Here is a 141,651-nt window from a genome sequence, read left to right as displayed (position 1 = left end):
TAGAAAGACAGATTTACAGCTTCACAGCCAGAGGCTAAATCTCGTGTGGGGCTTCACAAACGACACCCAAGTGATCGATCAATAGAGGGACGCAGACAGAAATACAGACTGTCTGCCCAGGTAACTTATTTCTGCACTACAGAGCTCAATCCTCTCTGAAGGGTCTCCTTTGTAAAATCAGCTGAACCCTCACTTCAACCCTCGCCCACTTCAGTTCAACACCAATTACCCATAAGCCCCTCTGTCCACGTGTTTCCCATGGCAACCTGAGCTGCACATTTCAACAACAGGACAAAGTGCTTTAGATGAGGCATAAAAAGACATGAAGACATACAAAAAACAAAAGATGATATGAAAAGGCAATTCTTAGTGCAGTAAAATTTTAAATGCATTAATCTGGATTTGAACCAATTGCGGTCTTATTTACTGAGCAGTTTGCACTTAGAGGACGGGTTCTGAAGCAGGATTTCCTTGCTATAATCTTTTCTCTTGTCCATACTGACCATTAGGAAATCTATTCCTAACATGCTTCCAGTGCACAGCCAACCTAAAAGAAGCTAAATATCCTTAAATATAATTAAATTGTCTTGTTTCAACCGAACAAATCTGCCAGCAGGGTAAGACAATTTTGATCATTCATTCTTAAAACTAGCTTATAAATCTGGCCTCTTAAAGACCATAATGGGCCTTAAAACTAGAACAAAAGTGCCAAATATTTCATTTATTTGAAAAATATTTACTTAAATTGAGAAATTTGGTCTCTACAATGAGCTTACTCTCAGAATTTCTATTTTAAGATTTACAGACACATTTTCTTGAAACAAACCATTTTGGTTTCTTTAAGAATCCATAACTTAAACTGAGATGAATAATTAGCATTAAAAAAAGCTTACAACAAAACACGATGTCTTCAAAAAGCTGCTTTAATGAAAAGTGTTGACTACATTGCTATAGCTGCTGGACATATAGTTTTATGGAACTTGAATCACTTGTAAGCTCCGCCTTAAAACATACCCTGCTTTATGGTCTATTTTACTCTACATGGGACCATCATTTACAAAATGAACCTCGTGCTGTTTTGAGAAAGACTTCAAACTAGCGATTGAAAACATAAACTCATTAGAAAACTGTTTACTGGGGTCTTAAGTCAAGTGAGGGTTAGGGTCATTTTGCCATAAGAGCACATACAATCAGCCTTCTGTTTGCAACCAGTGGAGTCGTCACCTGCTGGCCATTTGAAAGAATGCACATTTTAAGGCACATCCACATTGGCAACACTTTCATGCCACAGACTGTACATGTATCTGTATTTTCCCATCATGCTGCACTCTGATGCTTCAGTATCAAAGGGAAAATTCTGCACTTTTCACGTGACTGTACACTCAGTCTTAATGGTAAATGTAGAAGTTGAAGCAATGAATTCCTCAATGCGCGCTGTATTGACCAAGAAGGCTGAGTCCATATATCATGCACACTTGCTCAGAGGCTAAACAGCCATTTAACCTTTTTATAGAGCTTTAATTCTCATTTGGCCCCCCAATGAGTTTCCATGCTTCACCAGTTCATCCAGTAAAATGAGATTTATGCTTCAGGAAGCTTTCCAAACTCTTCAGCACACACTTCTCTTGACAAAATAGAAGAGTTCGATGCCTTTAGGTGGTTACACCGAAAGTGACCGGCCTCGTAAAGCGGATGTCTTGTTTCCTCGGCGGCTTCATCAATCATGGCTGATAATTGTGATCGATGGGGGAGGAGCTCGGGCAAATGAAGGCCGAAAAACATTTAGGCGAGCTCAGCGAGCAGGTGTGAGATTAATGGCGATAAAAGTGAGTGAGGGAGGGTGAAGGTGCAGCTTTTTAACACCAGTAAATCATCAGCACATTAAGATGAGAGTGTAATACTGTAAACACTGTTCACAGACTGTGGAGGGAATCCTGCTGAAGAGAGCTGTCTGCCTGAAGCAAGCTCAAGATTTTAGATTGTCTCTATTCCAGCTGTGCCTATGACAAAATTCTGTTTAATTATATAACAGTTGCAGTGTGACCAAGTAAAGCAAATGTCTCTATTTTTGCAGAAGACTGGGCTTATTTTGTAAGATTTTAATTATTTGAACTGAGTAAAAAGTAATTTTACAATTTCAAATAAAATAAATAAAAATAAAATATGAATATTGTGCATCATTTAGTATAACGTCTGTTATAGTATGTAGACACTATGAATAAAAGTTTATTTTATTTATTTGTAGATCGAAAACGGGGGAGAAAAAGGGATGCCTTAAGCCTTAAAATGACTAAATTTGTCACTGGCAGTCAGGATGATGTGTGTCGCAGGTAGGAAGACGCCACTCAACGCAGGAGTGGGAGTTCAGCTGCAGTTAGTTGCTACGGTTACGCTGATGCTCTCACTCTGAAAATGTAGATCTAAAGATCAGGATGTTATGGCTGGTAAATATGTATAAAAGGCTCATATTCATCTCTAAATTGTACTTAAGGAATGGTGAATATAAAGCCGTCTCTCCGTGCGGTCAAACAGTGTTTTGGAGCACATTTCTTCATGGAGTTGTTTTCTGCGGGACGCTGTGATTCTCATTTTACTTGCAGGGTTTCAAAGAGGCTCACGGCGGAGCGGCGTGACTGACAGACGGGTTAATCAAGTTGTTTTTAATCTCGTTGAAAAGCTCCCCGGCCGATTCCTATTATCATAATGAGCCCTCTCCTTTCTGTTTCAAGTCCTCGCCGCCGCAGCTGTTTGAGCGCTCACATCAGACGAGGACGTGGGGCACTTCCTGTTGCTGAGAGGTCACCGGTTCGATCTGGGCGTGACAGACGACGACGTCCAGCATGTCCTTGAGCCAGATGCTGACACACTTCCTGTCTTCTGGAGAGTTTGAGCCAAATTGTGGAGCTTCTGGCTGCTAATTTAATTTTTATTTCAGCCTCAGTTTAATGAATCTGCCTCAGTGGTCTGTAATTATTCATGTCGTAATCAGCTCTGACACAGATGCTTTTTTTTTACATCCAGTAAAAGTTTTTACACATGAGTCAGAGTGGTTAATGGCTCTGCACAAATGTAATTACAGCAAATTACTGCACGGTCAAATCAAGAGCTGTTAAAAGACAGATCTGGCTATATTTATCTGTAACTGTTGAAGATAAAGTTCAGATGATTTGAAGTGTGGTTGTATGAGGTCCTTATCTATAGTTAGTGTATTAGTTACAGTAGATTGGTTTGGTTTGGAGAAACAGCAGGAGCACCAGTGTAGGAAGTCACCTGAAAAGTCAAACCTAAATAAAATCAATATCAGTTTAAGTGTACACTATACACTGATCAGGCATAACATTATGATGACTGACAGGTGAAGTGAATAACACTGATTATCTCTTCATCATGGCACCTGTTAGTGGCTGGGATATATTAGGCACCAAGTGAACATTTTGTCCTCAAAGTTGATGTGGTAGAAGCAGGAAAAATGGGTAAGTGTAAGGATTTGAGCGAGTTTGACGAGAGCCAAATTGTGATGGCTAGACGACTGGATCAGAGCATCTCCAAAACTGCAGCTCTTGTGGGGTCAGTATCTATCAAAAGTGGTCCAAGGAAGGAACAGTGGTGACAGGGTCATGGGCAGCCAAGGCTCACTGATGCACGTCGAGAGTGAAGGCTGGCTTGTGTGGTCCGATCCAGCAGACGAGCTACTGTTGCTCAAATTGCTGAAGAAGTTAGTCAGAAGTCAGAAGTGGGAATGGGATGGGTATGAGAAGAAGGTAAGCTGGCGGAGGCAGTGTGATGCTTTGGCCAATGTTCTGCTGGGAAACCTTGGGTCCTCCCATCCATGTGGATGTTACTTTGACACGTACCACCTACCTAAGCATTGTTGCAGACCATGTACACCCTTTCATGGAAACAGTATTCCCTGATGGCTGTGGCCTCTTCCAGCAGGATAATGCGCCGTGTCACAAAGCAAAAATGGCTCAGGAATGGTTTGAGGAGCATTTCTTTTTGGATGGATGGGTTATTTTGGCAAAGAGGGGTGTTAACAAAATGGCCATCCACACCGCGGACTATAACTACTTGGATAACTACACAAAATATAGTTCTGAAATCATTGTAACTTAAGTGGATGGTGGAGTCCAGACTGCAGTTTGTCAGATGTGTTTACTCCTCCAGCCACTTGAGTTAAGAACTATTTTAAAACTATATTTTTTATAGTTATAGTTATAGTATAGTGGTGTAGACGGCCCTTAACATGGATTTGAACACATTTGTGAAGAACATTTGAGAGAAATAACTTGTTTCTGTGGAGAGAAGAAGTCTGAGAGCAAGAAAAATTGGAGCAAAAACAAAAAGTGTTGCATTTATGTTTTTGTTGAGTTTTTATCATTGCACCTGAATGCACCATGGCAACGGCTTTAAATAGGCTTTTTTTTGCAGGTGTACAGATGGGTCAACCTGGTCAGGGTGTAGAAACGGGTGCATAAAAAAAAAATGAAACTGCTGGTTAAAAGCATTTATTAAACAAAAAATAAGCAGATACAGTCGTCTAAAAATGTGATGTTTTGAAAAGATTTGTCAGTCTTTGATCAGAGCTACAGCTTTTATAACTCTGCAGCTTTGACCCTTAGATGTTTTTTGCCCTCCAAGAGCAACTAAATACTTGAGTCATAAATTTAAGTTATAGAAATTTTTGCCAACATTTATCATCATCAATCTGACCTGGACAACAAAAGTGTGAACTATTTAAGTTTGAAAAAAGTCTGAAACATAAACAGAAAGTTTACTAAAGTGATTTGCATGTCAGGATGCTCAGGATCCTTTGACAAACAGGATTACTTCTTTGCATTGTGTCACCGGTTTAATTCCAGTCACAGCTTGATGAAGTGTGGTTCATCGTGTCTTCGACACCAGTAATCCCCTCTGGCGGGTGCAGTAACGCCGGGGCAGCGACGTGCCCGCCGCTCTGAGATTTTGAAGCGTTGCTGTTATGACCTGACGGGAGCTTAGTGTTCACCATATGGTGTTGTGGTTGTCAGGAGCCGTTTCTGAGGAAAGATTAGCTCCGTGTGGTCGCCGTCACGCTGGGCGCTCTCTGCAAGACTGTCAAAACACTGAAGGAGACGTCTTCACTGCTGCATGAAATGACTTTCTTTTAGTTTAATGCAGGGTGGACGTCACTGTAAAAGGTCACAGATAGATGGCGATAGATGTCAGATGAAATATTTTTTAAGTTAATATTCATTACAGTTAAAATGACAAGAAAGTGGAAAGTCAATTATGTTTTCTTTTTTCACAAAGAATCTTGAGTCGTGATGACTAGTTCAGTGTCACTGATTAACTTGTGTGTCTGATATCTATAATTATTGTGGCTTTATTATCTCATTGAAAGGGATTGTTTGGATTATTTGAAGCATGGCTGTATGAGGTCTGTATGCAAAGTCAGTGTATTATGTACAGTTGACAGCGGTCGACTTACCCCCTGTTTAGAGACGCAGCAGAATATCTTTATGAATTTAGCTTGCAATCGGAGAGCATTTTCATGTGGTTATCAAAGGCAAATAGCCCTCTTTCTTGCTCAACCAAATTCCACAGACAAATTCAGTAATTTTACTTCATAAAACACAAGAGTTGATGGTCTACTGCTGCCTTGATCTGTTAGTTTGTTTGTGTTATTGTGTGACTTTGGTGTTGCAAAAGGTTAGTTCGGAATCACCAAAGTCACACAACAACACAAACAAACTAACCGATGAAGGCAGCGGTAAACCAATAACTCCTGTTTGGTTGAGTGAGACAGACTGATGTTTGTCTTATAAAACAGCTGTTCCCTGTTGGAAAAGCCTGTCTGGTAGCAAGGTAAAATGGTGAAAATACTCTAAATATATAGCTTAAACTGATACACTGTATATGGATAAATACCTCATACAACCCAACTTAAAATATCCCTAAGCCCTATCCCTAGTGTCCCTTTAACTACTATTCACTTAAATAAACATAAAACAATTATTTTTGTTATGTTTTGGTGAAGTATTTTGCTAATAATGGAGGAAATAAAAATCTCCATCACCAACATTCTTGCAAATTTTCCACCAACAGGTCATCTTTTATTTTTCATTTGAATTCCACCTATGAAAGTTTGATCAAATGATAACTCTCTCCTCTATCCATTGCAATATGTCTGTGGTCGGGTTGCATTATGGGTAATGTAGGCATGAGGGTTTCTTTTTTTCTCATAACTTTGAAATATCTGAACAGGAATAGTTAAAATGAAGGTTTGAAGTCAAATTTTGGGAAAGAAATGGAGACAGTATCAATGAGGGTAGTATTGATTATTCTGGTCATGATTGTGTCATTAACTTCACCAGTCCAACATGTCCTCCTGGCTCGGCTCAGACACGTTCATCTTGGACCTTGAAACCCAGTCTGGAAGGAGGACGGATAAATCGGGCCGTCCGCTCACAAAGGAGGAGCTTTTCTCTAAACACAGCGCTTCCTTCCTGGACGGCAGGACGCCCACCAGCTGTGAGTCCTGTCTGTGATCTGACTCACCTAATTAAGTCACTAACGAGCTAAAAGTGGCTCTGATGACCCGGCCAGTGTTTGGCAGACAGTGACATGCAGGAGGTGGAGTAGTTTGACGTCAAGGTAAAAACTCTATATTCGAGAGATGAATTTTGTCATTTCAAGGCTGGATTACCAGTCGGGCGAGTCGAGGGGCCCTGAAACCTTTGGGCTGCCTGAGCTGTCAACAGGTTTATGCTAATTAAATTGAAATGATGATAACGGCCTTAAGGTGCATCCCTCATTTATTAGATAATCCTGAGGCCCTTCTTGTTGTTTCATTCCGACGTAGAAAAAGCTGCACATACTGCACACCGAGTGAGGAGGACCTGGGGGTTATAAGGGAACCCTGGAGCTGATTTTTGCTGTGGGGGACCCATGCATCATTTCATTTCTCAAAAACCACAAATAATCCTCCAAAAACAAAGCAAATGTATGAGCAGTAATGGCCTCAAAACCTAAATATGTCATACTGCACTGTCACATTAAACAAGTTTGGATGACACGTGATTAGTCCAGATTAAAACAACTTTACCTCACGTGTGGTCAATCCTAAACTACGTTACTGTAAGTCAATTGAACTTTTTAAAGTCAGCAAACAGCCTTACATTTATCCACAACTTTTCTGTCTTTGCGTCTCACTGTGAAGACCCACTGAAGGTGCTGTGCAAAGTGACATGAACGGGCAAATTCTGGTGATGATGATGCTGTCATAGCGACAACAACCAGATATTAGCTAGATGTCAGCTAATACTCATATCTTTATAAGAATACATTTTAATCCTTACTCCATGACTCCAACTGCTGTGATTACTGTTAATAAATTATTGCAGCTATTATTACCATTAATACCTTGTTGTTGCTGAAACTAGTTAAAATCTAAGGTTGCATGATCGGCAGTTGTTAGGCAGAAAGTAGTTGGAAATTAGGCTGCAACAACTCACTTCAATTTAGACAGAAACTAGTTAGAAAGTAAGAAGGCATGATCAGCTGAGTTTAGGCAGTAACTACTTGGAAATTGAGCTGGCAGGGTTTGCATAAGTTAGAAGGAAACTAGTCGGAAATTAAACTGCAACAACTTCCATTACACTGTATGTGTATTCTCCAATATGAAGAATATTAAGGCAAAACATTCATCTCACATCAAGAATTTTCCCTTTTCAAGAAACCCTTGAAGCACTCTGATTCGTCTCCTTCACCACTGGGTAGATTTTGTCAGTAAAATAAGATTTAAAGCATTACTGTGACACTAAACAGCTTAGGATAGATGTATGTTGTTGCTCGTAGTGATTCATCGCGGACATTTATTCAGTCCACAGTCTGTTCTGTTCACCCTGTAGACCTGTTTATTGTCCCCTCGTTTGTTTTCCCGTCAGTCCAATTAGCCCAAACTGGAAGGAGGAAGTAGATATGTAGGACATCGGGTAGGTGTGTGTCAGTGTGTGTGTGTGGAGGATAGAGCGCTCTGATCCAGGAGCCTCTAATCCCATCGGGGGGGTGAGAGTGGAGGCAGGAGAGGATTATGGGATTAGGGAGGGAAAGATGCGACATGAGATGGCCACTCTGTAGCTGCACAGCCTTGCATGTTGGCACGTTTGAGGTTGCCATGGCAACAGAGAAGGGACATGTTCCAGTCCACTGTAGTGGCTCAATACGGCGCCAAAAAAGATGTTCATTCAGTTGATATGTGTGTATTACAGCAGAAATCTCACTTTCTGTTGTTAAAGTATAATTGAATATCATCTGCATACTGGAGTAAAGTGTGTAACGTGCTCTATTCTTAAGTGAAACTTAGGAAGAGACATATTTTGTACCATTTTTGTAGTTTTATATAGTGACAGCAAAAAGCCAGCAGAGGTTAATCTTAAGAAGATATTAAAGCATAATACTGGATAATTTAAATTATGACTTATTTAACACTTTTGTCCATTATTATTTTCAGTAATAATTATCAGCAGGTTGATCAGCATCAGTATCTGACAAGACGAAATGCAAGAGCAAGTCCAGCTGTAAACAAACATTCAGGTAAGCCAAACTTTTTTAGTCAAATAGTAAAATTGTTACCCAAACCGTTTTGTTAGCGCCACATTCATGCCTGTTCTCGGCATGAATAATACATCTGTAACATCTGGTTAGACTTTCACATTTCAGGTGATGGCCACAATTTGTTTTTTGTTAGGATTAGTTTTGTTAAACTTAAGAAAAACATCATGGTTTGGTTAAATTAAAGAAATTGACTTTGACTATTTGGCTCATGCAGGAAATAAATTCCAGTTTCTTGTCTGAAGGTCCTGTGTTTTACCCACTCACTAGTGCCTCCATGATTGAAAAAAAAATGCTGCAAAAGTGTCTTCTTGAAAGCGCAAAAGTAAAAAACATGATAAATTGACACCTAGAGTGACCGAATGTTGATGCTAAGTTACTTTCTACAAGGATACCATGACTGCAAGGTGAACAGACACTATCTAAACTTTGAAAAGTCTATAAACTCTGTTGCTTGTGAACGTTCCTGCTTCCAGTTTTATGAAATAAGTCACATGTTTGAGTGATAAATCGGAGTTTAAAATGGTCATCATTGCCAACCTTGAGATCTCCAAAACTAAGAATAGAATATAGAATAATTCTCTGGTATAAACTAATGTTCATCTGTTTTCTTTCACTTTATTTTTTCTTTGCCCTGCCCCTAAAAGAAAGTTGATTTTACAGATTACAAATTTTACAAAATGCACGCCCGTGTCCTTTAAAACTTTCTTTAAGACAATGGTTCCCCCACTGAAATGCCCCCCTTCAGAAGCTAAAAAAAGTTCCCACCCCCGAACCCCATGGTTATTATCGATCATTAATGTAATAATTGAGGAAGCAAAGGATTCAAATTGAATTATACTGAAATAAAGGTGAGCATGGCAGCATCAGCAAACTTCTTTCCCTTATTGTTGCCCATGTAGACATCTGGAGTCGTAGGGTCAGAAACAGGTTGTGATTATGAAAAGGGGAAAAAGGTGTGAAGATTTGTCATCAGTCGAGAGGAATACAGGAGAATTCCAGGAAGAGCCAGGTAATGTAAGATGATGATAGTCCTGTCTTTGAAATACCTGAAATAAAAGTAAATTATCTGATATAAAAAAGGGTAATTATCCCGCCTCAGCTGGCAGAACTGAAGGAAGACAAATCAGAGATATTATAACTTATAAAGATGAATGTTTTTTAGTAGTGAGAGTGTTCTGAGGGAACAGGAAGAGACAGGAAGACAGAAAATTATCTCCTCTGAGCCCCAGGCAACAACCGCCGACCTTCACAAATCACCAGAGTGGCTTGATTGCAGCCATAACTCAAGGTAATACCCTCCACAATAACACTGAAAGCGGCCCTGACCCTTTAGAAAACACTTTCCTCTTCTGTATTATCCAGGTTCTCTGCGGTTTGTCAGCCGCTGCGCTGCGAACAACCAAATGAGCCATATGGGATTACGGTTTGACTGACAGATTGAGGATCTGTCCAGATTACGCTGTGATCGGCAGCCAGGCAGACGGACACGATGCCAGGAAGTAATCCAGCGGAGGGAATCGCTGGACGCCATGACGCCACCGGGCATTATGTCAGCGGAGGCCGCAGCCAGGAGCAGGAAGAGATCTGTGAAGCACTTTGTCTGTTTTAGCAGGTGACATTAACAGCAACACACCAGCAGTGGTTACACTTGTGCACTGTCCAACAATCATCATCAGTTTAGAAGATTTTAAATTTAAATTTTAGGTTATTATCAAATACAAGGTCTAGTTTTCTTAGTTGCTGCAAAAATAACCTCTTCTCTCTGTATTATTTGCCTGTAGAAGTTGTCACCGATGTCCTATTTCCTATAAACAAGTTAGAAATCAGCATTTACTTACTTATTTTAAGTATTTTCTAAAATGTAGTTATATTTTATATTTAGACTTAGACTGATACGAACACTCATTTCTCAAAAAAAAATCAAGTTAATTTCCAGTGGAAACAAGTTAAAATTGTGACAAAGTTAAGGGTAAAATTGCTATACTGAAAGAGCAAGTAAGAAATAGGCTGTGACACCTTTCTTCAGGCATTCTGGGAAATGTAGGAAGTCACTACAGTAAGCAGGAGCAGATGTTGTTCTCCTCATTTCACACAAACAGCTGGGGACTGACAGGTGACTTTGCCGGGATTGTCGACTAAATGGCGCTCGATGCAGCTGATTGATGAGAGCCTTAACAAGGATTGAACCCACGACCCATTTGACAATCTGACGTTTAAGGCTCCTGACTGCCCCCGAGAGGTGGAAACATGGAACAACAACAACACCCTTCTGACAACAAAGTAGCAGAGCAGTTTTTATGAGCTCATCACATCAAATGCAGAGAAAACTGAATACTTGTTCATATTTTTAAGACAATATTCCTTTACCACAGTTTATGTGACACCTTACTGCCGAAAAAATCTGAAAAACTTAACATAATAATGCTGACAGAATAACACTAAATAGATTAGAAATTAATTAATCTTACTTAATAGTTATTTTACTATGAACATTCAATAAATAATGTTTGCTAAGTATTTGTAATGCTGTTATTCATGTTTTCTTATTACTGTGTAATAAAAAGTTGAGACAATAACATTATCCACTAAGCTTCAGTTAACTGAAGCTTAATTATTGCCAATTTAATTACCAATTTATCATTTATTAGTGATTATGTTGTTTGTTGTTGTTGTTTTTGTTATATGCAATAGTAAACTAGTTTTCTAATGTAATCTGAATGTAATTATTATTGTCTACTGCCAGCTATGATACAAGATCTAATTTTATTCTTTATCACACAATCTAATGATATAATCAAGGTAATAACATAAATTAAAATATTACTTATACTTTTATTAAAATTCCATTGTCTAGTAACAGTGAAATAGCTATTAACTAAGTTTGATGAACTATTAATTGACCATTTATTGACAGTGGTTATTATAGTCAGAGTGTCACCCACTAACTGTGAAATCTGTTAAAACTGATTTATCAGAGAAATTATTATCATTTTAAAGGGTGAAATATGATTATAGATCTGAGATGACGTTGTTGGGAACTTTGATTTGTGCCTGACAAACCACCGCCCTCTAATGCTGAATTATGACAATTACAAGTAGAAGCAGAAACAGATTGGATTTTTTTTGCCTAGTTCTTCTTCCCAGAAAGTCTTGGGTAAAGGTCAACAGAAACTTGTGTCCTGCCAAAAATATCAGATGGAATGATGAAGAAATCAATGGTCAGAGGTTACAGGAGGCTGACAATAAAACAGACACTTCTCTGACTTTAAAAACAGAAAAACAAAGACACTGACACAATAAAAATGATCAAAAACGTAATTGATTATCCCGAAGAACCCACAGCATCAGTAACCTCAGCACGTGTGTGTGCGTGTGGCTGCCAGGTGATGACTAAGCGGCCTGGCAGAACCTTTTCCAGCCCGGCAGGAGGTGCTGCTGACCGGTTGCCACGGCGACGGCTCAGCTCTGGGACCCCGGGGCTTGCTGAGAGGACGCCTCGTCCATTCGAGGACGCCGTCTCCCTGGAGACAAAATGCTAAAACAGACACAACAGAGGAGAAGAAAAGAGTGGCTGATGGTGAAAAATGCTTAAGTGTAAAATTTGTCTGACTTCTGCTGAAAAACACCCAGGATCAAACATTTATGAAGTTTGAAAGTGTTACCTGTAAAGCTTTTTTCTTTTAAACTGTTTTTTAATGTGTCTTTTTTTCAGGAAAGTGACCTCATGACAACTAACTTGACAAATGACAAAAAAAAGAACTAAAAAGGAAATTTAAAATGTAAGCTGCGAAAAAATTTTAAAACAAAAAAGTAAAAAGTTGCTGGTATCAAAAAGTCTATTTCTCATGTGACTTTTTATGTACAAAATATTGTCAAATATTGAACTAGGGATTGGTCCTGTATATGATATTGCATTAAAATTAGGACTTTATCAAAAGAATGTAAGATAATAATCAAAACTTTTTAAACTGACTTTAAAAACACTGAGAAGTAATTTTGATTATGATATTTGGGCCACAAAGTCAAAGTAAAAAAAAAATAAAATAAAATTATAAAACCAAAAATGTGCACAAAAACAAAGATTTTCAATCATTTCTTTTAACATTTTTCATATTCTCATCTTTAAAAAAAACGTAATTCTGCAAGGAACATAAAGAAAATTGTCAAAGAAAAATGTTATATTTGATTTATATCAAATAACCTGTTTTTGGCATGGTTGTGACTAATTCTAAAATACTAAAGTATCTTTTTTTTCCCCTTTTATTGGTGAGAAAGAGGTGACAAACAAAAGAGTGAGTGTAGACACCATTTAACGCATAATAAATACAAACAATGATACATACAAGAATGGTGAGTTTGAGGACAGCTTAGATGTAAATTGTGTGTGTGTGTGTGTGTGTGTGTGTGTGTGTGTGTGTGTGTGTGTGTGTGTGTGTGTGTGTGTGTGTGTCACATGTTTGCAACTTTACTAAAGTTTCTAAATTATGACTTCAAGTCAAGTCAAAACTATGAGATAAAAGCATCACAAAAGAAAATGTAAAACTATGTTTCTCAAAAAATAGACTCCAAAACATCAAATTTTACAAAAGACAAATATTTTTTTTCAAACATTTGTCTTTTTCTCTTCTTCACTGAGGCTTGTGTCTGACAGAAAAAAGAATAAAAAACTGAATTATTTAGCTGAAATAAGAATAGATAAATTAAAAATAAAAAGGTACTTACTGTACTGTCTCACTGTTATGTGATATCATACCATGTCAAATTATGACTCAGCAAGTCAGCGTTCTGATATAATAAGTACAAAAAAATCTACTTTATAAATCATAATTTTGTCTTATTCAGTCAAAATTATGAGATAAAACATAACTTGAAAAATGTTATTCACCACAAACACATTCAGTTACACATGAAGAAAAAAATTATTTCTAGTGTTTATTTCTAACCTTTGTATTTTACACAAAATATGTCAAATTTATGAGTTAAAATATCGATCTACACACTGATACTGTGTCAAAATGATGCCTTTACTAAAATTATTATTATAACAATTTTGAGTAAATTCAAAAATTCTTCTTCATAAGTCTTGAGACAGTAAGTTAAAATTGTGAAATGATAAGTTAAAACTATGAGATGATGACTTGGTAGATAATTCTGGTGACTTATTCTGTCATGTTCTTACTTTATGATTGTATAAACAAGAAGAAGAAGAAAAAAAAAAAGGCTCTGCCTGCTGACACACTTTAAGCAGACGGACAAACCAAACATCAGACTGATGGATCACTGAAGACAGAGAGAAATGATGGATGTTTCCAGTATCTCTGGTCGTCTCTTGGCTCGTTTCTCCACACAGAGTTTCAGTGTTCGGAGCGAACAATGAGGCCGTCTGTGGTCGTCCTCGTGAGAAGTTTACAGTATTTATCATCAAACAAAGACACAGTTTATCATGTTGTAAACGGCTCTGTTCTCCAGCTTGAAACACACAGAGTGGAGGGAGGTCAGAGGTCACAGAGGGTGCTGAGCGAAGTCATCCGGGGAATTCAGCAGCACACTGTGGACATCACTCCCAAGATATACCTGCTGCTCTGTCATGAAGTCTGAAACTACAAATTAAGATGAGTCATGCATCTGTTTTTACTCATTATTGTTTTACTGTACGGTTAAACATCTAACCTCTCCACTGGTTGTCACAGCTCACGTTACAATTCTTGTTTTTCATAAATTAATAAGACACTGAAAATGTTCAAGACTAGTATTAAAAACGTGCAGTTTATTTTGAAGGAGGGGACTTCATCCAATATGCTTCAGAGCCATAATGGCTATCTAATTAGCCTAATGCATTTAAAGGAACAGTTTACCCCCAAATTAAAAATACATTATTCCCCTGGTCTGTTGTGCTTTTTATCCATCTAGATTTTTTGTTGCAGAGTTTTGGAGATATCAGCAGTAAAAATGTCTGCCTTCTCGCCAATATAACAGGACTAGACTGCACTCTGTGTGTGCCAAGCACCAAAAAATACATTTTGAAAATTCAAAACCAGTGTCTCTTTCCAAAAATCATGACCAGATAACTCAAGGTAATCCATGGACCTTGTTGTGGGCCGTTTCTTGTCAGTAGTACTTTCTTTCTAGTCAAAAGAAAGTAGTTCAGGAGATTCTAAAGTAGTTCCAATAAATTCCAGAGTAGTTTGGTAGATTCTAAAGTAGTTTGGTAGATTCTAAAGTAGTTCAGGTGGATTCTAAAGTATTTTGGTACATTCTAAAGTAGTTCAGGTGGATTCTAAAGTATTTTGGTACATTCTAAAGTAGTTTGGTAGATTCTAAAGTAGTTTGGTAGATTCTAAAGTAGTTTGGTAGATTCTAAAGTAGTTTGGTAGATTCTAAAGTTGTTCAGGTGGATTCTAAAGTATTTTGGTACATTCTAAAGTAGTTCAGGTGGATTCTAAAGTAGTTTGGTACATTCTAAAGTAGTTCAGGTGGATTCTAAAGTATTTTGGTACATTCTAAAGTAGTTTGGTAGACTCTAAAGTATTTTGGTACATTCTAAAGTAGTTTGGTAGATTCTAAAGTAGTTTGGTAGATTCTAAAGTAGTTTGGTAGATTCTAAAGTTGTTCAGGTGGATTCTAAAGTATTTTGGTACATTCTAAAGTAGTTCAGGTGGATTCTAAAGTAGTTTGGTACATTCTAAAGTAGTTCAGGTGGATTCTAAAGTATTTTGGTACATTCTAAAGTAGTTCAGGTGGATTCTAAAGTATTTTGGTACATTCTAAAGTAGTTTGGTAGATTCTAAAGTAGTTCAGGTGGATTCTAAAGTAGTTTGGTAGATTCTAAAGTTGTTTGGTAGATTCTAAAGTAGTTTGGTAGATTCTAAAGTAGTTTGGTAGATTCTAAAGTAGTTCAGGTGGATTCTAAAGTAGTTTGGTAGATTCTAAAGTAGTTTGGTAGATTCTAAAGTAGTTCAGGTGGATTCTAAAGTATTTTGGTACATTCTAAAGTAGTTTGGTAGATTCTAAAGTAGTTCAGGTGGATTCTAAAGTAGTTTGGTAGATTCTAAAGTTGTTTGGTAGATTCTAAAGTAGTTTGGTAGATTCTAAAGTAGTTTGGTAGATTCTAAAGTAGTTCAGGTGGATTCTAAAGTAGTTTGGTAGATTCTAAAGTAGTTTGGTAGATTCTGAAGTAGTTTTGATAGATTCTAAAGTAGCTCCAGTAGATTCTGAAGTAGTTTGGTAGATTCTGAAGTAGTTGTGATAGATTCTAAAGTAGCTCCAGTAGATTCTAAAGTAGTTTGGTAAATTCTGAAGTAGTCCCGATAGATTGTAAAGTAATTCTGACAAATTCTAAAGGCGTTTCGGTAGATTCTACAGTAGTACCGATAGATTCTAAAGTAGTAGATTCTACTGCAGAAAGAAAGTAGTTCTTTCATGAAACTGCTCACACTGAGGTCAATGGATTATCTTGAGCAACTAGGTCATGATTTTTGGAAAGAAACACTGATTTTGAATTTTTCAGCTGTTCTTTTTTCATGCATGTGTTATTTGGTCCCATTATACTGGAGAGAGGGCAGACATCTCTACAGCTGATATCTCTATCCCTTTAAGTCAGTAACTCTATAAGTTTGACCCACTTTCACTTTAGCAAAAACATACCAAGCATGAGTCAAGTTTACATCCAAATTTATGCATCGGTTTAAAATGGGTGCAAACTAGTGTTTATGATGCTGAATGGAGGTGATGAAATTATTCCCTGTATTTTAACAATAGTGTTTTTTAATGATACAGTAGAAAGGAATTAGAGGATCTTGCATATTCTGGGAACATTAACTGCTAATCCTTACTGAACTTTTGAAAGATTGTTTACAGCATTTTGGAGTATAAACCTGGCACCGGGACATCTCAACTCCTGCCTATTTGGCTGCAGCAGATGTAGTGTTTGTGAGCTCTCTTTAGGCTGCGGAGGGCACACGTCTGGCCAACTTCAGCAGTGAAAAGAACGTCTTCATTAACATGCACGGCCAGCCGCTTCCTCTGAAACGGGCCTTTGTGGCCCAGCAGATGCCCGAACACAGCGAGGAGAGGCAGATCCGGATCAAAGGGGGAACACAGATAGATGGTATACGATCCACGATGGACGGACGCAGATACAGACACAGGCGTTTGGCGCTTTGTTTTATTCGTCTAGCTTTATCTTAATTAGTTTGCAAGTGCTTGGCGAGATTTTCTAAAAGACTCTGAGCTGGAAGAGAGCCTGTAGTTTATCCAACATGACAAGTTACATTAAGAAACAGTTCTCTGTGTGTCGTTTTTCTTGTTCTCTGATGCATTATGTCAGTGGTATCCTTTGTATTTGTGTTCTTGTGCAAAAAAGACCACTTATGTTGTATAAACCACCTTAAGTTTTACACTTAAATTCGTCCCCTTTGCAAACTATCTTCTTAAGCTAAGGGTTTCACTTAGGAGTGTTGCATAAAGCCTCTTAGGTTGTGTGTTGAGTCTTAAGGCTTTCACATCAGTTACTGTCATAATGCAGTGCATGGACATCCCAGTTACCATGGTAACGCTTCACTCACCGTTCTTTATTTCTACCAGACAGCATCATTGTCAGTTGTTACCACTTTTAGTTTGCCTGTTTAAGCTAGCATCTCCAAAACGGACAACAAAGACAAACAAAAAGAAGATGAAGATGTTGCTTTCCTTTTGCAATATTTTGACTTTTTGACATTTATGTTCAGTTTTTATATGTGCACAAAACAGGTGGATGAAAAATATTATTTATAAGGCTGAATGGAGCTTTTAAATCAAAGCTTTTATGTACTTATGAGTCTAAATGCTTTAATTTTAAAGCAGCTATTAAAGGTGCTGAGAGCTGGGGAGTTTTTGGGGGAGAGAGACCTGATGCTCAGAGTTAATGTTTCAGACTTTTGGGATTAAAAAGCAAATCATCTTCACTCCTGCTTCTCAACATGTCTGCAGCAGCGACCCATGAAGGCGTCACAGACCTGTTTACCAGCAAGAGTAGAGCTCAGAGTTTGTTTTTTAAACTTTTTAAAGTAACCCTCTGAACACAGGTGGGGAGGGTTGCTTTAAAATCCAAAATGTATTCTGATACAATTACCCATTCCCTTAAAGTACTTGATTTCTTTCCAACGTCAGCAGTTGATCAGTGTAGCTAAAGTTTGCTGTTGGTCTGTGTAGCTAACATTAGTGGTCGGTCTGTGTCTGAGTATTTTTTGTTTGAGGTTGTAAGTAATTAAATCTTCATCAGTGGTGGACTCAAGCTGTCTGAGGGCTAAGGGCCAAAAGAATAAATAGGGCACCAGCTGTAGTGCAGCAAAAGTTGTGACGCCTCGACGCTGAAACAGTTCCATTTCCCCCACATTTTATCAACTGGAAGGCTCTCTAGTGGGTACTGTATCATGTTTTCTGCACTGTAAGGGAACTTTAAGGGCACATTATCACATTTTTTTCACTGAAAAGGCATCCAAGAGGACACTTTATCATGTTTTGTCCACTGGAGGTGCACTCTGAAGGAAACTTTACCACACTTTCTCCACTGGATGAGCACTCAAATGGGCACTTAATCACATTTTCTCCACTGGAAGGGCACTCTAGAGGGCACTTTATCATGTTTTATCTACCATAGGGGCATCCAAAAGAGCACTTTGTGTTGTTTTTACTACATGGGTGCAAAATCAATGAGTGATCAAACTAGTGTCACTGTTGTTCCAATGTAAAATGTGGTAAAAGTTAAAATATTCTATCCCTCTATTTGCTAGAGACCTCCTGCAACCCACTGATGAACCTCTGTTGGGCCCCGCACCCCAGTTTGAAAACCTCTTTACTAGATGCATGTGGGTCAGTAAATAAGATGCATCTCAACAATCATGCACATTTTGTCACCGTCACACATTCATAGTCAAAGTGTTTGTTTGAGATGTTATTGAAATTCTAAAAATGTAACCGAAAATGTCACCAAAGTTACGACAACTGACATGAAACGTCAGACATGCCCTTCAGTGCTGGTCAGCACAGGGTTGCAGTGGAGTGAGGGGAGGTGGACGGACGGGATTGGTCAGCAGTTTGAATGACAGGCTGGATGACCTCAGCTCTGCACCCTCCACACCACCACCCACCACCCTGCTGCAGTATAAAGTCTGTTGTCCATCCTCAGCCTCCACTCTCTGGACTCTCAACACACAACTCCTGCCTGACGTCTCGCTGCTGAGGTAAGGTCATGAGTCATTTCTTCATCAATACCTTAACTGTGCCATAAGACCAAAATATGAAAAGAATAGTAATCTAAATAATCAATAGAGTCAACTGCAGTTTGTGCACCGAGCCTTTTTAAAACTGCATATCAAGTAGGCCTATTTTTATCATATATTGTATCTTATTTCTAAGTATTGATTGTGTTTTAGGTTAATAAAGCACTTTTTTTGCACAGTCATGCTTGCAAAATTAACATTTAATGAGTTGGCCATTTTGTCAAAGCCTTTGGTGCTGTGTAATGTCTATAGATTACTTTAGATGACTTTGTAAATCTAAATTTCAATGCAAATGTTAAAAACCACTAATGTTTTGAGATGGTTGCCATCATTACGGAAGCCTTTTTCCGCCATTTTGATGAAAAAGAAAGATCCATTTTAAAGAGAATCTTCTTTCAATTAATGACTGAATCTCAACATAATCAGAAACCGTATCCAAATAATTATAATTAAATAATAATAATTATAAGAGAACTTGGTATCTCATAATAATTTCTTATATCTTAAAAAAATGAGAAACTTTCTCAAAATAATGACCTAGTATATCTCAAAATAATTAGACACTATAAACTTTGATACTGAGTCATTATTTTGAAAAAAAAAAAAAAAAAATCAAATTTTACTGATTTATGGGATCTTTTTTCTTTCGTCACAATGGCCTAAATGGGCTTCCATAGATTTCTGAATCAATTTTTTGTCTATCCATCTTAAAATTAAGTACATTTCATCATATGTTTTCTAAAAATATTTATCACAAAAAAATGTTTTCTATGATTATGATGCAATTAGACAAAGGAGAGCTGAAAAACAAGAGCAGAGACAGGGAATCTTGACTTATTTAGCTCTTAAAACAATTCTTCAAATTAGTTCTTTTGACTACAAGGTATTTTATCATTGTCTTATTTTTATTTATTTATTTTAACAGATAAGGTGATAATTCACAGATGACAATGACTGACCTGGAGACCTCGATGGCGACCATCATCGCAGTGTTTCAGAAGTATTCAGAAAGAGAAGGAGACAAACACAAACTGAAGAAGAGCGAGCTGAAGGATCTGCTTCACGATGAGCTGCCGGATCTGATGGGGGTAAGACAGAAAACACAATGGAATTAATTAAAACTCCACGGAAAGTAATTCTTCATTACAAGTGAGAGTACACTTAGAGTGGAGTGTTCTCTGTTCTGGGGCTCTTCATGTTACAAGATTAGTTGATAAAGAAAAGAAAGAACTGCACTTGATTACAGTTTTGATGTACTTGTAGCCTACTTTACTGGAATATTTCCGTTTTCTCTTATTTCATATTTTATCTACACAAAAGTTAATAAGAAAATATTGTACTTTTTCTATTATACTTTTTAAAAATCTATATTTTTCATTCAAACACATAAACACCTTCTAAAATATGATGCATTATTATAAATCAAACTACACAACAGTGGTAATAATCCAGTAGCATAATATAACACTTCACCTTCTCTTTTAAGGCTTCCTACTTGGAAAGAAGTATTTCTCCTCTGGTAAAACTGCAGAAAAAGTGTCAAAGACGAGATGCTTAAAGGGATACATTTATAAAAGAAAAAAAAAACTATATCAGGGTTGTGTGTGCTGTATTGATAATGTTTTTACCACTTTACCTTGGTGTTAAACAGCATTTTCTGTCAGGAAACTGCCATTAAATTACCCAAATATCACTCTCTCCAAATCAACCAAGCTCCACTGGTAAAAACAGCAATTTTACCTCACAGAACACAGGAGTTCCTGGTTTACCCCTGCCTCGATTTGTGTGTTTCTTTGTGTCATTGTGTGACGTCAGTGAATCCAAATTAACCTTTAAGAACACTCAAGTCACACAATAACACGAACTATCGAACAGATCAAGGCAGTTGTGGGCCAGCAGCTCCTGTGTTCTGCAAGGTAAAATTTGTCAATGGAGTCTGGTTCAGCAAGAGAGATCGATATTTGACTTATACCATGGCAGTTTCCTGTTGGAAAAGGCTGTCTGACAGCAAAGTATAGCGGTGAAAATATTCTAAATATAGCGTACAGTTAAACTGATATTGTTTTTTGTAAATGTGCCTTAAGAAACATTTTACTGCTGACTTCAGCTGTTTGATTTAAATCCAGGTCTATTTTTATCAAAACATATTAAATGTATTGTCTTGAGTTTTGTGTGACCTGATGTGAACCATCTGTCCTCCCCTGCAGCATGTGAAAGACCAGGCCACACTTGACAGTCTGATGGAGAGCCTGGACACCGACGGCGACGCCGAGTGCGACTTCCAGGAGTTCATGACATTCATCTCCGTGGTTACTGTCTGTTGCCACGAGTTCTTTGAGCACGAGGACGAGTAAGGAGGAGGCCAGCTCGGAGACGAAGGGGGAGCTACAGTAAATTTAAAAGAAGAAGAAGCCTAGCAACGCACAACCTGTTGGTGCCTTCAGAGCAAAGCAAGCTGGGAAAACACAACCTCAGCCAGCAGCCAAGGCAAACAGTCCAGTGTAGCAATTATTTTATCAAAAAATCAGCCAAAATGTCTTTAAGATCATCTTCTTTTTGACTTTATTCTAAATATCTAGATGACTTGTAAAGTTTTCAAAGTGGCTTTGTGACTTGTGTGGCTACACAGATGGTTACAATATTAATTTTGTCTACACATTATAATCATTTAGGGGCATTTTTGAAAGTGTAGATTGTGGCTCTTTTAGTTCAGATGTTAGTCAAACAACTTCTTAGATGCACCTGAGTTTCATAGCTCTCGTTTAGATCTAATATTGAAAGTGCCTTGTAAGTTGGTCATTGTTTAAAAAACATTTAATTGGCTTGTAAAATTCAATGGCTTGTGAGTTTTAGCTAATCTAGAAGCCACTTTGGAAGCCACAAAAGTCATCAAAATGTCTTTGGTATTTTGGTTTGGCTACGAAATTTGCTTGAAGCTAGCCACTGATTTCTTAACATCTGCAGAATGGCCATATTTCTCTACTTTATATAAAGCCACCTACCTAATTTCAAGTTGCATTCTAAAAGTCTAGCTCTTTCGAAAATTTGGGAAAAGTGTTTGCTAGATGTTTGGTATGACTACCAACTTTGGCTACCAAGTTTAGGAAATTTTAAGTTTTTGCTAGATGTTGCATACGGCTACAATATTGCCTACTAGGTTTAAAAAATATTAAAAGTGTTTGCTAGGTATTTGGTATGGCTTTCAACTTTGGCTACCAAATTTAGGAAATTTTTAAAGTGTTCACTAGATGTTTGGTATGGTTTTCAACTTTGGCTACCAAGTTCAGAGAGTAGGCAATCTTGAAAGTCTAAAGGGCCAGTAAAGTTGGAAAAACGACTGGTAAGTTTGTCTACATTGCACATTATGGCTGGTTGGTATATTTCAGATGTAGCTAATAAGTTAGTCAACCAACTACTTAGAGGTTTCTGTGTTTGATACATCAAATATTGGAAGTTACTTGTACGTTGGTCATTATTTGAAAAACATTTGATTGACTAGCAAAAGTTTCAAAATGGCTTTCAGATTTTGGTATAGCTACAAAGTATTTTTTGTTTGTTTGGTTTTTTTTACAAAACTAGTTGATGATTTCTAAAAGATGACCAGTACACAAAAGTAGTTGAAATGTTTCACAACATTTCACTGCAGAAACTGACAAATTTTCTGTACTTTTTAGCCACCTCAGCATGATTTCAAATGGCATTCTATAAGTCAAGCTGCTTGGAAAATTTTAAGTGTTCCCTAGATATTCAATATGGCTACCAACTTTGGCTACAGAGTTTAGACAACAGGCAAACAATAATTTAAGGTTCTTTTTCTTGAAAGTCAGAAGGGCCAGTAATGATGTAAAAATGACTGGTAAGTTCTCTACACTTCACATAATAATCATTTTGAGATAGATTGTGACTGGTATATTTCAGCTGTGGCTAGTAAGTTAGTCAAGCAGCCACCAATCATTCTGTTAAGATTATGCACATAACACTTTATGGGGCCATTAAATCAAGCAAGCGGCTAACATTTTTATCAGCTCCAGTAGCCACTTTGAGATTCAGCCAACTACTTAGAGGCACCTATGCTTGAGCAAGTTTTTTGTTGACTATCAGATTTTGAAAGTGATTTGTAAGTTAATCATCATTTAAACACACTTGATTGGTTAGTAAAATTTTCAAAAAAGCTTGTGAGTTTTAGCTTATCTAGAAGACACTTTGAAAATGACAATTTAGGAGTTGACCAACTTTTCTCCCAAAATTCAAAGAAATCTAGTTGACTATCATACATTGAAAGTAGCTTGTAAGTTGTTTAAAAGCATATAATTGGTTAGTAAAAGTTTAAAAAAGTGTTGTGAGTTTTAGTGAATCTAGAAGCCAGTACAACACTTTAGGAGTCGACAAACTTTTCAGAAATTGACTATCAAATATTGTAAGCGATTTATAAGCTGGTCATCATTTAAAATGCATATTACTGGCTAGTAAAAGTTTCAAGATGGCTTGTGAGTTTTACATAATCAGAAGCCACTGTTTAGGAGGAATCTAGCATAAATATTTAAACTTAACTGGTGACTTAAAGTAGTCTTCAAGTTCAACATGTTTATGTGGCTAGTAAAAGTTTCAAAATGGCTTGTGAGTATTACATAATCTAGAATCCACACTGGAAGTGACAGTTAGAGAGTTGACAAACTTTGCAGACAAAATTTTTAAAAATCGAGTTGACTATCAAATATTCAAAGTGACTTACAAGGTGGTCATCATATAAAATGCGTCTGATTGGCTTGTAAAAATTCCAAAATGGCCTGTGAGGTTTACATAATCTGGAGGCCACTTTAAAACCACTCAATTAGGAGAAATCTAGACTGTTAAAATTGAGGGTGACTGGTAACAGACTGGTCTTCAATATGAAACATGTTTAATTGGATAGTAAATTTTGAAAATGGCTTTTGAGGGTTTTTTTTATGCTAGCTTCCAGTTTGGTAGAAAACCAACCATCATTTTGAATGTATTGTAAAATTAAAATCTGGCTGGTAGATTTTGGAATTTGCTAGTCAGTTTGCATTCATTTATATTTTTTCTTTTTACTTCATATATAGGTAGCTGGTAAATAGGTAATGTACATTTATTTGAGTTATAATACATGCCAAACATAAAAATCATATAATGTTAGGAATTAGTAGCCACTATTGCCTGTAGCAGAGTTTAGTTCCAGTTCATCCTGTTAGAATAAAAAAATGTAGTTTGACACTGTGTAACTCTTCTCTTCATGCAAGGAAAACATATGATCGGTTTAAATCAGTTGGAACAGAAGAGTTTGTCTGATGATGTGCATTTTGAAAGGTTGAGCACTGGTTTGTTTGGATGTTGGTGAAAAATGAAATGAAATGAATTAAATTATCAGTCTCAGACTACGTTTGTTTCTGTGGTACAAAGCTAATGATCACATGATCAAATGGTTAATTTGAAAGGAAAAGCTCACACACAACAGAACAGAAATTGGCCATGAATGTGTTCTCTTTAATAGCCGCCTTAGCGTAAATTCAAATCTCATTCTATAAGTCAAGCTACTTGGAAAATTTTAAAAGTGTTCATTGGGTACTGGGCATGGCTATCAACTTTGGCTACCAACTTTGGAAAATTTTGAAAGTGTTTGCAAGATATTGGATATGGCTATATGAAAACATGACTGCTGATTAATGTCATTGTACTCTTTAAGTCCAGACATGGCAAGCAGAATCATTTTTGACATACTGCTCAATTTTTAGATTTTGGTCAGTTTTGTTTCTATAACTTTACTTCTTTTAGAGTAGTGGAAAGGAAATGGTCAACATACACATCCAGGTGTCTCTTTCAGATCAAAATTCTAATCTGGAAATGTATGCAAATGAGTGTATATTTAATTTGATATATAGTTTCACAAAAACTTACAAAACAAGACATACTTGTCTTAATGCAAGTTAGCAAATGGATAAGTTTCATGGTGATATTGATTAGTTAAAATTGTTAACTTCTTCACCAGGAGTGTCTTATTTTTGTCTTGACATGTATGGAATTTTATAACATATCTTTAAAGACCAATTTTAAGAATTAATGAGTTAGCTGTCACTCATATATTAAAGGTCAGCATAAGCCATCATTTTCTAATCCTTTACAACCTTCAGCTGTGAGATGAGGGAAGGTAATTCCTCTCCAAACTGACCTCATTCACCAGAAACTAATTAACTATATGATTAGCATCACTTGTTTGAATCATGGAATCATGTTCAGACATTTTCAGGAGTTTGATCCACTTTGATCCAGGTGGATAATTTTAGGGATGACATAACATTCACTCATCATGAAGTGATTAAAGTGATAAAATAATTGATCTTCGCCAATGTTCTTGTTGCAGTCTCCAGTGAATGTGGCAATACTTGATTATTGAGCGCTTCCTTACTGTAGTCATCTTTGTAGGAAGTGTACATAATCATGTTTTGTCCACTGGATGTGTACTCTAGAGGGCACTTTAACACATTTTGTGCACTGGAAGCACACTTTAGAAGACACTTTATCACATTTTGTATGTTGTAAGGACATTCTAATGCAATGTTTCTCAACCCTGGTCCTCAGGATCCACTGTCCTGCATGTTTTAGATGTTTCTCTGCTCCAACACACCTGATTCAAATGATCAGCTGATCATCAAGCCTCTGCAGAAGCCTGATAATAACGTGATCATTTGAATCAGGTGTGTTGGAGCAGAGAAACATCTAAAACATGCAGGACAGGAGTCCCTGAGGACCAGGGTTGAGAAACACTGCTCTAATGGACACTTTATCATGTTTTGTCTGCTGGAACCACACTCTAGAGGGCACTATATCACGTTTTGTATACTTGAAGGGAACTGTAGAGGACATTACCTCACTTTCTGTCCACTGGGAGAGCACTCTAAAGGGCACTTCAGGGGGCATTTTACCACATTTTGTCTTCTGGAAGGGCACTCTAGAGGACACTTAATCACATTTTGCACACTCTAAAATGCAATTAAGCATGTTTTCTCCACTGGAAGGGCACTCCAGTTTGCTTTCAGATTATATTTCAAAGAGTTTGATTATAGAACATTGATCATTTAAAACAGCAATATTAAAAGTCAGATTGGTCTTAGTCCCTCATAATCAAGCACTTTTTTCGCAAGCATTTCATCAGCCTTGAGTTCTCTGTGTTTGGATGAGGCCTCCTCAGAGTTGGGACGAAGCCAGGGAGAAAAACAGTCACATAAAAAAAATTTCTATTATATGACACTCTTTGGTTGCTTTGCCGGTAAATGTAGGGAATCATTAACACAAGCAACAACTCCTGCGCCGAGCCGAATGTGCCAAAGTGAAGATCTGTTCCACATTAATTAACAGACTAGAGGTGAAATTATTAAACACAATGTGTGTACAGTGTGTGGGTGTGTGTGTGTGTGTGTTAACAGATGATGTAAGAGGCGTTGTCAGCTGCACAGTCTCAGACATCTGCAGGCTGTTTAGCATCAGAGAGGTGGAGTCTGCCTCGCTATTGGCCAAGGGGGGAACAGATCCCGACCCTGGGGACTGACACCACACCCATCTCTGAGTGTGTGTGTGTGTGTTTGAGCCATGTTTGTGTGTGTTGTCAAGCAAATGCTCTGTTGTGTTTCTTCTTCGTGCTCTTAGTGAATGAAGAGGTGTTTGCAGATTCTCAGAGCTGGTGAGTAATTTAGGCCTTTTGTTTCGTTTAATTATTTTAATGTTTTGTGATATTTTACAACCTGACAAGCAGTTTTAGATGTTGCGCCATTTGTCATATTTAGTAATCAGTCAAAAATCTTTAAAAAGTTGCTGGTAAGGTCATGCATCATTACTTCTCTTGCTTATTTGACAAGTTACACGCACAGTTAACTTCTGCTAAATAATTAAAAGCTTGATGAGATGCGTGTCAGAGGAGTATAGACTTGATCATCTGTAGCAGAGCTAGGAGACGTGGTGTGGAAGTTTGGGTAGAGGAGAATAAAATCAGATTAAAATGACTGTGATGCTCTGCAGTTCACAGATAGTTCTGTGAAGCGTGACTCCTGTTAAACAGACAAACACTGACACTTTAGGAACCATTTTGGAGTCACTGCACTGTAAAAAAAAAATCATACAGGCAGCGAGAGGAAACTTCTAAGTTGGATTCAAGTTAATTAAACTCATAGTATTTATTATTAGAATACTTCAGAACTTATAAATATGAGTTCTACTAACTTGAAATCCTTTGACTTGAAATGATGAGTTGAATGAATGTACTTATACATAATATATACTTTATTATAATTGAATTATAATAAATGTTATAAATGTTCGTCAGTCTGAATGAAGAGTTGTTGGTCCAACTTAATATCTTAAGCTTACTGAACATGTTTTCTTCAGTAAGTTAATATCAAGTTTATTTGACCAGAAAAGTTTATTTGTTTTGACGCATTACATAATTACCTCAACTCAGTCAACTTAAAATTTTAAGGCAGCCTGGACATTTTTTTTAAATTAAAACAAATTGTTTATTTTTACAGTGTTTTCTGTAAAAGTCACTTTGATGCTTCACAGAGAACTTTCATGAACACAGTCATTGAGCTGCTTGTTCAGTTAAACATTGAGAAAATGACACTAATGGTTATCTGATAAACATCACTGGCCACCAGTTTTTTTGATTGATTGTATACTATATTCATTTAATTTATTTGCTTTTAAATGTATTTATTTCTGTATTATTTTGCCTTTATTTCCCCAAACTTATCTATTTCTGTTTTTTTCATACATATCTTGCCATTTTAGACTTTATTTATTTATTCTTTTTTTTATTATTACTGTTATTATTACTTACGCAGTTTCATTCCTTTGTATAGATGAAAATGTTCCTGGAAAAATCATCTTTTTGAAGGGGAAAATGAATTATTTTTGATGAAAAAGACAGAAAAAATTACTGCATTTTCCTCATTTTTAAAAAAAAAATTTTTTCTGCACAGGTTGACATCATCATGGATGTTCAGACGACTCCTGGTCCCATTGGCTCGTCTCCTGTCACTGAGTTTGTGACTGAAACAGTGACGAAGGGTACGTACAACACTGAACTACTCTCCTGACTAAAACTGAAGAACTTATCGGGAAAACTACACACCGGAAATATGACAACTATGTCTGAGGATAGAAACTCTGTAGGCACAAGTGCCACTGCTTCCATCCATTACAGAGGGTGAATATCGAGAACTGGTTCTGCTTGAGAACCGGTTTCAAATTAAACAGCAATTAAGCAGTGGAGCTTTTGCACACCCGAGTCACACGCATGCTTTTTCCTACTCTGTTTCTACACTGTGTTCAGACCAGTTTTGTATTTTTCATTTGTTTTTATCTTTTATTTCATTTTTGATTTTTGTTTTTTGGTTCAGTTTGACGTCAGTTAGTTTCCAGAGTGGGTTTGTTTGTTTCAGTTTAGATATTGTTGTTATTACTTTCAGTATTAGTTTTAATATTTCTATTATAATCTTATTTGTCAGGGGCAAGGTTTAAGAAGTTCAGAACCGGTTTTACAAAACAAACACAACACTTTCTGATGGCAACTGACTCACATCCCAGTCAATATATAAACAAATATTGTGCTGACCAAATTGACAAAGACTAAAACTAAAGGTATTTCATGGATATTTTTAATTTTATTGTAGTTAATTTATTGAAGTTTTTATTTTTATTTCAATGAAAAGTTTTTTTCCACACCTAGTTTTAGTTTTTAGTTTAGTTTTAACTATTAAAACCTGGAGGTAATAAAACAGTCCTATTGCTGAAAAACCTGCACTTTATCAACACAAAAACCTGATCAGGAAACAATGAGGGAATCAAGACCGAAAAGTATATTCAATAAAGGCATTGGTATTAATAAAATCTCATTAATTCCAAAGTTAAATGCCAGTACTTATATTTTGCAATGATGCATGTGAAATATTACATTTTAGGCTGATAGCTGGGTCTTCATTGACCAAATATTAACTTTCCTCCCTTATCTGGTTGAAAAATGCAGGTGAAGCTGAACATAGATAATAAAAAAACTCTGTACTCTGACTCAAGTACTACTTAAAAGTTTTGCTGACCTATAATCTTTAGTTGATATAATTTACTTTCTTTCTTTAAATAAACTTGAATCTTTGAGTTTTAGAAACTGTGACCCTTCTGCCAGGTTCTGCTAATAAATCCACCTAAATCTTACAGATTGGACCTTTAAGTGAAGGGTCTGACTAGCTTGTCCACCGCCGGTGTTTAGCAGGGAGTGTCTTATCAGCCCGATGTCAGAGAGGAGCATGGGAAGGAGCGAGTATGACGCCTCCAGGGTCTGTCGCCGTGGAGATAAGAGGTGGCACACTGATACCCGCATGCCCTCGTTTCCATGGCGGGGCCAAACAGGGCCAGACTGGGGCCAACTAGCTGGGGACCCGTGTGTATAAAAAGCTTGATCCAGCACTGAATTAAATTTTTGTTTACCATTTGGAAAGGAAACTCTAAGGCTGTGTTCAAGTTAGGTGAAACAACTTAGGACCTGAGCATGAACAACTTGAGGAACTTCTGAAAATGACATAAATGCAGATTATGTTGATTATTTGCCAAAATTTTCTTGTCATATCTCCAGAAAATTTACAGTTGAAGCCAAGACAAGCTGTTTGCTTTGTGTGCTGTTATTATTTCAAGATGCTGACTTAATTATTCTATCTCAAGATAACACAATTGTGCTCTATTGTGTTTTTTAAAGCCCTTTACCCAAAGATAACACTTTTTACAGTCAACTGAAAGTGTTGTTATCTCTGTTTCTGCACCAGTTTTACCTGACTGAACAGGTCTGGAGGCAGTTTTCTTGCCAAAAACAGAGATTCCCTTGAAGGCTGTTGTTTAGAGCACAGAGTTTATGTAAAAAGTTTGGCCCTGCTTAGCCCTGTCGTGTAAAACCAGCCTCTGTCACCTCGTATCTACACACACTGAGGCTTTAAAATAGACCGAGGGTGTTTGAATACCGTGCATGGCTGTATTCTGAGCCAAGAAAAAAAAAATAAAAATCAGCTGCCATTTGTCCTCCTACTAGCTTTGTACTGAGAGCTGCATGGGTGTAGTGGCTCGATACTGAAAATCCTAAAAACACTTTATATTCAGGAGCACCACTGTAGTATTTTCCCTACGACATTTATCTGATAAGTTTAGTAACTTTGCAAGTTCAGATTATTTATACAAAATGTAACCAACAAATAAATTCTTGTGGATTACTGTAGGTAAATATAAGACTTCCACTGAACCGCTTCTTCACCATCAGAGAGATTTTTCTGACAGGAAAAAGCCATTATATCAGCCAAATATTGCTCGCTACACACCCACCAAACTCCATAGAAAAATTAGTCATTTTATCTTGCATATTATGGGAATTGCTCATTTACCTCTGCTTCATTCTATTAGTCATTGTGTGACTTCAGTGTTTTAGAAGGTTAGTTCAGATTCACCGAAGTCACACAATAACACAAGAAAACTAAAAGACTGAAGCAGCTGTGGACCAACAACTCCCATGTTCTGTGAGGTAAAATTGATGATTTTGCCTATGGAGTTTGGTTTGTTTGGAGAAAGCGATATATGGTGCTGTCAAGGAAAAGCAAGATGAACATAATTTGATAATGATGATTATTATTATTATTATTATTATGACATAAGAGCTGAGTACTTCTTCCTAGTGTTCATTACCTGCTTGTTCCATCACCTTTATGAAGGTACATGGTACTTAACAGATGTTGCCATAATGTGACATTTCCAAGGCATTTTAAAAAGCTGGATATTAAATATAAATAAATGATGCTGACTGAACGAATTAACAAATTAATCAATGGTATTTTTATTTAAAATAAATGTACATCTTTTCAGGCATCGCCGCAGATGATGGAGATTTTGCAGCTGTAATTGGAGGTGAGAAATGAGCTTTATTTCCTGATTGTATGTCACTTTATGTCATTTTAAGAAGAAAGTCAAGATCTTGGAGATTTTGCTATAGTACCTTACATGATCTGCAACAGAAATATCTTCCAAAAATCTTTTTACTTTTAATTAAATTCATTTATTTAAGACAGAGTACGGAAACTGAATTAAAAATTGGCAAGTCGTTAACATTTAAATCCAATTTAATCAGTCATTTAAATATAGAAATTAATTATTTGATTGTAACACTGAAAAAGAGGCAGAATCAAGATTCCAGAGATTTGTGGGAAACTATTTTATTGCTAACTGGAAAAATAAAAATTTGAACCTGTAGTTTGAACTTTTTATTGCTGAAAAATTAATGATTATATGTTTGCTAAATTGGGATTTTCTTTTCTTTTCGTGACCTCCTGTCTTGACATTTTCACTCCGCCCTCTAGGAATCGTCGCTGCGGTTCTGTTCCTGCTGATCTGCACAATAGCAGTGCTGCTGTGGTGTCTGTCCAGACAGAAGGGCTCGTACGTCACTAACGAGATGGACGAAGACGACGATGTCAACAACGTTGACGACAACGATGACAACGAGTCTGTCGGTTCTGATACAGCGCTCCAAGACAAGGAACCTCTGGAGACCAAAGAGGAGGAATAAGGACAAAAAAAAACAAACAAAGAAACTTGTAAAATATGGACTTGAGCTTTGTAGCTTTGTTCTGACGAGACACGTGAAGAAGGATTTGTTTTTTAATAATTTAGCCAATTTTCTAAAGCTCCAGGAAGCAACTTTGCACATTGCTGCCACCAAATAGCAGCAAGACAAAACTGTTTGACTTATCTAACGTACTTATTTTAATCCAAACTATCCTAAACCTAACCAAGTAGTTTGAAACCAGCTACACCAGTTGCCAATTTGTTATCTCTTGAAAAAATGTTTTCATTAGGTGGAAATTTGGCCGTTATCTTGCCTCAAAATCTGACTGAAAATAAATATTTACAGGTAAGACGAAATGCTAATGTTAGCTACACAGACTAACCACTAATATTAGCTACAAAGACCAACCGCTAACATTAGCTACACAGATGACTGCCTATTGTAGCTGCATGTAACAACTGCTAACATTAGCTTCAAGATCAACCACTAATGTTAGCTACACATAACAACCGCTAATGTTAGCTACACATAACAAACCCTAACATTAGCTACACAGGTGAACCGCTCACATTACTACACAAAATAACTGTCAGCTTTAGCACACACATCAACCGCTAATGATAGCTACACAAATCAATCGCTAACTTTAGCTACACTTAGCAACCACTGACATTAGCTAAATAGACCAACTGCTAACACAGTCCAACTGCCAACTTTAAGTTGGATGTTGTTGCGTCTCCATCTATGATTTTCATTTTTATATGTAACCACTGACTGTATATAAAGATGGACGACATGACAGCACCCTGAAAGTGAAGGCAGAACATCTGGATCGCCCCCTGGCTGCAGGATTGGCCATAAACCCCGCCCTCTCCATGTTAGCAGATGGGAATAAGACCAAACTAAAAAAAAAAAAAATCAAAGTACAAAAGATTATTTCTGTCATTTTAGGTAGTTCTTATCACACTGATGTTTGTTCAGGTGTTCATTTTTCTGATCTGTTTGATTTTAATGAGTTATTTGATGCTTTAAAAAGGCAGTTTTGCATCATGATGAAGTCAGTCGTCTGTATGGGAGGGAAGTCGATACAGAGCTGATCACTGCAAATGACATCATCAGCCAAGATGGCAGCGCTTGTATCAGGAATATTTTGTACAGTAAAATATTGCACCTTACACTGAAAACCTGGCCACAAAAATTCCACAAATATTCTGTTTTTCTTTTTAACTTTTTATGACATTTACAATGCTCTTTATTTTTGAACTCTCAAGGTTGCCAAGTATGCTTTTATTTGCTTTCTGATCAATTTTCCCAAGATGGCATTTCAAGGAAAATGTCTCCATTGTGGACTTGTCCAACAGACAAATCAGATAAATCAGATTACAGATTTACAGCACAACAAATGTCCAGCCAAAGACACTGCCAGGCCAAACTAACCAGCACACCAAACGCTGGTAAATATTTACCGGCATCTGAATTCTTTATTACGGGTGATTTTCCAGCCTTAATGTTTTAATCTCATAACAGTGACTGACTTTGATTTTCTGCATTTTTTTTTTTTACAATCAGAGCATCTTTTTTATAAGTTTGTCTGTAGGTAGAAAGAAAAGCTGATAAAATAGACGGTGCAAAGGCTTCCAGAGGTCCAAAATACCAAGCAAGAAAGTGAAACTTTGTTGCAATAATTATTGTTGTTTTCTACTGTTAAAAATAGTGAAGGAGAAGATTTTACCATCTTGTTAAACCTGCTTTAAATCTGTGTTTACTCATTAAAATATCTGCTTGGGTAGTTTTGTATGAACAATTTATAATAATAAAGTTTACAGTTTTTAACACAATGTGGTTATTTGTTTTTGTGTGGGGTTTCAGTGTGTCAGTTTGATGAAGGTGATTCAGAATTGAATCTGCTGCCATCTAGTGATCAACAAGCTGTCCTGCACTCATCACAAAATCATGTTTCACTGACATTTTCAGGGACACTCTTTGCAATTTTGATTCTCTTATTCCAATATCATTAACTGAATACACAAGACCTTTTTAAGAATATCATACCCAGAAAAAAAGCATTCTCACCAATTCATATTCTATGTCCAAAAAATATATATAATAAAATTAAATTTAATAGAACAAAATAAAGCAAAATAAAATAAATCAGCCTGAATTAGATAATCTGATACAGATCACTTGCAGGCCTGTGCATGACAAGATCAATATCACCAATTTAAAAAAAAAAAAAAAGCATTAGGAAAAAAAAAATGACAAGAACAAAAAGAAAAGTATATAATTCATAGAACTTTAATTAACTCACATAAACAAATAAAACATCATAATATTCTTTCCTAAAAAACTTAAATAAAGACAATATCAGATATCAGTATCTAAATTTCTTTAGAATATTATTTTCCTCAATATTTAATTCTTCTTTATTTATTCTCTTTCTTTTTCTTTTTCACTCTTTTATTTTCATATTCTGGCTGACTAAAACCTTATGTTTCCTCATGATAAACAGCTACAAAATACTGTGTACTTATTTATTTTATTTATTAATTTCTTTGCTCATTTATTGCATATAAACAATTCTATACTATTTGTATAAACATATTTATTTTGTTTTTAAAAATATATGTGTAAATAAATATAGATGGAAATAAATGAACATTTAGTCTTTTATTTATTCCTCTTCATATTTCCACATTTATTTTCCTTTTCTTTTACAGATTTATTCTTTCTTTATTGCACACCTACATGTATATTAGTTATTTGTTGTATATAGTGTAGTGCTGTTTTACCAAATATGTTGTAATAGTTCGATTTCTTCTTTTTCCAAGAAAATGATATTTTTATTAAAAGGAAATTTGGTTTGCAGGTATGCATTGGGGTAAGCTGAAGACAATGACCAAACAATGAGGTCAAAGATCTCAGTTTTCAAGCATGAGCACAAGCATAAATAAATAAATCTGGGTTATTGTTTTTTTTTTAATCATATTTTATTTTATTTTGTGATATTTTCTATTTTATTTTATTTTATTTTTATTTGTGGTATTTTCTATTTTATTTTATTTTATTTTATTTTGTGGGATTTTCTATTTTATTTTATTTTATTTTATTTTATTTTATTTTATTTTATTTTATTTTATTTTATTTTATTTTATTTTATTTTATTTTATTGTAAACGGTTCGACATCCGGAGCAGAAGGTGGCGGTAATGCACCATAAGCTCGATGTCAACCGCCGAAAATCAAGAGGAAGAAGAGGGGCAGTCTCTCGGTCTCCCTGCTGAGTGAGCCCTCTCGCTCGTAGACGATCTTTGGCAGTAGCGGCTCCTCTCTGTGTCAACATCAGGAGATGAACAACAACCAGCGGCAGTTCGCTGCTAAACAACTTAACGGATGTACAGTTCGCCTCCCAGTCTGCGTGAGCACCTCAAGGAGCGGTGTGTAGAACCAGCTGGTAAGAAAAAACAGGCTTCTTATCCACGAAAATAAGGAAGAGACACCTGTGGTTTTTGCTAGCGGTTTGGCTAGCAAGCTGTACTGATTAGCTAGCGTTAGCTAGCAAGATTACCGTTAACACGTTAGCTACCAGCCAGACAGATGGAAACACCTGTCTGAGGTGTCAGCAGGTTATCAGTGCTCATTTTTTATCAGCAGATTTTGGTTGTTAGCTCGCCAAGCAGAGCTAAAAGCAAAGATTGAAAGCACATGACACTGAAATCATAACTGCTTTCATTTTTCATTTCACCATGTGTTTTTTTTAGTTGCAGCGATTTTTTTCTGGGTTATCCCCTAAAATTCAGGCTGACAGTCAGGCTGACAGACTTTGGATAACCTCCATGACTTTGTTTTCATTGAGAGTAATATGTGTATGGAAGCCCACAGCGGCCAGTAAAAGAAAAACATCCCCTCCAAAAGTCATAAACGTGGAATGAGAAGTAGAGCCCGACCAATATATTGACCTATTACAGCTATATTGGTTTACATAAGTATCAGCAAATATGGTGTTCTACATTTAACATTACATAAGACAGATTGTTTTTATTTCTTAATTTTGTTGGCAGCATTTTATGTGCAAATGTTCCTTTTTCATACTATACATAGATGGTGCTCTTTAAGTGTATGTGTGTTTTTTTTTAATTATTTATAATTATTTAAAATACTGGTTTAAGTTTAGTGTTTCCTGATATCATTTTGGTTTATTGTTAAAATATCCTCCCTCCATGACACATCTTTGTCACACCTGTTAACCAGTTTTGAGGGATCATTGCAAAAACTGTGTGCTTACGTATATGTTGTATATTCTGTATACTATGTTCTGTACAAAGAATATTTGCTGACATATTGATATTGAAATTTTGTTACTTGGCCTCAAAAATCCAGTACCTGTCAGGTCATAATTATCAGATAAGATGTCAAAATTTGGGTTAAGAAAAATCAAATTTCTGAGATAAAAAGTTAAAATTATGAGGTAGTTTCATCTCACAGTTTGAGATGAAAGTCATATTCATGAGATAGAACGTAAAAGTTTGAGATAACATTGTTAAAACAACGAGATAAAAAGTCATAATTATGGTATAAAATGTTGAAATTATGAGATTAAAAGAGGTGTGTTTTGTTTGTGTTGTAGGTCTGCAGCAGCAGCAGCAGCAGTAGTGACAGCAACAGAGTCCGACATGCTGATGGAGAAATAAACCCCACTGATGGAAACCCAGAGGAAGAGGTAGGTCTGTCCAGAGTCCTCTTAAATAGGATTATTCTGCTCAACTGTTGCTTTCTGGCTGCCGGTCTGGATGTGATCACCATGTGACACCGCCTACGGACGGAGCTGCGCTCACTTCTGCTTTCACCCACAAAACATCTGTTGTTTGTTGGCATGTAATGCTGCACAGGAGGGGGGACCGAAACACCGGCCCCGCTGGAAGTTTGTCTGCTTCTGCTTTACTCTGTCTCTAACCTGTCTGCTCTCCAGATCTCTCATTTTACGGTTGTTGTTTTTCACTGGTGTTCTTCCTAATTTTCTGCCACGTTCCGTCTGTAGAACATTATGTTCCCACGACGCTCCTAACACCTGCAGTCATTGTAAGCAGACTTCGGGGAAACATGTCTGCCTTTTTAATCTGGAATCACTTTACAAAAGATGATATTGAGCAAGTAGTTTGCAGGGACATCATGTCACAATTGCAATATCAGTCAGGGATACGCTCATAGTTTTAAAGGGACAGTTTGCCAGAAAATCAAAAATAAATGTTTTTCCTGTTACCTCTAATGTTATTTACCCATCTAGATTGTTTTGATGCGACTTGTCAAGTTTCTTATGAATTTGTTAAATGAAAAATCATGATCTTAATTCATACATCTATGTCAAGAGTCTGCAACCTTTTCGATCAAAAGAGCCATTTTTGGCAAAATCAGAAAAGAAAATCTGTTTGGAGCTGCAGCTATTAAATTCCCTCTTTTCCTTGGGGACTTTTTTTTTTTTTTTTTAATTACAAACAAACCACATCACAAAATCTCAGCGGTCAGACCACACAAACCTCAAAAGCACTAACAATATATAGTACAGCGCCATTCTGTTATTTTATGTCCAGCAGCATTTAAGTGAATCACAATGATTGTGTTCTGAAGTACGAGAGGAAAAGAGACTTGATTTTTTTTTTTTTACAAGAGACTTTTAAGTTGAAGTTTTTGTTGTGTTCATGTTGTCTGTTTAAAGCCGTGTCTGGACAGACTGTGTGTGTGTATGTGTCAAGTTTTTAAGAATCATGTGACAGAAAAAGTGTAACACTCATGCAGCCCAACTGTAGAGATGTGAGAAGATATTGATGACTCTTCTCATCATGTTTCTGATTGATCACTGTCTCAGCCCTGGGGATGAAGGTGGTGGAGAGCGAGGCCTGCTCCACACCTGGAAGGGCTACTCTTACAGCGTCACCCCTGAGAGGCTGTTCCTTCCCCGGCCTGTCCTTCAGGTCGCCCTGGGCGCACAGCACGGCGTTCTCCTGGTGGAAGGTAACACTTATGTTTGTTATGTTGCATTTCATGGTTTGCATCTTCAAGGGTAATTGCAATCTGTTGTAATCTGCTGTTCTTCTGATTCAGGAGGGCAGGTCTACAGTTTTGGGGAGTTGCCATGGAAACAGAGTCAAGTGCCCGTGCTGGAGAAACCCACCTTGGAGAGCGCACTCAGCGGGCAGCGCGTGGTCGCCGTTGCAGCCGGGAGCTTCCACAACGGGGCGGTGACAGAGGACGGTGGAGTACACATGTGGGGGGACAACGGCTCGGGCCAATGCGGCCTGTCAGGCCTCAGCTCCGTCCCCAACCCGACTCCGGTCGCCCTGCTGGACTCCGACACCAGCCCCCCGCAGACCGTCCCGGTGCTGGAGCTGGCCTGTGGGGAGCAGCACACCCTGGCGCTGTCGGCCCAGCGGGAGGTGTGGGCGTGGGGCAGCGGTTGCCAGATGGGCCTCAACGTCACCGTTTTTCCTGTGTGGAAACCGCAAAAAGTTGAGCATTTGGCGGGGAGATATGTCTTACAAGTGGCCTGCGGGGCTTCACACAGCCTGGCTCTGGTGCGCTGCCTTGGCCCTCAGGACGTCCACCGGCCCCCTGTGGACAAATGCAGACAGTGTAACCAGCTGCTGTACACCATGACGGACAAAGAGGACCACGTCATCATCTCCGACGGTCACTACTGCCCCCTCGGGGTGGAGCTCACTGAGGATGAGGGCATGCTGGAGGCGCCTCCTCCCACACAAGGGCTCAAAACTTCCCCGTCCGAGCCCGTCCTCCCCTCCCAGACCTCCACCTCAGTGTCCCCGGCGCCTGCTGAAGGTGCCGACCCCTCCTCTGACCCCCCTCACCATCAGGACTCAGAGAAAGAGAAGTCGACCTTGGCGAACGGAGCGCTGCCAGCCTCAGACTCTGACCCCGCGGCTCAGTCCAGAGGTGGCCTCGCCGCGGGGGTCAAGAGTTCGCCCTATCCAGACGAGCAGGCGGTCAAAGACTACCTGAAGAAACTGTCAGACAACACGCAGGCGGAGCAGACGGCGAAGGTGACCGCTGGCGGGCTGCACACTCTGCTGGTGAGTTCAAAAACAGTCTTTCAATCATTCATGTCTGGTGTCACTGTCCAGATTCTAGATGCTGTTCAGGGACACTTGGTCATTCCAGTTGCCTGATTTCATGCTAAATTAGTTTGTTAACCATTAAGGATCACTCTAGCATGTGATTTCGAAGGCCAGCACTGAAATTTTCTATGCCTCTGCAATGGTATGTTTTCAGTTTTAATGTCATTAATTCATCTAGTGAAATAATGACCACGCTAAAGATGTCTCTTGATGATTTATTTTCTCTCATTCATCAGAAGACACCGTGAAAGCTACAAGAAAATAAAAAGGTTAATCTCATACTGTAGTGACTTTTGAAATGGAAAAGATATAGGAACCTTCATTCAGTGATTTGTTTTGTTTCTCCTCCAGCCCTCAGCAGGAGCCCTCGCCTCCTCCACCCCCGGCTCCGCGCTCAACAACCTGGTCGCCTCCTGCGCCTCTGCCGTGGGTGAACGCGTCGCCTCCACCTACGAGGCCTTGTCCCTCAAAAGGATGATGAACTTCTACCTGCCCTCAGGAGCGGCGAGGCCGGGCGGGGCCATGGGCCTCACGGGCGTCGTGGGTGACAACACGGCGGAGCGCGTCCGCCTGGAGGACTCCATGCAGGCCAAGAAGAGCTCCAGCACGGGGGACATCCGCGAGGAGGAGGCCGAGGGCCTGCGGCGCCGCCTCTCGCTCCCGGGACTCCTCTCACAGGGTAGATACGCTGTTCACCTCTTATCCTCCTCCTATGCTCTGCTGCGTAAGTACACCTTACGCATGTGCAGGTCGATGTCAGTCTGTGTGTTTGTCTTCCTCATCCAGCTCGTAAGCACGGCAAAGGCTTGAGTCTTTTTATATTCTGTGTACGTCGCGTTCAGCTCAGTGTCACCTTCATGTAGTTGCACACAGGAAGCTGCAACAATACATACCAGGAGGAAAACAGGACAAAATTCAGGGTTCATACAGGTGCTTGAAAGTCTTTAATGTCTTAGAGACAGCTGAAGCGAGGACAGGAAAGGGGGAGAGGGTGAGGTAATGGTATACAGCAGAGGGCTGCAGGCTGGAGTCGCAGACGACTCACCTCCACGGGACATGAGGTGCACGCTCTCCCAGCTGAGCCACCAGGGCACTTTGAATTTTAATGTAGTGTTTTCAAGGTTTGAAAAAGGCTTGATTCTGGATTACTTTCATAATAAACTGTTGCCTGCATAAACAGTTTGCTTTTTAGATTAAGAAATAAAAATCAGTCAGGTATTGGCTCGGGTTAGGATTCACTTAGAGGCAGAAGACACATTTACAAACATGAAATTATGTGTGTTTTCCTTTAATTTGTCACCCTTCTATCACAAGACAGAATTTTGGCTGTTTATAGCGCAGTAACATCTGATTTAATGTGATAATTTTTAGTATATACGTACTGTACAGTACTGGAAAAGTTTTAGGCTGGGCATTGTTTAAAAAATGACCATATCATTACCCTTAAAGCGATACCATTACCAATACATTCATTTTTTACTGTTTTTTGATACCCATCGTACTCATCATTATGGCAGCATTCCTGAAATAATGCCACCTTCTGGTGACATCGTGGCATGCTGAGCTGCCAGCTGCATCGAATACAAAAAACAAAAAACATACAAAAGTAATTTCTCTCTAGATCTGGCTACTAACAGGCTCAAATTCAGGTATCATTTGACTGGAGATGTTTCAGTTCTGCATGGTACTGTGTCATTACTGTGGACACCAAGCCCTGCTTTGTTTCTGTTCTTTTTTGTCTATTTTTCTTCTTGTCAAAGTCTCTAATTGGAGCATGAAGTATGCATTTCTCCTTTTCTTTTTCAAGACAGTCAGGACTAGTTGATAATAAACAAGCATTACTTTTTGATTGTTGCATTTAAGATTTTTAATGGATTATATACACATTGGATTTTTGCTAAATTCTTTTTATTGAGGATGTAGCAGTTCAAGTACAAAAACTATTTTTACAAAATTAAACATGAAGAAAAATAGCTCTTTAATCCTCTCAAGAATGTGACTCCCATTCCAGTAATTTGTCTCAAGACAGACTGGAAAAAATAAAATTTCAGCCTTTGAGAAGGGTTCTGTGATAAATCTCACTTTGGTGCGCAATGCTGCAATGAAACAGCAAATTAGCGTCCTTGTTTGTTCATGTGAGCGCCGCTCATTTGTAGGTTTTGAGCGAGGCCAGCCTTTCTAAATGGTCGCCTTTGTGTGATTAAAAGCACTGAGGAATGCTGGTTGATATTTAGCCTCCAACTTGACAGGATTATTCGGTGATCAAGAAAACGCTGGAAGGATTTGACAGGTTTAATGGAGCAAAATGAAGGTTTTAGACGTGATTTCAGGGATAATACTGATTTACATTTTTGAAATGGGGTTGTATGAGGTACCTAGTGTGTTACCTGTAGTAGATGGTTGTCAGCATGCCCCAAGTTTGGAGAAGCTGCAGAAAGACCGGTGTAGGAAGCTAAGTAATGTACTGCTGCAGTATGGTTTATGTAGCATATTTCCACCACTTTACTACTCTGTCAGGCAGCCTTTTCTGATGAAGAAACCACCATGATGCAAGCCAAATATTGCTCTCTCTAATCTAACCAAACTCCAGTGGCAAAATCAGTCATTTTACCACACAGAATACGGGAGTTTGCTGATCTACCGCTGCCTCGATCTGTTAGTTTGTTTGCCTGGCTTTGGTGATTAAAACAAATCCTTTCAAACAACAAAGATTCCTCTCCTCGGGCTCCTTATCAGTGTTTGTTCTGTCTGCTGCTTCTCGTTGTTTGTCTGCTGTATGGCGGCATGTGTCTGACGTGACCCACCTGCTGTGTTGATAACACACATTTATTTGTTCTGCTGAACTTTGCACCTGTGATTCATTCAGGTTGAAGGACTTTGGTTCTGGCTGGCCTTGAAAACTTTTCCACTGTTCATTAACTAAAATCGATGAAAATTATTAAGGGTTATACAAAAATTTCTAGTATGAGATAAGAGCAGATGAAGTTTATTCACTCACTGCTTCAGTAGTTTTCAAAACTAATTCAAAATGATGAAATATCTGTTAATTATGGTATTGAAGGTACCAAGGCCATTTAGGAGGAATACTGTTTTCTGTCTGTGCGTCCGCAGTGTCCCCACGGCTGCTGAGGAAAGCCGGCCGTCCGAAGATGCGAGCAGTCGCCCTCACCCCGCTGGGAGGGGCGGTCCCCGAGGCCCAGGAGGTGTTTCCCACCCTGCAGACGGAGGTGTGGAGCTGGGGCCAATGCGAGCACGGACAGCTGGGACATGGAGACAATCAGGCCAGGTAGGAGGACGTGTCTTCACACCGCATCGTACTGGCAGTGACCTTTTGGATCGGATGTCTTTACTTGGCAAAGAATTATACACTCGGGGAAAAAAAATTTGGCACAAGAGATGCAAAACAAATGACTCACTGCATGAAGACGTCGCCAAACTTTTTTAAAGTTTTAAATCAGCAGAAATTATCTTTGTACACAGATTAAAAATGACTTATTTAATTTACCTGATGTGTTGAAGCTTGTTGAACAGTTATTAAAATCATTTTTTGATCAGTTATGAACCATTAATATTATAACAGTAGCTTGTTTGTACCATGATAATTATAAGACAATAACATACACTTAAAAAGAATATCTGCTGTTATGAATTGTGTAATCCCTGATTACGACTTAATCAGTAATTTTTATATAATTTCCACAAAAAAAATCTCGGCCTGTATGGTGGCTAATACCATTATAAATGTCTGAAAAACCCCTGAATGAAATGAAATGTATTTTCAGGCTGTTCTTGATGTGAAGATGTTTGTCCTGTTTGCAGATTTCAGCCACTGTGCATCAAGAGTCTGAACAATAAAGAGGTGGTGCGCGTGGCAGCCGGCGCTCATCATTCCCTCGCTCTGACCGCTCAGTCTCAGGTCAGTCAGTCGCTACACTTAACACTTTAAAGGGATAGTTCAAATTTTCTGCATGAGCAATTTTCTGCTTGAGTAAAAGCTGGCGGAATAAGTGCAGGAAAATAGGTCCATTCACAAAAATGATTAAGAGAATGCCTGATTTTTTTCTGTGAACCATTGAGTCATTGTGTGTGTCTGCAGGTGTTTTCATGGGGAAGTAACAGCTGTGGTCAGCTCGGACACATGGAGTCACCCAGCACTGTCCCTCGCCTTGCAAAGGTGAGGAAACCACCTCCTGTACAAACATAAACACAAAGACAGGGAGCTTGTTTCAGTTCAATAACTCATATTCTGATCGCTCGTGTTTCTCTTTCGCTGCTTCAGCTGTCAGAGGGGATCCGCGTCTGGGACGTGAGCGCCGGAGAGAAACACACCCTCCTGTTGGCAGATGGAGACTGCATCCAGCCCATCATTTATTACAGTGGACAGCAGGTGAAAGAGGCGGCGGAAGAGAGTCATGCCAAGCAGCTGAGTCAGCAGGAAGAAGGGGAGGAGGAGGAGGAGCTGCGAGCAGGTGGAGGCTACACCCAGCAGCCTGTACTGCTGCCTTTCTGCATGAACGTAAGGACAAAGCACCTGGTTGTGTGTTTGCAGTTAGAAAAAAAAAATAAGAGGAAATGCAGGAGTATGTGTGTATGTTCATCCTGTTGTTTCCTGTGCGTTCCAGCTGCGTTACGTGAGCAATGTGTTTGCGGGCGGTCAGCGCTGCGTGGCGCTGTCGGACAGGAACGTGATGGGCTTCATCGCCAGCCTCCACGAGCTAGCGTCGGCCGAGAGGAAGTTCTACTGCAAGCTGTGCAACATCAAGACACAGATAATACGCCCTCTGCTGGAGCTGGGTGAGAGTGACACATAAGAGAAAAGAGAATGAGATCAAGACTGTTTAAAGGGATATTTGGGATTTTTTGAAGTGTGGTTGTTTGAGGTATTTTAGTCGGTGTATTACTTACAGTAGATGATGGTAACACATCCCCATTTTAGAGAAGCAGAAGGCGCACTGGCACGGATGCTAAGCAACGTACTGCAGTGGACAGCTAAAATCTGTTTTGTTGCTGACCCTGTCCGCAGCAGTACGTAGCTTAGCTTTGGTGCCAGTACTCCTCCTGCTTCTCCAAACTGGAGGTGTGACGGTCACCATTTACCACGACACCAAACCCGACATGATGCTATCACAATACTTGGCTCCCAATTTGATATGAATTACGATTTTTCTAAACACAGTATGCCTGAAAGTGAAGCACATATTGTTTTATCTTGACCAAAATGGATCTGTTTGTTAAGATAAAAATTACTGTAATCTATTAGCGAATCTGTAGGAATTCCCATTATGCGTTAGCATCAAGCTAACAGACTAAGTAATTATTTAAATATATAAAAAAATGTGTTTAGCAATAAAGTAATCAGTAATAAATAAGAATCACAATACTTAAGAGAACTGTCCATTTAATTCAGGTAAAATGTTTTTGTCATCACTTTCTGTTTGTGTGCCGTCCTCCTCCAGAGTCTCTGAGTTCTGCCCTCGGTCAGGTGGCCCTCGGGCTCCTGCAGGCTCTGGCGGGCCGATTCAGCCTCTTGTGTCACCTAACGGGGCAACACGCCGCCAGCCTCACCGCCAACCTGCGCCGCGGCCGTGACGTCAAGGGCCTACTCGTCCTCGACCATGCCGGCATCTTCCTCGACTCTTACAATGAGTACGTCTTCAGCATCGTGAATTTAAATATTTGTACATTTCATTTCAAACAACAGTTTGAAGAGTAAAATCTTGTCTCTTCATTAATGCGAAGGTACTGCAGCACCGTGGGCAACTTCCATGTGATGGGAGGTTTCCATTTGCTGACCAAACCCTCACTGTGAGCGCACACCAACACACTGTTTCAGCTTTGATGAGCTGCAGTGACATAACACTGCAGTGATGATTGATGGGAAGTAAGAGATCAGCTGACCACCGTTTGTTTTTGTCTTTGCTTTGAAGAGATTTCTTTGGGAAGAGCCCCGAGCTGCTTCAGAGGCTGTCAGAGTGCAGCGAGGAGAACCCCACCATGGCCGACCTCCTGGTGACGCTCTTCTACCTCCCAACTCGCCACCTTCACGAATACGGCCGGCTGCTGCTCAAACTGGCCACCTGCTTTGAAGTGGTAAGTGAAACAAGTATACGACTACAGCCAAGTCAATGAAAATCTTTGCATTTAAGGGGGTCTAGATTATTAAAGAGAGCAAAATATTTTATTTTTTGGGTTCATTTTATCTGTAATGTTTTCAGACATTTCCTTCACATTTCTAGTCATCTAAAAAGTAATAGCAGCTCCCTCATTTTTAATAGAAAGATTTTGATTGACTCAATCTTCCCTAAAATTGCTACCAAATGTAAGATCTTTTCAGGAAGATTTTACAGTTGCATCTTATGGACGAATTTTTGGAATTATAAGGAAATTTGTGACTGATAGAATAAAGTGTATTTTTATAGCAGTATTGAATTTAAAAACACTAAAAAATTTCCTAAAGACAAAATCAACAGAATCTGACACCATTTAGGAAATCAGTGTGTATTTTTTCTTCCTTTGTTGCTTCTGCATTTTCTTGTTTTTTTAATTTCCTGCCTTTCTTTCTTTATTTCCTGTTTTACATCCTTTTTTTAGTTTTCTTCCATATGTCTGAACTTATTTCCTTTCTGTCTTTTCTTCTTTTCTTTCTTTTCTTCCCTTTTACTTTCTTCCTTCCTACTGCATTCCTTTGCTTTTTTATTGATTTTCTTTCTTTCTTTCTTTCTTTTTGATATCTTTATTTATACATCCTTATTTTTACCTTTTTATATCCTTTTGTAGTTTTCTTCTTATCTGTCTTTGCTTCCCCTTTTCCTTTTTATGTTTTTAATTTTCTTGATTTCCTTTCTTTTTGTCTTTCTTTTTCTTTTTACTTTTTCGTTGTTTACTTTTCTTACTTTCTTCCTTCCTTCTGCATTTTCTCAAATTTTCCAAATCAAGAATCAACAGAATCTGACTCTCTTCAGAGAATCACAATGCATATTTCATAGTAAATGTGTCTATGTGTGTGTTGTCAAGTGCTCGAATGACTACCAGAAGCTTCAGGACAGCTGCTCCAGGTTTGAAGCGTTGGTCCTGCAGCTGAAGAGGAAAAGGAAGGACGCTGAATACACCTTTCACTTCTGGAAGAGCTTCCCCGGCAAAATGACGGTAAACCCGCTGACTGGTGTGCGTTCCTTCTCATTACCGCTGAGCGTATCCTTCATATGGTCTTCCTCAAGGTGTCACATGATGTTACGCGTGAGCTGAATGGTGTCATTGTTTGTCGCCAGGACTCGCTGAGGAAGCCTCACCGCCGGCTCATCTGCGAGAGCAGCAACAAAGCTCTGACCCTGCAGAACGCCGGGAGGTTCTCCGTCAACTGGTTCATCCTTTTCAACGACGCTCTGGTGCACGCACAGGTCAGCTCCACACACACACTTTTCGCACTTTTCCAATCTCGTCTTTCAACTCTTTGACTTTTATGAAGCCGTCCATGTTTCAGACAATGACACTTGGTGTGTTTCAAGCGTTTGTATGTGCTTGCCTCCGTGCTATCAGGGCGTGGCGCCTTATAAAAATCTTGTAAGTATGCAGCCAGAAGCAAATGTCAGCACAGCGACCCGTACCTCCCTGTCCCACTCCTCCTTTTCTTCTGTATGTGTGTGTGTGCGTGTGCGTGAAGGGCTTAGGGCTCTGTGTCATAGGATTTAGACCTGCATGTGCTGATTTGCAGAACATACACACTCCAACACAAACACACACTGCTACAAAACAGGTGAAGTCATAGGTGGGCTTTAGTGGGGCACCAGAATAACAATGAAGTTGTACTGGTGATGCACCAGTGCTAATACAAATTTTATATATCTTGTATCATTTTTTTTTCCTGATGAAGGCCAAGTACCGAAATGGTGCAAATAAATTATATATTGCAAGTTAGACTTTGTGCAGGAGTCCTTTTGCAATATATATATGTATTTGCAACACGTAGAGAGACATGATTTTTACCCCGCAGCAACTAGTGTTCGGCAATATAGATAAGATCCTTCCTTCTTTCCTTTCTTTCTTTAATTCCTTTCTTTCTGCAGTACCCTTTTGCTTCCCTTTTCTGTCTTTCTTTGCTGCCCTTTTACTTACTTCCTTCTGTATTTCCTTTCTTTTTTACTTACTTGCTTTGTTAATTTTTGCTTCCTTTTTTGGTTCTCTTTTGTACTTGTACACTTCCTTCCTTTATGTCTTTTCTTTCTGTACTTTTTTCTAAGTACAGAAACAGTTTCATGTTTCTGCACACACGCCAAAAATTTATCCATTGCTGTAATTAATCTTTCTTTTTATTCTGGCCATGAAATATTACCTTCTCAGCATGACTAAACTCTAAGAAAGAGGAAACAGTGCAAAACTGCTTTTCAACCAAAGCTAATATGAGGCTTCAGCATTTTAAGGTTAAGCAGCCAAATCTTATTGGTTCTCCCCTGTCTTGCTCTGTAGGTTGTGTAGATTTATTGCCAGTGTTTTGGCCTGGCAACAAACCTACACACAACTACTGGGACATATGTGTTTGCTGCAGCTCAGCAAAAGATTCTCTAAAAAAAAAAAAAATGAGTGTAGGTGCATTACTACTTATCCAGTGATACCCAGCCCTATCCCCACCTTCACCCTCTGCCTGCTGAGGGAGACTGCATGGAAGGATGAACTGACTACAACCAAGGCTCAATGGGTTTTTTTAATACATGACTGTTCTTCTTCTTCACATTGTAGCTGTTAAAATCAATCCAGCTCAAAATGAAAAACTCAAAGCAACTTCTGAATTTTTAGTACCACGTTCTTGGAGTGTGTCTTTCCTGTTGAAGCCTTGGTTTTTACTGTTGGTTCACAAGTAATTTAATGACTGACATAAGATTGGAAAGGATAGAATGAACTCTTGAAGGCAAAATGTAATTAATCTTTCAAAAAAATTCTCTTTAGCTAACGTATCCATTCTATCCTTTTTCAATTCACCAACAGTTTCTGCAATTTCCTTCCATCTCTCCCTGTGTGTCTCCTTTTTCTCAGTTTTTTCTGCCTATGTGAATTTCTGTCAATGTTCTGCATATTTCAGTCTTGCTCTTTCCTGACTATGTGACCTTCTGTCATTGTTTGAAAGAAACAACTTTCTTTTATTAAGTTTCACTACCCTCTTTACTTTCTCTTCCTTTTTACTGGCCTTTTTACTTCCTTTTTGCTTCATTACTTCCTTCTGTACATCCTGTTCCTTCTGTACTTCCTTTTCCTTCTTATGTTGTATGAATGAGAAGCAGGCTGTTGCTGAGAGCATGCATGCTTAGTTCTTAACCTCCTCTTTTAAACATGTGAAACATGTTGTCTTGCATGACTAAATCAGATCTTGGCTAAATCTTCCTTTTGTACTTACTTTTTACTTCCTGTTTACTTCCTTCCTCTTTAGTTAATATGAGTAACATTACTAAGTAAACTAAGGCTTCCTTTTTTTCTTACATACTTCCTCTTGACTTCCTTTTTCCTTGTTTTTTTAAATACTTCCTCTTTTCTTGCTTTCTTTTCTGACATAATTCCTCTTCCTCTTAACTTTGGCTTTTCTTTGTTTTTGTTTTTTTACATACTTCCTTTTTCCTACCTTTCTTTTCTTACATACTTCTTCTTGACTTCGTTTTTTCTTACTTCCTCTTGACTTCCTTTTTTTCTTACTTCCTCCTGACTTCCTTTTTTCTTACTTCCTCTTGACTTAGTCTTTCTTACATACGCCCTCTTTACTCCCTTTCTTTTCTTACATATTTCTTCTTGACTTCCTGTGTTTCTTCCTTCCTCATAACTTCCTTTTTTCTTCCTTCCTCTTTCTTAGTTTTTTATTACGTACTTCCTCTTTCCCTTTTTCCTTTCTTTTATACTTCATCTTTGCTCCCTTTCTTTTCTTACATACCCTCTCTTTACTTGCCTACTTTCTTTCATACTTCCTCTTTACTTCCTTTATCTCTTTACCTTATTGTTAACTTCCTTTTTAGTTGCCTGCCACCAGATAAATAGGACTGAAATTATTGGAGATTGTCTGAAATGGAAACAATAAATGAGCTAAACTGGGGCAGGAAGCTGTCAGAAAAGGCACATGTATAACACTGCCCTCTCCATGTGAGTGAGCAGTCACTGTTGAAATTAAAGGCTTGCCATTAGTTTTTTTCTTCCTGTTTCCTTTCCTTTCTATTTCCCTCTTACTGCCTGTGCCTTGCTTGTAGATTGTTATACTGCTAAGAATTTTCTTGTTAATCATGAGCGTCTTGCTTATAGTGAAGGCTGTAACTCACCTTTAAAGCTCATACACACCTTATGGGCTTCTTCATAGTAATTGAACTTGTGTAACTTGTCTGTCATTATGGTCAGATATGTTTCATAAGATTAATGATGTTTCCTCTTTCTTCCCCTGTTATAAACACTCACTTTTCCCTCCTTTCTTTTCTTCTCTTTCCTCACCCTCCTACTATCTTTCCCATCCTCCATGCTTGTTCCTCTCCTCACCTCCAGTTCTCCACCCATCATGTGTTCCCTCTCGCTACGCTTTGGGTGGAACCGATCCCAGAGGAGAACACTGGCATGTAAGTCTCCTTAATCCCAGGCTATCGCTGTAATAATACTGAAAATTAATTTCTAAAACAAATAACTTCTGACTATATGTGTTTTTTATATTGTGAGCCACTAGTTATTTCTGGTGTAAAATGATGTTTGTGTGTTTGTGTTCAGATTTGGGTTGAAGGTGATCACACCAGAGGAGACATTCACCCTGCTGGCGGCCTCTCCTATGGAGAAGGTAGGTCCTTTAATGTTAAAACTACCAAGCATCACGATGAACAAAACGAAAACAGAAAGGCAGTCCATTACAAGTCATTCTGCAATAATGAAATGAGTTAGCATTAAACCAAACCAAATGTTAGTAATACCTGGTGATAAAAAATGTGAGTTTATGACAGGTTTCTTAATAATGTGCATGTGTCGGTTGGTGTCTAGGCCAAGTGGCTTCGCTCCATCAACCAGGCGGTGGAGCAGGCCCTGAGTGGGGCGGGGCAGGACACAGCATCAGTCGGCTCAGGGTCGGGGCAAAAGTTGGAGCCTCCCGTCTCCAGGACGGCCTCCTACACTTTCTATAAGGACGGACGGCTGAAAGAGGCAACATACGAAGGACGCTGGCTCAACGGGAAGCCCAACGGCAGGTTGGACACGCACACTGACTACCTTCATTTTGATGGAATAATTTAATTTTTAAATAGTGATATTGATATGTAATAATGATTTGGATTGATTGTGTCTTTCAGGGGAGTGTTAAAGTGGCCTGATGGGAGAATATACACCGGGACGTTTAAGAACGGACTAGAAGATGGGTGAGTCACATCATGTTCACATCATTCAGTCCACATGAGCCTTATGGCTTGGTTGCACCAACAAGGATTCAGTTTGCAACCTGATTAAATCATGGTTTAACTTTAAATTATGTTTTAACAAACGTTTAAACAGCTTAAAATTAAGAAAGATTACATTTAAACCTTAGTTTAGTTTTTACTCAAGATTATATTTAGTTTCGTTCTGTTGCACCGAACCTTTAAACTTAGACTTGTGGAGGTTTAACTTGCCTTTTTGAGATGTAGTAAATAAAATAATGAAGTTCCTTAAAGAAAGTGAAGAGACAGGCTTATGATGCTCTTCTTACTTTCACTCAAGTTAAAATGTGAACAATGTGACATTTTGTTCACTTTTTAGTTATTTAGCAATCAATATAAAGTATTGTTAACTTTTTAGCTAGCTAGAGAACAATATGATTTTTTTTGTAGAAAGGCTTGTCGTAGGCAACTGAACTTAATAAAGTTCTAGAAGACGTTTTGGCCTCTCATCCAAGAGTCTTTGTCAGTTCAGTTGTCAGAACTCAGAACTGAAGATGCCTCTTGGATGAGAGGCAAAAACGTCTTCTAGAACTTTACCAAGTCCAGTTGCCTACAACAAGCCTTTCTATGAATACCAAGACCTGGATGACCGAGAACCTTTACAGAAATGTAATTTTTTGCTAACTTTTAAGCTGCTGTTTCTTCATTGTTCTCGTGTGTTTATGTGTTTTTGTAGCTTCGGTGAATTTCTTGCTCCCAATAAGACACTCAACAAGAACGATCACTACCAAGGTTACTGGAAAGATGGCAAGATGCACGGCCTGGGGACATACAGGTGAGTGTGTGTGAAAATAGTAAGTTAGGAACCTTATTGTTTGTGTTCCAGGATCCAGTGATTGTCAAAGGTTGCAGGTTATTAGAAGTCTTCTATCTAATTATTTCAAGCCCACTTTCTTCTACAGTAACAGCAAAAGTTGGAAAATACTTAAGAGTTTGTTCACAAATTAGCGTGAAAGACAGAGGATTTAGTTTAGAGGAAGAGAAAAGACAAAACTGCTGATTGAGTACTTGTAAGAAGAGAAGAACCCTCCTCCGTCTGTGTGCAGGTATGCCAGCGGTGAAGTTTACGATGGATCCTTCCAGGACAGCATGCGAAACGGCCATGGCATGCTGCGCACCGGGAAGCTCAACACCTCCTCGCCCAGCGTCTTCATCGGCCAGTGGCTGCAGGACAAGAAGACCGGCTACGGCGTCTTCGATGATATCACAAAGTACGCTCGCTGTCAGTGTCAGACATGTTTCAGTGTGGTCGCATTAACAGAAGGGCTGCAGCACACTCGAGGTTAAAGACAGCAGAGCAAGAAATTGTATTAAATTTCTCATGCACAAAGAACTAAAATCCTTTGTGTGTTTTATTTTGCTGCTTGTCTGTTTTCTCTTCAGAGGGGAGAAGTACATGGGCATGTGGCAGGACCACCAGCGGCAGGGCACCGGGGTTGTCGTCACTCAGTTTGGCCTCTACTATGAAGGAGCCTTCAAAGATAATAAGATGACGGTGAGCACGTCTGTCTTTGATTTTAGTCTCATTTTACATATTTGGCTCATTGAATCTACAAGACTTTCCTGTCGTACCTGCTGTTTGCATAGAAGCTAATTGATGTTGTCTATACTGCATTAGAAAAGCTCAGAGAAGAAATGGGAAAATTAAAATACAATAATGAACTGAAGGAAGATATTTTCTGTCTTTTTTTTTTTTAGGGCACGGGGATCCTCCTGTCAGAGGACGACACCACGTACGAGGGGGAATTCTCTGACGACTGGACCCTCAATGGAAAGGTGACTAATGAGCACATCTTTGACTCAAAACTAAACTTTAAGGCAATATAAATGTGATACCACTCTCTATAGTGGTATCACATTTATATTTCTTGTGTGTCAAATTGTTTAGACTGATCGATTGATGTAATTATTTTCAAATCAGAGCTATAATAAGAATGAACTTTATTTAAATAGAAATTTGTTTAAGTGCTCTACATGGTTGGAGCAGGATTAAAACTTTTCAGGACTACAATGAGGCAACAACTAGAAATAATATAAAAATAATGCAGAATAAAATACCCCACAGTATTATAGAATAAAAACTGATAATAAAACAGGTAAGACATGAAGTAAAACAGTGCTGAATTAAGAAAATACTCCATCTGATCTGTTCTCATGTGTCGACCAAATATCATTTAATTGTATGTCTAAAATGAGAATTAAAGTGTCTCATGTCTTATGTGTTTTTGGCTCTCCCACAGGGCGTGCTCACCATGGCAAACGGCGACTACCTGGAGGGCTCTTTTAATGGCGAATGGGGCTCTGGCCTCAAAGTGGCGGGGTCCTACTTCAAACCACACCTGTTCGACACCGACAAGGACAAACCCCGCGCTGTGTAAGCTCACAGATTGTCTGAAATACACAGAAAAGGAGCATAACTTCGACTTTTTTATTGTACGTTGTTTACCTATCTTGCTATATTTTCTGTGCTGTGTGTGTGATGTGGCAGGAAGCTGGGCCGTCTGTGTGTGTGTCCGGAGGACAAGTGGCAGGCGGTGTTCGAGGAGTGCTGGACTCAGCTGGGCTGCGAGGCGCCGGGCCAAGGAGAGACCTGGAAGGCGTGGGAGAACATCGCTGTGGCTCTCACCACCAGTCGACGACACATCCAGGACAGGTAAACATCTTTGGAGTCTTCCTGTCAGCAAGTAGAAGTCGTCTAACTACAGGAATAAACAAGTTATGGCTTTAACTTTGATGTTTTTTACTGTTTGTGTTTTGTGGCCCAGTCCAGAGATGTTGTCTCGAAGTCACAGCAGAACCCTGGAGAGTCTGGAAGTCATCCCGCAGCACACTGGGCCAATCACCTTGGAGAGATATCACACCATCCGCCTCTACCTCATCAAGGTAACTCCACAACCGGTCCTCACTTGCAAAAACACATTGACTGAGGTCTGTATAAATTTACCTGCAATCATCTCTAAGGTCGCTTCCTTCCTGGACTCTAGTGAACCGTAGCAAAACTTTATAAACCACCATACAAACAGAATACAGTATACAATACAACAGCAAAACAACAGACAAACAAACCAACAAGCATACATACATATAGAAGGAACTCAAAGTAGTTCTGGAATTATCCTCATCTGAACCAGAATTATTTTGTCTAGTAAAAAGAATTTCCTCATAATTTTTCTTGACTTCTTCCAGGCGTGTGACACCCCCCTCCACCCGCTGGGCCGGCTGGTGGAAACCCTGGTGGCAGTCTACCGGATGACATACGTGGGCGTTGGAGCGAATCGTCGGCTGCTGCCTCAGGCTGTCAACGAGATCAAATCTTACCTCAACCGCATCTACCAGATCGTCAGGTGAGCGTCTGGCCTCAGCTTCGTTTCAAATGGATCTACAACATGGATATAGACGACAGGACTGATCATTAGTTTTGGTTTGTGTGCTCTCGAATGCTTTGTAGGTTTCTATTCCCAGACCTGCCAGAAGAGGGTGGTCTAATTCCAGAGCCGACCACCAACCAGGACAAGAAGGAGCCAGACTCGACTGATGCCCCGCCGGAGTCACCAAAACCTGGGTAAAGACGGGGAGCAGTGTCCCCTTGAAGTTTAGCTGCTCCTCAGGAGGTCAGTTTGTTCACTTTGTTCTCTCCCTGCGTGTCTCCTCAGGCGTGTGGTGAGCAGCTCTGCTCTGCTGCTCCCCGTCCTGCTGCCTCGTCTCTACCCGCCACTCTTCACCCTCTACGCTCTGGACAAGGAGAGAGAGGACGACGTCTACTGGGAGTGTGTCCTCCGCCTCAACAAGCAGCCCGACCTGGCTTTGCTCGCCTTCCTGGGCGTTCAGCAGTAAGTCATACACACACACACACACGCCGGCCACTGCAGAAAAGACTCTTCATTTCAGTATTTTGCAATGAAATTCTCCCTTTTTTTCCCCTCAGAAAGTTTTGGCCTGTTTCCATTCCCGTCCCCAGGTCTGCACCGGGGGAGAAGCAGCAGGTATGGTTGACTTATTCACTCAGTCATGCTTTTGAGTGAGCAAGTGTCCAGCATGGAGGTGGGTCCATGAATCTGAAGACCTAAAAAGACACTAAAACACTGGGCAGTAGTTTATTATATTTTAAGTATTTAAGTTATCACAGTGGCAACTACTTGCTACAGTCTCCTTAATGGTGTGTCCATTTTAATATATACAACATTTTCAAACTACTACAAGTGCAGAAATGTCACATCATTATGATTTTAATTGTTTTCTTCCAGTTAAAATTATCATTCCCATTAATCATGACTCACAATCGCAATATATTTCAAAATAATTGCAATATTTTATTATTATATCCTGCAGCCCTCATTCTAACATTTTATCCAGAACTGCAGGCCAAATGTGGTTTTTACAGAGTTTGACTGAGCCCAACACATCTCCGTTGAATTCTGTTTATATTTATAATTTTTGATGAGTAGAAAGGTGTAAATGGTGTTTGTCTGGCTGTTGTGTCTCCTCAAGGTCCTCTCCAGCACCAAGGACGCCTGCTTCGCCTCTGCAGTGGAAACACTACAACAGATCAGGTACACATCAACATCATAAATAAATGGCCAAAATGTATTTGCACTAACATAGAAACAGACCCTTTGTTTGCATGAAAGTTTCAAGGTGCAGCTTTATTTTTATTATTTAATAAATACAGCTGTATCTTCTTTATTTCTGCACATGCAGAAATTGTATGAATAAGAAATTAAAGTCAAAATAAAAGAGAAATAGGACAAGGTAGAATAAGAAAAATACTTGAGAGAATTATTCTGATTCTTAATCGTGTTTTCTTTTCTCTTTGCAGCACAACATTCACACCATCAGACAAACTGCAGGTGATCCAGCTCACCTTCGAGGAGATCACCCAGGCGGTTCAGTCGCTGCTCAAGCAGGACTTCTTGTGGTCGATGGACGACCTTTTCCCCGTCTTCCTCTACGTAGTGCTGCGTGCAAGGTCAGCCACATAACAAAGCCACTCACACTTAATACACACATTTACACATATGTTCTGATTGAAAAATAAACTTAATACCTTTTGTTTATCGTCAGTTGCAGCCCTAAAATTGAATATACTTAAAAGTTGTTGTTTTTTTTGTTCTCAGAATCAGGAATTTGGGGTCAGAGGTCAGCCTGATCGAAGACCTGATGGACCCCTGCGTTCAGCATGGAGAGCACGGCATCATGTTCACCACACTCAAGGTAACAAGAAATACAACCAAGACATCCTGGAGAAATTGCTCTTGAAATGAATCTCATAATTTGGGCTTTTATCCCATAAATATTACTTTGTATATCATAATTATAACATCTTATTTCATAACTTGGACTTTATATCTAATAATATTGACCATTTGTCTCAGTTTAGACTTTTTAGCTCATACTTTTGACCCTTGTCTCATAATCTCAACTTTTTATGTCATAATTATGATATTGTGACTCATAATTTCTTCTTTTATCTCATAATTTTGACCCCTACCTCATAGTTTTTGATCTCATAGTTTCTACTCCTATCTCATAAGTGTGTCATTTTCTCATATTTCTGACTTAATGTATCATAATTATGACTTTTTATCTAAACATTATGACTTACTTCTTTATTTCACTGTCAGAAATGTGCTTTCACATGAATGCCAAAGATTTAAGATAATGTTTTCTCCACTTCCAGGCTTGTTACTACCAGATCCAGCATGAGAAGATCACTTAAGATGAGCGTGGCGTTGCTTCCTCAGTGATCTGCATGCTGCTGTCGCTCCGCCCTACCATCACAGCCAATCACAGGGCCGGGATCAACAAGGCTTCAGGGTGATGTGTGCAGCAGCCAATGAGAAGCAGAGGATCAATCATATGAACAGGTTGAAGACAGCTCCATCTGCTGCTCCTATGGAGAGGGGACCACCTCCCCCTCTCTGACACACACACTCTTTGCCCTTTGTGACCTCTGCCAGCCTCGTATCCACGGATCATGAAGGTACACATGTGAATATAGTCGGTGTTGTACTGCCAGAGACACGCCACCTCATACCGTCCAGTATAAAACTACAGATGATGGAGGTGTCGCTGTCACATGGGAGGAAATTCAAGCTTCATACTAGTGTTTTCTTAGTGCCAATGGGAGGGATTTGTTCTCTAGTTTCTCCACTCATATACAGCATACTGTGAGATTTTCCTCCTTCAGAAGAATATTTTTTTCAGCATGATAAACAACTTTCCGGCAGAGCGAGACGATCCATCACCGGTCCAGACGTTCCTTTTCAGCCTTTGGATCGTTTCGCTTCTCGTTATTCACCCTGACACCTACATGAAGAAACTGACACAATCTCCTGACAGCATGTTGCTTTATGAAACTGACAGACTTTTTATTTAGTGTCTTTACTATGTGAGACAGCTGGTTTCTTTGACCTAAAACTAACTTTGTCAGGTGTTTTCAAACAGTGTTTTCTGGTTTTACAAGCGAAAAGACTTCAAGGATGAAGACTAGCTGGCTGGTTTGGCAAATGCACATTTGGTTTACTTCCAGAGCGGTTCACAGTCACTTCCCTGAGCTTTTCTACAGGAACCATAGGGGCTAGTTTACACAACAACATTTGATACTCTATTTATGCAAATGTAAATGTAGACTGACTTGATGAATGATACTAATATTCTCTAATTAGTGGCAAAATTAGCCGACTCTAACATCATGTTTGGCCGCAAACCAGCTTCTCCTGCATTCACTTTTTAAGGGATAGTTCTAGTTATGGTACTTATCCATAGTCGGTGTATTACCAACAGTAGATGGCGGTCAGAACATCCCCAGTCTTGAGAAGCAGAAGACAGCAGCTAACAGCCTTTGTCGATGGGAAACCGGCATCTTACCAACCAAATATGGCTCTCTCCAAATCAACCAAACTCCATAGACGAAATCAGTCATTTTAGCTTGCAGATCACAGGAGTCGTTGGTCTACTGCTGCCTGCTGCTGATATTGTGTGAATTTGATGAATCTTAACTAAGCTTTTAAAACACTGATGTCACACAATAAAACAAACTAATTAACTGGTTGACATAGCAGTAGACCAACAACTCCCGTTTCCTGTAACTTAAAATTACTATTTTCACCCATGGAATTTGGTTGTTTCAGAGAGAGTGATTTTTGGCTTGTATAAAGGTGGTTTGCCATCTGAAAAGGTTGTCTAAAGGGCACGGTAAACCAGTGAAAATATTGTAAATTAAGCATATATATTCACTGATATTGATTTTTCTAGATGGAGCTTTTTTAATCAGATAAAATCCATTTTGTTACTGACCCTGTCCACAGCAATACTCCTGGTGCTTCTCCAAACTTGGGGCACGTCTACTCCCATCTGCTGAAGGTAATACACTAACAATCGATAACTACCTCACGCAACCCCACATTAAATAATGCAAACTATCCCTTTAAGAAGTAGTGTTGCTGGTTGAAGAGTGAAATCCAGAACTACAAACCTCACTAGTTTTCTATGAGTCAGCTCATCACCGTGATTTGTTTCTGAGGCTGAACACTTTAAAGAAGCACATGTTTTCGAGATGCACACTCAGACTCTTAAAGTAACATTAGTTTCCCAACTTGAACAGAGACTACGACAAAGTTAAATCATAGCGCCTGTCAGCGGCAAAACCGAGCACTTTTATAGTACGCACTTTGACAGTTTGATGTTGCTCATAAGGATTACACTGCAGCCTGTTTCACAGCTCCCCATTGTCCCCTGCAGTCACAAACATACAAAAAACTGATTTTACTTTTTGAATCTCCTTCTTTGTCAAGTGAAATACACAATTTCCTGAAAAAATGCATTCTCAGAACGATAAAAACGGGGCTGTTTTTCCTGAAAACGTTTGGAAATTACTTTTTTTTTCCCCTTTACATGGCAACATGTTTCCCTCCAGAAGTCCTCATGTTGTGGTTTGCCGTATTTTCAGCTGCACTCACCAGTATAGATCTTTCTTTTTTCAACAGTGAGGACCGAGTTGTGGAATTAAAACTGCAGGTTCCTCTCCAGAGATCACCTTTATTCCCACTGACATTCAACGAGTTTGTATTCATTGTATGGTTGTGGATAACAGTATTCATTGCAGACAGGGAGAGAATTCAGCACATTCTTCATTAAACTAACCACCAATATGAAGGTCTTAAAAGCTGTTCATCTGTAAAAAGGTAAAATTATGCTTAATTTTTCAAATCTTCCTGCTACAGGTGGTGTTTCAGCGGAGAGCCAGGCAGTCACCTTAATGCAAACGCTGTTCTTTTTTTTTTTTTTTTTCATAGACGTGATGTTCAAAGCTGATTCTCGGCGCCATCTGTTAATACTAACTGTTCTGTTTTTTAAACCATTCACAGCACAAACTGTCAGACATTGTTGCTTATTTGAGATTTGCATCACACGTCATGCCAGTTTATAAAAGGGCTTAAGAGAGGATTCAGAGGATGGCCGAGCCTTTTTGAAAAAAAAATAAAAAAATACAAATATCATGGCTTTTGTTTTCTCAGACGGTTTAACAATAGAAAAGCCAGTGGATCAGAGGCCTCTTTTTAGAGGGAGTCAGTTTTGGTGAAGCTGCAGGATTTTGAAAATGTATCACCAGAAAATGTCAACTGGTTGAAGTTTAGATCTAAGATTTAAGCTGCTGTACTACAGCATGCTTTGTATATTAAAGGTAAACTGATGTCAGGTTAAAGGATAAATGTTTGGTTGGATATTTTTCACAATAACTTCAAATGCAGTGATAATGGTTTTGCAAATGAATTCAAATTGATATAACTGGAACAAATGCATATAATTGGGCGTCACTCTTACTTTTGTGACCTTAAAGGGATAGTTCGGATTATTAGAAGCAGGGTTGTATGAGGTAGTAATTGATAGTCAGTGTATTAGCCATCAGCTAAACAATAAACGGTTGTTAACAGGGTCAACAACAAGCCATTTAACAAACTGAACGTCAGTGTAAGTGTACACTATATTTACAATATTTCCACTGATTTATTTTCTCGTCAGACAAGCTTTTCTGATGCAAAACTGACATTATACGATCCAAATATTACTTGCTTCACACCAACCAAACTCCATAGACGAATTAAGTAATTGTACCTCACAGGAAATAGGAGTTGCTGGTTTACTGCTGCCTTGATTGGTTAGGTTGTTTGTGATGTTGTGTCAGATCGGGATTTTAAAAGAATAGTTTGGATTCACTGAAGTCATGCAAAAACGCAAAAAGATTAACAGATTGAGGCAGCGGTAAACCAGCAACTGCTGTGTTCTGTTAAGTAAAATTTGTGATTTTGCCAATGGAGTTTGGTTGTTTCGGACAGAGTGATATTTGGCTTGTATAACAGCAGTTTCTCATCAGAAAAGTGCTGTCTGAGAGCAAAGTAAAGATGTAAACTGATAGATTTTTTTTAAGTGAATAAAATGCCTTCTGTGTCTGACCATCTACTGTAGGTAATACACTGACTATCGATAAGTACCTTATACAATCCCACATCAAATATTCAGAACTATTCCTTTAAAATAATCATAATAGCGCTCTTCCATCCCTTTTTACAAGCTCTTGTTAGAAGTCTATGCACCAATCTGATTTAATGTAATTTATTAGCCCCAAAATGGGACCGTGCTACTTCTTAGCAGCGTCCCGTATTGTTTTTTTTTTGGTTGTAGTTGTTTGTTTGTTTGTTACGCACAGGTAATGGAGCAGTACTCCGTATTGGCCAAAACACAAAGTTCGGTTTTCGGAATCAGAATCAAGAAGGAAAAACTGGTATCAGAACATCTCGAGCTGAGACCGCATGTGCCTGACATTTAAAGAAGTGAAGCAATATTGTCTTTGTAACTGACAGTTTCATTCCCAAAACACTATGGACACACTTCAGGCAAAGAAAGAAAAACATTGCCCAGGTATAACATTATTTTTATCATTCAGAGACTGTTCTTTAAAACAAGCTGAGGCCTCCTGTTTTTGTCCTCTTCAGTATGTTGTGTAGATGTGAGCTCCTCTTCAGACAATCTGAATGCTGACACAGTTGCTGTTGCAACTTAAAACAAAGTAATATTTCCAGTGGACAACACAACTGACTTGCACACCAAACTACCAAGGCAGGACGGGACATTTGTTGTAATGGTTGTACATGAAATGCTATTTTAAATCCAACTTGAATGACGTTATAAATATAAACTGAAGAAAATGTTCATAAGCTCATGTCAAGTTCATGATTTAAACCCTGTGACAAATGTTTGGTCGACTAACTGTACCTCAACACCTGTTTGCTATGGAAACACCCTGCATTGGATGTACTGTTGCATTGTGTGTAAAATTAACTGTTTTGTCAATGGACTTTGGTGTTGACAAGTTGACATTTTGTGTTTCAGCTGGCTGACGTGACTCCCACCTGTGTGTCTTTTACAAGATGTCAAATGTGTTGTACCTTTAAATAATGACAAAGGGCAATAAACTCATTTGATGGATGTTGTTAACTGATCTGCTGAAAATGTTTCTTAAAAAATCAAAAATGATCTGATTCCAGCTTTTAAAATGTGGACATTTGTAACGTTTCTGTTTTATATTCTTGTTAAGGGAAGTCTCAAGTCCCAAGTCCTGACTGACAAGTCCAGAGTCAAGTCCCAAGTCTAGGCTTACTAGTTCAAAGTCAACATTGACAAGTCCAGAGTCAAGTGCTAAATCAAGTTTGACAAATCCTGAGTCAAGTCCTAAATCAGCACATTAACAAGTTGCAGGTCAAGTCCCAAACGAAGACAGGCGAGTCATAAGTTAAGACTTACAAGGTCCCCGTCAAGACTGGCAAATCTAAAGTCAAGACTGACAAGTCCTGACTGAAGTCCCAAGTAAAGATTGACAAGTCCCAGCTCAAGTCCCAGGTCAAGCCTGACAAGTCCCAACTGAAGGCCCAAGTCAAGACTGACAAGTACCCCAGGTTAAGTCCTAAGTCGAGACAGGAAGACTTACAAATCAGGTGAAGACTGACAACTCCCACCTTTAAGTCCTGGGTCAAGACTGACAAGTCTTGAGGCAAGTCCCAAGTCTACTGACAAGTCCCCAAGTCAAGTCCCAGAAAAGCTTAAAGGAAAGTATAAAGTTTTATGTTTATTTTTTCATTTGTAATTGTTTAATTGGCGATATTTTGATTGGTTGGTGTGTTGTCTTATAACTTTGACTTGTTTAATAACCTTTTTATTACATTTTGTCAGTTTCAGGGCTTCGTATTTAACAGCATTTAAAGTAGCAACACATGTAATAAGGTAAAGAGATTTCTTCCATATGAAATTTCAATGAATTTGAAACAAAGACGTGTTTTTTATCGAGTGCAGAGAGAATCTCAGTGTTTTGGGTTAAATCAGGCATAGTGGGACTTTGTTTTTAGATGGAGGGAGGGGAGATTTTGTTGTTTTTCCTTGGGAATTTAGATTACCAATCAGGAGATTACCCCCATTTCCTGACAAATTATTTTGGCCTTGAGTAAGAAAACTAAAAGATTGTTTAACACAACTGTCCCTTTCTAATAATTGAAGTCATAAAGCATTTCTCCTGCCTATAGAACGTGACCTTGAAGCCCTTCTCTGACACCTAAATTCTCTCCTTCTTTGTCCGAGTCGCTTCCTCTCCTCACAGCTCCTCCTGCGTGCCTCTGAAAGCTGAAAGAGTTAAGAAGATTTGGCAGCTCCGCGGCACCCAGCCAGCCGGTGAGGGAGGAACTGGCTTCCGGTGGCCAGAGGCAGGCGGCTCACTTGCCCGGGATTAACTGGGATCGGGAGAGATTACAGCCCTCTCTCCCTTGTTCCCTGCAGCTCGATGAAAGCGTAGCGCTGCAGCCAGTCTCCGGGGAATATTTTCCCCATCATATATACATTTTTCCTGCTAAAACCTGCAGGAGCTGGAGGATAAAAGCTTGTGGCATCCCAAAGGATTCAGACATAAAGGTAAGATGCATTTTATGAGAGAATGGCTTGGTGGAAGGCCACAGGGATCTTCCTCTTCTGCAACTACAGAAACCTCTTGAGAAGCTTGAATCTTTTGTTTTAACAGTTACTTTTACTTGAATGCATCACGTTTGCAATGTTGCACAATTGGCACCTTTATTTACAGTCAAGACTAGGCATAAAGAAATGATAAAACCTGCCTGAACTTAGTTTTTTAACTTTTTGTTTTGTCACAATTCCCTCCTTAATATCAGCTTGACCTAATGTTGGTTAAAACAGCATTTTAGCTGAATTATGTCCTAAAAATTACAGTTTTTTATTTGCTTTTGATACTAGGGTTTGTTTTCTCCTGATGATTCACCAGCCAGAGATTATAGCCTGCACATCTCTGTATTTACATCACTGTCGCTGCTCTTACGAGCTGCCGTGAAGTGTGCCATTAACCCCTGACCCCATTCACACTAACCACTCATGGAGTCGTGTCTGCACCTCCCTACCTGATTCCACAGCTGGATTACCGACCAGGCGGAGTGGGCAACTGATGCCACAGAAAGGCCCAGACGTTAACAGCAATTTCTCAAGTACAATATCAACTAAAACAGATCCTGTATTATCAGCTAATCTTGAAGCCAGATCTTGTAAAGTGCCCTAGTTTAAGGACTTTTATTAAAGTTCCCCAGTGTAAAAAAAAGTTGGGATGTTTTGTAAAATATTTATAAAGATAGCATGCAGTTATTTGCAAATCCTTGTCAGCTTGTATTCAATTGAATACAGCACAAAGACAGATATTTTAACTGTTTGGGACATTCGACAGGTAAACAGGTGAACTGACAACAGGTGACTCTTTCATGGAAGACAAGTGCAAGGAATTTAGGGATTTCACCATCCACAATCCATAAAATAATTAGAAGATTTAGAGAATCCAGAGAAATCAAAAGACCAAAAAACAGTATTTAATGCCCACGACCCTTAATCCCTCAAGCAGCACTACAATTATTAACTGCATTAAAAACCCACATAATCATAGAAAAGGATAGTGCACGGGCCCAGGAACACTTTGGAAAACCGTTATCAGTAAACACATTTTGTTGCTGCATCTAAAAATGCAAGTTAAGGCTTGACCATGCAAAGAGAAAGACAAATATCAACACAATCCAGAAACACTGCAGACTCCTCTGGACCCGAGCTCATCTGAGATGGACTGACACAAAGTGGAAAAGTGCTGTTTTTTTCAGATTATTTTCACAAATCATGGACGTCGTGGCTAAAAAGACTCCAGACTGTTTCCAGCGTTAACTTCAAAAGCCAGCATCTGTAACGGTGTGGGGGTGTGTTAGTGCCCATGGCATCATGGGTAACTGTCACATCTGTGAAGGCCCCATTAATGCTGAAAGGTGCATACAGGATTTGGAGCGACATATTCTGTCACACTGACGTCCCTACTTACTTCAGCAAAGCAATGCTAAATATCTTGTCTTTGTTCTGTATTTAACTGACTTTAAGTGTTAATAAGTATTTTCAAATCATTGCATGTGGTTTTTATTTACATTTTAAACAGCATCCAGCTTTTGTGGAATTGGGGTTTGTATTTTATTTTATATTCTGACATGTTGGATAGACCAGAAACTCCCGTGATCTGTGAGGTAAAATTATAGATTTGTCTTAAGCAATCTGGTGACTTTGGAGAACGCAATACAACATCAGTTAAGCCATGAAAATAGTCTAAATATAGCCTAAACTTAAACTGATATGGATTTTTTTAATGTCACTGTAGGTACTGTATATATATTATATAATATATTTGTATAGAGTCTTATCTGATATAAAAATACCAAAAGACTAACACTGTTTTGTTTTTTTCCAGACCAGCAGTCAGCAGGTGGTTGGGGTCAAAGGTCGGGGGGTCCAGTGACCATGAGGCAGGCGGTGGAGGCTCAAGTGTTAAACCCCCACTGTGAACTCGGAGAACATGGTCAGTGGTGGAACTCGCTGGTACATGTCATTATGCTGATATACGACACTACTTTCTTTTTAAAAACCCACTGGTGTGCTGGTGTGTGGCAGGCCTGCGTCAGATCCTCACAGATGTGATCGAGGAGGTGAGACAGTCTGTAAATCAGGACATCGACGGAGCAGAGATCCTCCACAGTCTGTTGAACGCCTCCTGGCTGCAGTCGCTGCTCAAGGTCTGAAAACACGTTTTATTAGTAATCATCTTAACATTCACTCTCACCAAAGGTCCACCATAAAAATATTAATTTTATGACTCCATAGCTGGATGCATTATGTTTTTGGGTTTTCCATCCGTCCTTCAATCAGTCCTTTTTTTTCCGATATCTCAAGAACGCCGTGATGGAATTTCTTCAAACTTGATACAAATAAACACTCGGACTAAAGGATGGACAGATTAGATTTTGAAGGTCAAAGGTCAAGGTTACTGTGACTGTACTTTGGCCATAACTCAAGAATTCATACGCAAATTCTGACAAACTTTTAACACTGAGGAGATGATGATGACATTTTATATCGAAAAGGTCAACTTCACTGTGACATCATAATGTTCAGCTCTCAATCAGTCCTCTGAGTGACTGGAATCACGTGTCAATATTGTGATGACTTCAATTTTGCCAAAAAATCCGCTTAACTTTTATCAAATTCCTTCAGTCTTCACTACATGAGTCTGAACAGCCAGTCTGTTCTGGAATTTTTACTTGGGGTTTAACAGAAAAGTTGACGAGTCAAATTTGAGGTATTTAGAGAAAGAAAGACTCCCACTGTCCCTTCAGGAAAGCAGTCGCATTGTTTCTGCAGTCAAACAAAATCTCCAGCTCTGACAAGCTTGCTGGAGGTTTAGTCCAATCAGATCGCAGCACCTACCCCAGGTTGGTCCTGCCTATATTAGTTAACCGTGTACTGGCAATACTTGAGACCGTTTTAGCAAAAATTGATTACTCTCTACTTTCCCCTTTTGTAACAATAGGTGTATCAATGTTTTCTCTTTTTTGAGTCAAAATATAAAAAAGAAAGGTGTTGTCATTACAGCATTTGACAAACGTTGTTTTCAGGTTTATGAGTGTCTTCAGAGGTACCTGAGAGACTCTCCCGCGCCAGCTCTGGACTACTCTTCAGGACTTTCACTTCAGGTAACTAACACTCACATTTGTTTTTATTCATTCATTTGTTCATTTGGTGGAAGTCTTTGGTTTTTTTAACGGTGGTCATGTTGTGGTTTGGCGTCTGTGTAGCTGCTGATCGACATCAGAGCGTTGCCAGGCTGCTCTGAAGAGGCTAAAGAGCTGTACCGCCTCCTGAGACAGCCACACCTGCAGGTGAGGAACCACGTCTGAGTTTTTGGGTTTAAAAAGTTTGGATAAAATCACTTCACATGTAAACAGACTCTATTATAGTTTAATTTCTTAGAGTTTTTGCAGCGTTTGCATGTGTATAAATAGTAAAACAAATGAATTAATTGTTCTGTAAGAAAGAATTTAGTGATTATCACTGAAGATTTGTTCTTTTTTTGTTTTTTGTATAAATCCATAAACAATTATATAATAAAAAGCTTAAATAAATGAATAAAAAATAATTGTGTTATTTAATTTAATTTCCACCTTAATCAAATAAATCACGAATTAAGTAAGATATTTAATAGATAAATGTTGATGATGATGATGAATAATTTAATTGTAGAATTATTTACTTATTAAATATTTAAGCACTTAATCATATCAGTTTCTGTATTTATATATTTCGTATCAGCCATTAAAATTCTCCAAGCATGGCAGCTTTATACTTTGTTAAATTAATAAAATGAGTAATGATCAGACTTACCGCTGAGTTTGTGCAAAAATGACATTTTAAAGGTGCTACACTAAAATACAAAGACAAAATGTAAGTTACAAAAATAAATGCATGCCAGAGTTGGCAAAATAATATCTGAAATAAACCTGAATCATCTGTATCTGTTTGATTTTTTTTAGGCTCTTCTCTCAGCTCATGATACGGTGGCCCAGAAGGACTATGAGCCGGTGCTGCCACCGATGCCTGAAGACCTGCCTGATGATGAGGAGGCCACCAGGATCGTCTGCCTGGTCAAGAACAAACAGCCTCTGGTGAGCTACACAGATAAAGTCTCCTCATTACTTGTTAAAAATCTAAAAAACACAACTGAAGTTTGGTGTAGAGTATTTGATACTTTTCACAGAGCTTAGATGGTGTTAAAGTCACCGTTCATGAAGCCAAAGAGTTGACTCACAAGCCGATTTAGACGCAGTATTCAGGCGCTACCTGACCTAAAGATAAGGTCACATTTTGATGGGATCACCCCTCTTGTTACGCATGAAAGTTTTTAATCCGTCTTTGCAAAATCAGGATCTCTGGGATCAGGGAAACCCATCAGATAAACCATGAAGTCATGCTATGAATAAAGATAATGTTTTCGTTGTTATTGTGCTTTTCTTCATCAGTGGTGGAAAGTGCATTCACTCAAGTGCAATTTTGAGACACATTTTTTTTTTTTAGGTTTTGTCCATGTCTCTTTACTCTAATATATTTATGCAACAGATACTTTTCAGGTCCAGATTTTTAATACATATGATAAACCAATATTTCCCAATCTTTTTGACTTGTGAACAAAAATTGACATCTTTTTGAGGCCCCTTGTCTGGTTTATATGGAAGAGTATTGGGACCAGGCATAAACAGATTTTATTTTAAATTTTGCATTTCGAGAATAACATCAAAATGTACAGGATACTACCTAAATAGAGGATAGAGGTGTCCACATACTTTTGACCATATAGTGTTTTGTGTATTTTTTTTTTTTTTAATTCACCTGCTGCCTTGAGTTAACTGAACATGAGTTGAAAGATTGGTTCAGTCGTCTTATGAGTTTTGAAAATGTACAACCCTACTTCCAACTTTATTATTTGAAAGTACGCTCTCATTCTGAATATTAAATATTTTTTCTTTGGACTGTATTCAGTCGAATATAAGTCAAAAAGTTTTTGGAAATCATGCATCCTGTTTTTATTGACATTTTACACAACATCCCATCAAGTAGCATTGTTTTCTTTATTATGAAAAATAACAATTTATCCTGGTTATGTATTAAAGACACATAAAGTTTCCATCATGTATGTTTTCTACAAAACACAAAAGATGCTGATGAAGTTTCTGTTAACTGTAAACTGGACCACAATAGAAATCTTTCCTCAGTACTGTGGAAGCAGATGCTCATGGATATTTTAATATGTAAGCTTTTTTTTTGTTGCCAGATATAAATCAAACAGCTGACTGCATCCAACAGCGGCCAGATGTTTGAATTTTATAATCTCTCATTTGAATAATGGCTTGTTAATGCTACAGATCATTTCCTAACAGCAGAGACCAACAGAAAAAAGAAGGATTTGAAGAAAAACTAAATAGTTTAGAGAATTCACTCTGCAAAACTCGTATGCAATTCTTCTGTCTGTCATATGTATCTGTATGTCTTCTTTTATTGTACACTCCAGAAATAAAGGTACTAACTACAACCATAAAGGGTTCTTCAGCAGAAGGAGAACCTTTTGTGGTTCCTGGTAGAAGCTCTTGTAAAGGTTTGACTTGGAACCCTTTCAGAGAGTTCTACCAAGAACCCAACATTACGGATTATACCTAGAACCATGTGTGAGAGATTTGACCTAGAGAACACAGAGAACTACAGAGAACCTTTTTATAGTGTAGTGGTTCTATACAAATCCTTTACACCTTCTAAGGGTCCTAACAAGAACCCACATAGGGAGTTCTACCGTGAACCTTTAATAATATAAGGGTTTTGTCTAGAACACACACAGGTGGTTCTATCAAGAACTTTTTTGCATTTCAAGGGTTGTATCTATAACCCACAAAGGGGGTTCTACCAAGAACTTTTTTATATTCCAAAGGTTTTATGTAGAACCCACCCAGGGGCTTCTACTGAGATACCATGGTATAAGAACCTGATGAAGGCTTGACGAAAGATCTCATTTTTCCAAAAATGTTATTTGGATGAAAAGGGTTCTTGATGGACCCTTTGTCTACAAAGAACCCTTTACAAAGAAATTCTTCAGAAGCAAACAGTTCTGGATAGAGCTTCAGCCCTTCAAGAAGAGCCCCTTTTGGAACTTTTATTTCTAAGAACGTACGGCTCTTTTAACAAAAAGTGCTGATATGACTGTAGAAAGATAAGAGAGAGCGTTCTTAGTCAAAGATAAATCCGGGTTTTCATATCAGGTGTTCCATCTCTTAAACCTTGCTTTCTTCCAGTGGAAGTTCTCAATCTGTATTGAATGTTTCCCTCTCTGTGACAGAGAGTCAGGCTGCCGCTCCCCAGTTCTTCCTCACCATGTGTGAAAAGCTGCAGAGGGGGGATCCGCAGTCACTGGGACACCCTGAGGCGTCTAACCCGGCAGAGGCTTCACCAGCGTGCTGCGATCGGGGTCCAGAGCCCTGCTGCTGCGAGCCTGGGTCCCCAGAATCCATCATGGTGTAGCGTTCGCAGAGGCAGCTACCCGCCGACGGAGCCGCTGTGTCACGCAGCACCAGCTCGGTCTTATCATCCACCGCACTATAAGCAAATGAGTGACTGTCAGATGTGTTGTAGCAAGCCGATGAGCCAGTGTAGAGTTTGTTACACCAACCTGCTCTGGGAGCAAAGTGTGAACCGCTCTGCGCCTGCAGTCTACAGCTCTGTTCTGATTGGTAAGAAAAGATCTGCTGGTTTTTCTTCTTCCATCATTGCGGCCTCATCTTCCATCATCACAACTACTCATGGATTTCATGGATTAAAGAGATAATTCACTCCGATATTGAAAATACGCATTTTTCCTCTTAACCTGCAGCACTATTTATCGATCCTGATTGTTTTGTTGTGAATTGCCATGTTTTGGAGATACCGGCTCGTATAAAAGTAGCCAAGAGACAACTGTACCAGCACCAAAACAGCCTGCGTAACCAACAGAGGCTACAGTACTAAGATGGTTTACTTGCTGGGTTTGGGTCCTTGTACCCCAGGGTTGAGTCACGGCTAATCAAACTAACAGCAGTTTGCAGTTAGCTATGATATTTTAGCACTAAGTTAAGTTATCCATCAGGAAACTCCATAAACAACCTCTGTACTATATTCCCCGTTGGTCCTAGAAGCTGCTGAGGCCCGTTCTTTTGCCCACTAACAGATACTGTTAGCTACCTTAGCATTTAGTGCGCTGCTAAAGCTATCTGTCCATCTGGAAATTAGATACAATCTAGTTTCACTCAAATTAGAGAATAAAATTAGAAAGCAAGAAAGCAGATACAAATTTAATATACACCTCAGAGTGCAGGATGAATCATCAACGGTTTTTAATTGTTTTAATTGGCATCCCTAAAATACCATAAAAATACATCAGAATATCTACAAAACAACTTGTTTTTGTCATTGTTGGGCCAGATAACGGTGTATAGGTGATGTTTAGTGCAATAAATATGATAAAAAACTTGAACATCATTTTTGACTTCATAGAAACCTTACCAAAAGCCCATGAGTAGATGCACACTTCCTTCTGCACAGGAAAACAGTTGGTAGAAAGAGAACAGTTCTTACTTGAGAGAAGGCCAAAAGTTGGCAGTCCACACCAAAACAATCTAGATGGATAAATAGCCCTGCAGACCTGAAGAAAAATAGTATGTTTGATTTTGGGGTGAACTATCCCTTTAACATGTCCGTTTTTTTTTTCCATTGGAGACAACATCATCGAAGAGCTAGACAGTGGAGATGAAGGACCAGCATCCACCAACACACCATCCCCGCTTCCCACAGCCCGCCGGTGGACCATGTCTCCCCCGTGTCTCACTGTCCCCTACTACTCCAATGTGGACGACTACCTCCAGCCAGGCCTGCCTCCCAGGCTTCAAACCCAAAGCCCTCGCATCTGCACCGCTCCCCCCAGCCCCATGCGCCCTCACCGTGTGGTTGATCTGCCCCCGGTGCCACCTGTGGAGCTTGCCAAGCAAGAGAGTCTGGATGAGCTGAGGATGACGGTGCAGCTGGCTGCCAGCTCCATGGAGAACAGCACCAAAGACATCAAACTCCTCGGGGAGAAGATGGCGGCCGCGACCGAACGCATGTCGGACACGGTGCAGGACAACTCTCAGGCCTTGGTCCTCCTCACGCAGGTGGTGGACCGGCTGCAGACGCTCCTTGCAGCCACCAGGACAGAAATGAACTCTCCCAAACCTGAAGTTGCCGACCAAGACGGCACACCCAAAAAAAGCCAAACTCCAAAGAACCGAGGGCAGCGTCCATCCCTGACACACCAGTCCAGATGTTCCTTCCCGTCACTTCCGTCCTCCACCTCCTCCAGCTCCCTCAGCAGCTCCCTGGACGCTCCCTCCACCTCCCAGGGGACCGGATGTCTGTCTGTTTCTTGCCATGGATCACCTCGTACTACCATGAAAACCAAGAATGCCCCTTTGCCGCAGAAGAAGCACGTTGACGCTGAGCTTCAAGAGTCTAAGCACCTTGCAACCAATGGCCTGATCGATGAGACCTCCCACACTGTGAAAGGACGTCGGTCAAAACAGCGGAAGAAGAAGAGGAAGAAGGCTACATGAAAGACCTTGAAGAGTGTCCAAAGAGTGGACTTTCTTGGGTCCTTTCAAGCGATGTCCGCAGATTAGCTGGCCTGCAATCACGCACCGTGGTAGTTAATATCTATTTCGTACTTTTTGTTGCATTCCTCATCGCTTTCTTCCATCGTTTTGGACCATTTTCATATTTCCACTCCTGCTTTCTTCTCATCATTGATGTCTGATGTGGAACCCTCATTTCAAGAATTTCCATCACTTTTGGTTAACTTTCATTTGCATCATTGTGTTTTGTTTGTGCCTAAACAGTCATGAATTAAACCTTCCATTTCATCCCCAAGTCTTTACTTCCTGTTATGTCTTCTGAACGGTTTGATTTGTCTTCATCTGCGTGAATCTCTCGGATCAACACATGCCTCTACTCCTCATCACAGCAGGTTATTTATTCAGCGTTTTCATCTTTTCTGTTCTAGGGAGCGACTATAAAGAGGAATGAGATCACAGGGGAGATTTTTATTGCTCGGGTGATTCATGGAGGGCTGGCTGATCGAAGCGGTGAGCCGTTTCTCTCTCAAGCAAAATGTATATCGTGCTCAATTTACTGTAAATCCCAGTTGTGTGAGTTGAAATTATTTTCTTTTATTTATAACACGTGAGTATGTTGGAGAAGATAAAGTTTATGTTTGCATTTTTAATTGTATTGATGTGTAGGTCTGCTACATGCTGGTGACAGGATCATAGAGGTGAACGGTTTTCCTGTGGATGGGATGGAACCTGAACAAGTTATTCAAGTTGTGGTGAGTCATTTACTTTTCTATAGCCTGTTTCCAGACCTATGAATCACTACTCACATCCAGTCAGTCTAATTATTATTCTAATTTTATTATGTCCTGTCTGTAAGCAGTTAATGTCACAGCTAATGCTGATTTTCATCAGACAGAAGACCAAGAGCAATCTCGGCATCTTAAAGGAATAGTTCAGATTATTTGAAGTGGGATGGTTTGAGGTACCAGCATGGAAGCAACGAATAATCTGAACTATCCCTTTAGAGTCGAACCAGACCCATGTTGAAATGTACACCATTTTCAGATGTTTTGATAGGTCTAATCTACTAATTAAACAGTTCTGTTTCTTTGCAACCAATCAGCAAGCGAGGTCGCAAGGCACCATCATGTTTAAGGTCGTTCCCATCACAGAAAGGCCGGTCCACAACCAGACGATGGTAAGTCATCTGTACCTGCCTCATTCTTTGTTTTTATACACATTAAAGCTAAATATCATCGTAATAATCTGACTTGTTCGGTGTTAGCTCTACGTGCGGGCCATGGCCGACTACAGCCCTCAGCAGGACCCGACCATCCCCTGTGCCGACGCCGGTATGAGCTTCAGAAAAGGTGACGTCCTGGAGATTGTGGACCAGACAGACGCCCTCTGGTGGCAGGCCAAGAAACTGCCCAGCAACACAGCCTGCGCCGGCCTCATCCCCTCCACCAACCTGCTGAAACGGTCAGAAAACTTCATTGATTTACTTTTTTCTTATTATTTTCCAGATTAATTTTTTCACCTTTATATGAAAGAATTTGGACACCTGGAACAGATCCATACTTTTTTTAAAGAGTTATTTTTTTAAAAGAGTAATCCTGACTCTGTATGTGATAACAGGAAGCAGAGGGAGTTCTGGTGGTCTCAGCCTTATCAGCCACATGCCTGCATACAGACCTGTAAGTGTCCTTTAACTTACCGTAAAACTTTATTAAATAAAAGTCCGAACAGTTTCAGAATTGACAGCATGGTTTCACAGTTGAGTTTTCATTGTGTTTCACGCCACGTTTACTGAAGTGAGCACTGTAGAGGAAGGTAAGGAAAGATCACAAACCTAATGCCATAGTTGTAGTTAAATTAGCTTCAGAACAAAATAATGTTTTATTACAGATATAACTTTTTATTTCCATTTTTCACTCACAGAGGAAGATTTGATGGCCATCGATGAGAGATGTGTTGAAGCAGGTAAAACTTTTACATGCTTGTCTTATCTTTTACACACAAGCTTACTGCTCTGTGATTAATTTCTCCTGTTTTTGTCTTTCTGTCAGATGAGGAGGCATTTGAATCTGGTAGGTAAGTCTTTGTTGATTTAATCTGTTTCGACTAAATGTGTTTCACAGGCAAAGCGTCGCTCTCTCTCCTGTCCTTCATCTGAAATGTTTCTTATTCTTTCTCTTCCAAACTCTGCTGTCTGACGGGGAAATGTCAGAGGAGCTCAGAGAAGGTGAGAAAAACTGCACATATTTGTCTTCTTGTCTGCCTCAGGAGAAAAACTAAGTACATTAAAAGAAAAAAAATGTTTGGAGTAAAAGTAAAATGTTGCCAGAAAAATAAAGAATCAAATACAGATACCTGAAAACTCGACTTAAGTATACTAATGAAGCACTTGTACTTAGTTACTTCCAACCTCTGAGCCTTGCCTGTGTTTCAGACTTGGTGCATTGCATTCTGGGACTTGTAGGATCCAGACTTATTTTCAAGTTGAGATTAAATGAAAAATGCCTTTTTGCCCTTATTCATATTATGCAACCATTAACAATATAAGCGCCAAAAATACAAAAAATCTATTTCTTTGTATCATATCTAAGTTCAATCATGTTTTCTTCCTGTAAAGCAAAATATGATGTGTGCTTAGGTTGACTTGAACCGACCAGTTTCAACTAATATCCAGCCATCAATCAATGTTCAAGTTTTAGCAGCACAGAATTAAGATTTAGTAGTTTGCTAGCTAGCAACAGCCTGGTAGATATGATGCCCATCAGTGTCTTTCACCCCGGCTTTATGGAAGTTTAATACAAAATGTTTGTCGTGCATCTTTGACTTGATTTATTTGATCTTATCCTTTCAAATCAGCTTTTTTTAGGGGGGTCAGTCAGGATGAAAATGTGTTTATATGTTGTCAAGTCTGGGTTGGGCTGATCTTACTGGCCAATTTTGACCAAACATACTGAAACCTTAAAATGTCAAAAAAGGTTAATTTGCATCCGTTTGTCTCACTTTGCTTCTCTTCCTGTCAAACCAGCGGAGGATGACTTCAGCACCAACATTGAAGGGATCTACTTAGGTAAGTCTCCAAACAGCCTGACCTGCACTGACACCTGCACATTAAGTGTGTTTGCATGTATCACAACTCGTTCTTCGAGAACATTAACCCTTGATTTTCTCCCAGCGGGCTTCAGGCGCAGCATGCGTATATGTCGGCGGCGGTTTCACAGCGTCACCCAGCCGTCCTGCCACACCCGCTGCCCCAGCAGCTGCTACAACGCCCTCAACAGCCCCTACGAGGAGGTGGTGCGCTACCAGCGACACCCACAGGACGCACACCGCCTCATCGCCCTCTGTGGTACAGTCACGCTTCCAGCTGGGATAACGCTGGTTTTAACAACCTCATAGTGGAGAAAATAAAACAATCAGCAACATTACAAGTGTTTTGATTTAACTCTACTTTTAATTCTACACAAAACTGGACATACATACAAAAAATGCAATCCCAAATTTAATGTGATTAAGTGATTATGATCAGATGTTTTCTTCATTTCTCAGGTCCGTCTGGTGTGGGTGTGAATGAACTTCGGAGGCGATTGATTGAAATGAACCCCAACATCTTCCAGGGAGCCATTCCTTGTATGTATCAGTCAGCAGAGGTGGCAAAAGTGCACATGTTCTTTACTCGAGTAAAAGTACAGATGCTTGTGTAAAAAAGGACTCTAATAAAAGTAGAAGTGCTTCTTTACACAAGGAAAAGTTCAGTTCTGGAATGTACTCAAAGTATAAAAGTAAGTTGTCTTGTTACTTCTTGTTACATCTCTCACGTCATTATAATTTGTCTTCTTACATCTTATTACGTCTTTTATGTCATTTTACGTCATTTTTGTCTCGTTACATCTTGTAACATCTTTTGTGTAGTATTGTCTTATTATGTCTTGATACATCTTGTCCATCATTTTTGCTTTGTTACATTATTTATGTAGTTTTTGCCTTGTCACGTCTTTTTCATAATTTTTATCTTGTTGCATGTTGTTACGTCTTCTCCATCTTTTTTGCGTTGTTACATCTTGATATATCTTGTTACTTTTCATTTTGTTATGTCAGTCATCTGTGATATACACCGAGGAATCATCTTTTCTGTGTGTTATTGTTCCATCCATTGAGGCTGAAATCAGTCTTGAAGTTTAGAAGATTGGACTCATTAATGCAAAATAAGAATAATCAATAATTCCCCTCAAATGCATTAAAATTAAAGTAACAAGCCTGTTCTGAAAATGTAAGGAGCAGAAAGTACAGATATTTGTGTTCAAATGTAGGGAGCAAGTGAGTTAAGTACAGTAACAAAGTATTAGTTACTTCCCATTTCTTGCAATTATTGATGTCCACCAAAAAAACATTTGTTACAACTCATAAAAAACCCTGAAAATAACACAAAAATCCCAGGTAGATAATTATCTGTGAAATGATTGTTTAATCAATTAAAGAGATACAGTTTTAAAAGATTGCCTTCTCCCTTCACCAGACACCACGAGAGCACCCAAAGGATACGAGGAGTCAGGCAGAGAATATTACTTCACCAGCCGAGAAATCTTCGACAACATGGTGTACAACAACAGGTACAACACTGTGAAGCCGTGAATAATGAATCAGTCTACTGGAGGTGCAGCAACACTGCAGCTTTGTTTTTGTAAAGTCTAAACACGAGAAATTCACAGGTTTCTGGAGTACGGGGAGTACAAAGGGAATCTGTACGGCACCAGCATCGAGTCTGTGAGGGAAGTTTTAAACAGCGGGAAGATCTGCGTCATCGACATCGAGCCAAACGTGAGCACGAAATGGAAAAGTTTTGTGATGCTTCAAGACACTTAAAGTGCACAATGATGGCTGAAATTCAAGTTTTCAAACCACGATTTAATCCCCTTTTAAAGAGCGAGAAAAACTTATGTTTAAACCTAAATGTCAGTTAGTAGTTTTTGTGCTTCCAGGCACTTTGATTGATTGATTTGATTTCTACATTTAGGCCATTCAGGCAGTGAGGACCCACGAGCTGAGGGCCTACATCATCTATGTGAAGCCTCCACCACTGGAGCGTCTCAGGGAGACCAGACAGGATGCGACCATCACCACCAACTACTACATCAACCGGCCGTTCAAAGTAAACTCTCCCAACAACACATTTAATTATTATTGTACCACTTTTCTCAAACATTTGATCGGAACACTGAGTTAAGTGACTGTCTCACTGTCTGCCAGACTCCATTGTAAATATATTTTTTGACCCTGGACAAATTGTTTTACGTTGCCCAGTTTGGCAAGTGAGTTGTCTGTTTTCTTGCCCCACGTGGCATTTAACTTGCCCCAGGCAAGCAGGCAATGACAGTGTGAATCAAGGTTTCTTAAAGTTTTTTTCCAGCCTTTATTGAAATGTCAAACAGATAAAGGATAACAAGTATCATTTAATTCAGATTTTAACCATCAGATCAGTTAAAAGAAAAAAGGAAAGAGAACAAGAGGCAGAAAAATAGATTTGGTCACTTTTTAGAAAACAAAACTCTCATCCTTACATTAAAATATATCTGTTTGTATCTGCATTAGTAAGAAGAGATCAATAAACTTTAGTATCACAATATAATATTTAGTGATACTACATGTGATGATTTGTGGCAGTGTTATGTTTAAACTCTCGGCCGCTAGATAAAAGTTTTAATTTAAATTCTGTGCATGTGGTTTGTTCTTTATACCATGACACTTTTAGAAAAACAATATATTGTAACCCCTGTATCATGATATGTATTGCACTGCCAGATTCCTGCCAATATATAGTCTGAAAGTGAATACATATTCATTTAGTTTTGATTAGATATATTTTATTTCATTTATATTTCCACAACAAGATGAAGACATTTCAGCCTAATTGAAGCTGAATTTATTTATTTATTTTTTTTTGTTTGCTCTGACAGGATGAAGACTTTCAGGAGATGGAAGAAGCCGCCCGGAAGATCGAGTCCCAACACTGGCAGTTCTTCGACCACGTGATCGTCAATGATGAGCTGCAGGACTCCTGCGTCCAGCTGCTGACGGCGGTGGGGAAGGCGCAGGATGAGCCGCAATGGGTCCCGGCCAGCTGGATACGACCCACCGCCGAGTCGTGAAGGAGGACGAGGGAGGAGGAGGAGGTGGAGACAAGGGGACGAGAGAGATGTGACCCCTTATTATCATGGCAGCAGTTTTTTATTTATTTGACTGAATCTTCACTGTAAAGCAAATATCTTAACATGTAAATACATTTTATGTTTGACACTGCACACTGTAGGGGGGTAGGGCATGAAAGAAATCTTAATATTTAGATTTTGTCGTTAGTTGTGTGCTCGATCTGCTCCGTAAGTCGCTTTAAATCCCCAAAGATAAGATGGAGCTGGACTCAAGCCCAAAGAAATCCCTGAAACTGTGTCAGAGTTTAACCTCACAACGTTTGAGTTGAATTTAAACACAGCTGAAGGTTTTTGTTTGTACTAGGACAGTCAACTGCTCCTCTATGGAGGATTTTAAGGGCCAAAGCTAAATATAGAAATATAGATATAATTATGTAATAAATACTTGTATAAATTAGTAAATATGTAATTTAATGCTTAATTGTCACCATAAATAGTAAATAAATCACATACTAAATGAGACATTAAATATATAAATGGTAACATTTATGTATTTATTTATTTGTTGATCTAATTGTGTATATATTTATATATTCGCACATTTCTACATTTATATATTTATATACTAATTTATTCACACATTTATGTATGTATTTATAATTTGATTTATTCATTGGTATGCTTTAATTATGAAAGACAAAAAAGACAAGAATGAGTAAAATAAAAAAAAGCATGAAAATGTAAATAAATTAATGAGTAACATTCATATATTTAATGTCTCATTAGAATAGTGATTTATTTATTTATGGTGATAATTAAGCATTAAATTACATATTATTTACTCATTCATTCATTTACTTATTTATTTAACTTTACCCATCAAAAATTAATCTTTGATTAATTAATAAGTACATAAATATACAAATGAATTAACAACTATACAGCTGTGTAAGTATATAGATAAATATATAAATAAATACACAAATTAAACATTTTTATATGTAGCATCTCATTTAGTTTGTTATGTATTTATTTATGGTGACAGGAATTATAGAATTACTTATTTCTTTATTTAAGCATTTATTGTACATTTATTATGCATTAAATTATTTATTTATTTATTCAAATCTTTAATTATATAATTATCTATTTCTATATTTATTTCCATCCCTTAAAACTCTACATATGCTTTAACTTAAGTGCTCCTTCTTCTGAATAAAACAAACAAAAAAAGCCTAAAAAAAAAGGTCAGAATTTCTGAAGTAAGCAGGGCATCAGAGCCATATCTCAGTGTTAGTTTATTATGATGAAAGTTTATTATATATTATAGACACTGATTGTTCAAACAAACAAACATTTACCAAAAAACAAGTTAATTTCTTGCCCTGCTCCCCACTCTTGTACACAAACCCACAATAAAAAAGTGATATTTTTCCATTTGATGTTTACATATTAGAAAACAAGTGGTTTCTTGTTCAGTGTTGTTACATTTTGTTTTTCATTCTGAATTTGTGTCACTTCTTTGTGGTTTGATATAGCCTAAAATGTGTCATTGAATGCCAAAGAAAATTATTCAAGATTTATAAGCATCACCAAAAAAGCTGTTGGGCACAAAAAATACATTTTGTGTCCTTTTTTATTGAAAATGATATGATAAAATGTAAAAGTGCAAGCAAAATAATGACATTTTAATATTTGTACCTGTGTGTGACATTAATAAACCACTTCCGATAGTAATTTATTCATTCCATCTCTTTTGTCACTTTGCCTTGGTTTGTACAGGAGCTTTTATTTTGAAGATACAGGAAGTTGTGTGCCACTTTTAAATACATCCGGGTCAAAGCTGCCGACTTGCAGAAAGTAAATAAAGTAATTTACCAAAATAGCAGTTTACTCACATTTAAACGGTTAGATTCGTTAAAATATTTTACAATCTAAAGATGATTTAATTGGCTGAATATTTAAGGGCGAGTATATTTTACAACATGGATACAGGAGGCTCTAAGGTAACTTATTTTCCTAAATAACGGTTAGTCTTTAGTGGTAGCTTTTACAGGAGCTAACGTTAAATGTTAGCCTAATTAGACGAAAATTGCACACTTTTGATGTAAACGTTTTACATTTTTACTTTGAACGGATGTTTTTTGGTGTAAACGTTGTGTTTATGTTTTTTGTGTTACAAACACTAGCTAACTGATAACTAGCTTCAGACTGCTCCGTGATAACAGCTTTCAATTAGGATGGTTAGAGAAAGCTAACGTTAGCTTACCTGTAAATATTGTTTCTCCACAATAGAAAATGCGACCCAGGGAGCTCCCGCCTCTGCCACAAGTTAGTCATGTAAGTACTAATATTATAATTATCAGCCTCTTTTAATTTCCTTAAAATCATAAGAGCACCGTCCATATAGTTAATAAAATGATATAAACTTTATTGCTGACACATCACACATTCACACATTACAGCAGCTCAAACAAGTAATAGTAATATTATCAACAATTGTCTGTAGATTCACCTAACGCTAAATTCTACACATTGGACTTTTGATATCTTGATATTAATAGCATTGTTTTTCCCACATCAGTGTATACCACAATATGGATAATGACAATAAAATAGAGCTGCAATGATTAATCAGTATTAAAATAATTGCTAACTGTGTTGATAGTCGATTAATCAGTTTGAAATGAGTAAAAATTCTCTGACTCTAGTATCTTGAAATGTGAATATTTTCTGGTTTCTGAGGACGTCATCTTTTGGAAATACTGATTGGCATTTCTTACATTTTATGGACCAAACATCTAATCAGTTAATCAAGAAAATCGTCGACAGTTTGGACCTGTTTCTCAGCTGACAAGATTGTAACAGGATTAATTAATCGATTAATTGAGAAAATAATCAACAGATTACTTGACATTGAAAATAATAATTACTGCCCAGCCTTAATACAAATAATACTCGATTAATGTATATCTCAGTCGTCTCAATCCGTGAGACTAAAATGAAAGGAAAGTAAAAAATGTCTGCTAGTTTTTATGTGCTGATTGTCACCTAAGAAACCCTGAAAAGTAATAAAAGGGTCCTGTCTCGTCTGAGTGTATTTGTGGACAATAAAACACAGTGTTGATGTTTATGCGCTGCCTCCATAAACATCCTCAGAAAGATTAAACCAGATTTCACAGACAAACTTCCTGGACGTTTCATTCAGCCACACACAAGAGTCTGAAAAGGCTGGAGTCGTCTGACCTCTGCCCTGAGTAATCCTCAGTCGTGGCGGATGTTTGAACACAGATTTAGCCGAGGATTTAACCGTGTCAGCCAGGAGGTTATGTGTAGCGTCACTCCGCTCTTACTTGATTCTTGAGGGGGGGATGGCCAGAAAGACAACGGTAAGCTTTTTCATCTGACTGTACGCTGAAACTGAAACTTTATGAAAAGCTAGATTTTAAAAGAGACTCTTTTCTGAACCAGAGCTCATTGTTTATGAGCAGAGCTAATTTGTTGATGTGTTTACGGTACATTTAATGGAACCAAACACCTTCTCAATCCAGTTTTACTCACTGCTAAGTGTCAGGTTTGTTGTGATTGTTTGTCACCATACTGGATTTTCCAAAAACATTGTTCTGATACCATTTTCAACGCAACAGGGAAATCTTGACACACCATTTAGGGCAGAAAATTTTAGATTGTTATTATATATTTATTATTCATTATTATTTGTTATTTTTATGTTTATATATTTATTGTATATATGAAGAAGATATGACTGAATCAAACAAAACTGAGAAACTAATCCTTTTAGAAACATTCTTTCTTTCTCATTAGATTAAGCCTTTAAAAATGACTAAATTATCAAATTAACTAATCTTAGAAATTAAAATCAAGTTAATTATATCAGTTCACTGTTGAAGAGAAGAGAGCAGGACAAAGTGCAGCTAGTATTGGGTTATCGATTCTGCAGAAAATGAGTATTGAAACCATTTCAGATATCTATAAATATATATATTAAGAATCAAAATGTATCAATAAATTGGTATTTTTGACAACATTAGTTAGTAGAAGAGGTAGAGTAAGCCAAATTAATTGATTCTTGTGGTTTGTTTAGGGCTGTACCAAATGTCAATTAATTGATTAGTTGTTTGATCTGTAAAATGTAAGAAAACTGTGAAAAATGTCCAAACTGACGTCCTCAAATGTTTTGTTTTGTCCACCACCTGAAGATATTCAGTTTACTGTCATAAAGAAGCAAAGAAACCAGAAAATATTCACATTTAAGAAGCTGAAATAGGAGAATTTTGACTTTCTCTTAAAAAAAATTACTCAAACTGATTAATTGATCATCAAAATAATTGGTGTTTAATTTAATTATATTTAAAGTCTTGAATTTCATTTTTTGTCTTGGAAACGATATAATTTATCTATGAAATGTTTTTGCATTTGTATGTCTTAGCAGTACAGTTGTTCTATATGTCTGATCTTCTTCTCAAAAATCTGAATTTAATGAAAAAAAAAAAAGAAATTGATTTTAATAAATGTGGTTGTGTGTTAACGAGTCACTGATGCAAACAGAAAATCAGATGTGTTCGATTGAGTTGATTTGACATTAAACAAAGAACAAAACTCTCTTCTTTTTCTTTTTGTCTCTAAAGCGAGGGCAACGATCACTTCCCACAATGCCGAGGTAGGTAAAAGTGTTACTAAGCTATTGTGATAAAATGTTGTCTTTATGCTCAAGAGTCAAACAAAACCTTTCTTCTTTTGTCTTCTGTCGGACGTGTGGAAACATGAAGTCAAGACACAGCTGGTGAGTCAGGATTAGACATTTAGTAACTGGGTTTTATGGGATGAGCTCATATTTGTTTGAGCTTAAGTTTTTTTTGTTTCTTAATTTATTGTCTTGTAAAGGAGACGCACCTGCAGCAAAACAGAAGAAGAAGAAGAGGGTGAGACAGGACACAAATGGAGTCGATGACATGGACGGTTCGTAAAACCTTAAACCTTTTGTTTACCTGGAGTTAAAGGGCTAGTTCACCCTAACATAAAGACTCACAAAGGCTTGAACTTAGTGGACAACACTTACAGGGATAGTTCTGATTATTTAAAGTGGGGTGCTGTCATCATGAAATCATCACAAGATTGTGACTTTTATCTCAAAGTTGATGATATCTGCTGCTTTTAGATCAGGGGATGGAAATGGGAGGTCTGGGCAGCCGGAGGGAGTCTGAGGTCGGAGAGCAGCTTACCTTTGAAGCTGCAACGATGGACGCACCCCCACAGAGGAGGAAGAAGAAGAAGAAGACTGCCACTGCTGGTAAATACTGGAAAACATACTGCAGGTTTACCTTAAACAAGACAGTAGAAGATCTAAAGTTGTGTAAACTCATGGTTTCAGATCTGGAAGATGACCAAACTGACCTGGTGAACGGAGACACAGTGGATCAGACGACTGATGGAGAGGAAGTGGTCAAAAAACCCAAAAAGAAAAAGTAAGAAAGTAACAGTTGTTGGAGTTAATTATTAGTTTTATTTGTTAGTTTTTTCTGTCTAATCTTTATTCTTGTAATTTCAGGAAGTCAAAGGTCATTGAATCACAGCTTCCTGATGAGTTGGATGTAGAAGAGGATGATATTATCACCGACACACTTCCTCCCATCCCCCAGCATTCCCTGTTCTCGGCCCCTCAGGGTCAAAGCCAGCCGGTGGGGAAAGTCTTTGTAGAGAGGAACAGTGAGTGTCGAAGGATGTCAAGTCTCTTAAAGGGATTTTTTCACTGCTTTGCCTCACGGTCTGACCTTTTCTTATGGGAAACTGGCAATATATAAGCCGAAAATTGCTCTCTGCAAACCAACCAAACTCCACTGACAAAATCAGCCATTTTACCTCACAGAACACAGGAGTTGTTGGTCTGCCGCTTCCTTGATTGGTTAGCTTGTTTGTGTTATTGTGTAACTTCGGTTGATTCGGGTTCACCAAAGTCACACAATAACGCAAACAAACTGACCAATCAAGCCAGCGGTAGACCAGTAACTCCTGTGTTCTGCAAGGTAAAATTTGTGATTTTGCCCATGGAGTTTGGTTGATTTGGAGAAAGTGATATTTGGCTTATATAACAGTTTTTTTTTCTCGCTTTGAATTGTGTTATCAATAGCGATGAGATCTTCTGTGTGTGTGTTCACGTGCAGAGCGTTTCCAGGCTGCTGAGCGTACAGACTGGAGGAAGACCAACGATCAGATGGATAACATGACAGAATTCCAGTACATTCAGCCACTCTGGACCACCAGAGACGTTTCTATCAGAGTGCACGAAGGCTTCAGGTGAACAAAAAGTCTTGTACAAAGTAAAATACGTACAAACTTGTGGTCCCTCCCTCCCTAAATGTCTCTCTTCTCCTTTGTGATCTGGTGCAGGGTGTTCGGCCTGTATTGTCACGGCTTCCTGGCGGGCTACGCCGTGTGGAACGTGGTGGTGGTGTACATCCTAGCCGGGCAGCACCTCACTGCTCTGTCCAACCTGCTGGAGCAGTACCACAGCCTGGCGTACCCCTCGCAGTCTCTGCTCTACATGCTGCTAGCCATTAGCACAGTAGCTGCCTTTGACAGGTAAAGCTGGAAACTTAAATTTAAGTGCAGCTGCTTGGTAACAAGTATTTGTCTGTGAAAGTATGAAGACGGCTGCGCCTCGTTTGTTTAAAAGTAAACTCTTGTGTTCTCAGAGTGAATCTAGCCAAAGGCTCCATGGCTCTGCGGGAGTTCATCACACTGGACCCCGTCGCTCTCGCCTCCTTCTGTGAGTCCACGCAGGTTTTTAAAGGGTTAACATTGCTTTTCCTCTAAAACAGATGGTGCCTGTTTGGTTTTAATTCACACATTTTGTTTATTTTGGTCTCATCCAGTGTATTTCTCAGCGTTGATCTTGTCTCTGAGCCAGCAGATGACCAGCGATCGAATCAACCTGTACCCAGAATTCAACACAACATTATGGTGAGGTCACGACTGGAATCATTTAGTTTCTATCTTAACTATGAAATCTTGATACAATACTTTATTTTTCTCTAGGCCACCAGGGTCGGAGCACCAGATTCTCCACCCATGGGTGACCGTCAACTTGGTGGTGGCTCTGCTGGTGGGGCTGGCCTGGATCTTCATCGCCACCAGACCTGAGACAGATTATACTGAGTGTAAGAGAGAGAGCACCGTCTGTGTTGAATACTGCTTTATTATCAACATTTAAAGGAACATCCACCTTTAAACATGTATTATCTCGTCCTTCTTCCTCAGGTTATCTGATGGCCATGGAGATTGAGTCTCCCAAACCAGAGGACAAATCAGAAATGACCGCCTGATGAAAATAATTCTGCTCTGACACAAACTGTACAGCTTTGTTGTTATTTTGCACATATTTTTGCACTGTATTTTGACAGTGAACCCTGAATGTGTTGTAGGTTATTTTTGTATCTTTGAAATGTGAATGTGCTTGTCTCTTTTTAAATACAGTTTTATCCATGAACTCCAGCAACGCCTCTTTATTACTAGTATGTAGTACTGGTAAAACACCCAATAAAATGCTATTTTAAGTGTAATATGTGAAAGTATGGGGGGCATTAAGGGCTGATACTAAATATATAAATGCATACATATTTATATCATTAAATTATTAATAAATATATTATAAACTGCTGATATAAATTAATAACTAAACAATTGGATAATTTCATGCTTAAATAAATGAATAATTATGTAACTTAATGCTTAATTGCCACCATAAAAATTCATGAGTCAAGTGGGACATTAGATTAATGTTAAATTTATTTCTGTATTTATTTCTAAAAGTAAATACATTAATTAATTTATGAATAAATAAATATACAAATGTATAAAATAAATATGTAAATATATACAAATGAATGAATACATCAATTTGTATGCTTAAAAATATATTTTGAGCTGTTAACGATAAAAATCAGTTCAAGTGCTGAAGCCAGTTACAATTTTCCCTTGATGTGTGCAACTCTCACGAGATTTGTACACATTATTTCTTTTTTAAAATATGTTTATGATGTGACAACGCTGTTGTTAATGTCTGTTTAGGTTTAGGGACAAAAAACACGTGGTTAGGGTTAGAGAAAGATCATGTTTTGGGTTAAAATTATAAGTCTCGCAATGATAACTCTTGCATCCTCAAGCATCGATTCCTTCTGACGTCATTTAGTTTTGTCTGCCTGCCGCCCAGACCGTGTAGTCGAACACAGAGTGACGATCCTGTCTGTGCAGTTTCTGTTGACGTGGTAACGGTGACTGTTATCAGTTTAAGTGGAAATCTCAAAACATTCATGAGTAAAAGTTAGTAAATTAGTGCTAATCAAAAACGAGCAGTCATGCTGGACTTTGCCATCTTTGCTGTCACGTTTGTCATCATTCTGGTCGGCGCTGTTCTGTATTTATACCCGGTAAGTCACTGCAAGTTTGACGTTAGCTTTAAGTTAGCTAGCCACTTAGCTTTCCGTTATCCAGAGCCATTGTCACGCCAATATCCAGCCTAAAAAGCGTTTATTTAAGGGCTTATTGCTCGTCGGCAAGTGGAGACCTTTCATTTAGCATCACTCACGACTTTTAACATATTCTTACAATCCTTTTGTCATTTCGGCATACATCCAACACCAATCAGTAACCTGGTTCAATGAAATACAACTTTAAGAGTTGACAGTGGGCGGTAACTAGCACCGTGAACCCTTCTTAAACTGGCTATTAAAGTTAACTATTGTGAAAAATGGTAATTTTATGGTATTTTGCCCAAAGACCATAACAGCTGATATTATTTCCTTCAGTGGCGTCTTACAGAATGTGTTTGCCTTTAAGTGAGGAAGTGTTAAATTCCAGTTTCATTAAACAGTTGTAGTTTGAGAGATACATTATCTCAATTTTTGCCTCTTTTTAAAGTATTTAAAATTGTTTGAAATGTTCTATTTTTTTTACTTATTACTTTATTCACACCGTCTTTTGTCTTTTTATAATTGTATTTATAATTTCTATATACTTTGATTTATCCATTAATTGATGCAGCAAAAGAAATAAATTAGTCGTGTGTAAATAAACTGGTAAGTAAATAAACTAATATACAAATTAAATATATTTTTGTATGTATTTATTCATTTGTTTATGTATTAATTCATTAATTAATTTATGTATTTACTTTTTGTTATTGTTCATGTCCTTATATAATTTAATTTGTCCATAGTGTAACTTGCTGCTGCAAAATAAAGAAATCAGTCTACTTAACCCATCAAAAATAAATGTGTGAAAAGATTAATAAGTAAATAAATAAATGAATACATGACTGAATAAATAATTATACAAATAAATAAACAAACATATTTAACATTTGTCCAATTTAATTTGTGATATATTTATTTATTGTGAGAATGAAGCATTAAATTCCATAATTATTTACTAATTTATTAAAGGTTTTTACTTTTTAATTATAGATTTATTAAATATTAAATTACACAATTGTTAATTGTTCATTTATTTAAGCATTTTATTCTGTAATTATTAATCATTTAATTTTAATTATGTTGTAAAAATCTTAGAAATAATTAAATATTTCATTGACATTAATGAAATTCAATTTCTAATCATGTTTTCAGTCATCCAGAAGGGCCTCCGGCATCCCAGGTCTCAATCCTACAGATGAGAAGTAAGTTGTCTTCTTTATCTCTAGTAAGGAATTTGATAATTAAGATTGTGAAAATAAAGTGACTGTCTTTCATTAACATGAAGCATATATGTATGGTGGTTATTAATTGATTTTAGCAGTTGACAGACTTTGAGGGAAAAGCACATATTTACAGGGTAATAAGTTGCAAATGAACATCATTGGCTGTTCACAATAACATCATGGCTTCCTGCTCTTTCAGGGATGGAAACCTGCAGGACATCGTGAACAGAGGCAGTCTGCATGAGTTCCTCGTCAGTCTGCATCAGGAGTTCGGGTCTGTGGCGTCGTTCTGGTTCGGTGGTCGGCCCGTGGTCAGCCTGGGCTCCGTGCAGCAGCTCCGGCAACACATCAACCCCAATCACAGCAGTAAGTGCACCAGCATTTATCACACGATGTGGATTTCACTATAGTCCAACTGTATTAAAGGGTAACGTCTGCATTTTTCAACCTGGAAACTCTTTTCCCATGTTTTTGTGACTAATAGGGGCAATTTTTGACATTGGTCCAGTGTTGAGTCAAAAACAAAAATGAGCTGCAATCTAATCCCTCCCTTGATTCATAGCAAGCAGACTCCACTCCGTAATGCTTAGTCTCCCCCCATTCAGACACAGAAACGTTGGAAAACCCTCCTGTAGTTGGTCTCTGCAAATCTATAAGTAATTAAAATCACAGTTGTAAACAAAAATAAGTCAGTCTTTCTCTTTTTTTTTTTGCTCTTCTCAGCCGATTCCTTTGAGACGATGCTGAAGTCGTTGCTACGTTACCAGTCTGAGATGGGGGGCGGGACCACAGAGACCGTGATGAGGAAAAAAGTGTATGAGAGTGGCATCAACAATACACTGAAGAACAACTTCCCTCTTGTGCTCAGGGTGATGAAAAGACGTATTTACTCCTACTAAAATACTCCCCGACACTCAGAAGCACTTACAAACACTCCTTCTGTGATTGTTTTCTTTTACTCAGCTGGTGGAGGAGTTGGTGGGAAAGTGGAAGTCGTTCCCAGAGGATCAACATACCCCGCTGTGTGCCCACCTGCTGGGTCTGGCCATGAAGACTGTTACCCAGTTGGCGCTGGGTGAGAGCTTCAAAGATGATGCTGAGGTCATTTCTTTCCGCAAGAACCACGACGCGGTGAGACATCAGAGTTTTTCTAGATGAGAAAGAGATCGAACCCCTTACACAAACCCCAGCTGCTTTTCTACACTCAATTCTGGTGTTGTTCTCTGCTCCTGTGGGTGTCGATCAGTTTCTCCTGAGCATCTACAACGAAGCCAGTGTTCTTTGATTTTCAATGGTTCATCATTTTTTTTCAAAATAAATGACACATTATTTTCCATATTTTTTTGTCATACAAAAAATATTAATAAAATATTAAAATAAAAAAATTTCTGGACAATTAACACCCAGAGAAATGTTTTACAGAAAAGGAAATTTTCCTTAAGTTAGGGGTGTAAGAAATGTGGATAAAGTTGAGTATCGTTATATTATGTTTTATTACACTGTTGCAGTGGGTCGCTTTGTGTTGTGTTTAAACCCCTGACCACTAGACAGCAGTATTGTATTCTATCTTTTATGTTCTGATTATAGATTATAGATTACATTTGCATTTGGAACATTAAAGAATATAAAAATTACACAAACTGCACAAGCTTTCCAGACTGAAGTTCAGTTTCAGCCTCATGGAATCTTGGTGTGACTACTGTTACTTCTACTAGTGGTAGTAATAGTAATAATAGGAGTAAGAATAATAATGATAAATAATCATAAAGAGAAAAAGAGCACTGGTATCTGTATAATGTTATTATTGGAAATTTAATTTATTGGAGTCAGATTGAAACAGGAAAAAATGGGGATTGGTGCATTTCTAGTTCTGATTGCATAAAAAAGTAAACTTTTTTAACTCGTATTTTATGCATAAAGTGTGTTTTGATACTACGAGTTTCACTAAAATTAGATAAAAAATATTTAAAATATATCATCTTGCAGTCTGTTGTTCAAATCGAATCATAACCCTTGTAGCGTGATGCGTATCATATCACCAGATTCTTGCTGCTACACAGTCCTGGTCAAAGTTGTTTTTCTCTCCTTCTCACATCACCAGATCTGGTCAGAAATTGGGAAAGGCTACCTGGACGGCTCCCTGGAGAAGAGCTCCAGCAGGAAAGCACATTATGAGAAGGGTGAGTGAGGCTTTCATCATGAGTGTTCTCAGCAGACTAAGCTTCAGCAGAACAGACTTCACATATTTTACCTTTTGTGATTATTTCTGAGTCTAGTGAATGTGGGTTTTGTCTTGATCTTCATTTTTTTTTTCAATTCAGCACCCTCACACTTGCTGTGAGTTGAGATGTGGGAGCATTGTTGTGCTTCTCGGCTGTGGAGGAAAAAGGAGGAAATGTTTGCAGAGGCTCAGACATGATGTCAGCAAAACTGACAGACAGCTAGAAACAGAGTCTGAGAGCAGATAAAGATTGTGAAAAAACAACCTATCCAGTGTTACTGCCTTAATCAGTGAACAGCCGCTGTTTTGGGGACTTTCATTGATCTATCTGCCAGAGACAGTTGTCTCTGGGGCTTAATTTTGGACAACTGGAAATGTTTTTAACTTGTAACCTGAGTCTGAGTGTCAGTCAGCTGTGTGCTCATGCCAAAAATGTGTAGAACCCAAGTAAAATGTCCTTTTTAACAGTTTTTCTTCCTGGGTGTTCAGCTCTGTCAGAGATGGAGTCCGTGCTGCTGTCAGTGGCGAAGGAGAGAAAAGCCCAGAGGAAGCAGGCGGTGTTTGTGGACGCTCTGCTTCAGTCCAGCCTCTCAGAACGACAGGTGAATACTGATGATGGAGTCACCAGTTCTCGTTTAAACCCAAATATCAACTGAAACATCTTCACGAAACAGAAGTCTGAACTGAACTTTTTGTGTTTCAGATCATGGAGGACTGTATGGTTTTCACTTTGGCCGGATGTGTCATCACTGCAAACTGTTAGTATTAATCATAACCAGAACAGTTCTAGATCAATTTTCTGTATGTTGACTGACTATTTAACAATTAATATCCCAGTAATTTTCGTGATTAATCAATATTATAGTTACATTTTTAAATGTGTGGTTTCATCCAGCATGATTCAGTTTACTATGATCAAATCTAGAGATCTAGAGAACATCTGACATTTCTGTGAGAAAAATGTTTTCAAAATTCAATAAATAAACTCTAAAATTAATCAACTATGTTTTTAGCGACACAAATTGATAATTGCACAGATATACTGCACTGGTATACATATAACAATGGATATAGTATAAAATTTTGACATAAAAAATTAATAAATAAATGGATCCTTATTAATGTAAAACGTCATGTTTTGGCAGTGTGTATCTGGGCACTTCACTTCCTGTCCACCTCAGAGGAAGTTCAGGACAAACTGCACCAGGAGCTGGAGGAGGTTTTGGGTTCAGATCCAGTTTCCTTGGACAAGATCCCTCAGCTCAGGTGAGATCTTTGGACCTGACTTTAATCCATCACATATAAAATCTCACTTTGTATCTCAGACCTTTTTTCTAATTGTAGTGACACATGGAAAGATAATATATTTTGACAGATTTGGCTGGTCGAGATGTAATAACTCAAGGTCAAACTTCCATTCAGTCCCAGTTGCCGTGTCCAATAACCTTGATCTTCTCACATTTCTGTCCTTGGAAAGATACTGCCAGCAGGTCCTCAACGAGACGGTGAGGACTGCCAAGCTGACCCCCGTCGCTGCTCGGCTTCAGGAAGTGGAGGGAAAAGTCGATCAACACGTCATCCCTAAAGAGGTATCTGGTGTCCTCCTGTCTGCAGCTGTCTGTCTGTTCATTTCTCCTCCGCTCGTCAAAGAATTATCACTGCCCGACCATCAGACAGGTTTATTGTAGGTGTATTGTATTTTACTCAATAAATAAAGATCCCTTCTAGACGTGTATTAAGATAAATATTCTAAGGATGTAACGATACTGAAAACTCAAGGTATGATAACATATTAAAAGTTCCACAATATGATATTAATCATGATATTTAGCACAACCAAACAATGACAACTTGATAAAAAAAGTCCTTTATTAAATGATAAATCTGATCTGTCCGGCTGTTTTGTTTGTATAAAATTCATTTTAACTTAAAGTGCTTCTGCTTTCCTTCTTAAATAAAATAAAACAAAAGTGCTCAGCCATAAACGTGCAAAAAAGAGGCATGAATTGTCTGGTAACACTTGAGTTTCCAGATAATTAAGTTATTTATTTATAACATTTTTTTGTTGTTGTTATTTATTCAGAACATGTTGTTACTTATTTATTTATAAGACATTGTTATTTATTTAGAACTTTACAAGCTGCCAGGCAGCTTTATATGAAAATAATTGACAGAATTTTTTGGAAAAACTCACAAAAGTTGAAATAATAAATAATTAACACTTAATAAGATAAATAAATTAAAGATCTGAAGATGTATATTCTGAGGATGTAATGATACCAAGAAGGGCATTTGTGGGTTAATTCTAAGAATTTTCAAATATATTACTTAGTAATTACCACCTATTTACCATGACATTATGGGACCTGGAAATTGAAGTGTTATCCATTGTCTTACCTGCAACTCCAACACTTGTTGGTTTGGAGAGAGCGATGTTTTGTTTGTATAACAGCCGTTTCCTGTCAGATGGCTCAGTAAAGCAGTAAAATTATCCTAAATATAGCGTAAAGTTAAACTGATTTGAAGTGGCTTAAATACCTTTTGTTGCTGGCCCTGTCTGTTGCTGTTCCTTTCAGAAAAGAAACACAAAGAGACACTTCTAAGATGTTCTTTCTGTATTTCAGACTTTGGTCATCTATGCTTTGGGAGTGGTCCTGCAAGACTGTGACACCTGGAGCACGCCATACAGGTCTGCTTCATATACATTTCCTTTCTCACATTTGATATTGATCAGTTTATTTAAAAATGTCTGTCCATGGTGTCTGAACTACGAGGCCAACACTTTGTATACCTGAAAAACAAGTAACATTCCCATCAACCTCAGCTGTACTTTGTGTTTGATTCTAATTAGGAAATGTTAGCATACTAACACGCTGAACTAGATGGTAAGGATTATACCTGCTAAAACTTAACCATGTTAGCGTTGCCATTCTATTAGCATGCTAATATTAGCATTACTTTCTAGTATTCATCAAAGGGCATTTTGGGGATTGTAGGATGTCACTCACTGAAGAACAAGTAGGCAGGTGGAAGAGAAAGAAGCTAAAAATAACTCACTGGAACACAATGATCAAATGTTGATAGTTAAAATAATGTGACAGCATGTCAGGGTGAGGTTTTTCTTCCAGGTTTAGGATATTTATTTGTCCAATTTGTCCCTCAGATTTGACCCAGATCGATTTGAGGAGGAATCGGTCAGGAAGAGCTTCTCTCTGCTCGGATTCTCTGGAAACCAAACGTGCCCTGAGCTCAGGTAAAGACTAACTTCAAAACACAAAAACACAACTCACACAACCGAGCGAAGACTGAGCCCGTGACACTAGGAATAATATTCAATTTCCAGACCCATAGTGGAGTCATTTAGCTCCAAAACAGTTTGTAGAGATGTGGTAGAAATTATAAGCTTTCTTTGAGCAGTGAACAAACTAAACTTTGAACATTCTCGTTGTATGGAGTCATAGGAGTGCCATAAAAAATAAATCAATCTGTAAATAAACAATTTGTAAATGTAGAAATATAAAGAGAAATAAACAAAAGAATAAATAAATGTGGAAAATAACAAAAATGCAATATAAAATAAAAAAAATGTAGAATAAATAGCAAAATATAAAGAATAATTATAAGCATTTTAATTTATTTTCACATTTATTTGTTCATTTTTGTCTGTATATATTGTTAAAAAATTATTTATTTTTTTCCCATTAATAAATGCAGAAATTTTAGAGTATTTATAATCAGTTTAATTTATTTTCATATCATATTCATTTATTTATTAATTTTTTAAATAATTTTTCATATTTAATTATTTTTATATAATCTTATATTCCTATATTTTACAAAAAAGCTGTCAGCCTTCCTGCTGGGGCTGAGTAATCAATTTCTGTTCATTCAACCAAAAGCAATTAGGGAAAAATAAAGGACTGAAAATAAATAAGTTATATTATATAAAAGTAGATTAAAAAAAATGTAATTTAAAAAATCCTAAAAAAAAAAAAAATAGTCATTGATATACAAAAAATCATACATATTTATAGATTTATAAATATATAACTAAATATATACAGAAATTAATGTGAAATAAATTAAAATGCTCATAATTATTCATTCAAATGTTGTTATTTTTGTTAATATTTCCACATTTATTTATTCTTTCATTTACTTTTCTTTATATTTCCACATTTATTCTCTTATTCTTTGATAGATTTGTTTTGTTTTAATCCAGCAAACGTTAATGTGATTTTCCTGGTAAATTTTATTTGTTCTCTCTGACAGGTTCGCCTACACCGTCGCCACCGTCCTGCTCAGCACGTTGGTGCGGCAGCTGAAGCTTCACCAGTTGAACGGACAGGTGATGGAGGTCCGATCTGAGCTGGTCTCCACACCCAAAGACGAAACCTGGATCACCATCAGCAGAAGAAGCTAGAACTCGTGTTTAAAAACCCCTTCAGGGAGAAGAGCTGAAGAATCAAAGAACAGTACATTGAACAGCTCGATTAAAAGAATTACCAGCAAAGTATTTCTTGAATGTTGAGGATCCAGTCTGCCAGAGACACATAATTTTTCTTAGTCACGTTAAAGGGATAGTTTGATTATTCGATGTGGCGTTGTATGAGGTACTAATCAATAGTCAATGTATTACCTACACTGGAGTTTGGTTGTTTTGGAGAGAGTGATATCTGGCTTGTATTACGGCAGTTTCCCGTCAGAAAAGACTGTCTGACAGAAAGATAAATAGGTGAAAATATTCTAAATATAACATGCACTTAAACTGATATTCATTTTTTTAGTAGGTCATACTCTGACTATAGATAAGTCACAACCCCGCTTCTAAAAATCCAAACTTTCCCTTTAACTCCTGTGCCATTTCTGAACTCTTTTTTTGGGGGGGTAAAGAACTTTTCCCCAGCTTTTTATGAACAGTCGATTGTGTTTTTTGCGTACAAGTTTCACCACCACATGTTCCCTTAGCCGTCTTTCTGTACAGTAATCTGAGGCCTTAAACGCATCATTACCCTGTCTGTCCACAGGTAAGATTTGCACTGGTTGAAAGACCATCTGATAAAGGAGGGAACCTCGGTGGTTTAATACTCTACGATGTAGAGAAAAACTACTTGTGCTGCCTTAAGTTTTTCTATAACTCCCAGTACAACTGCCTGGAGTCAAAATTCCCCGTGGCATGTGGCTTGATTGTCTATTGAAATGGCCCACGTGGCATTTAGACTTTTCATTCCTTTTTTAAACACAGTCACATCTTACATATTATTAAATATGTATGAGGATTTTGTGTGTTTTGTGTCATTCTTTTCATTTTATATGTAAATTCCCTACATCAGATAAAGATTTTTTAATTAGTGTAAGTGGAGAGTTGTGTTATGAATCTGGTTTCAGCCTGTGCATGGACATTTTTAACTGAATGAATTATTACTGGGCCAATTTATCAGCTAGTATCTTGGGTATTTCTCCACAAGAGCCAGGCCTGCTGCTCTGCAACTGAGCCTGTGGAGAGGGAGTCATAAAACAGGGATCACCCGAGAGAGATATAGTCTTATTTTTATTACAAGTGTTTTATTCGCTGAGTTAGTGTGAAACCACAATATTTCTGAACTGGAAACTAATAAACATGTGACTACAGTAAACCTATTATAGGCATTTAAGGAGCTGTTTTGCTAACCACATTACCGCAGAGGCTCTTTACCAATTGGGAGTCTGCTTTAATGCACTGCTGCTTTAAACATTATTCACTGTGGGAATTTCTGTATGGAGGGTTTTAACAGCCAGAACTAAACCTTTAAATACATAATAATATAATAACATGCTCAATTAAATTTATATAAACTTTATTTAGTTTCATGCTTAATGCCACCATAAATAAATTAAGAATTAAATTAAACATTGAATATATAAATGTTAACTTCATTTGTGTATTTATGTATTTACTTACTCATTTATTCACACATTTACTTATCTATTTATCTTTGTTTTACTTATTTATTTATTTATTTATTTATTTATACCCTCATTTATCTATAATGATAATCTGTTGCTGCAGCAAAATAAAATCCGTCCACTTCCCCTCATCAAAAATAACAACATAAATTAATAAATAAATAATTAATATATACAAATAAATAAATATACAAATGTGTAAATAATAAAGACGAATAAATGTAACCGTTATATACTTAATGTGTAATTCAATTTGTGATTTAATTATGGTGACGATTAAAATCAAATTACATAAATATTATTTCATTTAAGGATTTCAAGACATAATAAGCAAATATTTTAATAAGTGTTCAATTATATAATTATTCATAGTGTAATTTGCTGCAGCGAAGTAAATAAATCTGCCAACTTCAGCCATCAAAGAGAAATGATAAATGTGTGAAGAAAAGAAGAAGTTAATTAATACACAAAATATTAAAATAAATAAATATCCAAATACATTGCACATATTGCTATTGTCTCATTTAATATAATTATTTATTTATTCGGTCACTTAAGTATTTAATTAAATAATTATTGTTTGAAATGTTTATATCTGTTTATGTCATATCGGCCTTGAAAACTCTCCATAGCTCTGCTCTCCATCAGCTGTTGGGAGAACCCTGCAGTACCGCACACGGCCGCGGCGGCGTCAGAGAGCAGCATCCCCCAAACACACACACACACATACACACACATACCGCTCCGCTCCGCTAAAGATGTGAAAATGGCGGAGCTACAAATGCTTCTGGAAGAGGAGATTCCAGCAGGACGAAGCGCACTACTAGACAGTTTCACCAATTTGGAAAGAGTCGCGGAGTACTGCGAGAGCAACTATGTCCAGGTAGGCTGCCATGAAAGATGTTTGAGTTTAATTTGTCTTATTTTTTAACGGCGGGGCGAACTGATGCTAGGCTAGCTGCTGCTAACGCTGCCGATGTGATGCAGCCGTGTTAGCTGGCTAGCTAGCCTCAGCTAAAGCAAAAACAACCCGCTGTCAGGGCGTTTTATCACATAACCGACACATGAATTATCCTTTTCCTCCTACATCCACTTAAACTGAGCCTCAACAATGCGTATATGTTTATATTTCCATCGATATGACAGTGTGTGTGACTTGTACATCCATCGTGGGCTAACTGTCGCGTTAGCCAGGTAAGCTAGCTTGTGCTAGCCAGCTGCTCGGCATCACCCACGGTCCAGATCACCAAACAGGCACCGTGAAAATCAATTTCTCTGCTCCCTGCGCGATCAATCACTGTCGCCACAGCAGCCAGCTGATCAAGCACCCGGCCAGAGATGTAGGACGCGATATCAAGCCAGATTAATCTCTAATGAGCTTTAGTTGACAGAAGATTAACCACCGTGACAATATTACCAACAACCAGCTGATATATGGTGTTGAACCGAAACACTGCGACTCCCTCCTAATGTTACAGCTAAATAATACACCTATATTATGATTTGTAACCCCGGACAATCCTCTTTGACTCCACGCCTCCCTATCACGCTCTTATTATAGTCTTTTTCAAGGAGTGACAGTGGGTTTTTAGGGGTAGTATTGCGGTACATGCCACTCAGAAGTGGTATACATCATCTGAAAGGTGGGAACTAGAGCTGCAATGATTAATCGATCATCAAATCAGTCATCAACTATTTTGATAATTAATTCATCGTTTTGGATTGTTTTTTAATAAAAAATGGGTTAAATTCTCTGATATCAGTCTTTCTAAAGTGAATATCTTCTGGTTTCTTTACTCCTTTTTCTGACAGTAAACTGAATTTGATGTCATAAACTTTGGACATTTTGGAGGTTTGTGCAAGAATTGCATTTTTCAGCGATTGGATGGTGATTGTTCCAGGAATTTGTCTGAGACCCCCTAATTGTCGATATACATAGAAAAGCTGTCTGTCCTCTGAATGCTCCAGGTCTCTGGTTTGTGGTTGTGAACTTTCTTGCTGCTTTGATTATCCTAGAGGTCACAATAAGTAATTTTGTACAGTGAGGTTAAGTTGAAACTTTCTAACAAATTGAGCCCGCTACAGCCTCCGAAAGAGAGTAATTTTGGACAGGGATGTGGACGTCTCTGCCGAGCTGAAGAGGTTTTAAAGCCTGGGTTGCAGTGATTTATTATTATCACCATTCCCACGGTGTCATCCAGCTTGGAAAAGATAGTGTAATGTTGCATTTCTGTCAACAGTTTTTATGAAGGATGTGGTTGGTTTGTTGCTGTTTTACATTTTGGCTTTGTGATATTCTGCAGGTGTGATCTCACTTGTCCAGCAATCGTGGTTACCTGAGCTTTGTCTCAGGCCTGTTATCACACAGCAGGGTTGAAATTTGGGGCTGCTGTGTTAGCTGGTAGAGGTTTTGACAAGGTGTGATGGTGAAATCTGACATCCTTGATGAACGGGGCTGATCAGGTCTGACAGGTCGCCTCATGAAGGAGGAGGCAGCAGTGACGGCGGCCCTTGGATGTTGGCAGCTCGCTGTCTGGCAGACTGCCCTGGTTTCTTCTCACCCTGCAATGTTTTCCCAGCTGCTGTCAGATGGGTATTACCACTTATAGATCAGCTGGACAGAAGTATTTGTCAGAGGGATATTTAGTAGGATATTCACCTCTCCCTCTAAGCCCTAATTTACATCTTCGCCCTTCCACGTCTGTCTCTAAGCCAGGTTTCCTGTGACTGTGTGAGTCATGTAGGAATGGACACTTGTTGAACTTGTTAGTAGCTTTTCATAAGCATTTTAATTCACAGGCGACAGGTGACGGAGTTAAAAGTCCACCCTTATTATCACAGTGAAGTATTAGATGCACAAGTTATTCCTGTGTTTCTCACGGTTAGTTGAGGAGGAAGGTTGGCTTGTTGTAGTGAGAGAACCAGATGAGAAAAGGTTGTCAGATTCAGAGCCTTTCCGACAGTTGCATTGCATTGTGGGCCAGAAATAAATGGTGGATCGGTTTCTTTCCAAAGTCATTGATACTTTTTTATCACTGGAAACATTTTCAATTACTAAATCCCTCTGGAGAAGCTAAGAATATGTCACTAAATCATAGGTGTTTGACAGCGACTTTGAAATTTATTTTGGTCTTTAAATACTTACAGAAACAATTAGGGATAAATTGAATACAGACAAACAAACCATAATTACCCATTACTAGGTTGGACTAGGTTTTGTGTCATTATTGTCATTACAGATAATGATTAATAATTTTTCACAAAGAGAGAAATTGACTTTAACCACTTTATTTTGAATTTAACTATTTATCCAGGCACACATGTGATTCAATTAATAGACTTTAACAGTCAGGATCTGACGGTGAGACAACTGTTAACTGAAGAGGAACAAAAATGACTCAGAAATTACTAAAAAATTTCTGACATTAAAAAAGGCAAACAACTATTAATTGAGAAAATAATCGACCAATTATCGACCATGAAAGTAGTCATTAGTTGCAGTTTTTAGATGCAGTAAAACATATTGATTTATCAATCCTTGCATCAAGTTAAGACGTTAATACACAAGTTAAAAAGTGACTTAATTTGAAAATAAAGAACTTCATAAATAACTTTATTATTAATGTGTATTAATGTCAACAAAGATATTTACTCATAGGAGTACACTGATATGGTCTGCTGGATCGGTATTGGGGGAATACTGACCTTAAGTGGATCAGGTATCAGCCAGATGTGACCGATCAATATGAAATACAGTTGTTGTTGTTGTTGTTTTTTCCAGTTTTTCAGTGACACATAATTCAGTATTTCCTCCCTCAGTTTAGGGTGCTGCAGTAATCCCTGGCATCTTGTTACCTCACATAAAAATGACTCCAATGAGCTACACACAGTGTGATACAGATTTTGAATGTAGGAAAAAGAGAGGATCATATCAGCTTATACTCTGAGTGGAGGTGTTGGTATCTGGAGAGGAAAAAAGTCTCTTGGACAAACTCAATGACCCCAAAAATGCAAAGTATGTCACCAACCAGCCATGTGAATTTTCTTAACCTAAGGCGTATAAAATGATACCGTGCATCTCCAGCAAAAGATTGTTTTACCAGTCTGTTAGAAAGTCTGTCCTGTAGATGAGGAATGTCTTTTTCTGCCCTGCAGGTAGAAGCTACAGCTGCACCCGCGACTTAACCACATAACCTGTTTATCCTCATATTCCAGCAATGATGCACCTTTCACACTCCCTTAAATGATGCTGCTTGTTTGCAGCCTGTGTTTGATGATTTGTTGGATTGGATCGCACTTTGCAGTTCCTCCAGAAATATTTCTTGCATCACGAGTATGCTCTGTTTCACATAAAAGGGAACAGACATGTTACTACTGAGGGTGCCGCTGTTTGATCTAGTGGGGTGATCCCTGCTTGTAGTTTTACCGTGCCACTGTTATGTTCTGTCTTTATCATAAATAACTTTCCTAAATCTGTTTAGCCAAGAAAACAGGCCTGAATTTCTTCTGATTCAGGTTGCTTCTTTAGTGTTTTACAGTAGTGAAATTAAATTTAACAGCATGACCACTTCCTGATGTACATTTGCCATGTTGTCAATATCTTGAGACCGCAGCGGACGTACAGAAAAATCTATAGTAAGCTCGACATTTTGTCCCCATTGGACAGCTGTAATTTTAAATAGCAAAAATCAAATTAAATCAATCAATCCGTCAATATCCAATCACAACCCAAAGTCTGCTGTGACCTAGAGTGTGTTGTAATCAGTCTGCTGGCTATGTTATGCACACAAACGGACACGCATGCTGGGTTGAAAATGGATAATGAAGGATTTTCATGATAAATTACTCTGCAGTTATTTTCCAGATTAACCCATTAAAATATCAGAAAATAGTGAGAAATTTTCCTTGATGTGGCTCTTTTTGTCCAACCACCAGTCCAAAACACAAAGTGCATCTATTTGCTATGATGTAAGACAAGGAAAAACTGTCACACCGAATTGTCTGAGGTCAGTTTTTACTTGCTTTTGTTTAGTAGCGGTTATCAAATACAAAGAAAAGAAAATTCTCAGAAAACACATACTGGAAGGGAAAATTACAGCAATCAGAACTTGTTGCAGATTATTATTCTGCACATCAGTTAATCAACTAAATGTCGTAGCTCTAAATCAGCATGTAAAGTGATGGACCTCTGATAAGAAAAATGTCGTCTCTGATAAAGAAACTTGTCTTCGTCTTGTTGCAATAGTTACTGTGATTAATTTTTTTCACTGTGGAAGTTGACCGCTTAATCACTGTAAAAATGTGTTACCCGTTAACAATGAAGGTAAATAAATCTAATTATCCATAAACTTCTTATTTTGTTATAATTACAGCAATAAACAGAAAAATCTCAATCAGTAACAGCAATGCCATGGGACAGTTTTCAATATGATTTGTTGTTTTAAGCATTTTCATTTCATGAATAACCATCTAAAGAATCTTGAATGAATGGTGAAGGAGGTAAAACTACTGATTTACTTTGACACTATGATATCCAATGCTAAATGTAAACACAAGATGTTCACTTTGATTTAGAATACCTTCAGTAAATGTCACCCTTGTAGCACAAGACACAAAAAGGAAAAATACAGGAGCAGATACATTTACGTATGTAAAAAATTAAACACACCAACAGGAAGCTGAAAGCAATTTGTGGCAGCAGGATGGAGAGAAACTGCTGCTTCAAAGGTTTTCAGTGCCAAAAAGTAACATTTTAGTCAAGAAAAGAAAAACCTTCAATGGCTGTAAAGGCATACAGCTGCAGCCAGTTTGAAAGGAGTCTTCTGAGGGTGCTGGTTGGGCCGTGGGTACAGCGTGGGCACATCAACAGGAGCATCAAAGGCCAGATGGATCAGCTAATGTTAATGCTGGGAAATTACACTGCCTGGCAAAAAAAAAAGTCACACATTCTAATATTGCGTTGGACTGCCTTTAGCTTTGACGACGGCGCATGTTCGCTGTGGCATCATTTCGATAAGCTTATGCAATGTCACAACATTTATTTCTGTCCAGAGTTTCATTAATTTTTAGCCAGGATCTTGTATTGATGATGATGGGAGAGTCAGACCACTCTGTCAGATGTCACAACTCTCTGTGCACTCTTTGTTTCTGTCGTTCAGTCTCCAGACAAGCAGAGGGCGCTGGAGGAGACCAAGAACTACACCACCCAGTCTCTGGCCAGCGTAGCCTACCTGATCAACACGCTGGCCAACAATGTCCTGCAGATGCTCGACATCCAGGCGTCGCAGCTCCGCCGCATGGAGTCCTCCATCAACCACATCTCACAGGTTGGAAACCTGTTAAAAATTATGCAGTTAACCGATAAAATACTTAAACAATTTTGGCAGTGTCTTATCACCTTAATGCCCTATTGAATGGAGAATAGATTTACTGTCAAATATCGAATTGGTTTTATAGTAGTTGTTACAGGTTTAACTTGCTTATGAGGAGTGGAAGCCTTGGAAAGAGTGTAGCTTTACTAGAGAAGGTACACATCACATGTGTGCATGTATAATTCAGTATATCTGCAGTGCAGGCAAATGTGTAGGTGCCTGCTGGAGCTGCACACTGGATTAAAAAAAAATCTTTTGCCTTGATCCCACAGGTTAGATAAAGATTTTCTTCAAAATGCAACAGAATTTGTGGGTGAAGGATACTTGTTTCGCTGTCTGAAACACCTCTGCCTCATGAAAAAGGGACAGTAGACTTTTAAGATTTAAAACAGACGGCATCTAAAAAATTAAAGAAAATCTCTTGTCCTCTGCCTCTTGTCCTCAGACGGTGGACATCCACAAAGAGAAGGTAGCCCGGCGGGAGATTGGCATCCTCACCACCAACAAGAACACGTCCCGCACACACAAGATCATCGCCCCAGCCAATCCTGAGAGGCCTGTGCGCTACATCCGCAAGCCCATCGACTACAGCATGCTAGACGACATGGGCCACGGAGTCAAGGTGGTCATTTTGTTCTTCTCCCCCTAATTTTATCAGTTAGACTTAATTGTGTGGATGAATCACTGCTGCCATTGGACATGGAAAGGCCTTAATTAGGCTCTGTTTGCTTTTAGTGACGGTATTTAAAGTGAAACAGATGTGTTTACACCAGAGAGGGTGGGAAGATTAGTAGTAGTAAATTTGGGCAACAGAAAAACGAGCTAATGAAATATATAGGAAACTACAGAAGTCAAGAATGCCTGGGCTGACAATTAATTTGTTTTCAGTGCCGTAATTTTTTTGTGCCATAATTTTTCAATGCAATAATGTAGAGAAAATGAGATGTTTTCTCATGATAAATTGTCTTGAGAAACTCTTTTTAAAAGGCTTTTTTTCCCTCAATATAACAAAAATTAAATTAATAAAATGAATTAAATTCACAATAAAACAACCTTTGTCATCTCAAGACATTTATGTTTAAAAAGGGTGTTTAAGTAGCACTAGAGTAGTGGTGTCCTCAGTGGGGTTGATAAATAATTATGGGGCTGAAAATAATTTTAAAAACACAAAAGTGTTTGCTTTTCTATCTTTTTTAATCTGTTTTTTTGTCTGAAGTTCTGTAGTTTTACCTCTGCGGGCCTCTAAAGGTGATTCATACAAATAATTTGAGACACAAAAAAGTCACTGATTGAAACACACAAATACTCAAGTACAAAACATCACTAGTGTCTTATTCTAACAGTTCACATGCATAAGAAGGTTGGGAACCACTGCTTTAGATTGTTAATGAGAATTTATCTTTTAGTGTTTTTTATTAGTCAGGTACAAGGTGATGAAATCTTAAAGAATAAGTGTGGAAATCAGTGTAAATGTGGGTGATTCAGTGCAGAAAATGTAATGGAAAGGCCTTCTAGAGGTCAAACAATCACTATTGGGTTTCAGTGATGAGTAATGTAAGAAAAAATCAATGACTCTGGCTTTTCACCAGGATGGGAAACTGCTGTCATCCAGGACATAAATTCAGCTAAATCTGCTCCCTGTTTGTGTGAATCTGTCACCTGCTAGCAGGTTCCTCTGCACTGATTATGTCATTTAATAAAACAGTGAAAGTGTCTGATTTTGGAAAGCCAGTCTCCCACCAACTCTCTGAACAAAGGCAAGCTTGTTTTCCAGAAAATCGAATCACCAGCTTTGACCTGACAAAGGTCTCAAAGAACAAATTCCTCAGATTTTAACACTGAGCCATTGTTGCCTGAATCTAACCAGCTTGGCTTTATGGAACACATGCATGAGTAACTGTTGTTTGTCTCCCTTCCTTCACAAATTAATCCTCTGTTTTCTTCTTCTTCTCTCTCTTTTTCTGCTTGCCTAACTTTATTTTTGTAATCAACCGTAGTGGTTGCAAAGGTTTAAGGTAAGACTTTCAAAGTAAAAGCCTCAAACGAGGGAGGTGGTGTTGTGATTTCTGAATGAGTTGTTTTTTGTCCTGATTTGCTGTGAGGTGTCTCTTTTTGATTTCTTTCTCTCTTTTTTAAATTTTAAGGAGTTTACATTATGAAGGTTTTCATTTATGTGTTTTCATGTTTCATGTTCCTCTTCAGTTAACTAACAGATTTCTACACTCATGTTCTCCTCGTGCAGGCCAGTGCTCAGAACATGAAGGCCGGAGGAGGAGGCGGACTCCCTCGCACCAACCCCCCCACACAGAAGCCCCCCAGCCCGCCCATGTCAGGGAAAGGGACCCTTGGGTATGTAACGTGTGTTCAGATGGACGTTAGGGACGCAGCGTTGTGTCCTTCAGAGGCTGAGTTTGTTTTTGTGGCTTTGTGGAGAGTAACCACGAGCCCCTTCAGATGGACCTGGTTGCTCCCAGTTTCATCATCACTCCTGTACCCCCTTTAATTAGTGTCCTTGGGGTGCATTTCAGTGCCAGTTCTCATCACACTGGTTTTCTTTGTTTTTGGTTTGTTCATTGTGATCCTGAGTTGGGAGTCTTACCCTGTTTCTTCTCTTTATGTACAAGAGATTTTCATACCAAACTTCATGCTGAAATTTGGCTCCATTATGGTTTCTTGGACTTTTTAAGAGCTTTTTCTGAATTGTTAAGACAAATTTCAACTATCTTTAAAACTTTCATTCACTCATCATCCATGCATAGCTGTTCTTCTGGATGGAAGGCTGCAAAAAGTAACATACGTATGCTCAGTATTGGCTTCCTAAAACAGACTTTTGTGTGGAAAAAATTCAACATGAAGAAAAGCTGGCAGAGTTTTTACAAAGAGAGAAAATGAGCACTTGCTTGATCTTTCTAGACAAAGAATATCACTAGGTAGTGTTAAAAACTTCTCAGTACAAGTGCTAACATGACATTAAATATCTTGCCCTCGTATTGTTTTGAACTGCATATAGGTCAAAAAGGATTTGCAAATCATTGCATTCCCTTTTTATTTGCGTTACTGTTTTGGAATCAGGGTTGTATGTTAAATTGTACAGTTCCTACACAGTTTCAGAATTGCATAGTTGAGAGAAAAAATAGATGTTCCATGAATAAATGTTTCCTTGATTGCTCTTCCTGGATGACTTCCTTTTTTGATTTTATATGACACCTAAGTGTTTTATCTCACAGCAGGACACAGCTAAGTTAGTACTTTGAGACACCCCCTAAACAATTCCTTAAATTCCTAAATTGAAATAACAGATTTTAGAAGAGATTTAAGTACAAAGTGACAGCAGCAGCACATTTACATTTGTGGTCAGGTCTCGAGTCTCCAGGCCACCTGACTTGCATGTGTTTGGACGGTGGGTGGTTGACAACATGCAAAAGTCCATCCTGAAGGAATTGATATCTGAAAGCAAACCTTCCTGCTGTGAGCTGACGTCACCAAACACAAAACCAGCGTGTTGCCTCAGGCTGAAAACACTGACATTTTACAGAAGTAAAGGGTTCTTGAAACATGAAACTGTCACATTTCAGCATGCAGTTTGATAAAGTCCAAAGAAGGCATGTAATTGGTTCTGGAAAGCCCCTTCGGTTGTGACTGAGCCAGAGTTTTAGCAGACCTTTGTGCAGGTGGTGAGCTCTCACATCTCCCCGTCTTCAACCTTTTATTGGCATTTGTCTAATGCCAGGGCACAGTAGGGACGTTAAGACAAAGGTCACCATCAAAAACTCAACTCTTCTTGATGGCTTTAATAATCAGAGTGGGAAATTACCAGCAGCTATCTGCTGGAAGATGTCAAGTCTTCAATTTGTTCTGCTTCACTTTACAAGTTCAACAAACTGCTGATCCTCGTTTACAATGTTTATGTTAAAGGGATAGTTCTAAGTATTTGAGGTGGAGTTGTCAGTGTGTTTCAAATAGTAGATGGCGTTGGGCAACAGTAACACATAGTTAAGCCATATATATATTTACACTATTTTTATCGCTTTACCTTGCTGCCGTACATCCTTTTCTAGTGGGAAATCACCATTAAACAAGTCAAATATAGCTCTCCCCAAACCAAACTCCATTATAATCAGTATTTTGACCTGGCAGAACAGCGGAGTTGCTGCTCTGCTTCTGTGTTGACTGATTAATTTGTTTGCATTCTCCATTTATCTGCCTGTAAAGCTTGGCGCTCTTATATAATGACCAATATAAAGTTTGTTTACTACTTGTTTACTATTTCAGTGTTTTGGCAAGTTGTATGTTATTTTTAAATGTTGTATTTTAGTGCATTTTTATCGATTGTGCAGTTACAGTTGTACTCAAGGAGAGCGGGAAGTTGCATAATTATCTAGTGGAACTTGGTTATAATAAAAGTGATATTGGCTTTGAAATTTGGATTTTATACAGGGCGAGGATAAAAATCTCAATTTACTTTGGAATGGTACTAGAAATGGGTTTATTTACAATGTAGTAAAGTATCTGAAGTATGCACACAGTCCTTCTGGATGAGGAGGGATTCCTGATTCATTTTGGGGTTGTTATTTTCGGTGTTATTGCTGAAAATGAGGGCTGACAGCAGATCAGGTTAAGTTGCTAAAACACATCTTGCATCACACATCATCTCTCTATTTTTATTGCTAATGTGTTATTGGTTTATTTTACATAAATGTTTGTATTTCAATAGCTTCTGACCCAGTGACAAACATTGTTGGGCCCACTACACTGGACAAATTAGGCACACTTCTTTAAACTGGATTTAAGTTCTTCACTTTTTTCCTAGTCATATTTATTTTTAATAGAATTGAGCATTATTAGATCCACCTGTTGGTACCTGTTCACTGGTCGCACTGGAAAGTTCTTTTCCTTCATCATTCTTATCCTGTCTTATCGGAAAAAAAAATAGACCACCCTTGTCTCAAAATCATCCAGAGAAAACCCTGAACAGTTAAGACGCTTAACGCACTTCACGTAATTGGAACTATCCCTGTAACTACAAGAATCAGCCAGTATATTATCAGATATTTAATCATTCTGTGCCTGAGCATTGTGAAATGCTGTTACTGCTCTTATCTTGTCTGTAAACGCTTTAAATAATCTTAAAGATGGAGATGTTTTCTGTTCTGTGTGTCTGACTGTTGAAGGTATTTCTTATCCCACAGGGACTCTGCTAGTGCAGCACATAAACGTTGTGTTCTTGTCACCCCTGGGACCTTCCTGGGCGTCAGAGTGTTTCTGTGTGTGAAAATGTGTGTGTACGTCAGCCCCCTCTGTTTGTGTCAGACTTTGTGAGTGATTGAGTGTGTCCACCCCTTCATATTGACCTTCAGAGGCGTGTGTTGGTGTGTGTGTGTGTGTGTGTGTCTCTGTCCCTTCAAGACGCATGCCGATCAACCACAGCTCCAACCCTCCATGATGCACCTCCTGCCGCAGCCTGCGTGGCTACGGGCGGACATCTTACTTGTGGTTTTTTAATTTCTCTTCTGTTATTCAACTTCTTCTTTGTTTGTTTCTCAAATTTACTTTCAGTCGTGTGTTTGTGACCCAGCCCGCCCACTCCTGGCTGCCCCATATTCCTCATAGCAACGTTTTGCCATGGCAACAGTGCTCAGAGATGGGTCACCCCACTGTGTCAGCTGGGAAATTTACATGCCAGTACAGCTTTTCAGGCCCAGATCAATAAATCTCAGGATTATGTTTTCCTTTTCCCCCCTGTTTTAAAACTGAGGACAACACCAGAATAGCGCTGCTGTTGCGTTAAAAAACACTTTCTATGTTTTTATTTAAAGAATTTGCATGTTTCTTGCTCAGGGACAGATGGGAATTTAATCCTATAGGCCTCTTGAAAACTTCAATCATTTCAGAATCTCTTGCACTGAAAACAAGGCAACAAAAACTGCTCAGAACACATCTGTCCAAAGATAATGTGATTTTCAAGCTCAAATTAAATTTAAGCAAAACTTTAAAATAACAAAGCGTGTGAGCTGGTGATAAAGTGACTCTCCTGGTGCTTAATCAACTCTAGAAATCAGGATTTGAACTTTAAATGTTTTGCTTTACCAGCCTTATTAAAGTCAGTTATACAGCAGTCAGACTCCTGCAATCTTATCTTCATGTGTACCATTGCAGGACACAGCTGCTTATATAACCTTGGGTCCACCTGATGAAAGCTGCTGGTCAACATCTACCAAACTATAAAAGCAAATACATCAAACAGCATCTGATAAAATATTCTTCACATAATTTGAGGCAGGTGTTTTTTATCTTAACATACTATTTTTGTTATCTAGGAAGTCGTTTTAATCCCTTTAGTGCGCTCTTGTCCTCTTGCAGTTGGCATAAAATTTTCTTGACAGATGGACGGAAGAGAAAAAAGAACACACAGACTCTCATTGTTTACATAGGCCAGATTAAAGGAGAAAAATAAAATTATTAAGGTTCCAAGCAAAACTGGAAGGTCTTGCAGGGAAACATACTTTTTCAACATGTGATCAAGTTGAAAGGAGCATTGAACAATGTTGCAGAACAGAAGTACTGATGAGTTTTATTTTGTCACTGTAAAATGTTCCTCTCAGTTCAGCCTGGGTATCAAACTGAAATACTTTTATGACTCCAGTTACTAAACTAATCGCACACTATCTTGATAAGCTTCTTAAATGAAAATATTTTCTGGACGTTTCAGGACGTCTCCTTGAGTTTTGGGAAACATTGATCAGCATTTTTCATAATTTTCTGACATTTTAATTGGCTATGAAAATAATCTTTAGCTGCAGAGAATTTTCTTTCATTATACCAGAACAAGCGCACATTGTACATCTTGTGGAAGTTGATTTTTATCCGACAGCAGCGTTACCTTTCCGTCCTGACTCCGCCCGACAACACCTGTGGATTCACCCCAGCCAACCCCCCCGATGTTCACCACCTGTCATACCCCATTTTTTTAAGTTTGCACTTGTTTGTTTCTTGCTCTCCTCCTCCCCTCTCCCCCTCCCCTACACTTCTCTGTGGATGCCCCACCCCAATCCCCCTCCCCACCCCCTTCAACTCCTGTCCTCCTGACCCTCTCGCAGGCGCCACTCCCCCTATAGGACGCTTGAGCCGGTGCGTCCACCCGTTGTCCCTAACGACTACGTCTCGAGCCCGACGCGCAACATGGCGCACCCCCAGCAGAGCCCTGCACGCACTGCATCCGTTAATCAGAGGAACCGCACGTACAGGTACCCCCCTCCCCCCTTCCCAGCATGCCTCTCTACACTTCTTAAACAACCTCCCCCTTTTCTTCTTCTCCTCTCCTACACTTAAAGCGAGCCAGCTCTTGAACATGTCTTCTTCTCTGAAATGACTCCTCGTGGGAAGTGTAATCACTTTTACTCCCTCCTTCTTCTTCTTCTCCTTCTTTTTTTTTTTAAACAAAAATTCCACCTGAACTCACAAGTTTGACCGACATTAACCTTTTTGTGCAACAGGGAAAGCCCCAGATTGACAGTTAATTTGGAAATCCCTCACCTGTTTGCTCTCCTCGCTGCTCAGAAAAGAGCAAAGAAATGAGGACAAGGTAGAGATCCAGAGCTGTATTTAGCACGGCTAGACACAGGTTCCTATGGTAATAGTCATTAAATAGGCAGCGTCGCCCCCACAGTCCTGTCAACCCCATGTCAGCTCATCTCCCAAGACGAGACCCTTTCATCCCAAACACGGAGAGATATTCATAGATTCCCCTGTCTGTCTGCGGTGAGAGGAGTAAAATCATGGGGTTTGGGGGGGAAAACAACATGGAAAGTTTCGTCATTGCGCCCCATCTGTTGGCCAAATGTTTTTTAAGATTTCTGCTCCGGAAATAGACGAGATAACTTTTCCCCGACTCTCCTCTCAGCACGAGTATTTATCTGCACCGCTCCATCCACAGCTCATTTTCCTCATCTCTCAGCCATGCGCTCTTCTGTCGTACATGAAGTCTGCCCCCATGTGTCTTGACGCTTCCTGCTTCTTTACAGCGTGTCATATCTTTGTCTTTGTCTTGTGTCGCCGCTGCGTCACCTGTGTCGTGTGTCCTTGGTGAGGCTTCCAACTGCTTTTTTTATCACTGTGACATAGTCATTTCAAAGGCTCACGCTAACACATCAATGCTCTTGAGGGTGCCACTTTAATAATCGGAGTTATTGTGAAGCGAGTCAGACTTCAATATGCTGAACACAGCTCACCTGAACTCTGTATTATTATAGGCTGGTTACACATCCAACGTTGTGTTGCAACTGGAATACAAGGCAGGATAGGAAACTAATGACATGAGGAGCTTTATTAACAATTAAGATTTTATTTAAGAGCGTTTAAAGTAAATGATCTGCGTATTAGCCCGTGTCCACTGCATGAATTTTTCAAGGGGTCCAGGAACCATTTCAGGAACTCAGAGCCGTGCCTGTGGGACTTGCGCTTGCACAAAGAAAGAGTTTACTGCCCTGGGCAAGCAGACTGCTGTTTAATGTCAAGCCCTGAGCTTCATTCACACAGTAAAGAAGCAGTTTGTGCCAAAAGTATCAGTATTAGGACAAAGGATGGACATCTCTTTAAATTAAAAACATTTTTGATACACTGAAAGCATGAACAAGTTAGAGAAAGACGGATTAAAATATGGCTGCATGATAAAAATAAGTGCTGATAATGAAAAAAAATATAACTATTAACCATTACTATTATGATAATGAAGATATTGTTGATAAATATTGGCTATAATATCTGAATTTACAGATTATCTCAAAGCATTTAATTAGAATTCTATGGCAAAATGCTCTATAAAAGCCAAAGTATATTTTTGAAGTGTATTGATATATTTAAATTGAAGTAGAAAAACCACCTCTACCTCAGTATCTCTGCTTTTTATTCATTTATTGATAAACCAGCAACCACAGTAAATACACTGAACAACACAATGATCTGCTGAATCTTCACGCTTCATAAGAGGTGATGCAAATGCTCTTTAGTTCCTGACTTCTGTTCCTGTGGCTCCAGTTCCTTGATATATTTGGTCGAAAAGGGCTATTTGTTAGTATTTAGTTCTGTTTTTTACATAGAGACATTTTGGAAAAACTGATAGAGTGCACTACATTTTATTTTGAAAATTAGAGCGCGGTCTGAGTGTACGGCGGTGTGGCCGAGTGTGTTTGAGTGTTTGTGTTCTGACGTGTTTGCTGCCCTACTCACCACCAGCAGTGGCAGCAGCGGAGGCAGCCACCCCAGCAGCAGTCGCAGCAGCAGCCGAGAGAACAGCGGCAGTGGCAGTGTGGGCGTACCCATCGCCGTGCCGACCCCAGCCCCACCCTCAGCCTTCCCAGGTAACGCCTGCTTCCTGTTTGACTCCAGGATCTGTGTGTGTGTGTGTCAACTAACTTGACTAATGTTTGAGTATCCAGGATTCCTACATGCTGAAATGAATAGTTTGTGAGGTGTAGGAACCCTGGATGTACTGGAATCCTTTCCTCCCTTCTCACAATCTTGTCTTGACCCCCGCTCACGTATCTTTTCTCTCCTTCCTTTATTTTTTTTAACCCTTTTACAATCCCCTCGCCTTCAGTCTCAGCCCCTGCCCCATCCAACCAAGCTAAAAATCCCCCCAACACTGCCACCACCCCTGGACCCCCCACCTCTGCCCTAGACGGCCCCCCACAGGCCCCAAACCCCCCTGTAGAGATCCCGCCTGTACCCCCACCCCCTCCCCAGCTCCCTGCCTCCGCGGCCCCCACCGGCACAGGCCCTGCTCCTTACGGCAACCCTGCACAAGGTGAGTGTAATCCGCTGGGAGAAGCTCAACCGATCCTCCATCCCGCCTCCCCTGACATGCATCCCCCTGCTCGTGAGACTCTGACGTGTTCATCCGCCCGCTTGTCTTCATGTTGACTCAGAAATCCTGAGGTTTCTCTTATCCCCTGCCCAGATCACCACACTGAAGCATCTGCATATATAAGATCCATATTGTCTGCTGTTTGATGATATTTGGAGTTAATTTTTTAGTCCTTCACATGGCCACATGACGAGAGTTTCCAGTCAGCACGAAGGCATGCAGGTTCTAACCACAGAGAACCAGTCTTCTCTGCTTTATATTCATAAGTGTCTTCCTCTCAAGCCCTGCACACTAAATCAGAAAAATCTATGTAGGTAAACAAGATGTTGTGCTGTTGAATCTCTTATCTGCAAGACTTCTTGTCCTCGTTTTATCAGCTACCCCAAACTGTTGTGCGGTAAAGAATAAATTAAACTATTGATGTCGTTGGAAAGCTTTTCACCCCAGAATATTTATCAGAACCGTCTGGACTGGAATATCAAAGTCTGGATAGTCTGGCCAGTGTGCAGCTCTTCTGCCACCAGCCTCAGAGTTTCCATTCTCCACTGCTGCTGGATCCTCCGCTCTTCATCCCTCACAGTCTCTCATCAGCTGCCTGTTTCTGTCTGTGTTGACGGTGGTGGTGTTCTGATGTTTAATGCATGAAATGTGTGGTGAAATGCTTGCACTGTGAATCCTCCATTCATGTGCATTTATTTGGCCTTTTTGTTGGTCGTGTGTTACTTTCTGTGAGTTTCGTGGCTGGATGTGATAATTATCAGTTCATGTGCAGGGCTGCAACTCAGGACAGAAAATTAACACCATTAGCCAAATGTTAATATTGATGAATTACAGCAATCTCTGACTGCACATGACTGCAGGATAATTTTTCTAAGATATATCCTGCTATTCCAAATTTAAATTAAAAGAAGTATTAAATGTAAATGAGGCTAAATTAACCTGACTGTTCAGGACACCTCTCCTCCTCCTCCTCTTCTTCCTCCTCCTGCTGCTTCCCTCTCTTGTTAACCGACTCTCTGCTGCCCCCTGGTGTCGTCTCCTCCCAGGTGCTCCTCAGTTCTACAGCATGAACCGCCCGGTGCAGCAGCCCCAGACCCAGCAGGTGGGAGGCTCACTGCCGTACCGCCGACCCTCGTCCGTCACCGGCCAGCCCAACATGGCCCACAACCAGAGCCAGCTCAACGGTGGACCACACTTCGCCCAGAACCAAGGTACCACGCACACACACTTAATGTACGTGAACCTGTGACAGATTTAAAAGTATTGTAGTTAAAAGTTTAAAGCAAGGGAGTTTAAAGTTTTTGAAAAACAAAAAGTAATCAGAGAGCAATACATTTTGCCCATATTGTATAGACAGGCAGCCAACTTTGAATTACTGTTATTTACTTTGGAAAATTGGGCCTGAAACCTGAACAGTTCTTATTATTCTGTTTTTGAAAGGGTTTTCCTCATCCACTTGATTTTCTGTAATTTTATTCTCTGAATTTGAACGACTGAACCATTTTTTAATGTTCCATTTCTCTCTAAGCCTTTAATTTTGCGTGTCTGACTCTGTTGTGTTTCTGCATCTTTTATGAAAAAATCTCCACTGTGGTTTTGTGGTTTGTCATTTTCCATCAACATAACTGTCTTCACCAGCTTTCTCTGTCCTCACGGCTCTTTGCAATCTTTTGTTCTCCGCCAAATCTCTTATAGTACCACGACCAATCTTTATCCTCTCATTTATTGTGGTAATATATATGTCTTAAACTTGAAACAGCACGCGTCTGCTGAATGTTCTTAACACTTAATTATATTGCAGAGTAATCAGTGAAGTGCAGTGTAAGGGCTGCAGGTCATCAGTCTTTTGGCTCACAAGATGTGAGGAAAAAAAACAAAAAAATCTCCCGCAGGAGTTCCCAGACCTCAAGATATATTTAAAGTTTTAGTTTAGTTAGTTGCATTAACTTCCGTCTGTTTGGGAAACCAGTGTTGAATTATATTCAAAATGGTCTTTAAAAAAAGGTCTCAAGCAGTCCTAAATCTAACTTGTTTAAACCTGTAGACCTGAATTTTTGGTATTTTTCTTTTTTAAATATTACAAATTTGATCATTTTTGCCGTACTCCTCCTTCAGTTTTGCCACAAGATATAGTAGGAACTAAAACATTGTGCAGGTGAGATAAATATATCAAATATATTCATGTATTTTATATTATTGAAGTGACATTTTTATGATCACTCTTCTGTGTATTACATATTGTTTTGAATTAATATTATTGTTATTATTATTTTTGTTATTATTATTATTATTATTATTATTATTATTATTATTATTATTATTATTATTATTATTATTATTATCATTATTATTATCAATATTATTACTAAAAAATATATCTTCATATGAATAAGTTTTAGTCTAAATTAATCAACTTTTGTGATTAGACAATCAAAATCAAAATCACAGGTGAGAAGAATAATTAATAATGACGGATTTCTCAGGTCTGTGCTTTGCTAAAATCATTGTTCACACACTGTAACTGTTGCATTAACTCTGTTGTTCTTATTCCTGTTCATAAACTCTTTTTCTGTGCTTCTCTTGTTTATTCTAACCTCATTCTCTCATGTCTTTGCTGTCCTCTTCTGGTCCCGTCCTCCTCCATCTCTGTGCATTGATTCTGTTTGGTGATAGCCGGCCCGCTCGCGCCCCCTCCCCCCTCCATGCAGATCACCCCTCAGCTGCCTCTGATGGGCTTTGTGGCCCGAGTTCAGGAGACTAGTAAGTGGCTTTTAGCCCCTCGCTGCCCCTGCATGACCGCCATTCGTTACAAGTCCTCTTCCCCAACAGTTGGTGTCCGTATTCGTCTCTTTTTGACGGAATATTTTCTCACTGGAGTGAACGAGTGGTCAACCTCCAACATCAGCTGGTCAGAGATCTGCTGTCACCACGTGCAGGGATGTGACACGGACATGGACACAAAGGAACTGGCCATAACCTAAGATTGGACAAGTTCCTGTCTGTCAAATAGATTGTTCATGAGATTAACTGACAATAAGAAAAACAAATGCTTATCCTTTAACCAGTCCCTCCAGGAAGTTCAATGCTTCGATCGCAATAATTAACACAAATTCAACCAAAATTCCCCCAGTCACAGCAGCCCCCCACGCAAGAATCATACATGCCTCAGTCAACCAACTCTGTTTTATTATTTACATTTTTTTTGTATTTATTATTTGTATATATTATATATTTTTTAAAAGTTTATGGGTATTGAAAAAATCATAATATTTGTCACTGTTGCTGACATTAATAAATGCTCTTTGCGCTTTAATGTTTTATTATTTTGTGCTGTTTTGACTGAGTTCGACCTCCGAAAAACATTTTGCTTCTCTGTTTAATTTGGGAAAGTTCATTTCAGTGTGAGTGTGTTTTTATTCTCCCTGGAACAAGTTGTAGGTTTTTAATGAATCTTTGCAGTTTTCACCTGCAGCTGCAATTTCATTGTAAAAAAAAATTGGCTAAAATCATTGCAACATGCATCACAATATTTAAGAAAAGCTGCTGTGAAATCACACCACAACAATCCCAAAATTGCTCAGAGGGACTGGTTCACATTGTGTTATGATTTGGCCGGTCAGTGATGACACAAAACGTCAAGACGTTCTGCTCTTAAAATCTAAATGGAGATAAAACTGACTGTTTATAAAAAGAGTGAAAACATTTTTAAAGGAAACAAACCACTACCCCGTGGTCCTACTTCATTTTTTGAGATTGTTTTTGTGACGCCACGTGTTGAAATCGATGTGAATTGTGTCCCTTTGGCAGCAAACGTCGGTGGTTGACCACTTGATAAAAGAGTGAAGGAACATGTAAAGCATGATGAGAAAAATGAAGCATGTTTGTGTTTGTTCATGAGCATGATCATGTTTGTCTTTTTTGTTGTTTGTGTCCTTCCTCTGATTTCTCCAAAGAATCCCTGTAACGAAGAATTTCTTTAAATGCACGTTGAATCAGTGTGTGTGAATGTTGTGTATCAGTAAAGTGCTGTCTAAACGTTTCCCTTTGGTTTGCACGATGAATAAAATCCACAGTACAGAGCATCTGAATGTCTAAATGCCTCCAGCTGGGACTTTTGTGTTCTTCCTCCACTGCATGAGACACCAATATGTCCTCTGCGTCCCTGACTAATGCAGTCGTCTTTGTGCCTCTTTCTTTGCCTCTAATTGGTTGTCTTTTATTTCCCGCCTGCCTGAAAACTATTTCTAGTCTCAGACGTGCCGCCCCCGCCTCCGCCCGCCGAGGAGCCGGTGTTTGAGGAGCCCACACCTCCTCCTCCTCCGCCTGAGGACTACGAGGACGACGAGGATGAAGAAGAGTCAGCGGTGGTGGAGTACAGCGACCCCTACGCCGAGGAGGACCCGCCCTGGGCCCCACGCAACTACCTGGAGAAAGGTCGGCCCACACTGCTCACTCATCACCGAACTGATCTGCTACACGGTAATTCTAGTTTTGAAATTCACTCACGAGCGTCTTCCTTCTTATTTTCCCGCAGTGGTGGCCATCTACGACTACGCTCGAGACAAGGAGGACGAGCTTTCGTTCCAGGAGGGCGCCATCATCTACGTGATCAAGAAGAACGACGACGGCTGGTACGAGGGCGTGATGAACGGGACCACAGGCCTCTTCCCCGGCAACTACGTCGAGTCCATCATGCACTACGCCGACTGAACAATCCCTCCCTCTGAGCGGACGAGGAAGAGGAGGCGGGAGGAAGCGTTTGATGGGTGAAGGGGGAAAGAGGGAGGGGGAGGGGGAGCCGAGGGTGAAAAGGTCAAAGACTTTGATCAGACAGAGCATGATCACCTCCGGGGCGAGGAGAGGAAAGAAAGACGGGGAGGGGGAGGAGTTTTTAAAGAAGTTGCAACATGACAAACTGATGCCCAGTCACTCTCTCGACATAGGCGCCATTGTAAAACAACCACTACTCTAGATATATCCTTCCCTGTAATATTTCTTTCTTTGATTCTTTATTTGACTGAGGAGGACTGTGGAGGACGGTGATGGATTTATTGCATTTTGAGAGTTTTGCGTTACATTATGAGGCCACTACATTGATTTTGCTTCATATTTTTTTCTTTTGTTTTACCAATTTGCCCTTATTTTAAGCGATATTTATTTTGATTTTTGTAGTGGGATAAATGGTGAGAAGGTGGACGGGGCTGCTGAGAGGGATTCGGTCGGGATTTCCACGCGGCAGCCTCGGAGAAAAGGGCTGGAGGAGAAGGCCTTCATGTGTAGATTTTTCTCCTAAACACTCCAGAGACATTTTAGAGAAAAATACTCCTCTCTATATATAACGTATAATGCAACAACACTATCCTCGGTGGGGGTGAAATACACAGTAGTTTCCGTACTTGACAAAGTATTTGGTTAGGTACCTCAGCAGGGAGCGTGCCAAAGCTGACATTCACTTAGAAAAGCACATCAAATGTCTTAAGCTAGATAAAAGTGGGTCAAAAAAGATGTCTGAAAGCAAACAGGAAGCCAGATTTATCGTTTTTTTTTTTTTGTTTTTTTTTTAAGTTGCTAATCTGAAAGGGGGGCGAGTTTAGTCACTACATGCTTCACTTCGCTGGCCAGTGTGCTTTGTTTCCTGGAGAAGGAATCGTCACCCAGCCCCTCACATGAACGAGGAAAAAGCGAGATCCTCAACTGCACAATGACCTGGATTTTGAAGTCTTACTCTGCAGCTCCTGTCATGAATAATAGAAGTATATTAGCTCGACTGGCGAGGCTAATCATTTGCAGTGTTCATATGCATTTGAAGAATTTTTTCTTTTCTTTTTTTTCCGCTGTTTTACCAAGGGGCCCAGAATCGAGTTTTGCTTGCAGAGCGGCAGACTGCATGTTTCGACGAGGAAAAAAAAAATCTTTTCTGCTCTACTGATGATTAATGTCTTAATATTTTTAGATATGGTGTGGTTTGGTTTTTGATATTCACCCACGACGACTACGACAACGATGCATTTAGGTCATTTCTAAGACGCTTGTGCCATATTGAAGTGTGTGTTGCTGTTCAGAGGTTATCACTTCATTTGCAATAAATTGGCCAGAGTGGGGTGGAGTGTCGTTGAACTACAAATCTTTATTTTTCTTTCTTTTCTTTGTTTTTTTTCCCGAATTGTTTTAAATCAAAAGCACATACATTTGTAGTAAAAAGGTGTAGAAGAAGAAATAATATAAATGTGAGATGTATTATGTCCTCAAAACAGGACTTATTGAATATGAAAAGAAGCCAGCTGTTGTGTTGAAATGGTTTTAACCGTCGCAAGCCCCCGATACTTCTTATAACGCCGTCGGTTTAGGCGTCGTTCGTCCTCCGTAAAGTTTCCAATACGCTTGGCTGTTGGGTGTTTGCGAGGGCTCAGTGCTTGTACTTATGTCAGAATCTTTATTTTCTATTAAAAAAAAAAAAAGAAATAATAACAAGTGGGTCTGTATGTGAGTCTTGCATGCCATTGTTCTTATCTGTACTGGTGTCCCAAAAACCTTCGTGGCGAGATCACCCATTCTAAAAAGACAAGCAGCCCTGCAGCTCTGACCAGGTACCACCAGCCTCATCCAAAGAGACTGTACAACTTTATTCAAGCCCACATCCGAGGAGTCGCTCTCTGACCTGAGGGGGAGGAAGGAGGCGGGAGGGGACAGTAGCCATGAAAACATGTGTAAGCTGCTAGTGAATCCTGCGGACAAAGAAACCCAACAGGCTGTAGGTGATAGTAGATCTAACACTCAAGATTATCTGCAAAGCTTGACTTCTTTCATAACACTCATAGGATGACACTTAAAAAAAAAATAATAATAAAATGAGGCCCTTTGGTCTGCAGGATTCACAGCTCCTGGAGTCACAGACGTCCCTCAGGGTGTCAAGTTCAACAGTCCATAATGCCATTGTGTTGCACAGTTAAAGTTGAATTGCAGAAGTATCATATTTGTAAAATCATGAGAACAAAGACAATAAAATTATTAAGATTTATTGGTGTAGTAATGCTTGTTTCTTGTTTTTATGTATTCAAGTTGTGTTTCAGTATTTGGACTGCAGAAATATATCAGAATATCGTCCAAATCCTGCTTTTCTGAGACTGATGAAGCTGCTGGAAATGCATTGTTGGTTTACCAGAGTTCTTAAAATTTGGAAGTCAGAATCCAGCCATAGACTCCACAATCAAGGGCCCAGCTGCATGCTTCTAAGTTTTTTTTCTCCAGATTTTTTTTGCCATGATATGTGATGAGTCATGCTTCATTTGTGAGTTTTTTTTAGATGCCTGGTTGTGAAGCACAGCCTCAGTATATAAACCATAGGGACAGCTGCATGTATCCAAAAGTGCTGCTCTTGTGATTGATATGCAACCCCAATTCCACAAAGTTGAGTAAGAATAAATAAAATCTGCAAAGGTTTTCCACCTATATTCAGTTGAGTACAGTGAAAAGACAAGAAATGTAATGTTCAAACTGATAAACTTCTTTTTTAAAAATATACTCATGAATTTGATTTGATTTACATATCTTGTCTTTGTACTGCATCCAGCTAAACACAAGTTGAAAAGTCACTGCATTCAGTTTTGATTTACATCCCAACTTTCTTCAAATTAGTGGTTGTATCAGGGACTGTGATAAATTGGCTTTACATCAAACCAAAGTTTTGCTAATAAATGCATCAGAGGTGTTGAACAGATGACTGAATATCTTGTCATTGATGGGACATTATATCAGAATGAACTCTGGTCCTGGACTGTGTTGGACTTAATGGCTCAAGGAATAAGAGAACGACTCAGGCAGTGTGTTGCACGCATTCAGATTTTTTTAAAAATTGTGAACAGCTACAATGACGTGAGGTTTAACACAGTCATGAATGTGCACAACAAATGTCAGGCCATGTTTGTTTCTGTTTGAATGGCTCAGTCAGGAAGAGGACTGCTGTGGAGTTTTGACTTTAAGAGTTCAATCCTCGGGGAAGACGGTGCTTTTTGAAGTCTCACATCCAGAGAAAAGAGTCAAGAGCTCTAAGAGATGAAAATTCAAACATATGAGCAAAAAGCTCTGGCTGTTCAGGGCTGACACACAAGCTTTTGGTTGAGGGTTCAATCCTCATGCAAGTCACTGAATTTTGAAGTCTGACATCTAAAAACAAAACCCTAAAGGCTTGAAAAACAGATCCTGAGTGTGTTGAGTAGAATGGCTCAAGGAGTAAGAGAGAACAAATTAAACATTTTGAGGTTGTGGGTTCAAATCTCATGATGAAGTCCAACACCAAGAGGAAGATTTGAAATGTTTAAGAAACAAGTTCCTTAAGTTCATTTAAATCAATTTTTATTGAGGTTTTTCAAAAAATGTGAATCACCACAACCACATGCGGACCTTCATCATCCTCAGGGTGGCTTGTCTTCTGGAGGATGATGTCCACAGGGTGAAAAGCTGTAAGAAAGAGACCGACACAGTCCCTGTTTAGTTTAGTTTATTTTGCACGATTAAAACACATATAAAAGGTAGCAAAAGGAAAGAATAATGAAATACAGTGCAGGGAGAGGCAAAAAAAAAACCCCAAAGGGCTTATCTGAAGCCTCCACCTTGTAAAATGTTCACAAAGTAATTAAAAACTCAAAATACAGAAAAAGTACAGAAGAGTACATAAAATAATACAAGTGAAAAAAAAGACAGCAGAAAATGTGAGTATGTGACATGTATGACGATGTTAACGTGTATGATGTGTATGTGACGGGAAAATAGTTTATACTATGTTGACCCTTGAGCAATAATAAAAAAGCTTCACAATGAATAAAACAAATTTAAGCATGGACAGTAATCCATAAGGAAAACCCATTACAAAATAGCAGTTAAATGTTTTTTTCAGGCATCTTTTGTAACAGTTTATAGAGATACAGGTTTTTTCAATTAAAAATGTTCTGTAAATAAAAACACATATTTGAAAAATCTTAATATCATAAATGGTGAGAATTTGAAGTCTCTGAAATAACGGGGCAGATGAAATGTGCGACTCTGACCCCAAACTATATTACAATATGAAAGATAGGGATAAATCAAACTATAATAAAGAGTTGAAAGACAGTCTATGGTAAGAAGATGACTAATCCTCATTATTATACCAAGAGATATATGGATTTTTTTTTTTACTAACCCAGTCAGTTTGTTCTCTCCAGTTCAAACTCTCATCAACAAAAATGCCCAAAAACTTTGTACTAGAAACTTGAGAAATCTCAACAGACTCAATTGTAATTTTGGATAAATTTTTAGAATATGTGTTTTTGCTGCTGAAAATAATAAAGCTAGATTTTCTTATATTCAAAGATAATTTATTTAATCTGAACTATATAGTATAGTTGATTTTTTCTTTCTTTCAATTTTTTCTAAAATTTTTGAAAAACATGGCAAAATAGATATAGGTCTATAGTTGTTAAAACAACATGGGTCATCTGCTTTAAATAAAGGTCTAACTTTGGCGATTTTTAAATCCTCAGGCACAATGCCTGTTTTCAAAGACAATGAAAAAATATGAACCAGTGGCTGCAGTATGGACTGTTTCACCTGTTTGACAAGATATACAGAAATATTATCATGACCAGCTGATGATGGTTTTAATTCATCAATTATGTCACTTATTTCATGGATATGAAATGAGGTCATTGAGGTCATTAAGAGGAGTACTGTGGAGATTTGAGCCTGATGGTTCAATCTTCAGGCAGCAAGGTGCTTTTTGAAGTCTCACACCAAAAGGAAAGAGTCAAGAGCTCCAAGAGGTGAAGTTTAACTGCTGACCACGAAGTTCACAGGTTCTTGGTTAAAAGTACCAACCTTTTATGACTGACTTCTAAGGAAATGGTGAAAATGCTTAAGTCATGCTTAAGAGAGGTCTGACATCTAAAGAAAAGGCTGCTCTAAAGCCTCTCAGACCAAATGGCTCAGTGTGTAAAACAACTGATCATTGGTTTTGAGGTTGTGGGTTCAATCCTTATGCAAGTCATTGACGTTTGAAATCTGGCATCTAAAGAAAAGGCTAAAATGCTTGAAAAATTGGCCTGCAGGATCTTGGACTGAATGGCTCAGGGTGTAAGACAACTGACCATAAGTTTTGAGGTTGTGGGTTCAATCCTCACATGTTTGTTTACTTTAGAAGAGCAACACCTAGAGGAAGAGTCACCAATTCCTAGAAAAAAAGCTTTACTGTTCAATCCAGTAGCTCAGCATGATGGAGCACTGCTTAAAAGTTTTGAGGTTGTGAGTTCGATCCTCACGCCATTCTGAGTTTTCAAGGCTGCTGTGGAAAGACCACTTGGACTGGCCTATCCCAGTTTCATTCATCTTCTTTAACACTCTAAGCCAGTGTTTCTCAGTCCTGGTCCTCAGAGCTCACTGCCCTGCATGTTTTAGATGTTTCTCTGCTCCAACACACCTGATTCACATGATCAGGTTGATGATGAGCTGATCATGTGAATGAGGTGTGTTGGAGCAGAGAAACATCTAAAACATGCAACATGAAAAACATGAGTGAGCTCTGAGGACCAGGGCTGAAAAACACTGTACCATGACTGTAACCAAATGTAAAGATACAACAAAGTTTAAAAAAAAAAAAAGTGTCAAGAAGGAGCAACACAGATCACATTAAGATTTGTTGTTCTTCCGATGACATGGTGCCAGCAGCATAAACATGTACAAATTGTATGTTGTGCCTCTGTTTATCATATTATATGTGTAAAATATATATGATAGTAATCTTAATGCATTAAGAGAAAGGGGGGAATTGAACTGGAAACCTCATGACAACAAACCCTGGAAGGAAACCACTACACTAATCCAACCGCGCCACCCACCCCCGCATTTTTTTTTTTTCTTAAATGTCAGAAACTTGGTGAACTCGGCAGACTCTTGCTGACGTGGGACCGACATGGCTTTGCTACACTTGGTAGACTTGGTGCACCAACTACACCTGCACACTTATGAACACCAGCCATGTCACTACCACGTCAGCAGGGGGCAGCACAGTCTCCACCACTTGGACTGGCCTATCACAGTTGAGGAAATTGTGGCTGAGGGGGTGGGAGGTGCAGTTGCATTAGTCTGGTGGTTAGACTCCAGAGTTCAGTGTCTGAAGATTGGAGGTTAAAAAAAAAAATAATGCGTGGCCACGTATTTTTTTTTTTTTTTCATCCAATGTCACCAGAGGGGCTCCGTAGAAAGGATCAAAATAAAGTGTGAAAAATAGGCCAGTCCAAGTGGTGGAGACTGTGCTGCCCCCTGCTGACGTAGTGGTGACATGGCTGATGTTCATAAGTGTGCAAGTCTAGTTGGTGCACCAAGTCTACCAAGTGTAGCACAGCCATGTCGGTCTCACGTCAGCAAGAGTCTGCCGAGTCCACCAAGTTTCTGACATTTAAGAAAAAAAAAAAATGCGGGGGTGGGTGGCGCGGTTGGATTAGTGTAGTGGTTTCCTTCCTGGGTTTGTTGTCATGAGGTTTCCTGTTCAATTCCCCCCTTCTGCGACTTAAGCCCCCCTTTCCCTTAATGCATTAAGATTACTGTCATACATATTTTACAGATATAATACGATAAACAGAGGCACGACATAGAATTTGTACATGTTTATGCTGCTGGCACCATGTCATCGGAAGAACAACAAATCTTAATGTGATCTGTGTTGGTCATTCTTAACACTTTTTTTTTTTTTTTTAAACTTTGTTACATCTTTACATTTGAGTACAGTCATGGTACAGTGTTTTTCAGTCCTGGTCCTCAGAGCTCATTCATGTTTTTCATGTTGCATGTTTTAGATGTTTCTCTGCTCCAACACACCTCATTCAAATGATCAGCTCATCATCAACCTGATCATTGGAATCAGGTGTGTTGGAGCAGAGAAACATCTAAAACATGCAGGGCAGTGAGCTCTGAGGACCAGGGCTGAAAAACACTGTACCATGACTGTACTCAAATGTAAAGATGCAACAAAGTTTTTAAAAAAAAAAAAGTGTTAAGAAGGAGCAACACAGATCACATTAAGATTTGTTGTTCTTCCGATGACATGGTGCCAGCAGCATAAACATGTACAAATTGTATGTTGTGCCTCTGTTTATCGTATTATATCTGTAAAATATATACGATAGTAATCCTAATGCATTAAGGAAAGGGGGGCTGCAGTCGCAGAAGGGGGGAATTGAACTGGAAACCTCATGACAACAAACCCAGGAAGGAAACCACTACACTAATCCAACCGCGCCACCCACCCCCGCATTTTTTTTTTTTCTTAAATGTCAGAAACTCGGTGGACTTGGCAGACTCTTGCTGACGTGAGACCGACATGGTTGTGCTACACTTGGTAGACTTGGTGCACCAACAAGACTTGCACACTTATGAACACCAGCCATGTCACCATCACGTCAGCAGGGGGCAGCACAGTGTCCACCACTTGGACCTATTTTTCACACTTTATTTTGATCCTTTCTACGGAGCCCCTCTGGTGACATTGGATGAAAAAAAAAAAAATACGTGGCCACGCATTATTTTTTTTTCATCCTCCAATCTTCCAATCTTCAGACACTGAACTCTGGAGTCTAACCACCAGACTAATGCAACTGTCCAAGTGGTGGAGACTATGCTGCCCCCTGCTGACGTAGTAGTGACATGGCTGGTGTTCATAAGTGTGCAGGTCTAGTTGGTGCACCAAGTCTACCAAGTCTACCAAGTGTAGCACAGCCATGTCGGTCTCACGTCAGCAAGAGTCTGCCGAGTTTACCAAGTTTCTGACATTTAAGAAAAAAAAAAAATGCGGGGGTGGGTGGCGCGGTTGGATTAGTGTAGTGGTTTCCTTCCTGGGTTTGTTGTCATGAGGTTTCCTGTTCAATTCCCCCCTTCTGCGACTTCAGCCCCCTTTCCTTAGTGCATTAAGATTACTATCGTATATATTTTACAGATATTATATGATAAACAGAGGTACGACATAGAATTTGTACATGTTTATGCTGCTGTCATCAGAAGAACAACAAATCTTAATGTGATCTGTGTTGGTCATTCTTAACACTTTTTTTTTCTTTTTTTTTTTTTTTTTTAAACTTTGTTGCATCTTTACGTTTGGGTACAGTCATGGTACAGTGTTTCAAATGATTAGGTTGTTATCAGACTTCTGCAGAGGCTTGATGATCAGCTGATCATTTGAATCAGGTGTGTTGGAGCAGAGAAACATCTAAAACATGCAGAGCAGTGGCTCTGAGGTGATCAACCAAGTTCATGTAGCTTTATTGTTCATATGACATGATGATGATGATGAAGATGATGAAATGCTATATAGCACACATGCTATTATTTACTTTTTAAATGAAAACTACAGGCGACTTTAATTGGTAACTTCTACAACATTTTCTTTATGTTTTACTATGGGGACAACTCACATTTACAACCATGCTCATGAACACCACAGGTCCTAATATTTGGGAAAAAAAAAAATTACAAGCAGGAATAGCTCAATGAGATAAGCTGCTCATGTCTGGAACCTGAGGTGAGCGGTTCAAATCCAAGCTCACCTGTCCTGACATTTTTCAAAGTTTTCTCTTCAGTATTGTGACTAATAAAAAAGAGTATGAAAAAAATCAGCAGCAGGAATAGCTCAATGAGATAAGCACCTGACGTCTAGAACCTGTGGTGGGTGGTTCAAATCCAAGCTCACCTGTCCTTATATTTTTCAAAGTTTTCTCTTCAGTATTGTGACTAATAAAAACAAGTATAATTCAATTTTCACGTTTATCTTTGGACTCCAGCCTTAAAAATTCACATAATGTCAAGTGCCCAAGCTGGAGGTTGGTCTGTGCAGCAGACATTATTGGCTGTAGCTAATGTTAGCGGTTGGTCTTTTTTAGCAAACATTAGTGGTTGACCTGCATAGCTAACATAAGCTGTTGACCTGCGTAGCTAACATTAGGGGTTGATCTTTGCTGTAAATGTTTCTTTAAATCAGTTTTTGAGTCGCTGGATGATGACAGTAAAGCAGAACTGTCACTGAACTGTGATTTTGTTCCTCTGTTCTGATTTAAAGACTGAAAAATAATGGCCACATTTGTACCCACTTAAAGCATTATTTCAGCAGAGGCCATGATAATGACTTGGCAACAGTAACATTAGCTGGTTTCAGTTACCGTCTGGTTCGAATCCCGCTGCGGCAGCAGGGGCTCTGATCAGTGGGAGGTGAGGGGCTCGGGAGGGGGCTGTACCCCCCCCCGAAGCTCTGGAGAGATAGAAGGAGAGGGTTATGCTTAACTTTTACTTCATACACCCGGCATGTCAAATAGTGCAGGGGGGCCTGCCAAGTCAGGGTTGTGATGGCAGTGACCTGACAACAGGCGGAGCACATGGCACAAGGTCAGGTCAGTGTATTGTTTGCTCATTGGATGTTTCCTTTCAGAAACAGGCAGTAAAAAACAAAAAACTGATGATTATTGATTTTCACTTTGAAATACAAAAATTGAAATGTAAATGATCCGTGTATAAGATACAATTCATCTGCACTTGTTCACATTATATAATGAAAAATGTCACTTCAGTCCAGTCGCTTTTCTTTCTTAAACCAGTAAACAGAAAATTGACTGCAATGTTTCATCTTTTCATTTTAAGAAATACAAATGAACATTATATCGTTTGTCTTTCTTACACAGAAAAGCAGCTGTGATCAACTTGTTCCATTATCAAACTTGTACCGAGCCGACCTTCAAAATAAAACTGAGTGTTTTGAACAGTTCTGAATTGTGGACAGTTAAACTAAATGATCTAAATAACAAACATAATTCATGACATACAGTCATTTTTCTTCCACTTTCTTACAACTGAGAGCTGCAACAATTAATTGATAATTAAATTTATTTAAAACTATTTTTATAATTATGTATTATAATTTTATAAATAGTACAAATTCCTCAATTTCATCTTTAAAAATGTGAATATTTTCTGGTTTCTTTACTCCTCTCTGACAGTAAACTGAATATCTTTGGGCTGTGGACAAAACAAGACATTCGAGGACGTCATCTTGACTTCTAGGAAACACTGACTGACATTTTATGGACCAAACAAATTGATTAGTGAATAAAGATGATTGACAGACTGATCAATAATGAAAATTATCATTACTGGAAAGATTTAAAAAAAGAGGTGGGCACACTGTCCCACACGGCCTGTATGGACAATATTTCAGCAAATGTTTGGCCTATTTAGAAAATATTATATATTTATATTATATACATTATTATAAATTATATATTTCTACATATTTCTCCTGCCAGGCTGATTTAGATGAAGTTTCAGTCAATTAAAAAAATTAGAGGATGCTGAAAATTGATTGATAACTTTTTTTGTTATGTTTAATTATTTAGTTGAGCTTTCCTTAAATTAACTGTTGCAGTCAACACACTTCCAAACTGTTCAAAACACTCAACTTTTACTTTGAAGGTCAGCTGCATCTGTTTCCTGTTTACTTTTTTAATGTTCATTCTAAGTTTGATAAAGGAACAATCAGACTGTAGCTGCTTTTCTGTTTAAGAAATTAAATCAAATACAGTGTTCATTTATATTTGTCTGGACAGAAAGAAGGAACAAAAAAACACTGCAGCTGTTTTTCTGTTTACTGGTTTAAGACAAAAAAAAACGACTGAACTGACGTGACATTTTTCATCATATGACATGAACAAATGAAGATGAATTATACCTCATACATGAACCAAACACAAGACGGGTTTTTTATCATGGTCAAAAAGTAATGAGCTAAATTTAAGAAATAATTTTGATTTTCTATTTGGAAAAAAAAAATCATAAAATGACCAGAAAAGGAAGAAATGTCTGTTTTTGTTTTCATATTAACAGTAGAAGAGCAGAACAAATGACATCATTCAGAATTTTATCATATTTCAACTGACATAAAAATATTCTTAAGATGTTGAAGTCAGTGTCATTTGAGCTGATTTTATCATTCATGTTCTACAAATCTGATGTAGTTTTAGTTGTCAGAATATATTGAGAGACAGAGATGAGAAAACAACTTGATAGACTATAGAATTATTAATATAAATCAACATAATATAACAGTCTTGATTTCTAGATTTATTTCCCTTTAGTAAATCATCTTATACATTTTTCATAATTATCAGTTCTATTGTTGGCACAGTTCAGCTATGGAGAGTTAACTTTCAATAATTATTAAGTATTTTTGCATAAAACAAACATGAAAATTGACATAATAATAATAATAATAATAATAATAATAATAATAATAATAATAATAATAATGGTTTATTTGAAAGTTTTACATTTATAGCTCTTAATGCATTTTAATCAACCTTATATGCTGTTTTGAAATGCACTTTATGCCTTAATTTATCTTAAATACCTTACATTATTTATTATCTTTTTTAATCACCTGATTTTTGCAGATTGTTGTAATAATAATGGTTTATTTGCAATTTTTATATTTATAGCTCTTAATACAAAAAAAAATGTTTGACAAATCAAACTGATTTTTTTTTTTTATGTTTTGGTCCAAAACAAAAATCAAACTGTTTTCTCATTTCTGCGCCTTGGTCAGACCATTTCTCTCTGTTTTCTAGTGATTTTATTGTTTTTTGGTCTATACGAAATGAATGAGAGCAGCCATACGTCACGTACCACGACCACGCCCCCCCCGGGTGAAAACAAGCAGTGAAAAAAGTCTGTCACTTCGTTTGTGTCAAACAATTCATTATAGTTTAGTTAATGATGCTGCTGAGTTAATGACATATGTGCCGATTGTGTCTTTAGATCAAATTTTCTTTACATCTTAACGTTTGTATTTCAAAGTGAAAATCAAGAGATCTTTTTTGTTTTTAAACAGCGTTTCTGAAAGGAAAATCCAATGAACAAACGATACACTGACCCGACCTGGTACCATGTGCTCCACCTGTTGTTAGGCCGACTGCCAAACCGGAAGCGGAAGCTTCCAACTACATTTGTAGAGGAGGAGGGGACTTGGACTGTACTAAGTGGTTTAGAGTGCACAAAGCCGAAACATCTCTACAGTTTTTTTCTACTATAGGTACACAGGTATCACATGTAGAACAAGAGATCATCTCTTATAGTAGGTACAGAAAATAAAAATTACATGTTCATAAACTCAAAATACATATTTCCATATTAAATACATTTATGCCTTTATTTCTGGCAAGCAGTTATTTACTCTACATTGAAAATAAAGTGTCTTGAAGATCAAATAAACAAAAGTTTAATAATCTATATTATTTGTGTATCATCCCATGGTCCTTTTGGAAGTCTGTGGTTAACAAATAGTTTTAATTTGTATAATGATTTAAATCATGAAATTTGACAATTAAAGAGAGCAGCTCAAAAAGGATATTTTTTTTCCCCAAATGACTACAACTCTTCTTTGGCTAATACACAGTAAATGTATCTTTTCGTATTTTTATTTCTTTATTTTAAGAGGTTTATATATTAAAAGGTTAAATAATCCCACAGAACAAAAAACAGCCAGCTACACATTTTAAAACAAACAAAAATAAAGTACCTCTTTGATGATAAAAAAAAAACTGTAATTACAGCAATACATGTATTGTCAATCTGTCTGCGTGAGTCTGACAGGAAGATGCACTTCATTTAAACTTCACTCATGTGCAGTGGATTCAGGAAGAGCAATGTCTCCCTCGTGTGGTACAGAGTGGTCACTGCAGATAGATGTGGCAGGTTTATACAAAGGAGAGTGTGGGGGGAAAACTACAAATGAAAAAAGGGATAAAATACAAACAAATGTTTTCCTTTGTCTTCGATGAAGGAGATGTCCATAACACTTGTCCCAGCCTCAGGTAGAGGTAAATTTGACCATGACTTTCAACATTAACGGGGCCTTCTTCCTCTTTACAAAGAGGTCATGATGTCCATGTTTCCTGAAAACAATCTGAAATGTGGACTCGTCAGACTACAGCACACTTCCATCAGTCCATCTCTCTCTCTCTCTCTCTCTCTCTCTCTCACACACACACACACACACACACACACACACACACACCAATATAAAGTAGCAATTAGCAAAAGTAAATGATCAAAACAAAACCATTCTTGACAAATAATCACCAAACAACAAGTATTTGATTATTTTATTTCACCTACTTTTTAACACTGTCTGGCTTAAATTCTGAGAATTTTGTTTATGTGACTTCATTGGTGCATTTCCACATCTTTGACAAAGCAGCTGTGACAAAAATAGGCGGCCAGGGATCTGAGTTTACGACAGAGGGCCATGCAGACCCCAATGATGTAACAGCATCTTCACTCTTATCAAAGATGATTAAGATGGACAGACCTCTCACTCTGTGGCTTTTTCTTGGTACAGCAATAGTCGTCACTGTTTCGGTCGGAAGTCACAATACAAAAGAGAGCCTCTTCTGATGATGTGACCCATGGGACTGTACTCTGGAAAAAATATGAGTGGTAGTCAATAGTGAGAGACATCATTTTTTGTTCTCAATTGAATTGTGCTTTCAATTACACATCTGATGTTAGTTAATGTAAAAGATACTTTTACAAGACAAAATGTTGCCATCTTTTGCAGGTTTGTCATACTTTGGTTTTATTTGAAACCACTCAGTCAACAATATGTCTTGTCTGATGTAACTTCGTCTCACCTTAAGTGTTTTATCAGCAACTCCTGGTCCTTTAATTAGCCGAGAAGAAGCTTTAAAACCAGGTTGATATCATAAGGACTTGTGACTTCTTCAGGATCAATAAAATAACCATTATGACTAATAATCAATGGCTGGGTTGCACCAACAATGATTAATGTTTAAACATAATTAAATTACAGTTTAATTTAGAATTATGTTGCACAAAACTTTTAAACTATCTTAAAATTAAGGAAGATTACATTTAAACCTCTCTTTAAACGTCAGTCACTCAAATGTATTTATTGTTATGTATTTATTTTAATTTGGGTACACAAGCATCTCCATATTAACTGTTAAACTTCAGTTTACATAATAAAATAAGCTTGGCATAACGAAATGAGAGGTTAAATTGTGCAACAGAGTGGTGTTCAATTTTAAATCTGGATTAATTCATTTTAAACCTAGTTCTACTAAACTCTGATGAGTTCCAATCTTAGATTATATTTAATCCTTGTTGGTGTAACCCACTACCTCTATTCGAATTATGACAGGGATTTTCACTTCCTGAACTTCACTGATGAGCTCCGTCTTTTTCCACCGAGTGAGACATCTCGTCAACAGAAAAGATCTTGGGCCACACACGCCCAGCCTCAGCACCAGCTCATCCTTTCTCCAAGGGGTTTTTCCCCCCGTTATGTGCGCACCAACACCACATGAAACCATGAGAGGTATGAGGCCTTCGTGATAAGGACAAACAGTGCTGGACCTGGTTCTCCTGCTCCCGAGCTCGTCTGCCGCGGTTCGGTATGTCTTTGAGCCTGCTTCCCCTCTCGCCATGCCCGCTGCTGAACGCTACCTGCCGCCGCCGCTGCTGCTCCTTCTGCCGTCGTTGCTTTTGATTTCCTGCCTGGATGGGGCGGTGAGAGCAGCGGAGGAGGAGGGCGGCGGCCTGCCCTCCTCCTCGACCGGGGACAATGGCCTCACCGTCGCGGTCGGGGACTCGTCCGCAGCCGAACCGACCGGCCCAGGCCGATTTGTGGGCCCGTCCGCTCTGACGGCAGGTAAACATAAACAGAAAGGAGTCAGGCATTGTTACACAAAATGGAAATCCGCTGCAACAGACGAACCTGTGACTCACAGTCTGCTGTGCATCACATGCTGGGGTTTGTTAAACTGAAGATAATTAGGCTGAATAATACTACTGTTTTGAAAATATCTTATGATGCTTATTTATATTACTGAATCAATATCCCATTGTTCATTATTTACACATTATAATCAGGTTTGTTGCGGTTTTCTCAGATTTTTTGTGTGCAAATGCTCTAAGTATGAATATAAATACTAGAGCTCCAGTTATTATTCATTTCTTATTAAATAAATCTCTTTTTGGATAATTGGTCAATCAATTTAAGTAATTATTTTTAAAGAAAAAAGTCTAAATTCTCTGATTCCAGCTTTTTAAGTGTGAATATTTTCTGGTTTCTTTACTCCTCTCTGACAGTAAACTGAGTATCTTTGAGTTGTGAGCAAAACAAGACATTTTGGGAAACACTGATCAAAACGTTTCAACATTTTCTTACATTATTTAGACCAAACAACTAACAGATTAATCAATTATGAAAATAATTGTTAGTTGTTGCCCTATTAATTACATTCTGAAATGTATAAAATGTCACAGGATTCAAAATTGCCTTCAATCAAACCCTTTAAACATGATTTTCTTTATACAGGATCTAAAATATGTTATATAATAAATATACATAAACACATTTTTTGCAATGATCCTTAAGAGAAATCTATCTATTTTTTAAATATATAATTGAATATATTTTTAATAATATATAATTACTTGCCACTGTACAAATTGTTTTATTGGCATTTATCAAATAACAACAAAGACTAAGGTCAATTGTTTAATTTAGGGCTGCTACATCTATAAAGTGTCACAAAATAGTGTCCATAATGTCCATCCCAGTTCATAGTCCAAGGTGATGTCTTTAAATGTCTTGTTTTGTCTAAAACTCAAAGATATTCAGTTGGATAAGATGATAAATGGAGATTTGAGAGGCTGAAAACACCACTTAGTGCTTCTTTTACATGAAAAATCGCTTTAACAATTAATTGATAATCAAAATAGTTTATATGTTTAAAGTCTTTATCACCAGTTTCTGAGTCGGACAAGTGAATTGATACATTTACTTGCCCGACTTGGCGTTTTACTTGCCCTGGGCAAAGCAAGCAGTCCTTATTGCTGAGTCCTGAATGCACACAGAATACTGCATATGAAACTAAACAAATAAAAACAATCTGTTTTCATATTGGCACATAAAAGACTACCTCTTTGCCGATATCGATATAGACCTAGAGACAGAGATACTAATACTACTACAAATTATCCCAGAGGAAAATTATGTTTCTCAAAATTGTGTTGTCTTTGTCTTATGAGAAGAACATTTTAAGATCATTACTTGGGCTCAAATTAGTCTCAGGCTGAGACGAAACAAAGGCAGTTTTTCAGGAGCCAAACTTAAGAAGCATGAGAAAATGGTCTCATATTGGTCTTAAACTGATAATGTCTTGGAGACACAGGCCAGACAAAGACAAGATATTATTTTGAACTTTTCCTTTCTGGGATGCCCTTAATTATTGTATCCTAAACACCAAGCTGTCCATCTGAATGAGGGGCTGTTTCCATTAATATACTATTGGATATAATTCACAGGCAGTGTGGCCAACATAGTAATCGGATTAAAATGTATAATGTGGAGGTTTGAGGGATTAGGGATTTTATCTTCTTGGCCTGAGCAGGTGATGAATTAATGGGGGGCATGGTAATCCTGCACCACTCTGCTGATACAGAAGGTGAGCCTCTGCTCACTGATGGCCTCTGTTTACATTTGGCGTGGGCATGGCTGGAGGGATTACATCCTGTAAAACAACAAACGCACCATTTCTAGGAACTCCAACATACTGTTTATGAACAGTTATAACACTAAATACACCCACTTTTAGTCTAATTAATGCCTCAAAACCTCTATTAGATAGAAACAGTCTGATCGAGATGAGAAGGCTGAAATCTAGAGATGCAAAATGTGAAAAATGCAGACCCAAGTGACAGATATGGGGGGGAGAAATGTCAAACATGGCCGTGCAGTGTAGCTTTTCTTCTCTGTCTCTTGGTTTTGATGTATTTTTCATTCTCCCACTGATTCAGCTGTGCCTGCCTCATCACTTTTTCATGGTGAAAGAAAGGTTACTGAGTACTGCTGGGAGGAAGTGGTGGAGGCTGGTCTGCATACAGATCGAACACATGCAGAGACACGAGTTACCACAAGGAAATACTTTGATTTCGTGGACATTCACTAGATCCACACTGGCTTCATCATATTTTTAATTAATTTAAGTGATAACAGAAGGTGATAAATACAACTGGCTCTTTGCTAAGCCCCTCCTGTGGACTGTAAACTGTAAACCCAGTTCTCAGCCCTATTCTGTTCAGTTCAGGACATTTTGAAAGACTAAATCAAATACCTTTTCTTTCCAGAGTCCCAGTTTGCCCTGAAGGTCCTGGTGAGGGACATGGTGACCCGTCAGCCGCTGCCGGGTGCTTCAGTGGACGTTTACATGAACCACACCCTGAGGAGCTCTGCCCAGACAGGGGAGAGAGGCGAGGTTCTGCTCTGGGTGACGTACAGTCCAGGCCTCAGTCTGACTCTGCTGGGAAGCATGGAGGGCTACATCCCCAGCCCCCTTCCCTGGAGCACCACCAAGAGACCGAGTGAGTAACACGACAACCAACCAAGTCACTTGTCAGAGTCGGCTTAACTACTTTGCAGACTCTGTTAACATATTGCTCAATTTATCCATTATATCTGCTCCTCGTAAAAGAATATTGCAATGTACCATGAAATGGAAATCAGAGTGCTATTTGCTTTCACACAAATGTTTCCTGTGAAACAGGAGGAGCGGGGAAAAAATCAGTTGTCTTAAGTATTGTGATTATTTGTTTCTTTACTTAATTCCTGAATTAATTTCTTAAATCCATAAATAACTGCTAACACATTATGGGAATTCCCATTGACACGCTAGCAGAAATTAGCATTGCAATCGCCATAACATTATCTTAGATCAGTTTACTTCACATGCTTAACATAAAACAACACATGTTCAGAGTTCCTCTATTGAGGAAATTTGGTCTGTTGAAACAAACTAACAGCTGCTGACTCAAAATACAGCTGTTCCTCGGAGGACACTGCATGCCAGGAGAGGGCAGCACATATGTTTTGAATTTTATTTATTGACTTGATGAGCAGGAACAGATAAATGTAGCATTTCAGTTCAAAAAGTATAACCTTTTTATTAATTCTACTGTACTTTTATTTACCACTTTAGTATGCAGTCAAGTCCAGGGTGTTGAAAGGAAAGTTTCCAGTTCAACTTCATATATTAACAATGTTCATTTAAATGCACACATTGTGCTGTGTGCAGTTTTCAGGGGCACTATGAATTTTAGCCTAACATCCAGATTAAATTGTTTGGGTAATTTTATGCAACTGATTTTTCCTCAGATTAAATTTTAAGGGAAACCTTAGGATAAAGGGTTTGATGTAACCAGGCACTGGCTTTTTTTCTCTTACATTTAGGTGCTAGCAAGCATTCATCATATTCATGGACATCAGGATGACAATCTGTAGGGTGACCGGCAATTGTTTACATCCACTTGGCTCAAAGTTAACCTGACCAGCTCCAGGGTCACAGCTAACCCTGACCTCCCCTTTAAGAGAGGATGCTAAAGGAATCAATCCAAGCATGAAGAGCAAACACAATCAAGGCATTTAGCTGGTACTCTCACCCAGAAAAACATGCACTGCCCTTTATAGACACACACTGTTTTGGCTGCCTTAACAAAAAAGAAAGAAAAAAATGCTGTGTGAGGCCGGAACTGAGTGAAAATCTAGCAGGCTTGTGCTTTATTAGTCATTTGTAAGCACTTATTTTCGGTAACGCTAGCCAAGGTATTCTCACAACTGCATTATTCATGGTCATTACAGATTAATGAAGTGTCTGCGACAACATACAACTTGTCACTGAGGTTTGTTCATGATGAAGCAATTCATGTTCCCAGTGTACAGTCGAGTGTAACTGAACGCTGTGTCCTGTAGTCGTTTTATTGATTGTCTCTACGGCAGCACGTAGAAGCGGAGCGCTCGGGAGAAACATATCCCTGCCTCAGCAAACTGTCTTTGTCCTGCGCCGAATCAAAAGCAGAGGGGGGTGGGGGTTGTTTAGCCACACAGATCTCATGTTGGTGGGAAAAAAAAAAAAAAGGAAAGGGGGCCCGGGTCCTCCTCTATTGTTTGTGTTCCCACTTCCTCCATCAGGCAGGGAGGTGATGGTTTAAAGCAAAGACGGGGCAGGTGTTGGGAGGGATAAAAATCAGAGGGATGATAAAAGTGTCATCTGTCGAGACCTGCTTTGCTCTGCATCATCAGAGGCGCCTCCCTTTTGTGCTACTGAGCCAGACAGCTGAACCCTAAAAAGAGGTTTTCATGCACCGCTGCCATCTGCTGGTGGTGTTACAGACCTACAAGTCACCATAAACAAGCCTTTATGTCCAAAAACCAAAGGAGAAAACAAAAAACTTATCTCTCGTTAAATCACACATCTGTCATTTCTAAAATGATTATTTATAGATAAAGTGGAGGGAGAGATTGTCTGAATGATTCACATTTCTACCTATAATGTTCACTTCTGTGTCTTTGATTTTAGAAATATATTCTTTTTGTCTCCCTGCAGTTTTTTCTGCTGTGACGCTGCTGCTGCTCCCTCACAGTCAGGGGAACATCTGGCTGTTTGAAGACTCGGTGCTCATCACCGGAAAGTTACTTGGTAAGTTTAAATTGTTTTTGGAGGTTGGAGCAAATCAGGACTTTAATAAAGGATACAACAAGGCTTGGGCAACACTGGACAAAATACAGCCAAGATTAGATTAGATTAAGAAAGGACCTCCACTGTGAAGTATCTCATCACAATACCTTGAAGCTACTTCACATATAAGTATGATGCATTCTTTGCCCAGATTTAAATGAATCATATCCCATGTTGTTTTTTGCAGACAGCTCATCACAGCCATTGGTTAAGTTCCCCAAGAACCTGCTCACGATGTCTGATAAGAGCAACATCTCCTCACTGACGGCGTACCTGACTGTACCGCAGCACCACCTAGCTAAAGACTGCGCCAACTGCACTCCAGGAATCATAAGCAGCAAATCAGGTGAGGTTAAGGATTTCCTTATTATATGATAATTCTTTCAAAAAAGCCAATGTTTACTAAAATTCTAAAAGAATTTACATCACCTCTCATGTCTACAGTGTTCAGAAGCATTGAGCTGAAGGCAGTAGCAGCTGTCAACGTCCTGCTTTACTCTGGCGGTGAGGAGCTCCAGGTTCGAGGGCCCATTCAAATCAGCCTGCCCCTGGGACACAGGACGCGCCTCAGGGCCGCTGATACTGTGCCAGCCTGGGCCTTTAACCTAAAGACAGGTAAGAGTAAAAATTACCTAACAGAATAAGACCCAACACATGCTTACAGAAACATTCAAAATAAGATTAATACATCATTAGAGAGATCTAACAAGCCAATGCTGTATTGTACAGTAATAGCAGATAAAGCTCATTTTGATGCTGTTTGAAGGTGCCTGGGAGAATCAGGGTCTGGGAATAGTGAAAAGAGTTGGTGATGAGCTGGTTTGGACCTACACCGCTTCACATCTGGGCCACTGGATCGCTGCCCCCCTTCCCTCATCAAACGGTACATAACTAATCTGCCTTTATTAACTCATGTAAGTACCAACTTGTGTAGCAGCCTACTGGCATTTCTGTTGGTAAATGTTTTCTATCTATACGTCTGACCATTTAGATTACGCTGGACATGAAAGCTCTTTGGATTTCATATCATACCACACCTACCTGTTGATGGGAATACTGGGAGGAACGCTGGCTATTGTGATTGGACTTCTTTCCTTGCTGCTGTGTCACTGCGGGTGAGAAATCTCCTCAGAAATCGGTCAGGTTGAATTATTTGTTTTCCCAGTCGGAATTACTTTTCTGTATACTGTATAGTGAAAAAACAGTTGGCCTTGAAAGTTTTGATTGAGTACCAAAGGCAATATAGTCATTCTCAAGTTTAGCAAACAATTTAAAGCGTATGTTCTCAGACACCTTTTTATTATGTGCGATGAGGTTCTATGTCAATGCTCATGTTTTTCGTTTTATGCCTCTGCGCCACCGACAAGGGCATTATGTCTTCAGGCTGTCCACCTGTCCCATTCTTGTGAACGCAATCTCAAGAAGGCCTTTGGGGAATTTCTTCAAACATGGCACAAACGTCCACTTGGTCTCAGGAATGAATTGATTTGATTCTGGCGAACAGAGGTGAAACATGAAGGTCACCGTGACCTTGTGTTTGTGCCATTCTTATGAACACGATATGTCTGCGGCGCCTGTAGGGAATTTTGTCAAATTTGGTACAAATGTCCTCTTGGAGTCACGGATGAACTGATTAGAATTTGGGAACCATAGGCCACTGTGACCTCACTTAACATGTTTTTGTCCATAATTCAATATTTCATACACTGATTATGACAAAATTTCAAAAATGTCACAGGTTAACTTGACTATTAAGCAAGCAATTAAGCAAGGTAAAGGCAATAGTAATATACCAAAAAAATACGTTCAACAATCCCTACTAAAGAAGGGTGTGGTCGGTCATGGTGTGATTAAATTCTGTTTCTTCCATACACAGAAGTTCTCATCGAGAGCCCAGGAGGAGGAGAGCACGCTTTTCCAAACTGACAGTGGTGAAAAAAGACCAAACCACCTCCACCCACATGGAAGAGGGCCTGTTGTTCCGCTCTGGTGACAACAGCCTTGCTTCCTGCAGTGTCCAGTGTGAACCCTCCACACCGAGGCACAAGGCCAACTACAACATCTATGTGGAGGATCCAGGGAGTCGCCCGGCTGCTCCTTTTTATGAGAACATCCCTCCGGATCGGATCAAAGGTCCACAGCCGCCGTCTCACTACATCAACAGTGAAGAGGTGGCTCGGCTTCGGGACAAGTCAGAGCAGAACCGGGCCAACATGAACTCTGACAACTTCTTTCCAGATAAGCTGGTTCATATCTACAACCAGCCAGTGGCTATCATTCAGGCACCAGAGCTTTTTAATGCTCAGGAGCAGCAACTGTCAGGCTGCAAATCTGCTACTTTCCCCCGCAATGGAGTCGAGTACGATGCTCACTCAGAGCCTGCAAGTAAAGACAGCTACACCCAGACACTCCCCAAAGTCCCTCACCACCACTCCCAAGGTGGAAGCAGCCCACAACAGAGCAGCCAAGATGAACCCCAGCCTTTGGAGACTCCTCCCCAAGGACAAGGCCCTAATGCCAGTGTGTGGGGACGCTACAGTAACCTTCTTGAATCCTCCGTCTCTGTGCCTGGGACTCTTAATGAGGCAGCTGGTATGGAGGCCTTCAACAGTGGGCATGGCGTACCCAGTGAACTGCAGGGAATTTCAGAGCGCACCTTACTGGAGCTGACCCGGGGCAAGCCCTTGTCGTCTCACCCCCGGGCCTGGTTTGTCTCCCTGGACGGGAAGCCAGCTGCCCAGGTTCGCCACTCCATTATAGAGCTCCAGAGCCGCCACCGCCCGCCGAGCAGCAACGACACCAGCCTGGACTCAGGGGTGGACATGAATGAGCCTCTGCAGAATATCCGCGAGACAGAGCGCGACAGGCCTTCAATGAGGGCCTCTTCCCTGCCGCACCACAGCAGAGCGGGGCGTTACGGTGAAGAGCAGGACCTGAGCAGTAGTGAGAGTGGCACTACAGCCACCTGTACACCAGAGGACCCTTCCCTGAGGAACATTTTAGACGGGAGCAGTGGGGCTATTCCCAACATTCCTGAAGAGCGAGATGGAATGGATACATCCAGCGCTCAGGAGGATAGCGAGTCAAGAGGTACCCCGCCTCCACGTCGCTTGAGGAAGGTGAGGGAGAAGGGGAAGACGGAAAAGAGAAGTGCTAAGCATGTCCGTGAGGGGAGACCTCTGACAAAGCGAAGTTAGAGCATGGCTCATTGCAAACATCAAGACAAGCATTTTTTTCATGAGTGCTTAATTCTCCACTTGCACAATGTAATATGACGTATATCCACTTTACGGACCATCCGCCATTGTTTCAAATCTGCAGGAATGTCTATAGTTACCTGAGTGCTTTTTCATCCCCAAGTTATTAAAACACTTCACTTTTTACAGTTCAATTTGTACATATTGTTAATATTTACCATTCACTTTGTATATTGTGTGTATTAGTGTTTAGTTAGTATTTTTGATAAATTTGATATATAGATAACCATTAGCGCAAGCTAACATTAGGTTGATATGGCTCTTTTTTTACACTCAGTGCTTGGAAGAGGTGCCCAAAATGAAAGTCGTAGACCGTATTGTCAAAGCGACCATACATTTTTCCCTGCTGCTCCCCACAGATTATAACACAAGGCGATCTTTTTACCTTATCTGCGCCAGAGGAAGTGAGCATGTATCCAGGAACACATAAATAAACGAGCAGAATCACATGGTGCCCAGTGTGCCGCTTTGTTTTCACACCTCTTTTGATTCAGTGATGCCAGCTCGTTGTATGACACACTGGGGCGGCTTCATGCTGTTGCTGCTTGGTCAGTGTAAAAATATATCCATTTGTGTAGAAACACAAAGCCGGCTTTAAGGTGAGCCCTCATTGCTTCAATATTGCGGGATTTCTGTGTAAAAAGGGCTTCTGTGGAGCTGACCACCTTCCTCACAAACTGCAGAGCCAGCCAGGCTAGCTAAGTAGCTAACCTCGCTATTTAAAAACACGGATGTGATTATCAAAAAGATCAAAAATACTAAATAAACACTAATACACAATATATAGAAAGCAAACGGTTTTAACTAACTTGCAGATGAAAAAGCACTCAGGCGACCGCAGATTTGACAGTGGAAGCTAACTGATGGACAGTCCGTAAAGTGGATATACGTCACACTTCATTGTGCAAGAGGAGAATTTAATTGTCCCATTCATCATTTAACCAACATTGAGCTATTTCCATCACTTGGTGTCACATCAGTACTAAGTAATCCAAATTAGTTTTTACCACTTGTGCTCACACAGGCATTGTTGTTGTTGAGTTATGTGATTGTACAACTTTGCCAAAGAATGCATAAGCTAGCTCAAGAAAAAATGCAGGATCTATGTCATGTCGAAGCATTATGTAGCTGCTGTTAGACAGGTTTGTGCACCATGTTCTCTCATTTTCCCGAATCTGAAGATCACCAGCGAGATTCTTCACAGCAAAATGTCCGTGTGAACACGATATCCCATATTCCCCAGTACTGGCATTATAGAGGGTGCCTTCTTACTGCCTGTAATCAGTAAATATGATTACAAATGACACAGTATTGGTCTATATTTAGTAAAATCTGGTGAGTTTGCAGGATGGACACAGATACAGGTCTATGTGTAGTGCACTTATCCTCACCATAAATGCCTGCTGTAAATTAAATAAGACATAGAAGCTTTCCCGTGCTAACATCTTGTTTTAATCATACTGCCTCATTTTACTTAAAAAGAGACTTTGGGGTTCATGAAAAGACTCAGTTATGTCATTACTGGAATCAGCTGGGTCAGAAAATTTTAAGTTTTTAACTCATGACATGAAATACTCCTTTGTATCGGAGTAAAACGCGGATGTACATTGTAAAGCTAAGCTGCCATTTTGAAGCTGACACCTGATATTCGAGGTTTTAAGCCTTTGATTACTTTAGAATGCATGAAAATGAATGTTTGCTTGTGTGTATGAAAATATGTTGTGTTTTACTGTAGAGCTAACATTACATCATTATAGCTGTTAGATTACTTGGTGGCTGAATGATTCATTTCATTGTCTAGTCTTAAAAGGAGACTCAGTGTTGTGCTGCCAACTGTAATTGCTGTAAGGTATGATTACAACAATAATGCACCGGGACGTCTACACTAAGATTATGAGTAAATCCAATTTTGAAACACATCCATGGGTAAAACATGAGACATGAGAGAGACATGTTTTATGGGATTCATGAGTGTGACTGGAGAGTCTGGGACAACTCAGATTGCCCGACTGAAGCAATTCATGGTTCAAACCACTGCTGTGAGCAGCGTGAGAAAAGAGTAGGTGCTGATTGGCTGGAAGGTTGTTCTGAGGTAACAAAATTATATATTAATTAATATTAATTTTCAGTGTTAAGGAAGCCAAAACCTTCTGCCTAGCCTCTGAAGTTATGCATTATTATTTGTTTTTAATAACACGCAGTATTTTGTAATTATTTTCATTATAATATGAATTGCGTACCTAGAAGTTTTGCTTTCACAACCTGTATTCCCAAATACTTTGGACAAAAATACATTTAACTCTTGATCAACATTACCATTTGATCACTTTTTTGAAATGAGAACATTTAAAGATGTTTTTAAGATATTTTCCAATTGAAAGTTGTGTCACTTGCACTTTTGGCTGTGCCGACTCAAACAGAAACGTGATCGACACAACCTCTTCACACTGAGCTGAAATGAAGTTTCTTTCAGGGGGAAACACTGAACGTCTCATGAGTCCAGGTTTGTCCCCTGACAGTTGATGTTTTGGCAGCAAATGTGCGACTAGTTTACCAGTCACAAAAACAAGAGAAAACCTTTTTTAGACAATAAAATGACACATACAGCGGTAAGCTTCCATCAGAGCCATCAGAGACCACTCCTTTGAGGCAGACCAGAATGCCACTGTTTGGTCCAGACCAAAGTTAGAGTCTGGCGTTCACAACAACCCAAACAAACCTCACCAAGAGGGTTAAAGGTCCTGGGTTTGGTAAACTGGACTAAACAAAGTTGGCATGAACGCACTCTTCTACTAATTTTCAAGAAATATCTAAACAGAACATTTTTACTTTAGTAGAATGTAAAGTAACTTCACACATTTGCCTGTGTTTCATATCTGTCCACCACCAATTGACATGGCAGCTTTTGTCTTCAGTCACTTTAACATGAGCCCACTTGTTACACCGGCACACAAAAATCT

The 141,651-nt window shown here is 38.8% G+C and overlaps 8 protein-coding genes and 1 long non-coding RNA gene across 24 annotated transcripts; all 9 read left to right on the top strand.

The window, feature by feature from the left end:
* The first annotated feature begins 18,690 nt into the window (after positions 1–18,690).
* On the top strand, positions 18,691–21,920 carry s100b (S100 calcium binding protein, beta (neural)). Of its 2 annotated transcripts, none has more exons than XM_084713949.1 (3): positions 18,691–18,815; positions 19,780–19,942; positions 21,062–21,920. In XM_084713949.1, the coding sequence occupies exons 2-3, from the start codon at positions 19,799–19,801 to the stop codon at positions 21,206–21,208; spliced, it is 291 nt and encodes a 96-aa protein (XP_084570075.1). In that variant the 5' UTR covers positions 18,691–18,815; positions 19,780–19,798; the 3' UTR covers positions 21,209–21,920. The 2 variants fall into 2 exon arrangements, with proteins under 2 accessions (XP_084570075.1, XP_084570076.1); XM_084713950.1 differs by having other exon boundaries at positions 18,761–18,815; positions 19,799–19,942.
* Positions 21,921–26,350: 4,430 nt separating this feature from the next.
* On the top strand, positions 26,351–29,743 carry LOC146304566 (uncharacterized). The gene is made up of 3 exons (XR_014769283.1): positions 26,351–26,547; positions 27,842–27,929; positions 29,076–29,743. It is a non-coding gene; the product is annotated as an uncharacterized LOC146304566 (long non-coding RNA).
* Positions 29,744–30,742: 999 nt separating this feature from the next.
* LOC146304565 (cell adhesion molecule 2-like) lies at positions 30,743–31,499 on the top strand. Its single transcript, XM_084713674.1, has 2 exons — positions 30,743–30,800; positions 31,250–31,499. The coding sequence occupies exons 1-2, from the start codon at positions 30,743–30,745 to the stop codon at positions 31,456–31,458; spliced, it is 267 nt and encodes an 88-aa protein (XP_084569800.1). The 3' UTR covers positions 31,459–31,499.
* Positions 31,500–34,732: 3,233 nt separating this feature from the next.
* On the top strand, positions 34,733–58,049 carry als2b (alsin Rho guanine nucleotide exchange factor ALS2 b). The gene is made up of 34 exons (XM_084713988.1): positions 34,733–34,908; positions 36,082–36,174; positions 37,318–37,463; positions 37,554–38,536; positions 38,933–39,305; positions 41,693–41,867; positions 42,401–42,497; positions 42,678–42,755; positions 42,861–43,097; positions 43,204–43,375; positions 44,038–44,227; positions 44,321–44,386; positions 44,509–44,671; positions 45,596–45,727; positions 45,850–45,978; positions 49,088–49,158; positions 49,304–49,370; positions 49,568–49,770; positions 49,873–49,938; positions 50,672–50,770; positions 51,042–51,206; positions 51,379–51,490; positions 51,694–51,771; positions 52,236–52,369; positions 52,484–52,648; positions 52,761–52,878; positions 53,182–53,339; positions 53,444–53,557; positions 53,649–53,825; positions 53,921–53,978; positions 54,484–54,545; positions 54,812–54,961; positions 55,110–55,206; positions 55,673–58,049. The coding sequence occupies exons 2-34, from the start codon at positions 36,155–36,157 to the stop codon at positions 55,709–55,711; spliced, it is 5,094 nt and encodes a 1,697-aa protein (XP_084570114.1). The 5' UTR covers positions 34,733–34,908; positions 36,082–36,154; the 3' UTR covers positions 55,712–58,049.
* A 2,926-nt stretch (positions 58,050–60,975) lies between these two features.
* Positions 60,976–76,864, top strand: LOC146304563 (MAGUK p55 subfamily member 4-like). 5 transcript variants are annotated; one of them, XM_084713987.1, is made up of 23 exons: positions 61,319–61,950; positions 62,460–62,531; positions 63,815–63,922; positions 64,015–64,136; positions 65,016–65,093; positions 65,196–65,279; positions 65,931–66,062; positions 71,006–71,087; positions 71,244–71,329; positions 71,680–71,754; positions 71,842–72,038; positions 72,195–72,253; positions 72,372–72,389; positions 72,498–72,539; positions 72,626–72,646; positions 72,787–72,801; positions 73,600–73,641; positions 73,747–73,920; positions 74,121–74,201; positions 75,088–75,181; positions 75,281–75,389; positions 75,586–75,720; positions 76,526–76,864. In XM_084713987.1, the coding sequence occupies exons 2-23, from the start codon at positions 62,492–62,494 to the stop codon at positions 76,715–76,717; spliced, it is 1,986 nt and encodes a 661-aa protein (XP_084570113.1). In that variant the 5' UTR covers positions 61,319–61,950; positions 62,460–62,491; the 3' UTR covers positions 76,718–76,864. The 5 variants fall into 5 exon arrangements, 1 of the variants encoding a protein (XP_084570113.1); XR_014769320.1 differs by lacking the exons at positions 71,244–71,329; positions 71,680–71,754; positions 71,842–72,038; ... (10 more) ...; positions 75,586–75,720; positions 76,526–76,864 and adding exons at positions 60,976–61,272; positions 68,279–68,669; positions 69,691–70,648 and having other exon boundaries at positions 61,643–61,950; XR_014769319.1 differs by lacking the exons at positions 71,244–71,329; positions 71,680–71,754; positions 71,842–72,038; ... (10 more) ...; positions 75,586–75,720; positions 76,526–76,864 and adding exons at positions 60,976–61,272; positions 68,279–68,669; positions 69,691–70,648 and having other exon boundaries at positions 61,569–61,950.
* A 1,679-nt stretch (positions 76,865–78,543) lies between these two features.
* Positions 78,544–84,224, top strand: LOC146304562 (transmembrane protein 237B-like). Of its 2 annotated transcripts, XM_084713990.1 has the most exons (14): positions 78,544–78,723; positions 79,013–79,057; positions 81,367–81,398; positions 81,508–81,521; positions 81,623–81,697; positions 81,897–82,028; positions 82,110–82,203; positions 82,287–82,444; positions 82,900–83,032; positions 83,126–83,317; positions 83,431–83,504; positions 83,611–83,698; positions 83,774–83,895; positions 83,996–84,224. In XM_084713990.1, the coding sequence occupies exons 1-14, from the start codon at positions 78,703–78,705 to the stop codon at positions 84,058–84,060; spliced, it is 1,245 nt and encodes a 414-aa protein (XP_084570116.1). In that variant the 5' UTR covers positions 78,544–78,702; the 3' UTR covers positions 84,061–84,224. The 2 variants fall into 2 exon arrangements, with proteins under 2 accessions (XP_084570116.1, XP_084570115.1); XM_084713989.1 differs by lacking the exons at positions 78,544–78,723; positions 79,013–79,057 and adding an exon at positions 80,047–80,106.
* Positions 84,225–84,964: 740 nt separating this feature from the next.
* Positions 84,965–93,584, top strand: cyp20a1 (cytochrome P450, family 20, subfamily A, polypeptide 1). Its single transcript, XM_084713874.1, has 13 exons — positions 84,965–85,164; positions 86,362–86,411; positions 86,632–86,798; positions 87,156–87,301; positions 87,396–87,563; positions 88,534–88,612; positions 89,143–89,255; positions 89,357–89,411; positions 89,799–89,919; positions 90,131–90,242; positions 91,278–91,342; positions 91,817–91,906; positions 92,926–93,584. Exons 1-13 carry the CDS (start codon positions 85,093–85,095, stop codon positions 93,074–93,076), a joined length of 1,389 nt encoding a protein of 462 aa, XP_084570000.1. The 5' UTR covers positions 84,965–85,092; the 3' UTR covers positions 93,077–93,584.
* A 1,723-nt stretch (positions 93,585–95,307) lies between these two features.
* abi2b (abl-interactor 2b) lies at positions 95,308–117,850 on the top strand. 10 transcript variants are annotated; one of them, XM_084713279.1, is made up of 12 exons: positions 95,308–95,482; positions 100,758–100,925; positions 101,416–101,592; positions 102,968–102,985; positions 103,213–103,319; positions 108,068–108,214; positions 110,202–110,326; positions 110,566–110,772; positions 111,879–112,043; positions 113,506–113,592; positions 115,081–115,266; positions 115,367–117,850. In XM_084713279.1, the coding sequence occupies exons 1-12, from the start codon at positions 95,366–95,368 to the stop codon at positions 115,540–115,542; spliced, it is 1,680 nt and encodes a 559-aa protein (XP_084569405.1). In that variant the 5' UTR covers positions 95,308–95,365; the 3' UTR covers positions 115,543–117,850. The 10 variants fall into 10 exon arrangements, with proteins under 10 accessions (XP_084569405.1, XP_084569408.1, XP_084569407.1 ...); XM_084713282.1 differs by lacking the exon at positions 108,068–108,214; XM_084713281.1 differs by lacking the exon at positions 113,506–113,592.
* A 12,222-nt stretch (positions 117,851–130,072) lies between these two features.
* fam171b (family with sequence similarity 171 member B) lies at positions 130,073–139,484 on the top strand. The gene is made up of 8 exons (XM_084713929.1): positions 130,073–130,567; positions 133,051–133,284; positions 135,303–135,395; positions 135,622–135,780; positions 135,879–136,049; positions 136,201–136,317; positions 136,426–136,549; positions 137,311–139,484. Exons 1-8 carry the CDS (start codon positions 130,342–130,344, stop codon positions 138,629–138,631), a joined length of 2,445 nt encoding a protein of 814 aa, XP_084570055.1. The 5' UTR covers positions 130,073–130,341; the 3' UTR covers positions 138,632–139,484.
* Positions 139,485–141,651: the final 2,167 nt, after the last annotated feature.

Source organism: Lutjanus erythropterus, chromosome 24 (genome assembly GCF_056507025.1).
Source record: "Lutjanus erythropterus isolate fLutEry1 chromosome 24, fLutEry1.hap2, whole genome shotgun sequence".
Classification (NCBI taxonomy): Eukaryota; Metazoa; Chordata; class Actinopteri; order Lutjaniformes; family Lutjanidae; genus Lutjanus; species Lutjanus erythropterus.
This window is presented reverse-complemented; position numbering and strand designations above follow the sequence as displayed.

Excerpts from the sequence above, each read along its gene's own strand:
- s100b (XM_084713949.1), top strand. The coding sequence starts at position 19,799 with ATGACAATGACTGACCTGGAGACCTCGATGGCGACCATCATCGCAGTG. Across the intron at positions 19,943-21,061 it reads AGCTGCCGGATCTGATGGGG|CATGTGAAAGACCAGGCCAC; the intron begins GTAAGACAGAAA and ends CCTCCCCTGCAG.
- LOC146304565 (XM_084713674.1), top strand. The coding sequence starts at position 30,743 with ATGTACATCTTTTCAGGCATCGCCGCAGATGATGGAGATTTTGCAGCT. Across the intron at positions 30,801-31,249 it reads TTTTGCAGCTGTAATTGGAG|GAATCGTCGCTGCGGTTCTG; the intron begins GTGAGAAATGAG and ends TCCGCCCTCTAG.
- als2b (XM_084713988.1), top strand. The coding sequence starts at position 36,155 with ATGGAAACCCAGAGGAAGAG. Across the intron at positions 43,376-44,037 it reads ACGCCCTCTGCTGGAGCTGG|AGTCTCTGAGTTCTGCCCTC; the intron begins GTGAGAGTGACA and ends GTCCTCCTCCAG. Across the intron at positions 52,649-52,760 it reads CGACGACACATCCAGGACAG|TCCAGAGATGTTGTCTCGAA; the intron begins GTAAACATCTTT and ends TTTGTGGCCCAG.
- LOC146304563 (XM_084713987.1), top strand. The coding sequence starts at position 62,492 with ATGCCACAGAAAGGCCCAGACGTTAACAGCAATTTCTCAA. Across the intron at positions 63,923-64,014 it reads CTGTGAACTCGGAGAACATG|GCCTGCGTCAGATCCTCACA; the intron begins GTCAGTGGTGGA and ends GGTGTGTGGCAG. Across the intron at positions 66,063-71,005 it reads TCAAGAACAAACAGCCTCTG|GGAGCGACTATAAAGAGGAA; the intron begins GTGAGCTACACA and ends TTTCTGTTCTAG.
- LOC146304562 (XM_084713990.1), top strand. The coding sequence starts at position 78,703 with ATGGATACAGGAGGCTCTAAG. Across the intron at positions 81,698-81,896 it reads TGGAGTCGATGACATGGACG|ATCAGGGGATGGAAATGGGA; the intron begins GTTCGTAAAACC and ends TGCTGCTTTTAG. Across the intron at positions 82,445-82,899 it reads AGTCTTTGTAGAGAGGAACA|AGCGTTTCCAGGCTGCTGAG; the intron begins GTGAGTGTCGAA and ends GTTCACGTGCAG.
- cyp20a1 (XM_084713874.1), top strand. The coding sequence starts at position 85,093 with ATGCTGGACTTTGCCATCTTTGCTGTCACGTTTGTCATCATTCTGGTC. Across the intron at positions 85,165-86,361 it reads CTGTTCTGTATTTATACCCG|TCATCCAGAAGGGCCTCCGG; the intron begins GTAAGTCACTGC and ends TCATGTTTTCAG. Across the intron at positions 91,907-92,925 it reads CAAACGTGCCCTGAGCTCAG|GTTCGCCTACACCGTCGCCA; the intron begins GTAAAGACTAAC and ends TCTCTCTGACAG.
- abi2b (XM_084713279.1), top strand. The coding sequence starts at position 95,366 with ATGGCGGAGCTACAAATGCTTCTGGAAGAGGAGATTCCAGCAGGACGA. Across the intron at positions 112,044-113,505 it reads ACACTTCGCCCAGAACCAAG|CCGGCCCGCTCGCGCCCCCT; the intron begins GTACCACGCACA and ends GTTTGGTGATAG. Across the intron at positions 115,267-115,366 it reads ACGCAACTACCTGGAGAAAG|TGGTGGCCATCTACGACTAC; the intron begins GTCGGCCCACAC and ends ATTTTCCCGCAG.
- fam171b (XM_084713929.1), top strand. The coding sequence starts at position 130,342 with ATGCCCGCTGCTGAACGCTACCTGCCGCCGCCGCTGCTGCTCCTTCTG. Across the intron at positions 135,396-135,621 it reads CATCACCGGAAAGTTACTTG|ACAGCTCATCACAGCCATTG; the intron begins GTAAGTTTAAAT and ends TGTTTTTTGCAG. Across the intron at positions 136,050-136,200 it reads GGCCTTTAACCTAAAGACAG|GTGCCTGGGAGAATCAGGGT; the intron begins GTAAGAGTAAAA and ends TGCTGTTTGAAG.